A 113,660-nucleotide genomic window follows, 5' to 3' on the forward strand; every position below is an offset into this window, starting at 1 on the left:
AGCCATTCTGTTGTAGATTTGCTGCTGTTGCATAACTCAGTTCAGACCAGCAGTAGCAGTCAGACAGATTGCCTCACATTTGACTCCCGGATGCTTTAAATAAAGAGTAGTTCTCAGTCGACTCAATGACGGCAAGGTGCCGAAGTCCTGTGGCTGTAAAACAAGCCCCAAATCCTCCACTCTCCATTATCATGCTTGTAGATTTGTATGAGGTGTTTGTACTGGTGTATTTGGTTCTCTGTGCAATACACTGTGCATGACGACCAGACGTCTCAATTTTGGTCGTGTCTATCCAAAGGACATTGTCCCAGAAGACTTGTGGTTTGCTGAGATGCAACTTTGCAAACTTAAATTGTGCTGCCATGTTCTTTTCGGAGAGGGGATGCTTTCTCGCAGGAATCCTGTGAGGGGAAAGTTTGACCTTTCTTTTTTTCAGCTGTAATCCAGATAAATATGAGCTTCAGCTAACAGAGAAATCATCACTAGCTAGCAGATGGCAGACAATCCAGTCTTACTCTGCTGGCTGCTTAGCTTCTACATATAAACCCAAAAATATTCCTTTGGTAAACATTGTCTGAGAATACAAAACAGTTACACAATAAAGTAAACTCTGAGTCATTGTTTTTCGGGCACTTATGACAGATGGATGGTGTAAATGTGAGGAGACATAAAAAAAAATGGCAGGCGATTTATATCTGACCTGACATGATTAGAGTGGGAGCTCTAACAACCAGACGATCCCCTATGAGCCAGCACTTGGCGACACTGGGAAGGAAGAACTCCCTTTTAAGAATAAAAAACTGGCAGAGCCAGACTCATGGTGGGGCTGCCATCTGCTTCGACTGGCTGGTGAGTGAGGGGAAAGGAAAAAGAGGAAAGGAGAGCTTCGGGAGTCTGGAACAAAATAACAAAAAAAACACTTTTTTTTTTTTTTTAACATGGGGTGAAAAGAATCTGGCTGAAGTAAATCAAAAGGCTCTGACTCACTTTACTCCATGGTTACACATAAACCACTTGATTTAAAACATTATTTTCCTCTTCGACGTCCTAAGACCCTGACAAAACAAAACAAAAATGCCCCTGCTGGCAATTAGGAGCAGTCAGGGCTCAGAGGTTTCTATGTGAGATCCAACCTGCGTATCAAAGTACTTTGAGCAAGATACTGAAGCCTTAGCTGCTCCTGATGCACAGATTGGAGTTTGTCTATTTACTACAATGTCACCTTGATTCAGTGCAAACATATCCATAATTCAAAAAAATTGTATTACATTGGTAAAGAAATACCCCCATTTGGCTGTGGGCACTCAGTCTTCCCTCTGCTTGCGTGGAAACACAGTTGTCATCGAGATTTTGGCCCCGGGTCTTCAGCACTCTTTGGGGTCTCCTGGGTGTTTCCCTGTTCCTTTTCATTTTCCACTCCTCCTTCTTCTCCTGCGGTTCAATAACCTGGCCTCCACCTCCTGTTCGCCTCAGCATAATACCCACTCAGATAATGATGCAAATAATAAAATCAAACAAATAAACAAAACAAAAAGACTAATAAGATGAGCTTACAGAGAGTTAAATGTGCTCCTCTTGGAAATTGCAGTTGATTGTGACCTTTTGCTGACAGCCTCAGCTCGAGGCCAAGTGTACCTGAGCCAATGTGGGTGCCTAGTTCATACATTCATTTTTGGCAAGACTCTGGGATTACTCAGGGTGAGTTTCTATTTATTTTTTATTTTTTTCACCAGTCCCAGAGGCACCACTTCCCATCCAGACAAGGCAGGCAACTGCTTGAAATCTAAGGGGCATGGGGTTAACAAAGTTTAAACTAGTGCAAAGTCTGCATATTGCACAAATAGGAGAAACCTGACTCCCTTCAAGGGGGCCCCACCTGACTGCACTCTCTCCAGCTGAAAGTAGCGTGAATGATTCTGTTTAAACAGACCTAATGACAACAGTGAAAGCCGTTCTGTGAAAATGAAGACGAGTTATCCTACTGGGACTGAAGAAAGACAGAAGGAAAAAGAGGAGAACAAAAGCAACACAGCAGTGAGTGGAGTGGATAATTACTATTAAATATAATGCTGAAAGAGACACTCGAATACCATGACTTTTACTATCTAGCCATCATCTTCTGCTTAGCTTTGATAGGGCGAGAGGATTCATCAGCTAATTTGATCCCATGCAACTCCTCACACTGCAAAAACCCCAAATCTTACCAAGTATATTTGTCTTATTTCTAGTCACAAGATCTCATTACACTTAAAATAAGACAAAATTAGCTACAAAGTAACATTCCAGTACTATACAGGAACTTGTTTGAAGACAGTGAATCTTGAAACTAGAGAATTTTCACTTGTTTCATTTTTTTTCACTTATTTCAAGGTAAAATATCTTGTATTAAAGTGAAAAAAATCTGCCAATGAAGAAGTGAAAATTCTCTAGTTTCAAGATTCACCGTCTTCAAACAAGTTCCTATATTAAGAGATATTGGTGATAAAACACTGGCTGCAGGGGCCATCTGTGAATTTTCCCTAGGGCCCCAATAGACTCTAGAATCGCCAGGGCCATTTTAAGGCCCCACTAATCTCGCGCACATGTTCAGATTAGGAAGTTCAAAATTAGAAATGGTCATCATTTAATCCTGCCTTTACTTCATCACTAGGTAGAAAAATATATGAGCACAAAAGGAACAGGTAGTTTCAAGTATGTTTGATTTATTTCCAAAAAAAATAGCGTAACCACAAAACATGGTACAAAGATACAGTAACGCCGCTGATATGGCTGAATAGTTTGTGTTTTTCTTATTTTGTAATGAAACTGTGAAGGCTGCATAAACAGAGGACAGATGGGACGATAAACTCTGAAAACCATCACGTCCTACATGATATATATTCTTTAAAAAGCCCTTAAAAGACACAGAGCCTGTCCGAACAACAACAACAACAATGTCCATTTCATTTTCAGAAAAACATGTCACCACAAACAAAGAACAGGCCACTCGGGGGTTTTTGTGCACCAGTAACACATTGAAGAAAAAAAGAAAAAGAAAAAGTCAGTCACATTAGAATTAAAGTTAGAAAAAGTATACTTATGTTCAGTACATACAGTATATAAAACAACATGTCATGTAGGTATTTACAGGAGAACGTAACGCCACCACACTTACACAGTTACACTTTTAATAAAAATAATAATTTACATTACACAAGACAAAAGTGTTAAACCAGAAGTCAATGAACATTCGACAAAACAGAGGAAACGTCACATTTTTAAATTAAAACAAAACAAAATATCTCAGGTAACTCCTTTGAGCTCACTGTGCAAATTCTTTCCATTTAATCTGTCACGAGGAAACGACACATGCACATTGCCAAGTAATGCCTTTAGCCTCGCTGTCCGCATCTGTCAGAAAGTCTATATTTGATGAAGAGTGCATACGTTAGCGCTAAGTGCAAACAAATTGCTTTTTAATGTTGTGCATTAAAAATCTCTGAGTTTTTGGCGGTTCATACGTTTATGTAAGCAGCAATAACTTTTTCCTCGTAGTAAAATATGATAGAAATTCTTTTACAAGCTTTTTTTTTTTTTTTTATGTTTTTTTATGTTTTTAAGTCAAAAACTGAACCCACAGTTTGATTGGCCAGTGATATTGCTTTGATCTATGTAGATCTAGAACAGGATAACATGTCCTTGGTAGTGCAGTCCCCTAAAACCTCAGCTTATGTTTACTTTATCCCTGTCAGGGGGGTGGGAGTGGGGCACGCTGACAGCAGAGGCAAATTTGGTCACCCGATTCCAACTGAAGCTCACCTGTGGAGTGATGACAGGTTGCTAAGTAACAGGCAGATAGATGGATGGAGATTATCCATCCTCCACTACCAGGCACTTAATTCACTGTTTGGTCCCCAAAATTAAAGACATCTAAAAGTTGGATATAGCGGCTGTTGCGTCTGCTCTCGACCGCCCGGTGCTACCTCTGATGTCGGTGATGTAATGTTTACTTCACGCATCAGAGATGCAGTTCTGGATCTTGTCTATCCACACTTGAGCGCTGGGAGCATCTGAGGCACAGAAGTTGTAGACTCTCTTGCTGGTCTTCAGCTACAGGGCAAATGGGTGAAAGGACAAAAGGTTAAATGGCAGCAAAAAGTGCAACATGGAACTGAGGCAGTCTCCAACATCGGCTGCAGACTCAACCACCCCCACTGCTGCTGTTCCACCTCTGACACCTCAGACACTTCACACCTCCTCTATTCACCCTGCTCACTCCTCCCCACCCCCAACAACAGCATCCAATACACAATCAACACAAGGCTCCAGCCTGTCTCTCTCAACCACCCAGGTTAGGAGGGAACTGAGGAGGATTAATGGCAAGAAGGCAGCGGGTCCAGATGGCATCAGCTCGAGGGTCGTCAGGTCCTGCGCGGACCAACTGTGTGGTGTGATGGAGCACCTCTTCAACCTGAGCCTGAGGCTGGGAAGAGTCCCACAGCTCTGGAAAACCTCCTGTGTTGTACCAGTGCCAAAGACTTCACGCCCCAAGGACCTCAACAGCTACAGGCCGGTGGCTCTGACATCCCACCTGATGAAGACCCTGGAGCGGCTGGTCCTGGCTCAGCTTCGGCGCCTTGTGAGCTCATCACTGGACCCACTTCAGTTTGCCTACCAGCCTGGCATTGGAGCGGATGATGCCGTCATTCACCTCCTACATCGCTCCCTCGCTCACCTGGAGACCGCTGGGAGCACTGTGAGAATCATGTTCTTTGATTTCTCCAGTGCCTTCAACACTATTCTTCCCTCGGTTCTGAAGGACAAGCTGGAGAACTCTGGAGTGGACCATCACCTCACTACCTGGATTTTGGACTACCTCACCGACCGACCACAGTATGTGAGGACTCAGGGCTGTGTGTCGGACAGGGTCGTCTGCAGTACGGGGGCCCCACAGGGAACGGTTCTGGCTCCGTTCCTCTTCACCATCTACACTGCAGACTTCTCCCACAACTCCACCCTGTGCTTCCTGCAGAAGTTCTCTGATGACTCTGCTATAGTCGGCCTCATCACTGATGGGGACGACAAGGAGTACAGAGGACTGACTCAGGACTTTGTGGACTGGTGCCAGCTGAACTACCTCCAGATCAATGCCAGTAAAACCAAGGAGCTGGTGGTAGACTTCCGCAGGCACAAACATCCTCCACTGCAACCACTGAACATCCAAGGTATGGACATTGAGACTGTGGACAGCTACAGGTACCTTGGTGTTCATCTGAACAACAAACTGGACTGGACTCATAACTCAGACGCCCTCTACAGGAAAGGGCAGAGCAGGCTGTACCTGCTGCGGAGACTCAGGTCGTTTGGAGTGGAGGGCCCACTCCTGAAGACCTTCTATGACTCTGTGGTGGCCTCAGCCATCTTTTATGGTGTGGTCTGCTGGGGTGGCAGCATCTCTGCTGGGGACAGGAAGAGACTGAACAGGCTGATCCGAAGGGCCAGCTCTGTTCTAGGATGCCCTCTGGACCCAGTGGAGGTTGTGAGTGACAGGAGAATGGTGGCTAAGCTGTCATCCCTGCTGGACAACATCTCCCACCCCATGCATGAGACTGTGACAGCACTGAGCAGCTCCTTCAGTGGGAGACTGCGGCACCCACGGTGTGGGACGGAGAGATTTCGCAGGTCTTTCCTCCCCACTGCTGTCAGACTCCACAACAAAGACTTTAACTGATCATACACACACATCCACAAATGTGCAATAACACAAATGTGCAATAATCTTTCTGGCACCGTTGTATTTTTCACTCTGTTGTATATAGCATTTGTATTCTATTTTTATCCTATTGTATATTTTATTCTACTGTATATAGTATTCTATTTTTATTCTATTCTGTACAGTTGTGTACTGTATTTATTCTTATTTTATTTTATTCTAATTGTCCTTCATAACTTTTGCACTGTCCACTTCCTGCTGTGACAAAACAAATTTCCCACGTGTGGGACTAATAAAGGTTATCTTATCTTATCTTATCTTAACAATGTCACAAATTTTCATCCCAATTTAGCGCACATTTTAAAACATGTTTACAGAATTCCTGCTGGATTGTTGGGGATCAAATACTTATTTCTCTCGATGACGTGCAAATCGATGCATTACTTTATGTAAGGTGTTTTTTTTCTGGATGTTTCTGGCTAGAAAATGGACGGATGGACCAGCTTTCTTCACAAGTGAGCAAACTTCCCTGAAATTCACGATGGGATCAAAAAGCTATTTTCCTCACTGTACGTTCCTACCCTCACCTGGTCTCAATCTCTGAGTAGCGACCGAAAGAATAATATTGTGGATGGCGTAGCTCTCCCTTAGTGACAGCAGTAGGAGCTCAGTCATTCAGGAGGGAATCAGACTAAAGCCTCTAGGACATGCTGCAGTGCAGGCAGCGAACTCACGTCAAGTATAAGAGTTTTTAAGGTTTTTTTTTTCTATTAAACATTTGGGGAAAATACCGACACCCATAATGCAACACTCTATGCAAGACCATATTAATCCAATTGTATAATATAAAAACAACTTCCAGATAAAATATAATCTGTAGACCAGTGAAGAAATGTGTACTTACATCAAAGAAAGCCTTTTCACTGATGTGCTTTGGAGCTCCTATAGTGGGTGCGGCCGTCATCACGGACTCCACCTCTGCTAGATCGATGTGGCCTCTGCAGTTCGTGTCCTCCCCGGTGTCGTAGTACCTCATCTGCAAAGACGAGACCGTTAAACCTGCAACCGGTCACTCAGACTACAGCAGGGTAGTGCAATCTGCTCACCTGGTGTTTTGTAATGTCCAACACGAACCAGCGAGGCTTCCAACCTTTCAGCAGTGCTCCACGTTTATACAGGACGCCCTCATAAGACCTACAAAAATAACAGTTATAAGTTTGGATGTTATGTATCTATTCAAGACCAATCCCAGCACTGTTTGCGGATCACCTTTGAATTTTAACCTCGCATTAGTCTTAAAAGCAGAAATCACAAAAACTATTTTTTAATTGTGAATTTAATCGATTCCACATGCGGTTATAAATCAGAGTCCCAAGGAGAGCAACTGACAGAGGTAGTCATGAAATTTTGGATGAAGTCTGCATTAGCCACCACTCCTGGCTCCAACTCCGCACATATCTCCGACAGAAGTAGCACACGCTGCTTCACAAAAAGCCGCAACAAAAAAGTTGGCACCCTTTCTCCTCATCCTCGTTGTCATCTGTTCATGAATTTGCTATCTTCCACTACACATGAACTTATAAATGAAACCATATGCTGACTTCAGTGGCCTCCACGTTTATGTGATGTGTAGTTTGTGAATACGGTTCACTCAGGGCAGTTGCCAGGGCACCAGGGAACATGATACCTGAAGCCTTGCAGTGAAAATTCAGTGTTTTATTTATGATTTTCACTGTTTTTGTCTCTCACTTCCTGTCCGCCTGACGCAGCTTCCATCAAAAATAGTCGTTGCGCATATTTTTAGCAAAGCAGAGTAAAGAGGACTTTATGCTCGAGCAGTGGGAGAGCGACCTCTGTCCAGTCCACTCTGGGGACCGCCTGCAGTGAGCTCTGATGTCAGATGGAGGCAATGTTCAAATATGTGCTACAAACGGTCTGTGGTCCACTGTTGCTCGTGTTGTTGTTGGTCTAACAGCCAACCATGTAGGAGGGCTGTGTTAAAAACAATGAATGGTGTCACTGCAGCCACTGTCTGTGCTTTTCGTGTTTTATTTTTTGATCGTTGTTTTGTTTTTGCGGTTCTCCCGTTCCCGGTGAACTCTGCTATCCTGCTGTGTTCGGCACTAGCTTCCAGCAACGCGCAGTCAGGATCTCGGGTGGGCGAAAACCCCTCTCCACCCTCTGTCCTGCTGAAAAGTGGATAAATTTGTGGGACCACAAATTTCGCTTAAAGCACGTCGGGTGGAATCACTCGATTGTTAGGAGTGATTGCGACCAGCTCTACTGGGTACGTTGGAGCTTTCTTGAAGCTACGACACAATTTTAAATGCTGTTGTTTAGATAATCAGCTTAATGCAAAGCAACAACCTGCTTTGCTTTTTGTGTCCACAGAGGTTTAAAGGTTGAAGTGCTACGAGACATCAGAATAATGTAGGCCATGTTTTGTGATTTGGATGCAATGAGAAGGTGATGAAACATGGAAAATGCTCACTGATAAGTAATATCTGGTTTCTGATTTACTTGCTTCATCTGTTAAAACTTTAGCCTGTCCGAACATTATTTGAATCAGGAGGAGCACGTATTACACTGAAAATATACTCATTTTTTTAAACATAAAGTAGATTTTAATGACCGTGTGTCCACCTCAGGAAACCATCCAGATATTGGAGCCAAAAGACTGTACTTTAACCTCACAGTAATTGTAAAACTACACACCCAGAGTTTAATAGAGTACAGACAATTCTCACAAAATATGACACACAGCATACCAGAGCGCTGACTCATTTTCCAAAACTGGACTGGCCCCTCGGCAACAGCTTGTCAGCGAAACAAATGTGGACTTCTAATTTGTTCCGGAAATCAGGAAGTTCACGACCCACCTGTTCTCCTCGTTCTTGGGGGTGAACTGGTTGTAAAGTGTTGCGGCGCGGCGGTTGATCCCATTGGCTGTGGCGTTGCTGTGGTCCTCTACCAGAGCGCTGTCTGGCAGGTGCAGCATGGAGCGCCGCTGGAAGGCCTGCAGGTTAGGTGTGGAAATGAGGCCTGAGATGGACAGCGAGTCCTTACAGAGCTACACACGAACAAAAAAGAAAAGAAATATTTAGACAATTAAACAAATGCAAAGCATATGACTGCCCTTCTATTTTCAATCATAACATGTCATAAAGACTCCTCCAGCACGCACATTTCCCTCTTGCTTGAGGTCCTCCTGAATGCTCATTCTGACTCTTTCCAGAGTTGTCTGCCATTTTTCCGGGACCTGGTTAAGCTCGCTCTCTAACCTCTCGATGTCCTGCAGCACAAAGAAGAGCCGAGTAAAGTTACCCACAAAATGACAAACAGAACAAACATTTTAAACAAAAGCTGGGGTCTCTTACAGTGAGAAGCTTGGTGATGGCGTCCGGCTGGGCGCGGCTCACGCTGCTGTAACACGGCCAGACAATCCTCCTCTTGCTGTTGGAGATGGTGTGCAGCTCCTCCGAGCTCTCCACCCTCACAGCCATCGTCCTCCAGTCGTAACACGGCCCAGTCGACAGGGTCTCCTCTGTGAAGAAGTCCCATTTATTCAGGCTGAGGATGCTGATAGAAGGCTTCAGGATCACCTGAAACACAGACATTACATGGTTTTAAGGAGAATTTAATCTAATTCTTTAATCTAATTCAGTTTTATTTGTATAGTTTGTCTATAGGGTTGGCTACTAATCGAACGAATTTGGTTGTTTTATCCCAGTCCAGCATGCCAAAGCACACCAAGATGCATTGATTGGACTGTGAGTGTGTGAATGTTAGGTTAGAAAAGCACTTAGGCCTAGAAAAATAAAAAAAGCACTCAGTAAGTACAGCCACCAGTGCTACCCTTCAGCCTCCCAGCTGATGCAACTATGGTATGAATTCAAAAATTCTAGGTAATTTCAGAAAACCTCAAGCTAAAGGCCACTGAGATTTCAACTTATCTGAGATCAAGTTATTGTCTTCATAAACTTGGGTGTCTGCACCAGCAGCTCGCCTGTTGGTGCGACAACAATTCCCCATCAGCCTTTCATGTTTTTTTTTAAGAGGTTCTAGAAATTATCAGTAGAGTTTGCTTCCCTCTGTTCCAGAGTTTGTGGGCATAAACTAGGTCTACGTCCACACTAGCCCGGATAGATTTGAAAACGGAGTTTTCGTCTGAAAACGTTCCGCGTCCACACTAGCGTTTTCAGTCATTTTCACAGAGTCGTGCGTCCACATTGAAACGACCGAAAACGCCTACGTTCCAGTCCTGCGCATGCGCAAAAGCGAGTGAGGATTAAGGAATTTGAAGAAAAGCTATCTGGCGCATGTACAAACTGATATTAATCTTTTTTAGGGCTGTCAAAATTCAGAGCAATCAAAACAACTGCTGTATAATGCCCTCCGCTATCTTTGTTTAATTGGTCACATGACTACATCACATGACTAAAATGCGTTTTCGAGTGTCCACACTGCGACGGGACAGCTCCGTTTTGAAATGCATTCGTTTTTGAGAGCGTTTCCAAAACGCTGCGTTTTTCCTTGAGGAAAACGCCGTCTCAGTGTGGACGGGAGGTCAAAACGGAGAGAAAACGATGCGTTTTTGTTTGAAAACGCATTAGTGTGGATGTAGCCTAGGAAAGCTGCATCACTGACAGGTTAGTGGTGCAGGACTTTCAGAGATTAAAGAAGATTCAAGACCATTTAGGATTTAATATACATGTGGGAGGATTTTTAAATCAACTCTGTAGGATACTTGAAGCCAACATAGCGCTGCTAAAACTCGACTTGTGTGCTTTGTTATTCAGTTTAGTTTGTATGAAGTCTGGATACGCAGCAGTATGCTGACCCTGGAAAGTCCAACAATCTACTGTGGCAACACAATGTGTAATGACTGTCTCCTTGGTGCTTTCCTATGATGATACTCAACTTGAGATCAAAATCAGCAAATGATAAACAAAATAATCTGACTGTTCAGTCTCTGTAGTTAATAAGTGTCAACTTCAAACTTATGTTGGCCACTGTAACCAAATTCTTGGTCATATATTAGGTTCTTCTTTAAAGATTAGTGAAAAGTCAGTTTCCAAGATTTATATTAAAAAAATGTCTGAAACAAATTCTTTGCTGAACTTTATCTCATCTGGTCCAGACTTTTGGAGATAAAACAAAAGAAAAAAACCCAAAACAGGTGTGAACAGCCAACCTTTGGTCCGACGAGAAAAACAAAGAAATGTTTTCACCCTGATTCACTTTGTTTCAGACAGACTTTCAGACCAAGCACAGGAAGCAGACCAAAAGCTGAAAACCAGGTCATCAGACTGGTTATCCCCATTAAAACGACACATGACATTCACCTCAGGAACAATGTGGGTGAAGACCTATTAGGCGTGCGCAAGTTTTACTCAAATCTGACCGATACTCGAGCAGGAGGTGTAGCTTCTTGGAAAACTGTCTAGAAAAGGAAGTAGTACAGTTTGAATGAAGACCCATTGTGTACAAATTTAATTAAATTTTGACCAATCCTCTGGGAGGAGGAGCGTCTTTTCATGACACCCCATTCCAGGTGTAGATGCTATGAATGTTTCTCTATAAACAGAGCATCTTTAAAAAGTTTTATTCATTGAGAAGATGACAAATCACCATGACATCCACACCCAGACTCTAACCTGTCACTGTCAATGAGAGCAGGATGGAGGTACATAGTGTAACCACCAGTGGTGTCCCTTAGCTTCCTGGTAGATACACAGATGGTATGAATTTCAAACTGATGTGGGTCGCTAATTTCATCTGCCCGCCTACCCGGCAGGTTGACGGCAATACCCCATGAGCTTTAAGTGAACACAACTAAACTAAACATATTTTAGGTGTGAAAATCAACCTTCATCAGCGAAAATGTTGGACTATGAAGCTTTCTTGGTGTCTACTGACTGCAGTCCAGGCTTCAGGCAGTTGTGAAATTAAAATGATCCTTTCACGTTGGCGCCTTGAGCTAGCGATGGTGACGGCAAAGAAACGTTCCACTTTCCGCAGATGAAATGAACTCAGTGTTTTAGCCTCAAACTCTGACAATAAATCATTCAGCTCGGAGGAGCCAAAACATCCAAGTGTAGCACGTTTGAGCGTTGCGTACTTTAAAAATAAAATATCATTGTAAACATGTTTGATCAGTGCACAGGCTACAAGATAGGACAGGCGAATGATTTGCCGTGAGTACTCAGGATTTGGCTGGAACATTTGTTTTCAGTCAGCTACACGGCAGAATTTTATTATTAATGCCGTTCAACCTTGAAACACTAATCCTCATCTTATTTTTGTATATTTATGTTTGCATGTGGTGTAACCACAGACCTACAGATGACAAGGATTTCTTTGGTGAGGAGATCTGATCCAGTTCTCAGTGTGTCACATCATTTACAGGAACTTTGTTTTTCTATCAGTCTCTGAAGAAAATATAAACTAAAGGTCAACAATACCATAGTTACCGATTAAAGTTTTGCTTACATGTGACAGTAGCTTTCCAACATTTTCCATCAGTCCATTAAGGGAACAAGGCCCCAGTCACAGGACTACAGACTCGTCTACAAGCATCTGGTTGCTGAGAAAATGCTGGGAAAACGATTCTAAAGCACCAGACATGCAGCCCTGCAGCCCCTTAGCAACTGAATGTCACCAGGGAAAAACATGTATTCCACAAACAGCTGGCAAAAACCTCCTTGTGATTGGTTTGGCTTCTTGCACCCTGCTGCCATCTTAGTTTGCACGAAGTGACGGACTTGTCTACAAACACCGTCCCCAGCTGCTCTCCGACCTGAAACTATGAAAACTGTGACACAAACCAGGAATGGAGACTATTTGACTTCAAAGTAAAAACATGTTGGCTGCAGCACTGAGGAGCAACTTTTAGTTTGAAGGCAAACCTTCTCCATTTGGGGCGGCTGTTGCTCAGGACGTAGAGCAGGTCATCTACTAATTGGAAGGTTGTTGGTGGTTTGATCCCTGGTTGCTGCTCCAGTCTGTATTAATAAGTTTCCTGGGGCCATACTGAACCCCAAATTGATCTCACATGCATTCAATGGAGTGTGACTGTTAGATAGAAAGCACTTAGGCTTAAAAAGTGCTCGAATAAAGGAGGCAAGCTGTATAAAGTGCTATATAAAACCCATTCCATGTAACATTTCTTGTTTGCATCGCGCTTGCTCGGCTAGTAGTTAACGTTTATTGGCAGACAAACATGAAAAACTACAGGCAATTGTGGCAATCTGTTAGCAACCTAAGCAGTTGAGATTTGAGGGTGATTTGCTTACGTTTGCTGTCAAAGTAAATGGTAAAGTGTTAAATGGACTGGTTCTTCCACAGAGCTTTTCTATCAGCACATGAGCACTAACAATGCTTTATCTTATTTACACACACATCCATACAAGCACTTTATTTCTAAACCCAAGTACCTTCTATCTAATATTTACACACACTGCAATAAATGCATATGGAGCAACTCGGGGTTCAGTACATTGCCCAAGAATACTTTGGCATGCAAACTGGAGCAGCCAGGGATTGAACCACTAACCTTGGATGACCTGCTCCAGGAACCGTTGCCAACCAGTTGGAGAATACACAGTTCCCTAGCAACTGGTGGCTGTGATCCAATCCAATACGGCAAATAAGCCTTGAGCAATGTTCGTGTGATGCCACGTGGAGGTAGAGGAATCACTGACCAGTATTTTATCCTGCAGTGGGTGAAGTATCCTGATCATTTACATCAGGGATGTCAAACTCATTTTACTTCACATTCAGCCCACTTTGATCTTAAATTGGTGAGACCAGTGAAACTCACCTTTCTCTTGGTGTAAAGCACTTTAACTACGCATTTAACCCACTGAAGTATCTTTATATACAAAAAAACAAATAGATTTTTTTTTTACATGTTAAAGAAAAGCGTGTCAATACGACTCTTTGGGCTTAAATTGTAAGAAATAAATGTGCAAACTGACACAAAAAGTTCTGTTAGCTCATGCATACACTGTCCCGTAATTATGTATGTTTCTGATGTAAACCAATTGTAACAAGCATACATTTCTATAGTAGACAGTAAAAAAGCAGGAACTGTCTGTCATTTAATTGTTTATCTAATGTTTGTTTGACACCCCAGATTTACATGGTAAAGTAAGGTGAGAACATTTTTAAGTAGCCTAATCAAATATTTTAAAGCTTTCCAGCTTAACTGGACCCTCCTCGAATACTTTAAATGATTCATAGTTCAAAATGAGCCTACACTCGGTGCTCGTCTTCTTTTAAGACCAGTTTGACTTTTTCTGATTGGTTGGCCTTCACAAACAGACGTTTAGGAGAGCAGGTGTGTGACACTGCTGTCCTCATAGTCATGTTATGTTCATGCTGAAGGCTCTGGCTACTAAACATCCTTCTCTGGATCCACAGCTGCACGAATCAGCTGTAGCTGCCTGATGTATAGGTTAAGGCGAAGGACAGAAACTTGAAGGAAACACTCACTTCATTCTCAGAGGGGCTGTACAGATAGTTGAAGAAGATGGGACTCCTCCGGTGCATCCTGTTGATGCAATCCCAGATACAGATGCCTCTCCGGGCCTGCTTATCACCCTTATCCTCAAACAACAAGCCTGCAAAAAAACACACAGGATAAGCTGACGAGGATGTGAAGCCATTACTGTTTTGACTGATGTAACAGCTTCCTGGGTAGCTGTGTGCATTCATATCGGAGATCTAGTTTCCTTTATTTACAGTGACAGAAAAGCCAGAATCTTGCTACCCAGGGAAGTGGTGTTGATGAAGAGGGGCCAAGAATCTTTTCAAATCAATAAAATTGTTGTGACTGTTAAGGAAACCACCATAGGTTCATAATTCTGTGTAATAAAGAAGAAAATAAAAGATCCCCTCTGGTTAAAGGACACTGACCGTGTTCCAAGCGCTCGTAGTCAGAGTCCAACAGGAAGTTCTTGAAGCGGTTAGAGATGTGATGATAAGCCAGGAACTTCAGATAATACTGATTAAACTCAAACTCCAGAGGATGCTGCTCCAAAATCTGCAAGGATATGAAAAGATGGATAAAGACAGTTAGAAGGAGGTCAGCGTGTGGGCGACAGCTGCATCGTGTCCCCGTGTAGCGACTTCGCATCTATCCAGTGTATAAATGACCAATCGGAAACAGGAAAGAACCTCTCCCGCCTCTGTGAGGGCAAAGGTCAGTGATATCATCGCCGCCAGACACAATCCAGACTGAGCCAGCATGACTGCTGCTCCACGGTTCCCATCCAGCGGTGCGAGGTGGCCAATCACGGTGTCGAAAATTTGAGGCCACCTGGGTCTGCTGGCAAAAACAACAGCTGTTTTGGAGATGAGGCACTTCTATTTTGAGCTCTTGTCCGAATCCCCTGCTTCACCCCTCGTTTATAGCCCTCCAGACCCCCGGGTTCCTGCCAAACTGTCTTAGCTGCCAAGCCTTCGGTTTCAAAAGACAAATGCAGAAACTATGTGTTGATGTAAGTGTATGGGAGTGGGCCTGTGTGACCCGAGGAGACACAAAAAAACCCCACTGCACTCTCTAAAAAGTTAGTATTTCAGAACAGACCCGGTTCTCCGGAAATCATCTGTGTGTGTGTTTCATTCTTAACTTGAGCCCCCTCTCGCCCCCAGCCCACTTCCCCCAAATCCTAAAGCACACCCAAGCCTTCCTAGAGACTCTCAATCCCCAAAACTGCAATCTTCCACATGCGGCTGTAAACACGCACTAAAATGTGAAGAAATGCCGAAACACGCGAACACGTACATACAGCTCATGCTGATCACTGTACTCATGGACCATCTGTGCAGCAGCCTCGCTGCTCACTCCCCGGGTCCAGTATGTTGTTGTGATTACACGTCCCGTGTTGGAAAGTGCTAAACTAAAACAATGCATCGTTATTGACAGCTGAATCGTTCGCCTTCACCTCTCGCTCACCTTTTCACTTTTTAAGGAATGTGATGAGCTCACGAACAAGCAATGAATGACATCCAGTCATGAAGGGAAAAGTGGAGAAGAGTCACGTAGCAGGGGCAGAGATGCTTCAGGGTTCAGCGTACCTGTGGTACCTATGGCAGAAGTGAGACTCACCTGGTGCACACAGTCCAGGAATTGGAGGAAGATGGGCGTAAAGCCGCTACCCTGGCTGCTGGGGCTCAGGTTGCTCCTCTGGCTGAACTTGTGGCCAAAAGACAACCATTCTTTCTCCAAAAGGACCTGAAAACCCTCAAGAGTTCGGTAGAAAGGATCGCTCAGCAGCTGCACCAAGGACACGACCTGCCGAGAGGAAGAGAGAAGGTGGCTAAGGAAAAACCCTCAATACACAAGTTCAACTTAAATGAAAACAAACACCCTGCAGTGTAAGAGCATGTTGTTCACATCACAGATAACTCTGGGATTAGTGGAGAACCTGCTCTATCCTCTGAGCCAGAGCTGCTCCTCTGGAAATATTGAGAAATAAACCAATTTTATGAAATATTATAGAAGTTTTGTGAGATGCATTTAGCCTTTCTTAGTAAGTAATAAAAATTGATCGTGCTCTCGATGTAATTTATCTCACACACTTTGTTAGGTGCACCTGTTTAGCTCCTTGTTAATGCAAATATGACATCATCAGCCAATCACATGGCAGCAACTCAGTGCATTTAGGCATGTAGTAAAGATGCCCTGCTGAAGTTCAAACTGAGCATCGGAAGTGGGTGAAAGGGGATTTTAAATGACTCAGAGCAGCGTAGTTGTTACCATTAGACGCGTTGATCTGAGTATTTCAGTGACTGCTCATCTACTGAGAGTTTTCCAAACGACCATCTCAAGAGTTTACAGAGAATTTTTCCAAAAGGAGAAAAATCTTCAGTAAGTGGAAGTGTGTGATAATGTACAGTAACCCGAATAACTGCCTGTTAAAACAAAGGCATGCAAAAGGTCATCTTTATATAACACCTCACACTTTGAAGTGGAGTGGCTACAGCAGCAGAAGACCACACCGGGTGCTGCTCCTCTCAGATAAGAACAGGAAACTAAAGCTACAGTTCACACTGGAAAAACATGACCTGGTGCGATGTCTCAATTGGGTCTGAATTTTGCAGTAAAAACATGAAAGCATGGATCCATCCTGCCTTGCCTTCAGGCTGGTGATGTTATGGTGTGGAGGAGATTTTCTTAGTGCACTTTGGCCCCTCGGTGCCAGCAGGATGGATGTGCAGCCGATAAATCTGCAGGAAGTGTGTGAAGCTATCATGTCAATATGGACCAAAATCACCAGTACCTTGTTGGATTTATGACATGAATAATCTGAAGGTAAAAGAAATGGGTATAACTATGAAAATTCTGATTTCTATTGTGTTTATTGTATCTGCTAACATACAGACTGATCAGGGACAAAGGTGAGGTGATGAACACGAACCCTCATTCACTTGTATGCTGCTTTAACAGGTACCTCCCACTACAACATCCTCCACGATGACTGCAGCCTCTTCTAGCAGGACACTGCGCCTCAGCACAGACACTAATAAAGGAGGTCTAAGTGGTGATCCCACCTTTAATCTTGGGTTGTTCTGGTGGCATGAAGGGCGCCTGATGGCTTCAATGCTGTGCCTGATTTGCCAGTACCAACCAACCTACAACACAGACCTACTTTTATTTAATATTTTTATCATATGTAAGTTTAAAACCCTTACATTGTGATAAATTAGATGTTGAAACATCTTATCACTAAAGGAAAGTGACAGCTGTTTCACCACATCTGTGCATATCTTTTGTTTTTTCCACTTGTCATGGATGGTTGCAATTTAACACACTTTAGTTTAAAAAAAATCTGGATGGCATGATTTTGCTTTCTATCCCCCCTAAAAAAGCTAAATGCAATCTAAAAATGACCCTTCATCTGACAGTGCAATGTTAAAATGATCATCTGCTATCAATAACATTTATATAACGCTGAAGCTTCAGGCACACTTGAGCTCACTCCACAAAACACCAGTTGAGAATCGCTTGTCTACACATGCAATCTGGTTGGCCCACTTCCCTGCCCGCGTCTCCTCCAAGACGGCTAATGAGCCCTGACGCGTGTGGAATGAGCGGGAAGAGCAGTGTATGGTTTCCCCATGGGTTTACAAGAACATCCAGCCCTGAGTGGTAGAAAAAGCCCCCCGCAACCCAGCAATGAAATGAGCCCCCCTGCAGCAGACTGAAGAGTGGATTTAAAAAGCGAGCGTGGAATAAGAGGGGAGGGTGTATAAAGGCAGAATGGCAGAAGACAGGAAGAAGAAACCGAAAAAAATAAAGAAGCATTCAGAAAGGCAGCGAGGACGGTTCTGCATCCTGCCTGCTGGGTGTCTATGGTCCATGGCAGGAGAGCCAGAGCATATGGAGCCCATTTGCCTGTGTGGGTCGATCTGGACCTGGCGAGTTGGAGCCGGTGGCCCGTGGAGAAAGATGCTCTGGGCCGAACACGTGCCCCGCATAAGGGATCCACAAATTATACTTTTAAACAGCAGCTCAGGGCTGCACAAACCCCATAAACACATCTGAGGGACACACACTTGCAACACCATACATGTGCACTTTAGCAGGTCAGCATGGAAAATATGAGCTCAGAGAGCAAACATGTGAAGAAAAGCAGAGTTTAGAAGCGAACGGACACTGAGAATTGATCAGGATCTAAACAAACTATGAGTTTTCATGAATTAAATCAGCACAAATCAATGACATAAGGCCTCGAGACGTCAAACATTTTCACTTTATCAACACAGTCAGATCCACCAGTGAGTAAACTGAGTGAAACGGCCAGAAGAAGCAGGTGCAGTCTGAACGGATGCCGTGGGTGTCCGTGGGGAATCCTTAAAAATGTGGTCAATATCCAAAAATCACATTTAAGTGTTACAAAACGTGTTTTTTTGCTTTCAGTCTTAATTTGTGAGTCTAGAATGACAGCAGGAGACACATAAGAAGTTCAGAGGTACCCTCTCCCCCTCACATTTAGCCTCTTTTTAAAAAGGAGACTCCAAAGCTCTGAAGCACTTTGTTCATCGGAGTCAAAGAGACAATATTGCCGTAATATTGCAAAACACACTGATTAATAGCTCAGCTGTATAAAGTGCTTTGAGTAGAGCACTCAGGTGGAGTAGAAAAACGCTAAATTAGAATGAGTCCATTCAGAATATGTATTGAGATTCTAAGTAGTACTTTTGAATGATCTCTAGTTTGCCGTGATTGCAGAAGGGTTGATGGCATTTAAAATACTCGCCCTGTGTTTAGCGGTTGAATGACTGTGTGGCTGCATCTGGATCCTTTTTACACCTATGAGTTTGCATTTTTATGTGTTTCTTTTCATCCTCGCTGAACACTTTGTCTCCACTTTAGTGCAGATGAGGGCTGATAATGAGAGTTTTTACCCCAGATGCCCTTCCTGATGGGGATCTTTCACTGGTTGGGCAAATATGTAAACCACTACACTTGAAAACAAATGTTAAAAGTTACTCTTAATAATGTAAACTGTCACCTATTTTCTGTTTGTAATTAAACTTTAATAACAACTTTTTAAACTCCAGCTTGTATCTAGAAAATCGATATCTGTGGAAAAATACCTAAAGGACAAATCTTGCACCGTTTTAAACCTCCCTCTGGATATTTTGCCCTTCTTCACATCTGTCCCGTTTTCTTTATGTATTTTTTATAAATGGCGTTGGTGCATTTTTCTCACTTGTGTGGTAATGTCCCAGCCGTCCTCCAGGCTGAGCAGAACAGATGAGCCACTGTCCATAAGCTCCACCAGAAACAGCGCCAGCTGCAGGATCTTCTGAAGCTGCGGGAGGCCAACATATGTGCATGTGAACAAATATACTAAACACAGACCCAACATTTATCCTCTCTGTGCACATACTGCCATGTTTGGTCTGCCAGTAGACTGCCTTCTTGTTTCTCACAGATAGCATTTGTCAACCGTGTGGAATATGTTCAACTTAAGGCCGCTGGGGGTCAATCAGATAAACAACAAGATAAGGGGTCTCCTCTCACTGCATCGCTGTAAATCTGTTTCTCTTGGGAAAATGGCTTCAGAGAGGATTCACATAATTTATCCATTATGTGAATCTGATACACAGGATGAAGAGAAAGAGTGGACCGATGGGTCATTCTCACACACTTTTAAGAGTCAGACTCCTGCGTTAGATCAGATGGTTTCTAGACCTGAATGCTGTCTGTTTGCAGATCATAAAAATGGTATGCTTTGTGTGTTTCATTACCTGCTGGATCCATTCGGAGTCTTCCAAGGCTTTGAGGAAGGAGTCCTCCGAGTCAGACGAGGTGGCGCTTGGAGCGCAGGCCCTCAGCAGTTTTTTAAAAGCAGCTTTCACCTGCCGTGTGTCTGCAAAGTCCACTGGCACCAGCTCACAGTTCAGAGAGGAGTCCACTCGGAGGCCCTGCAGACAGAGGAATGTAAATTTCAACTAAGAGAAAAATACAACAGTGTGCGCAAAGTACAAAAAACAGATACAGCACGCCACTAAAACGCTGCCTTTATATCAAAGTTAAAAGAAATAAAACGGCTCATTTCAGACCGTGGATGAACTGAGGTGCTGAGCGCAGCCCAGTGTGTAATAGATAAGAATTATAAAACTGCGAATCGTGCAAACTGCAGAAGCGCAATATGTTTTTAGTCGACACGGCTCCTCGGCATGCTTCAACGGTGTGTGAAATATTTTTCTTGATGCGTGAATGAAAAATAGAGAAACAAACTGAACTCTGTGACGCACTCGTGCACTGTCCTGCACTGTGGTGGACTTCGCCTCGCATTTATAGACTTGCCTTTAACCTCTTGCATATTGTAACTGTTAAAGGAGGGGAGCAGTGCTGACGTCAGTGGCTTCTCCTGCAGATCAGAAGTCACTCTACTTGTGTCTTATGGATGAAAGAACAGCTAGCCAAGCAGAGATTGCAGACAAGGATACGGGTAGCTGCACACTCCACGGGCGAGAAGTCATTCCTGTTACAGATCTGTGAAGTCTGCACGGAGCCTCGCGCTCACCGTCTGATGACAAAATTTACGTCATTTGGACCCAAAAACAACACCAGCAGACTTTCAGACGCCAAAACTATAACACACCTCTCAGAGGCTTCGTATTACAAGTTGGAGTGGCACAGGTGAGTCTTTGTAATTGTAGGCTTTTGGTGAACTGATTGAGTCATCCCAGCAAAGGTACTATTTCATTGAATCAGCACACTTGGATTAAAAAAAGTGAAAACTGCATAAATGTATAAGATTAAGTGTTTCTGCGAGTTTAAACACAAACCGTTTCATCAGATGTGCTAGTTTTTGACTTTCTCCTTATAATTCCACATGAATTAAACCAACATTTATCCTTTGATACATCAAACTATTCCTGTGCACGACAACCTGGCTTGAAAACTCGAGACAAACGGCAATGTTTTACAAATCCATTTTAGAGCAGGTAGCATGAAGTAGAAAACCCGTGTCTTGATGCACGCTCAATAATCCAGGTAAGGAAAGTTAATCTGTTCATGTGAACGCAGCGTTTTCAGTAAGAGAAACTGTTCATCCACTCATCCAGGTGACTTCGGTGTGACTGCAGATCCCCCTTAATCTTATAAACAGCACAGCCTCATTGTCAAAATCTCTGATCAACGGCCACGAATACTATTGACAGAGACTTGTGGCATCACAGGTGAAAGATGGTTCAGTGATGGTGTACGTCACTGAACCATCCATTAACTCCACCTCTACAGAGTTTACAACATTTATGTTGACTCAGAAATGTTTTAATTTAACTATATTTTGACTGCTGGGTCTCTGTTAAAAGTGGTGTTCTACTGGACTTCATTATACCCATTTACACATCTACTACACCACCACCAATAAAACATAATTTAACACATATGACAGTGTAAGAAACATTATAGGTTTCATAAAACTAATGGAAGAACAGATGCATGGGGATTGCACATGGCTGTGCAGAAGGTTGTGCAGGTGTACCCCATAAAGAGGCCACTGAGTGCAAATATAAAACCATATACTACAACAACTCATAGCAAATATGTCCTCTCAGTCTCCGGCCGCTTTGTTTGCATTCTCACCCTTAGATGTGACTTTTCCCCGAAGATGTAAAGGGCTGCTTGATGTTTGAGGAGTTGAGCCTGCAGACTGTGGCTCCCTGCAGGGGGTGCCAGATCCTTCCCTGCTAGTCTGGCACCCACGTCGGCTGCCAGCGGATGCTGACCGAGTCTGCTGCTGGAGCGCAAGCTGGCCCACATGCCTGCAAACACACACACGCGAACAGAAGTCACACACACACACACACACACGCACACACACGCACGCACACACACACACACACATATGCATGAGCTGGCTAGTTCGAATGCCAGAGATGTACACATGCTGTCAAACAAACTAAGACCGAATGATGAACAGCGCATGACATGCGAGCTACGTTTACATGCACAGCAGTACAACGGGTATTATGTAAACACCTTCATTCCTTCAGTCCATGAACAAAGCGACTGCTCTGAGAGTCGGATGTGCTGGGATATTAGAAGCAGAAGTTGCTGGAATTTTTAGCAAGTCAACAAGTCTAGATGGTGTTTCTCTGAAAACCCAGCATGCAACGCTTTCCAAGCAGCATGAATCACTGCCAGAAGGATGTGATTTTTCACAATAATCAGTTTCAGGCCTTTTTCAGTTGCACTTGCGGAGTTATCAAACCACAACTGTCAGCTGCTGTAGCCAGGTCAATTATACAAGAGCATAAATTGGTGAAGTTTCAGCGATGCCTCGGTTCAGCACGTTTAAACCGACAGGCTTCGTAATTAAAGTTTACAATGAAAACCGAACACAAGCTGTCCGTTTTCTTTTCCTTCAGACAAGATCAACAATGTAACTGTTCCCACCTGACTGACATACCTGCTGACTGTTGGTTAGACCTTTAATGATTGAGAGATAAACAGGAAATCAAACCACGTCATCACCACTGCTGGGGTGGTCACTTCTGAAATGTTATAGTTTCCAGATAGTCTGCTTGGCAACATTTTTAATCAAATTAGTGAAAAATAAAAGTTAATTTCTATTTGATTACCCATCTTAAAAATGTCTCCTCATTAAGCTGCAGTTAAATAAGCTTTGCCCAAAGTTAGAACAGGAATTCTAAATTATTATTTTTCCAGGCTTAAGATGAAACGTAATAAAAAGTATTGCTCTTGTCCTTGACGCGGCTAGCTCGTTTTGACTCTGGTTGCCCAGAACAACGAGCGCAGATTTGACCAGCAGGTGATGGAAATCTTAAAAAGATAGCCTAATCTAAAGCAGCCCCCTAAATCTGAGTAATACTACTAAACATTACAAAATGAACATTACAAAATGAATGAATACAGAATGAAAACAGTTCAGATGTAAACCCTGTAAACAGATTGTGCCTTTTCATACGCAAGCAAGGGCCATGAAAAGTCTGAGCTCCACTGACCAAATGATTTTGCTTTAATTAGATTTAGTTTATTTTATATGTTTGAAAATAACAATAGGAGCACAGAATAGGAAGCCCCAAAATATTGGCCACTGCTGCCATTGGCGGCGGATTTCCAGGTGTTTGTAAGCAGGGATGTCAAACTCACATTAGATTGTGAGCCACATACTTCGATCTAAAGTGGGTCGGACCTGTGAAATTCTCCTTCCTTTCAGTGTAAAGAAGTTTAACTATACACTTAATCCCTGAGGTATCTTAATGTGAGATAAAAAAAAAACCTGCGAGTTCAACACTATGTCTAAGCGTTATAAAGAAATGCTGCTGTAGAAAACGAGCGCTTATTTATTTACTAAGAGGTAATTAAGAGGTCCCAGAAAGCCCTATTAAATATAAAACAGAAACTTTTTGTTAAAATGCCCTATTTTTTTTTTTTAATGTGGACCTATTGTGACAAAAACTAAATGATATTTCTGTATCAGATACTGACAGGGTCTTTTCTGTCATTTAATTTTAATGTAATTTTTCAAAACCATCGAATGGGCTGGATTGGATTTTTAATCCAGACCTTATGTTTGACAACCCTGCTTTATGATGTTGTGCTCAAATTTGGCATGAATGTTATATTCTACATGAAAACTTTTGAGAGAAAAGTATAAAAACCATCATTAATTCCATATTTATTCTATATAAGCGCACCTTACTCCAATTAAAACTACACATAACTAGTTGCTCACACACCACTTGTCTAAACACGCAAAATATCTAAGAATTGTCATCTCAGATCTTTACTCGTCAACTAAATCCTACTCCCTTTGAGTCAGGCTTACAGAATATTCGAGCTGTCTTTATTACACTGCAGGATCGCGGGGGCCTCATTTTGTGTGATTCACGATTTGTTGTGCCATAACAAACAGCTCACCCCCCCAGCCTTAACTTGCCGCTGAGTGACCACAGTTAGTCCTGCTGAGCCAACACATTAACAATGGAAAAGACCACATTAGAGCCACCACTTCGGTTTGTGAAAAACCACAGCTCCCAGAGGAGCGCCCACAAAGTCAGTGAAGATTAGCACTGCGTCCCAGAAGGTCTTTGTGAGGGGTTTGCAGCGCAGTGCACTGTGGCGCTCGGCGCGGTTAGTGAGCATTTGTGTAGGTTAGGAGTGTTAAAGAAGACGAGAGGTGCTGTTAAGAGTGCTGGCAGAGGAGAGAAGGAACAATATCACTATACCTTGATTGGGGATTTTCTCCTTACTGGCAGGCTTTTGGTTTGAGTGAGTGAACAGTTTATCTCTGTACTCAAGCACTGGGTGGATGTTTTGTCGAGGAGACAGGACGAGGGGGTATGGAAAACACAAATCACGTCAACATCAAATGAACCAACATGACCACCTACCCTACTAAAGATTTCAGATTACAGACAAAAACATGCAAATGAGGATCGGCCTTTATTTGTTCCGAATGATCGAGAGAATGATGGTTGCATGCATGAATAAGATTGTTTGTGGTTTGGTTATAAATGATGGCGTGAAGACAAAAGGCTCGTATTTAAGCTTGTTTTTTGGGGCTTTTGCAGATAACACATGTAAATAAAACAGTAATTAAATTCACATTAAGTTCAAGGTACAGTTTTGCATGGCAAATCCTCTGGATCTTAAGAGAAGAGGTTACATAGCATTACATAGCGATGGGTTAGGTAAAACCCTGTGTCATCCTTTTAGGGCATTTAAAAAAAAAGAAAAAGAAAGAAAAAGATGACTCACAGTTTCAGCGACGCCTTAAAACATTTGACCTTCATCTGACTAACACGTCGGACACTTTGTTTTCGAGAAATCACATTCCAGTTCGAGCAGTCATCGCGATGTGTCAGCTTTAACGGTACATCAAGCTTTTGTTTTCTAAGTTACAATAATGCTAACGTGGCAAGAAATACGGTACACAGTTAATGCAGTTAAAGTAGCCCCAAGTTTCTCTTATGAGATATAAATCCTTAAATTTCACATAATTATATTTCTTGAAGTTGAAATTGGATGCATGTTTATAGCTATAAGGTACAGATGGCCCCAAAGATAACCAGCAAATAGCTGCTTGATACTTTCAGCCTGGAGAGTAATGCTTCAGAGGTTACCCAACACTCATAATGTACGCTATAATCAAAACTCCTTAAAGTATGGTATGTCTGAAGAGATCTCTAAGCAGAAAGCACAAATCCCTGTTTGCTGACTTTCCTTCAAATAACTATGTAATTGTAACAGTTCTGGTGTTTCATATTTCACCTGGCAGCAAGGACGCACATGAAGTGCCAAGCAGGAAACAGAGAAAACCACTCACCTCCTCTAGTAAAGCTGTTTGAGAATGGGATGTCTAAATGGACAGGAGCCATCTTTGGCATCCTGGATATCCTCCTTTCACTGCCTGGAAAACATTCACACAGCACACAGGTGTCCATTACAAACACACGGAGTAAACAGTGAGGCACGAGTGAGATCTAAGAAACTAAACCAAATCTGATTTTAGGATCACTCATTGTAGCAACTTTTGATCAGACTTAAATCCCACTTTTCCCATTAAGAACCGTCAATGTGACATGAAAATTCAGTTAAATCATAATCATGCACAGGATTTGTGCTTGTGTGTGTGTATATATAGAGTTTATTCAGGATACAGGCAGAAGGAGGTGAAGTCAGAGGAGATGGATTGGGTGGTCAGTGACCTCAGGCTGTCCTTTGATTCTTACACAACCTTTCATTGTACAAAATTTCCTTCTTAATTTCAATAAATATTACACTCTGTAACTTTCCCATACAGTCACTCTCCCCCATTGCACTCATACACACACAAAGATAAGGTGGTAAAAAAATAACTGCTGACCAGAGCAAACACAGAAAGGAAGAGAACGACTACCTGAGAAAAAAAACACAGAGCCGCAGAAAACTAAAATAACTTCGTGGAGTGCAAGTCTGCAGTTTTTCTGAAGACGTGAACTCTGTGTGGCCTCTTTTGTCCCTTTTGAAACGAACTTGTTCCCCCCCCCCAGAAAAAAATAAATTATAGCACAATTATGGTCAGTGTAACGGTGCTATAAACGCTGTAAAGCGGCATACTGTAAAGTTGTCTGATGTAAGGTAACAACCAGTTTTTGCAAGCTGGATTTACTGGAGATTTACACAACTTGATGGTGGAGGTCAGCCACAACCCGAGTAAAAGGTTGTGCTCTTTCTCATGCCCTACAGTTTGACCAACAGCCTTTAACGTTCACTGATAACACTGATGGCAGCCGTCCATTTATTGTACATGTCCTCATTTCAGGCACTCGGCACAGACCATGGGTGTGTCTTTGTGGGAAAATGAAATGAGAGAGACGCCGTCAGTGTTTGACTTACGCCGAAGATTTAAGGCTCAGAAATCAAAAGAACAGAAGCATTTTGTCTCCATTAAGTCAGAGACTGAAACAGGAAAAGGAGTCAGATTCTCACATCACTGAGAATACTGAGAGAAGTTTGAAAAATCCTCGCTGTTGCCAATCTTAAAATTGTGAAACCACAGGAATGTTCGGCCCAAAAGTTGGAACCAGTGAGTCCGTGGTGATGAAAGGAGCTACCTCAAAAAAATGTAAAGATAGTTCTCAGATAGAGTTCACAGATTATATCTACCACTAATTTCTTCCCATGGAAATGGTCAATATACTATTCTTTGGTTCTAAAATTGATGAAAATGTGGCCTGTTTCTCAAAAAAATACATTAAGAATAAAACATGCAAACCATGGCAGAACTGGGTCTGGGTCTACCATCAGCACAGTGGACAGAAAGTAGGAGATGCATGTTAACAGATGCCAACACGAATCATTATGAACCTTTATGGTGTTTGTGAGACATAAAATATACAGTGAACATTACAATCTTCTTAAAGTGTACCTGGCGAGAGGCCTATCAGGGAGCGGTTGGTCAGGGTGTTGTTTCCATTCATTTTAAAGTAGATCGGGATGGAGTCCAGAATAGCCTGCAGGTACTTCTCCTGTTCAAGACTACTGGATGAATCCGAGGACGAGGCAGGGGCTAAAAAGAGAAAAATGTGAATGACTTTCATAATAAAAGCTGTTTGAATAACAGACTTTGTGATAAGAGTTTTATATGGAAGATTTATATGAACATTAAAAGTTTTTTTTTCCACTAGTTGCTTCATCAGAAAACCTGTAATCATTTACAAACAGAACATCTGTGCCTGTCAGCACGTAAGCACACCTGTTGAGGACGGGTTCTGCGACTTGAACAGCCCCACTACACTCTTGCCATGAAAGCCTCCTGAGCGGAGCAGAACGGCTTTGGTGCGCGGGTGTTTCCAGCACACAACAGGCAGACGGTTGTGTCTGAAGCAACGGGCTACTTTGTGTAAACCGCTGTCCTGTACAGCCTGAGGAACAACCAGCAGTCCCGGGTAGCTGTCACAGAGAGAGAAAGTGTGAACATCTGTCTAACATCGGTGAGCTGCTGCAAAGCCACACAAATATACCCGCAATTAAAAAGCCTCCTGCAGAGGTTTGTGTTTTTGCATACAGGTAAGAACAATAATCAGTCAAACACCCCCTCCACAGGCCTTTTGAGATACTCAGGCTTGCCTACTTATGAAATCGGTGACATCAGCACATGTAGGGTAAATAAGACAACCTCTAGGTGAGAGGCCGTGTACCTGCGGCATAGCGAGTAGAGTCTGTTTACGGCCGTGATCCTGAACTGCTCGCCGGACTTGGAGCGGGACGAGCTGGCGGTGATGGTGCCCATGCCCAGACGCTGGTAGTCACGGAAGCACGACTGCTCCACAAGCTGCTCCATGGTGGACTTCTCCGAAGCTCTCAAAGTGCTGCTGGGTGGCGGCTCACCATCGTCTGATACTACAACACAAACAGCATTTTCTTTAGTTAGTTTTTTCCCCCCTTTCCCATTCTTCCACGTCCAAAAGTCACCACATTAAAATATGTCGCTTCTCACTTGAAATATCGTCATCTTCATGCCAGGTCATTCTGCTGCCTCTGTCATTCTTCTTCAGCGAGGGCTGGCTACCTCGGCCCATGGTGATCTTTCCAGCCCTCTTTGCTCCCTTGACAATCGTCTTTGACAGTGTTCTGCGAGGAGTACAGAGCAGAAATGATTTACTGTGGCATCAAAACCCACTCATAACAATATCTCAGATAACCATGTGTGAGACTCATACTAGTGTATGATTCATGCACGGAAACAACGCTCGGTGATCTGGCACGCATTACAAACCTGAACCCAGTGTTTCTCTCTTTTTGCTTTGGAAGGATTAGTTGAGGTGCTGTTTGTCCTGCAGCAAATGCAAAGGAGCTGAAGATGGACTGTGGGTAGCGGATTCTCTGCAGGTGCTTCCTGAAGATCTCCACCATCTCTGAGCTCACCTCCTCATCAAAAGCCACTTTAATCAGCTGCAAAAGACAGTTGGTTAAACCAACTGCTTAATCACACAAGCAATGATTCAAATACAGCAGTTCAAGTGCAAACTGCAAAGGTGAAAAATGAAGCAAAAACTGACATCTGTTTTTTCTTTCTTTTAAACCTGATGCGACTGGTGAGGGATAGGTCTGCTGAGAAACGGAGGGATGCTGCTTTATCATTTATGTTTACTCCAACAAGGACCTCAATTTACAAGAAGAACTTCAGGTTGTATTAAAAAAGAGGTAAAACGAGCAACTGAGACCAGAAACTCATGAGGAAAGAGTGACAATGACACTAATCTGACCTAAGTACAGTCAGTGCACTTAACCTCTAGACCATGTTTGTGCTGTTTGTGCCTTTGGGGCCATTTTAAATACATAATCTTACACATAATACGGACTGCTGTGTGTTTACTTTAACTAAGAATCCACCCCAGAAGTTGTGCTTTAGTTTTGGTGAATAAAATTTTATTATTGTATATTATTTAGCACTAATTAACTGTTATTGCACTTTGTTAACCAAGCTACGGAGAATTATTTAACTTTTCATACATATCTGATGACTTCTGGCTCCAACAGAACAAAATGCCAAAAGACCAAAAATACATGACACCACAAACCAATCAATGGATGATGTCACAGTGTTTTTTATACGGTGGGGCATCGTGACGCACTTTGCCAAGTTGATTTAAGAGAGATTTAAGAGATTTGCTCATCTGTACCAATCTGCCCACATATGGTTTCTGCACAGACACGTACACCCACAGAACAGCACAATAAAAACTGTAGAGATGGCCACACAACTCAAGTGACCCGCACTCACTTCCATCATCCCTGGCAGTAAAAAGACAGGAATGAGCCATAAAATGTTTTACAACGGTACATCCAAAGAGTAAAAACACATGCTTGGCTGAAAATTATAATGATGTGCCACACCGAATATTTGAATGTTACAGTGTTATTAGTTGTCCACTCTTTTAGTTTGTGATGTGCTTTTTTTAAAGACTCTGTTGCAGCTCACCGAGTAACGAATGAGATCCAGTTCATAAAATAATGTGAAATAATATTTGAGTACCACATATTTAGCTTCAGGCTTCATCCTCTCCCACCAAGCAATTGAACATCGTGTATTCATGCTAATTTGAGAGAAGCGTGCTTTAGTGTCTACCTGAAACGTTGCAGAGCGGAGCTGCAGGCCTTCCTGCATGTTCTGCTGCAGCTGGTTCTGGATGCTGATCTTCTTCTCTTTGGTCAGAGTGGACACTGGGAAAGCTCTGATCACTGCCTGCTCCCCCACTGTATACAAACAAACCAGCATCTCATTATTATACATACAACCCCAATACTGCATGCCCATGATGTTCAGTCCCTCAGGTGCATTAACGCCGATGGCAGCTAACATATCTGGAAAGGTGCCATCCGTGCTGAAAGGTATATACAGGTTTTAGAGCAACATATGCTCCGATCCAGACTACATATTTTTCAGGGAACACTAAACTGCATACTGCTTCTATTACAAAAACATGGCTTCATGGTAAAAGACGTGTGTGCTGAACTGGCTTGCCTGCAGTCCAGACCTTTCACCAAGTGAAAACATTTGGTTCTTTCATCAAATGAAAGAAGACAAAGAAGACCCAGGACTGCTGAGCAGCTAGAATGTTATATCAGACAACAATGGGACAACATTCCTCTTCCAAAAGTTCAGAAGCTGCTCTCCTCAGTTCCCAGACATTTATGGATTCAATTAGATTCAGTTCAGTTTTATTTATATACTGATGAATCACCACAACAGTTGCCTCAATGCTCTGTGGTTAAAAGAAGAGTGGATGCTACACAGTGATTTTTTTGAGACATGTTGCTGCCATCAAATTCAAATTTTCCTTAAAAATGTTCTGTCTTTTTAAACATTTGATGTTTTTTATGTTCTGTTGTGATTAAAATACGAGTTTAAGAAATTTGTAAATCACTGCATTCTGCTTACATTTTAAACAGCGTCTCAACTTATCAGATTTTGGGTTAGTATCCAATGCCCCTTACTGACAAAACAGACTTTTGCTTTTTTAGTTTAACACTGAAAATTAGCCAATAAAAACAAAACATATGAGTATTTTTCCATTTTACTGAGACTGTTTTTGTGGTTCAGCACTCACCCAGTGGATCGTGTGGGATGCCTTTAAAGATGATGCGGTACGTGGTGAGAAACAAAGCTCCCTCTGCTGGCAAGATGTGCGGGCCCCCAAGGAGGCCCCCTGTGGCCTCCTCCCTGCCATTGGGGTCCAGAAGCACCCGCAGCCCCTCCGAAACCAACTCTTCCCCAGGAAGCAGCGCTGGACGCAGAATCTTAGGCTGAGAGGTAAAAGCATAATAACCCATCACATGCAGTGCCAGACGCACACACTGTACCTGTCTACAAACACATGCGAGCTCCAATTTAGACATTTTTCATTGACAATAAGGTGCTCAAAATTAAGCACATGTGCGTCACTGAATCAGATTTAAAAGCCTCAGGAAATCAATTTGTCTTCATAATGTCAAATCACAGCACCGCATGAATTTCTTGGACAAACTTAAGCTACGCACAAACGTCATCATTGAATTAAAAAGAAAAAACACCCCACACATCTTGCAAGCGCACTAGTCATCAAACGGCGTTCAGAAATTAAACATCCAACAAAAACAAATTCCTACTCTCCGCAGAGGCCAATTTACCATTTCTACTCTCCTGAAAAACTCATGATCTGCTTTTTAAGTGAAAATGTTTCTGTTTTATGCAGCTCATTGGACTGAGTAAGCACTGGTTTTCACTTTATGTCCTCAACATGTCAACATCTGGAAACTGACTGATGTTCTATAGGTGAAAAAAGTGCATCACAACAGACCTTTGTAATCATATAATTCAAAAAGCAGCTGATACACAGTACATTCTGTTCCCTCCTTTAATCATTTTGCAATAAAAAACAACCACAAAAAAGGTGCAGTAATGGCAGTCGAATTAAATTCGTAGGTCTTTACGTTGGAACACATACTTGTATAAGCGGCGTCTTTTAACAGTAAATACTTTTCATATTTGTGCGAATGCTGATTCAGCTGCAATGGCTGAAATTAGTTTCGGTTTAAACTCGCTTTCCCAAAGACGCGTGTGACTGACTCATGTCTTTGTTTCGCAATTTGTTTGATAATTAACTGGCTGCCGAGTATCTACTAAAGCAGTATCTACTATAAGTCAACAGTCAGGTCTGCACCCTGCGCTGCTTCGGCTCCTTCTGGCCTCCACAGTCAGCAGAAACACTCAGTTGTTCCATTGTCACAAATGTGCATGAGGAGGGACGTTAGATCATTCACAACATTTCCCATTAAGGCCACAGCTGACCTGTGGGAGCGAAGCTCCAGCCAGGAGATAATAATAGCTTCTTGTCCTCGAATGAACAGCGAGACCAAGAAGAAAGTCCCTCTGCACCTCATTACTGCTGCGAGCTCGGCTGCTTATTGTTGCTGCACCTTAAAAGCATTCGCTTTAGGGTTATTGCTGTCATTACTACTATTCAGGCTTGTCACAAAGCCAGAGTCGGTGTTGTTTACACACTTTCAGCATTTTTTGGCATGATGCTCGCAGCTAGCAGTCCAAGATGGAAGCCCTATCCAACACATAAACATGTGAGTAGCTAACCAAAAGCTGCAGCAGACAGACAGCTCACCGCTGTGTCCAGGTTGCTCCCTAAGCAGCATTGGCATAATGTTTTAATGCATGTATAATTGTGTGATTTATCAAATGCTGGCAGGCGTGTGGTAGAGCGAGGTCCAAAAGACCAAGTGGTAAAATATGAAAGCGTGATGATATCTGGAAAACGCTGGATGACATTAGCTGGATGCAGAGTTGGAGCAAACCAGACCAAACTGAGCACGTGGACTAAACTAAGAGACATGAGTAAAAGTCTTCATTAAGTCAACAGTGCAGAAGAATACAGTGTTTAAAATGAGTCTGTGGTTGTCTGTGTTAGCTCTGCACAGCCTGAAGACCTTTCATCCTGTTTCAGCTATAGCATGGTCCCCTCTGTAACCCTGATTTAGATAAGCGGAGGAGGACAATGGACTGGATGGATGGAAGCATTATGTCAAGTAATCCAGATTTCTCTTTCTCAGTTATCAATAAAGCATAGAGTATATATATAAAATATAAACATCACCACAGCAAATGGACTGATTCTCTCACCCATTCACACAAACACTTTCTTCTATGCTTTTAAGTGCTTTCTAGCTAACATTCACGCACATTCATACCCTGATGGATGCATCGGAAAGCAACACGGGGTTAGTATCTTGCCCAAGAATATTTGGCATGCAGAGCGGGGGAGCCAGGGATCAAACCACCAACCTTCCGATCAGTAGATGACCTCCTCTACCTCCTGAGCTACAGCCATAGTGACGTCAGCTATTAACCATGGCGGGGCGGAGCTCACTAAGAAACCAGACACGCCATCAGGAAAGTGTTTACTGAGGTCTTAAATAAGTAGCAGTCTATAGACTTTTGTACAATTTGATTTTATTTTGCAATCAAAGGATTCGCCCCCTGCTGGCCAGTGGTGAAAATGCAGGATTTAAGGAAGGCTATACTCATCTTTTAAATACAGTCTATGACATAGAACCAGATGCCTCAGATGTGATCTGCTTTTTCATATTTGCCTGTTCAACGAGTTCTTTTGGCATATAACTTTTAGCTTGCGCCTGTTGTTAGACAATAAAGCATGTGATAAAAGCTTAAATTAACAAACTATAAAAGTAAATGTGTGTGTTACCAGTGGACTCCTCACCCATTTGTAGTAACTTGCAATAATATGGGTCCAAGGTTTGGCTATCAGACAGATGACTCTAGGCTTCTCCTGGAAACTACTTGATCAGTTTTTTCCCCCTAACTGTACTGTCATTAACTTTGAATGTGCTAAGTAAGGCCTGTACAGTGTGAGATGTAGCTCTTGGGTCTTTTGCACTTTCTCTGAGCATTGCTTTGTCTGAATCAACTGCTGATGATCAATTAATCAAGTGCATTTGATTAGCAGCATCTGGCTGCTGTTTACCCTCCTAATTCCTATGGAGGCAGTAAGAGTGTATTTAGTTTTAATCATTTGAAGACTTTTTCATGTGAATGTAGCTGCATAAATACTGTATATACAGCTGCTGGGTCTATGTAGCATAGAGTTCCAGCAGCTCAGTGAAAAACAGCACTCACCTTCTGAATAGGAGGTAACCTCCTGCTCTCGCGGTGAACCGCCTCCAGCGCCTCAATCTGCATAGCTACAATGCCTGTAGGTCAGAAGCTGGGGTCAGTTACCATGTGTACACACACACACACATACATGCACATGCATGTGTGTGCTTTCTATCAGGATGTGTATTTACAGGTTTTACAGCTACTTGACATGCCAGGAGTTTAATGAGCTCACAGGCCTCTGTTGCTGTTGGCCTGAGCTGAGAAAACACAAATCGGAGGTTTTATTCTGAATACAGCTGAGGGAATCAGGGTGGTGACAGAGAGTGAATAAATACAGTTAGTGCTGTACCTGGGATCATGCTGTGCAGGCTCTTAATGTGCTCCTGTGTCACGCCGCTCTCTGTGCACACCTTATCGATGAAGCGGGCCACAAACCGAACCACAGAGTTGGCGACGTCGCTGTTTTCCGAGTCCTCAAACCCACTTTCAGTATCAAAGCTCTCTGCCACACTGCCAGCAATGCTGTAAACACATACGATGACACAATGAAAATGAGAAAGGTCAAGCCACCATGCCCAGGAGGAGATCTGATCCTAGATGTGAGAGTTGTGTGCTGACAGACATGGATTTAAACATGCACTGTGCTAAAGAGCAGTAAAGGTGAGAGTGATTTGCAGCCTGGCATGAGCTGAGTGCTGATGCCTGGATCACTGGCTCAGACTCTATTATCCAAGGAGAATGTTTCACATGAGAAACTGATGCAACCTTCCTTTTGGATGCACAAATACTAAGTGATGAAATCCAAATGTCCTCTGTGGGAAACAAACAAGTCTGGGGTGAAAGCAAAAGAAATTGAAAGAACTTTTCCACATAAATACATTCTTGGCTGCAGCTTTTCTCTCATCTTATTATAAATAGAAACAAAACACATTATAAAATAGCAACATTGTGTTCTTGTGCAATTAGGAACAAAATGTAAAAAACTACAAAAAGCTACATCCTCCTGACCTTCAGGGAAACAAGAAATGACAACAAGAAAATCTACATGAATACCTTCGGTTTTCAGGGGAAGACGTTCAAGGAGGGGATCTTCCCCTGTTTAATTGACTCCACAGTTGGTACAGAACATAGGAAATCACTCCCACTCCTATTTGGTTTGGGTAAGTACAGCGTAGCTCCATTATAAGACAACCTGATGGTTTTAAAGTTTCCAGCAGAAGTAAATGAGCCGCACACTAGTTTCGTGCAGTAGCGATGTGAGCCCACAGGATGGATGTGGTCCGGAAACAGAAGGGGAGCTGCGATCCATTTGGCTAAATAGGAAGGTATCATGTAGACCGCGAGCTCTGCCACATCCACCCACATGCTTATCATCACCTTATTAAGAGAAGCACACATACTCCCAAATCATGAAAACCGACCTGGAAGTTTCCTTCCAGATAAGACTAATCGCTCTACCTTGCAAATACAGAACAAGCCAAAAAAATAAAAAAAAAGTTGCAGTCGTGTTTAAGATGTTAAACCGCTCTCCTGACCTGTTTGTCACAATGCTGTTACTGCCGCTCTCCCAGTCAGTTGCAGGGGTGTTGCGCAGCAGCTTGTTCTTGCTGCTGTCCAAAGGCACCAGCAGGTAAACCATGAGGCTCGCGTAGTGGATGGCCTGGCTGAACACGGTGCTCTCCTCGTTCTTCACGAGCTCCTGCTGCTTGTCTTTGCTCAGACTGGGCCATAAACGCAGCTGCTCTGCTGCTAGGTCCATGGCTGTCTGCTCTTCATCTCGGTCCGCTGCAGGCACGGCACCAGCATCCTAAAGGAGGTAGAGGCAGAAAATAAACATCTTAACAGCCTGCTCAAAAACTTTTGATATTCATACTGTCTTTGAATGTAATTTTGCTAAAGAAGCCAAATGTCATGGTTTGTTGAGCTACTTAAAACCAAGATTGCTTTGAAAAGCGTTATTTTGCATTTATATTCGGATATTTGCTTGAAAACTACATATTAGTAATAAATTATAATAAAATTATTTTCTCACTCTAATTTTTAGTTTAATAGACTTAAAATTGTTACAAAATGTGCAAGAGTCCCTCCTATCCCTGTTTTACCTTTAATGTGGCGGTGATGCCCCCCTTTTCCTCCGGGGTGTTAAGATAAAGGGCTCGGATCTGGCTCTGTACTTCGCTGTAGAAAGTGGCTTCCCAGAACTGCTGGTTGGTCCAGATGGGATGGTCCTGTATGCAGGTGTAGGCAAACTGGTTCACCCCCGGAGCCAACTTCTACAAGACAAAACGGAGATCACACAGTGAGGACAATGTGGACAAAAAAAGAGAAAAGAAGCAAGATTACACAGCAGGCTGTTTGGTGGTTAGTTTTCTATGTGGGGCTGATTTTTCACTGGATTTGTGACCGACACTGCATGTTTGTGTAGACACGCGATCTTGTGTAGAAAGAGAAAAGAGCCCTCGTGAATTTAAATCTTGGGGGTTATTAAATGACTGACTGATGGAGTAAAAACATAAAAAAAACCTAAAACCTAAAACAAACAAAAAAAGGATAGAAAAAAAAAAGTTTATGTCAGCTCCGACAGTAAAAGACACTCACCAGATGTTTGACTGTCGGGCTTAAAAACAACGAATGACAGTCTCATTGTTTACAATTAAATATATGTTAGGACAGCAACTTCATTTCCTGTTTTCATAAAATCGAATTCATGTATCAACTAAAAACCTGACAAAGTCAATCAAATCCTTTTTCACCCCCCGTGAGGACAAACACACTGGAGCATGTGGCTCCACAGCCAAACAAAGGCACAGAACTTTATTTTAAATTCTGATGGAAATCAAAGCGGGGACGCAAATCATCTGCAGTACTCTGCAAAAGTCTTGAATCAACCCTAAAGGAGGCAGACTTTCTTGGAATTTGTAAAGTGCTCTTGAGCAATAGTTCTCCAGCTTTCTGAATAGCTATCAAAGCTTTTCTTTGGACACTGGCTGCTTTTTCAGTATTTTTGAGTCTAGTGCTTGTACCTGACCACTTTCAGAGAAATGCTTTTGTTTGTTTGTTAGGCTACTTAACGCTGACCTATGAATCACTCAAATATGACAAGGCGCCTAACTCAAGGGACAGAACCAGTCATGTGTCTGCACATAGCAAAAAAACAATGTTAAGTTAGACTGTTACATGAACTCATAATTTGTTCCCTTTTTGTTTAGGTGAACCTACAAACAATGCAAAAAATGAGGCGATTCCTCAGAGCTGTTAGACAAAAACTTGGCATATCTCAGCATGATTGTGTATCGTGTCCTTAAAACTTTTAGGAATCTGGAAAAAGGGAGGACAAAAGCAAAAAAAATACAGTAGTATCTACAGCCACCTGTAAAACACAGTGGAGGATCTGTCGTGGATTGAGCTGCACTTCCACCAGTGGTGCTGGGAATCTTGTTAAAATCGGTGGAATTTTGAACAGTGTGTCCGATTGAAGGTGTTCTTCAATTCTTCAATTTTCAATCTAACAATGATTCCAAACACACAGACAATGGGGTAAAAGCAAACCTAGATAGAAATAAACACTCAAGTGAACACCATCAGTCATGGTGTGGTCTCCCCAGAATGGAGATCTCGACATTATTGCAGCAGTGAGGGATCATTTTGAGAGAGAATGGAATTAAAAAAGGCAGCAAACATCCAAAGAAGAGCTTTAAATGTCTTTCAATAAATCTGGTGATGTATTCCTGAAGGCTACTACTAAATAAATTACAAAAAAAGGTTACCTAAGAGTTCAGGCTGTGTTCAAGCATAAAGCTGGTGATTCTTTCATGCTTGTTAGAACTGTACAGACGCTGTTTTTGCCTGATATACTGTTTTTTTAAAGTATGTTTAAACAGGTTTCAATAAATCATTCTCATTTTGTGTGGTTCAAGACTTCTTACTGCATAAACACAATTATCAAGCCATGAAAATACACATTGGACTCAGGTCTAGAGCCTAAACGTCTCTCTTTTTCTTCTCCTGAGGATGAATACAAACACTCCCCCAGCCTGAGCTAAAATATCCTGCATGCATTATTGGAGATATAACTTCTTAAACAGATAACAACTCCTACTGATGAAGCAGCACACGTTCTTGTGCCTACACTAGTGAAAAACAACAGTGCTGTTGTTTTTCACTAGTGTAGCCCAAGCAGTGAATCACCTGTTGCTTACAAAAACAGATTCTGAACATACTGTACCGTCCTCAGCACAAGACAGTATGTTGCTGCATACTGTACTGTAATAACACATGTTTAACCACACTGAAAGTGGTGGGGAAACAAAAAAATAAATAAATCACGCCACGAACAACACGATCCAAATACAAGCACGGCGTGCCATTAAATTATCATCCACAAACCAAACACCCACAACCGTCCACCTCCCTTCAAAGTCTGATAGCCATATGTAAGGCTGAAGGCTTTTATTAGATTAGCTTCTGAACCCTCCCCCTGAGCCGGACACAAGACAGTGGTTTCTATTATCACTTTATAGTTTGCCTTTGAAGGATGAGAACTTTGGAGGTGGGGATTACTGTAATTATAACAGACAGAACCAAAACAGTTTTATTCCCAGTGAAATGGGCCAGAAGCCAGAAGCCAGGAGAGCTGGGAGCTAATGCCCGCAGCTGCAAGCACATAGCACTGATAACGCAAGTCCTTCTGGAGCTGTGTCTTGTTAGCGGTTTATGGGTGTTAACAGGTCAGCGGTTTTTCTTCATAATTCAGACAAATGTGGTTTTCCGCCTTAATAACACATGTAATTGAAGAAGAGCTGGCAGGTGTGTCTTACTGTTTAAAAAAAAGTGTAGGTTAAACCTCTTGAAAGAAAGAATCATTCTGACATGTTGACACACAACTGAAGCCGAGCCCTCCTCCGCTCGTCTCCTAATATTAGATTACCCAAATGAAACCGCTTTTTCGGGAAACATGACTCTGCTGAGCGCAGCAAATTTTCACGAGTTTTCAAGGTGTTTAAAATAAGAAGCAATAACATGCTGCTGGCTGATGACACAGGCCAAGACAGATTCAAATGATCACAATTTAGAAAAAGAATGTGAAATAACAGTGTAGGTTACTAAAGGTCAGCTGTTTTTGTTGTAGCTTTTTACCCTTTATTTAATGTTTTAGGTGCATCATTTTACATTGACTCAAACCATGAATACTGCAGTTATATAGTGAACACCCTAGCTCTGCAGTGGTAGTGCAGATCCTGCACTGGTTGGGGCATTTCTTTGTGTCTCCACAGGTACCTTCAGCCCCACAGATTAAACAGGCAGGATATACCATGCAATGAAGAACTGATATGATATTAAGATATACACTCACTGACCACGTCATTCCACCTGCTCAACTGCTGTTAACTCAAATATCTAAATTAGTCAATCACATGGCATAAAAATAAACACTGAGGCCTGTAGGCATGGTCAAGACGACATGCTGAGGTTCAGATGGAGGATCAGAAAAGGGCACAAAGGTGAATTAAATGACTTTGCTGAACTGCTGATGAACTGAGAATTTCCCACACAACTATCATTAGTGTTCACTAGTAAATGTCTGGAGTCAGTCTGCCAGCTTGAGGTCAGACTGCCTCGAGCTGACAGAAACACAAGAGTAACTTCAAGTAATTCACCTGTTAAAACCAAGGTAAGAGCATCTCTGAATGAACAACACATCAAAACCTCGAAGCAGACGGGCAACAGAAGCGCAAGTCCACACCAAGCACACCATCACCTATGAACGGGAAACTGAGGCTACCAAAACAGAAGATTGATGTCTGATGAGACTCAATTTCTGCTGGTACATGGCATGTTATTCAGTTCAATTCAATTCAGTTTTATTTATACAGCACCAAATCACAACAACAGTCACCTCAAGGCGCTTTATATTGTAAGGTAGACCCTACAATAATACATACAGAGAAAAACCCACCAATCATATGACCCCCCTATGAACAAGCGCTTTGGCAACAGTGGGAAGGAAAAACTCTCTTTTAACAGGAAGAAACTTCCGGCAGAACCAGGCTTGTTTATGGACGTGAACAATGGTTTAAGGCTGCTGCTGGTGTCATGTTGTCAGGTATATTTTCTTGCCACACTTATCCATCCCTTTATGACCACAGTGTACCATCTTGTGATGCCACAAAGTTCAAATGATCTCAAACTAATTTCCTGAACATGACACTGTACTCCAATAGAGTGACTTTGGACTGGGGTGGAACAGGAGATTCACATCATGGATGTGCAGTTGACAAATCTTCAGCAAATGTTTGATGTTGTCAAACATTTTAATATGGACCAAACTCTCTGTTCTGAAGGCAAAAGGGGGTCTAACCCTTGAGGCAAGTATAATGAATGGATGGTGAATGTATGCGTGGTGGCAAGCCCAATATGTTGGTCAGAATACTACTATAGAAATAATGTTGAGTTTTTCATGAGAAAAACAAAGTATTTTCCATTTGTAACAGCTCCTCCTGCAGGGCCTTGCCATCAACTGTTCCTAAATGATGCCTCAGCACTATGACACACAGTTTACCTCTCCTTCCATTTAAACCACTCGTACAAGACACAGATTTCACCTGACGCTTAAATGCAAGCTGCCGGAAGACATACTTGTAGACAACATTAGGATGTCATTATGAGAACTCGTGTAGATAAACTGTTTCCGCAGTGCAGGAAATGATTAAAGACTCGTACCGGCAGAAGCACCAAGTGCACGCCCTTAATATAAATATGGGAATAATCCTTAGGCACACTGGATAAAATGACAAAGATAAACTGAAGCTAACAGACCTGCTCAAACTCAGTAGGAGTGGAGGGATGGAGCTAAATTGATCACAGCTATAAATAAATACTGACAAATAGGAACAGAATAGCAGCCCCCTAGATGGTACTGTGCTAGCCTTTGTCAGTGTCTTGCAAGAGATGCTGCGAGGGAGTGTGTAGTTTGTGTAGGAGGGTCCGAGTGTGTGCGATTTGCTAGTGGCTGTACTTCTTGACTTATCAGGAGTTTTTTAGGTCATTTCGACCCAGGTTGGCTCTTACTCATTTGTAAAGCACCAGACAGATGTGCAAGGAGGAAGGGAAAAGGGAAGGAGAAAAGAAAGGAAAGGGAGGAGGAAAGAATAGAAGGAAGCAAAGATGAAGGGAAGGAGGGAGTATACCACTATTAGCCCCATCTGGCTGTGTGATCAGTGAAGAGGAGGAATGCAGGGCTTGGTAAAAACAAGCTGAAAAAAAAAACCAAAACAAAAAAACACAAGGGGAGACAGAAAGGAGAAAAAGCCGTGCACAAGTCAGAGTAATTAGGCTATTAGGATTTAGAATCCCACTTTGAACTCTGATTTTATCCAGAGGTTCATAATATGATTGATAACTGTCTCAGCCATGCAGCGTTATGCATGTCCGCTGTCTCTGAGATAGTGAATGTTGTCGCTGAAGGGAGGACGCACTCGCATGCAGACTGCTATATCTGATACGTCGCCAGCTTCGGGGCAGCAACATTATTTACGCGCTTTGGAAGAATTCATAGCATTCCTGAACTGTTGATATAAAAACAATCATCATTTCTAGAGCAGCCTTGAGTGAGAATGCACGCTTGACCTGAACACAATCCATCTCCGACTTTTGCAATTCTTGCACGAGTGCGCGCATTGCGAGGAGAGCTACTAAAGTCGTGAAGCGTCTAAAAGCCTGCCTTCAAATAGCGTATTCAAGTCAAACAAACAGAGAAACACATGCCGACAGTCATACTAATAAACATGCCTATCGTGGCGTCCACAACTGTGCAAAAACACAATGTACAAGTAGCATAAATGTTCCAAAAGAAAAATGAAAACACAGATACGGTGAGGCATTTTGGAGATAGTCAGGGGTCACCGAGTACGTCATCTTCCTTGTGGGGACAAAGTGGAGAGCAGTTTGACAGAACGAGCTGCCAAATGCCTCCAGGCATAAACTCTGGATGAAAGAATGCTAACAGTCAAGTGCTCTTGTTGTGCAAGTCATCCAGTCTTGTGTTTGGGTTTTCAAACGGCTGCTGCATTCAATCTGCATTTTCCCCCACGCGGAGGCATTTAATCTGGTGACACATTCAAATGTCAGGAGAAAGGGATCAGGTGGGGCAGTAAAAGGGCAGAATAACACTTCTATGCATCAATGACACCCGTTCATCTCCTGATAAACCCACGTCTCACTAGACAATGCATTAGAGAAGACCTCGCCTTTAACAAATGGGCCGCTGTCCAAAGGCTGTGAGGCATTTAAATAAAATTTACCTGCACAGGCCAAATGACATGCATGATTTAGACTAGACATTCTGTAATATTTACACTGTTTTAGTGTGAGCAAAACATTCAGGGGAGGGATAAGCTGAGGGGAAAGCAAAACAACTTAATAGAGAATTTGGGCCAATAGAATAGGGTTTTAGTGTAAATTATATGGCCAGCCATAAGAATAAACACGGTCTCTATCCAGCAGCTTCTGGGACATGAGCTGAGAGAGAGAGAGAAAGAAAGAGAGTGCGAGAGAGAGAGAAAGCTTCCCACATTACCCGACCTGGAGACTCGAGGGCCGTGGGGACAGTGCCACTGTAAGCATGAACACACTGTGAGCCTGCCAAAGTCTGGCCAAGAATATCAAACAGGAACTTGACCAATGTCTGACTCCTAACCTTGAACTAACAGTCTTTAAAGTGTACTGTCTGAACAGAGGAAGGATAATTTTTACCCAAAGTTTGGCTTGTAGTGCAAAAGGAAAAGTTTTTTCCCCACAGTGAGAAATCTGCATCATTGATTAAAGTGCGCTTAGACTCTGACTCAAATGAAAACAAAAAACAGAAACCAATTTATCTTTGAATCATTTTATATCAAAATGGCAAAAATTCCTGCTTAGGAGACTCTTTCAAGACTGTTACAGTGGAAATTATTTGAAAACTTGGAAAACCTTTTCTCATGCAACAATGGTACTGGACTGTTACACTTTATTGCAACAAATCAAACTTCGTCTCCAGTGTGGCTCTCATGCAGGATTATGAGATTACGGCAGTTCAAGTGAAGGTCATTCATCTAAATGTGTGGTTTATTGGGACTAAAGCCTCTCATTTATACAATAGGTGCCTTTTAGGTGAGCATTCATCACAGCTTTATTACACAATTGTGGAAAGTCCTGCAGAAGGCTTACAAAAGCAGTATTACTCAGGACAAGATAAATGACATGCTCTTGTTGTTCTATGGGTTCTGAAAAACAGAAACACATCTTTACACAATTTTGAAAATATTCAGTCAACGGATCAAGGAATGATTAAACTGTGAGACCTCACCTATCTGAAGTGAGGACTACAATGTCATTTGATTTATTTTTGTGTTGGAGATGCTTATGGATAGACTTTGCTGCTTTCTGATGGTGCACTTATGTAATGAACTAAGACAAAAGCCTTCTAGAAACACCTGGAATCAACAGCCTGCCCAGACAGGTTAGTCTGAGTACTTCACAGACTCCTGGATTTTTAAACATTCAATGCAACCATCACTAGCATTTACAGTGGATAGTCTGAAAAAGAGCTTCAGTGGGCGGCAGTCTTTTTGTGAAAATGTCTTGTTGATGCTAGAGGTCAGACTGCTTCGACCTGACAGAAAGGCAACAGCAACTCAAATGATCACTGGTTATAACTAAGGTATGCAAAAGAGCATCATCAATCATCAATGCACGACGCGCTGAACCTCAAAGCAGATGGACTACAGCAGCAGACGTCCACAGCGAGCATGAACAACAAACGAAGGCTCCACTGGCTCACCAAAATTGGACCAGAGAGCCAGGTCTGGTCTTGATTTTCGCTGCATCATCTGAATGATAGGGTCAGAATTTGGTGTAAACAATATGACACACAACATCCATCCTGCTTTGTATCAACAGTACAGGCCTTTGTCATGGTGTAATGGTGTGGGGGATATTTTCTTGGCATACTTTGGTCTCCTTAATTCAGAGGTTGGCAACCTGTGGCTGGTGAGCCATGGGTTATAATTAGGGTTAACCGTAACCCCATTAGTACATATACTATATGTATTAATTTATTCTCTCCCATTACGTCTGTCCTCCGTCAACCGCCTGTGTTTCTATAAAGGCTCCCTTTGATGTTGAAGGTTGCCGACGCCAACTGAGCATTGTTTACCACAAGCTACCTGAGTATTGTTGCTGACCATGTCTACCTCCTGATGGCTGCTTCCAGTAGGAAAATGGACCATGTCACGAAGATCAAATTATTTCAAACTGGTTCCTTGATCATAACAATGAGTTCACTATAGTCAAATAACCTCCACCGTCACCAGATCTCTATCCAAAAGAGCACCCCTGGGATGTGGTGGAACGGGAGATTCACGTCATGAATGTGGAGCCAAGAAACCTGCAGCAACTGTGTGATGCTATCATAAGAAAAGGTATTTTAAGCTAATCCGGACAAATATGTCCAGGGGCTCTTCAGGCAAACATAACACTAAACAACAAAACGTGACTAAAGGAAGGAAAACGTCAGGAGGAAGGAGACAGTATGCCTTTTTCACACAAGACATTTTGAGCAGTCACTGTAGTAATATTAGTAACAGTTTAATTACTACATCCACATGATTTACAGCTTTGGCATGCCACAGTGTCTTTATGTGAAAGCAAAGTAAGAGCATCTATCAAAACTCCTACATCATGTATTTCTAAGATTGTGTAGGGTTGAGTTTAGACTGGCACATTATGAGGGTTGGGTGACGAATATATCGACTATCGTTTTTACAAGGACAATTTATTTATTTATTTGCCCATGAGTAAGCTTGCTAATAATGATGGAGCTAATAGAAGCAGTCAGAAAAAAAATAATAGCGCTGTTTTAACAGCACCCTCTTTCATCTGCGCCCAAATGCTTGTTGATGGACCTGCAGACTCTGGTGATGGCCTAGCATACTCGGCCGGATGGTGGACACGTACATGCTCATGCAAGTTAGTCTTGTTTGAGTACTTTACTCAAACTATACGTCTGCACAAGCGGCACACCACTTTGGTTACATCCTTAAGTTTACCTCTTTCATCCCAAATTGGCGACTTTATTATTATTTTATTATTTTTAGTGCTGTCAGCGTTAACGCGCCGTCATCACGACTAACGCGATTAACAATTAACCCATCTGGAGTGCAGACTGAGTCAAAATCCCTGAAATGTCTCTATCAACGCATTTCGGGCAGTTTGTCCAAAGTTCATTCATTCTGCGCTTCAGATGGGTTGACTGTGTTAAAAATTTTAATCGCGTTAAAAGTGATGACCGCGTTAACGCTGACAGCCCTAATGTTTTTTTGGAAATTAGTTCGTCCATGTTCGGACTTCTTCTGTGTTGTAAACGCGCAAATCAGTCCGTGCATGATTACATTGCTCCGCCCATCAAAAGGTCTGTGCATGCGCGAATATATCGCCCATCGTCGATTATTGGACTGACGATTGTCAGTTGGAAATTTTTTACATATAGCCCAACCCTACACTATATATTAATTTATGCTCAGTAGCCACTGTGTAAGGTACACCTATTCAACTGCCTGTTAATGTAAATATCATCCAATCACCTGGCAGCAACTCAGTGCATTTAGGCATGCACATATAGTCATGATGACCTGCTGAAGTTCAAACTGGGCATCAGAATGGGGAAGAAAGGTGATTACACTGACTTTGAACATGGCATGGTTGCTGGTGCCAAACAGGCTGCTCCAAGTCTTTCAGAAACTGCTGATTTACTAAGATTCTTCCACACAATCATCTCTAGTGTTTAAAGAGAACGGTCTGAAAAAGACAAAACTTCCAGTGAGCTGTAATTCTCTGGGCAGAAATGTCCTGTTGATGAGGTCAGATTCAAAGAACTCCAATAACAACACATTACAACAAAGGTATACAGAAGAGCATCTCTTGAACGCACAACACATTGAAAGCCGAAGCAACATTCTGATGGTAGGCTCAAAATTAGGCACAAACAGCATACAAGAATGGATTCATCCATGCTGACCATGTCCAGCGTGCCCATCTTCTGATGGCTGCATCCAGCAAGATAACACACACCACATTATGTCACAAAGCTCAAATCACCTTCAACTGGTTTCTTAAACATGACAATGAGTTGACTGCACTCACATGGCCTCCATAGTCACCACACCTCAGAACAATAGAGCACCTTTGGGATGTGGTGGAACGAGAGATTCACATCATGGATGTGGAGGCGACAAATCCGCAGCAACTGCGTGATGCTATCATGTCAATATGGACCAAAATCTCGGATTATTTTTTCCAGCACCTTACTGAATCTATGTCACAAATAATTAAACTTCCACCTAATAAAGTGTCAGCTGAGTGCAGATGTGAAGTTGAAGAGTAAATAGGCAGGTAGAACAAGGTGTTCTTTGCATAACAGATCTGATCTCAATGGCACAAAGCTTCGGTACTGACCTGTGGACACAGACTGATGTTCAGATATGGTCCTTCTGAGCAAAAAAAAGAGTGCAGTTTAGCAATCTATTAAGGTTACCCTTGTGAACATAAAGGAAAAGTGATCAGTGTGCCTAATGGGAGGCTCCAGTAACAAATGTAGGAATGTTGATGACATGGCAGGCTGCTGCAGCCTGCTTAAGGTGCTGCATCCAGTCAAAATACTTTTTGATACAAGATTTTTCTTAGCTGCATACACAAATGTGGAAATAATGAATAAAAATATTAAACATGTACAGAAACATGTGAAACAGGGTATGGAAATCAATTGTGAGATATCAGATCATGCATGCCTCACAGTCCCCACCCAAAATGACAGCTGCTGCCATGCTCCATTACCACGCTTTGTTTTTCTCACATTTCCACTGCATGATCCTTGTTTTATTAAACCAGAGATTACAGACATTTTTGGCAGATTCCTTCGTGACCTCACTTTACTTTTCCCCCTTTGGACGAAACACAGCTCAGTGCTGTCATTAATTCCAATCATCTGTAAACAACAAAGAAAAATGGGTTTCTCTAAATGTCTTTACTTCTAACAAGCTGTCTGTGCCACAAAAGGCATTATTTTTAATCTTCTAACTGAAAAGGGAGGAAATCGCTGCAGTGTGTGGTAACTGTGACTTATGATCAGTTAACATAGTTGAGACAGAAACCACTTTGTAACGATAAGTAATTTTACATGCGAGACTCTGAGAGAAAATGATAAAGTTTCAGCCCTGGTGGGTTTGAAGAGAAACGAGAAAAACAACAAATATCAAAGAAAGTTACATCAGCCTGTGGCATGTGAACTGAATAAGTCATGTGGTGGCACAGAGCAGGCCAGTTCCCAGTCCAGCCCATCAGGGTACGGCACTGGTATCCAACAAAAAGCCAGTGTGGACAGTTGTGTCTGTTCCTATAGCAACAAGTAAGCTGCAAGGACATAGTTGTGGTTGATTAGATGATTTGGAAACCAAAGGCCACGGCCGGCTTTAAAATACTGTGTGCTTCTAGCAGAGGTCGAAAAGTCAAGTAAGCAGTTCTTTCTCTGGTTATTCCCTGTGTAGAAACTTCTCTATTGTGAAGGCAATGTTAAGTTAAGGTCAACTACCACTTGAAACTCTTGGGCTGCCAGTAAAATTGATGATTGAGAGGTGTGTGGTGTGGGTCATGGGAAAAAATAAAGTTTACTGACATGGACATGCATGTAACAGACGCTGTATCCAGCTTGTGGTTACATTTTGACTGACATGCATCTTACTACCCAAATATCTTCAATAAAACTAAGACAAAGCTGATATATCTGCATTTTATTAGTCGAAATCCGCTGTTACTGCACTTCACTGTTTATGCATTATCACACTTGTGGTGGCAGTTAGGGCAGGGCGAAGACAAGGGAAATGGTTAACAGTTCAGTTCCTTAAACCAGCTGTGCACACAAGCCCATCTACAATTCACAACAGCCAGCAAGAAACCAAAACACAGAGAAATTCACAAGACCTCCACAGTGGAATTACAGACAGTGATGGTCCAAAATACTGACAGAAACTGCCCAGCTCAATGTAATCCCCGGAGCTGATCTGTTCAACAGGAGTCAATGCTTGCAGGTTCAGTTTGATGAGATTTAGGAGCAACATATTTAACATGTTTAGGCTGACAGGTTTAAAAGAGTCCAGTCCTGTACCATCTGTCAATGCGCTGATAAGCTCAAATCAATAATTTATGTAAGATTGTTTTAAATATTTAGAGACAGTAGTTTCACTTATTAAACTAGAGTATATGCATGGCTAGAAACCACAGGGGGTAAGTGAATATTTGCATACAGCTGTGTGGAAAAATAAAGTCCACAGGTATCAATGCAGTCATGTGAAAACCTAAGCACACTCCTTGATAGATTATATTGTAAAACCACCTTTAGCAACAATAGCTTTCAACGTGGTTGCAAAACAAGCCCAAATAATCAAATCAAATCACCCCTCCACCACCGTGCTTAGCAGTTGATAGGTGGTCAGGTGTTTCTGCTGATATGATGGATTTCTCCATTTTGGTCTAACTGTCCAAAGGACATTGTTCCAGAGATCTTGTGGTTTCTTCAGATGCACTTTTGTAAACCTAAGTCGTGCTGCTACACAATATTGCCAACAGTATTTTTTCTTCTGCCTTCACAAGCTTATGAATTCAAGTGACATGCCATTCTTAATATAATCTTATGATCTCTAGTATGACATTGGCCCTCGCTTTGCAGCTACACCAGCTTCAACTCTTCTGGGAAGGCTTTCTACAAGGTTTAGGACTGTGTTTATGGTCATTTTTGACGATTCTTCCAGAAGTGCAGTTGTGAGGTAAGATGCTGATGTTCGACGAGAAGGCCTGGTCTCCATTAATTCATCCCAAAATTGTTCTATCGGGTTGAGGTCAGGGTTCTGTGCAGGCCATTCAAGTTCTTCGACACCAAACTCACTCATCCATTTATGAACCTTGCTTTGTGTACTAGTGCCAAGTCATGTTGAAACAGGATGGGGCCATCCCCAAACTGTTCATTCGTCACTCCAGAGATCACGTCTCACTGCCCTAGATTCCAGTGGTGGGGTGCTTTACACCACTGCATCCAACACTTTGCATTGTGCTTGGTGATATGAGGCTTGAATGCAGCTTACTTACTATATTAATTCTTATCGAAGCATCAAAGGTTTGCCTAGTTTTTCACAGGACCGCAGAAAGCCTGGGGAAACTTTCTTTTTCACATAAAAAAGTTAAACTGATCCCTTAGATGATATAGATGACATTGAGAAAACAGGTGGAGCAAAAGATTTACATTCAAGGCACACACTTCTATGCTTTGATAGAATTATTATTTCCTTACCCTGTAAAATGCTGTTGACAGGGGCAGCAGTGCAGCAGCCACCGTGAACTCCTCAGAGGTGGAGCAGTCCTGGGGGGTGAAAAGGAAGAGAGAAGTGAGAACAGGGCAGGAAACAAAGCATGGTGTGAAACCCGGAGAGAACATCTTTTCAAGTCTACTATCATCAGGTTTGATAACTTTGTGGGAAAATATCTTATGATGTCAACACAATTTTAAATTGCACGACAACAGCAGAAACGTGGTCTTTGAGGGCTCTGCTGATCAACAGCTACAAATTAGCAATGCAGAAATGTGACTTTGGGAGAACTTTGGGTGGCAAAGAATTCATCTTCAGCATTTCTAACGTCCTGTTACATAAAGACACTGTTCTGTTAAATGTCAGGGCAAAGCTCAAAACCAGGCCTGCCAAATCCCCTCACTCTGCTCTTTTGCACCGTTATGACATATGCTTTCAATCTTCTTATATAATCTCTGCCTTGACACGACTGTCAGTGTGTCCCAGTCTTCAATTTATTGATATTGATTCAGCTAGACTGCCATACAAGGCTAACTCAAAAAAAAAAAAAAATTCACAAAATGTTGCGTAAAGTGCAGTTATTTTGGCCACAAAACGCTGCAACCATTAATCAAGCATCCACGACCAGCCAGAAAGCAAATTCAATTTTCTTTTTTTATAGGTGTTTTTTTAAATTTCAAAAGGGATTGGTTGAAAATATTCAGTCTTTGACATTTACACACCATTCCAATGTGTCTCTGTATCTGAGACTGTTTCAGGTCAGAGAGGCGGTGCTTAACAGCGCTTTTAAAAGGATGGCATTAAGACAAAAATCACTACACGGGAGGCTGAAGGTGGGAGGCGCTTAGGGGCCCAAACTAAACTTTTCTTACACAGACCATAGAAAACAATGGGGAACAAAAGAAAAAGAGCCGAGTTGGACTCAAAAGTGCTTCACCCACAGGAAATTGGTACTTATGTGCAGTAAGCTTTGTTGGGATTTGAACTCTGCAAATGAAAACAGCCAGAGGAAACTTGATTTAAGACCATGTACAAACAACAGCACTGATTCTGACCTTGTGCCGCACCAGATAACCCCGAGTCATTAAAAAAAAACCAAAAAAAAACCTGTATGACAAATGTTTTCATATTTAATGTATTGGTTTTGGACTAACGTCATGTGAAAATGAGACTCTTAAAACCATGACTGTGTTCTTCAAAAACAACATACTATCAGAGTGCTTCATTTTGGAGAGGGAGATAGGCGGAGGAATGCTCCACTTTCTGATAGCGCTCTGTAATGGGGGGCCCTCTTACCGCCACTCCTGAAAATGCGCACAGGCAAGAATGTACAAAGGAGAGAAAATGCAAAACACATGAAAGCCACTGCCCCCCCGTCGACAAAGCAACACAGTTTCTGCTTTAGTTTTCTTGTTGCTAGTTGTTTTTTTTTCTTCTTTGCAGTCATTGGGGCTGTGGTAAAATGTTCCAGCTTACTGGAGCGGCACCAAAGCATTGTTTACCCAGCATCCTTGACAAAGCTGCAGGTCACTGGAGTTCATGGACCCCAGACAAAATAGAACAACAAGTGGAAATGCACAGGCAGAAGAGTGTGAATATTTTACAAATGAGTACTCTTCTAGGGAAAAACACAGAAATTTAGCGTTGACCGGGGCCTTTTTTACGAAATGGTCCAAGAATGGCTGGAGGTGGGAAAGGGGAGGGGTTTAGCTACTTCACCATATCACCTTTCATATAAAGAAGACTTAATCGGCTTCACTTAAGCCACACTTATCACCTACAAACCTCCACCTTAATCTCCTGTGAGCAGACAGAGAAGATAAGTGACAGCTCAAAAGCTTTTGAGGTCGAGTAACAAAGTGAAGAGATAGCAGTGAAATCTCCAGCAGATTAGACTGAATGAGTGCTTGTAGTCCATCAAGCACTTGACAAAAAAGTACTGCATTAAGCACTCAGCCATTCTCACAGCATCCATATGGTTCATGGTGGGGAACTCATCCTTAACATATGTTATTTGGGTTTTCAAGAATAGAGGGAGAAGAAGCTGTTGCTGTTTGCACGGACACCTTGCAGCCTCCATTTCCTTCCATTATTTACTGTGTGTCTAACCTTTTTCCCTCATTCTTTAGCCTGCTGGAGCTATAACAGCGAGGATGACTAACACCGCTATTCTGTTTCAGACACGTATGCACTGGACAAACACAAGGAGGCTGTCAGCATGTGACACAAAACGCTGTAGGATGTGAGCAAACACTAACTTCCTGTGTTAGCACCTTCCAGGAAAGCTGCGGGATGACACTTGCGGCATGCATTTATGGGACTTTCACGGCAAACAGAGGAGCGCCTGCCTCATAGCCTATTACTGTTAATTGTGTCTGGAATTACGAATAGGAAAAGGAATTAGGCAAAAATACGCAACATAGCTGACATTTGTGTCACCCGGATGAGCAACAAACAGAAATTCCATAGTGAAAGCGCGATATCCGATTAGCACTGATGTTTACCTGGCCACACTGGTACACATCCTTGAGAAACATTTATCCGAACATGGGAATGACACTAAGTACAGATTCCCAGTGACCAGCGAGTTACATAAGGCAGTCCATTAAGACCACTAAGGCAGACAAGAGGGCATTTTCTCACAGCAAGAGACTAATTTATGAGCTAAATAATGTACAAATGTAATCACTAATAACTATTAAAGGAAATGTTCAAAGTGATTAAAGTGCAGCCGGCAGAAATTAAGCTAGAGTGGGTGGAGGGGTGAGGGTAAAGGGTACATCAGGGTTCATCAGCTCAGATGTGGCAACATGCAGTCCATATAGGACAGTTAGATGGAGCTCACCCTCCACCCGACAACAACATCTATGCTTAATATGCATTACTGTACACTTTTCCATGTCACATGGTTGAGGTCGGGATCATAAATGACGCATGGACTCTGTGCCGAGGCGATCGCTTCCCATAGACCTCGGACTCTGACACCCTCTCACAGTAAACCTCCATTCAGAGCGTGTCCGTGAGCACCATCATGACGCTGCAGGCCATGAGAGAGCAGAGCACAGAAGGCTAATAATCCTATCAGACAGGAAATGGTTGGAATGCCAGGACACATCCACAGCAGGGCTTGTTCCCCCACATGGTTTGCGCAACTTTTACTTCTAAAAGCTAGAGCATTGACCAGCGCACGCATGCACATGCGCACGCACACTCATATAAATGAGCAATTAACATAAATGCCTCAATAAGGGGGGTATTACTCATGGCAGAGAAACACAGCAGAGATAAGGCCAACAACAGATGTTTAAACAGGAAAAAATGCACAACTGTAAATTTCTTACAGACACTCACAGATTGTTAGCGCGTCTAACGAGATAGCCAAAGAAAGAAAAGCTAGTTAATACATACTTCCAAGGTACAGTTTCATCTGATTCCAGTGCCTCAACCTCTAACCTACTCTGCGGCGCACGCACTACTCAGCACTTCCTGCTAACTCTTTCAAAGGAAAACTCTGATTGTAACCAGAAAACAGAAAAGTCACACAGCCGCCTGAAGTTGACAGTTTAACGATAAATGTTGTAAGTGGTTTCTTAATGATGATGTCACTGCAAATCAACGTGTCAGATCAACACACGCGCCAGAAATACTGAGGCGGCATGTGGCTGTCATCACGCAAGAAGCATGAACATTTTTTGCAGAATAGGTCACTTTGGCTTTGTGAAGCTCTGAAGGACCTTTGAACACGCACACACAGACACAATCCGGCCGGCCGTGGCGCGCTCTGTAACATCTTTATGGGGTCCTTGTTTTGCTGGGTACTGAAACAAAGGCAACGGAGCAGAATTTAAACGTAATAACTGGCCCCACATCTTAAAATGTATATTTGGATCATGTGAGACAAATGCCAGACGAACACAAGACCGAGAGCTGAAAGCCAACCTGGCTTTAAGACCAAAAACAAACAATAAAATCTTTAAAAACAACAATAAATGATTCTAAAATCTTTAGAGAAAGGCTGATTACATACTTTGTTGCAATTCATCAAAGTGTACTCCACGTCTATATCTCTATTTGTGAAATTATTACTTTCTCTCATGTGTCACTTTGGATTACTAGTATTTCAGCAAACATGTTTTGTTTATATTCTTTTTAAACATGTTCACATCTAACATGTAGTTTACAAGAGCAGAACAAATTAAAAATAATGAATATTAGCACAACATGGATGTAGGTTTACTTGCTTGTATTGCAGACAGCACTAAAGATACAGATGACCTATTCATTTTCCTAGAACATACCTGTTCAACAGGTTCATTAGTTTGGGTGAAAGAAAATTTTAAGCCTAGGTTTGCAGATTTTGTTCTGATGGGGAAGACCAAATGACGCACCAGCTTTCATGTAACAACATGAAAGCACGCGTTTGATTTATACTTGAGATAGAATTGAACTAAAGAGGCTGTGCAAACGAGATTTTGGTTTTATAAAGCTTTGGCAAATGCAGACCAGCGATAAAGTCTCTGATCCTGAAAATGAAGACAATCAAACACCGAACGCCAATGAACTACTTTTCTCTTCCCTTTTTTTTTTGTTCTCGAAAGGCCAAATTCATCAAAACTTCATTTTAACAACTCTGAAGCAACTTGCACGTTTTGCACGTCCCTAGAGCAGCAGATGGTGGGATTAATTGGTTTCTGTTATTTGGGAGGGAATGACTGGAATCTCAAGTCACTCTATAAATGCTGCACTTTTTGACTATTGCTTAAATTTTTAAAATCCCTCAGATGGGTTTATTCACACTAATAAAACAAGGGGAACTACCAATTAAGACCAACTGCTCTGTTTGAGTAAAGCTTTACAGACTTTTTATAAGCTGCAAAAAAAGAAACCACACTACGTACTTGCTTTGACAAATAGCTGAACCACCAGGAGGGCACGAAGAAGACTCAAACACAGTATCCGATTAACAATGAGAAGCATTGTTAGGACTCATAGGTCATGAGTCTCATGACACAAGGCCAGACTGTTGTTGCATAGCATTTTTTTTTTTTTATAGTTTCACCATGGCTTGGAGTGTTTTGCAAGTGTTTGGAGACGAGATGGCATCTTCCATGAAACCCAGCGACTGCAACCTGCTAGAAACAAAACAATCACAAGGCCATTTTGGATGCACCACTGTGTACGTCTTTATGACCAATTTCACGCTAAAACTACCAACAACCACTCACCAACCAGTGATGGGATGCACACGTTTCCCTAGCGACCGGAGGTTACCAGCAGGCAAGGTCACTTATCGGTCTCCAAACTTGCACGACTGGGTCTTACCGATTCAATTTCACAGCGACTGCAAGCAACATCCATCGAACAATCGCAGTCTATTGGGGAATATGCATTCTTCCCTCGTGACCAGGGTTTACTAAGTGGTCGCCAACATGTCCCTAAGCCTGTGTGAGACCTTAAGCATTACTGTCTGACTCTCTACAGCTAATCTTTTAAACTCATAAAGTCTACTTTTTGATACTGAACTAAAATATTTACATGGATCTGAAAAACATTTTCCTGTATATCAGCTTTAGAAAAAGTGCTTTGTTAAAATAAATCTCAATTTTTGGGGAATAACACGGCAAGTTTGACATTCACAGTTTGGGGAAGCACTCTGGACGACAGCACTGAGGGTCTCAGTACAATTTCAGACTTGCATTGTAAGGAGGAAAAAATCTTTTAATTCATATAAAGTTTTGATAAAATGCATTGCTTTATAAATTCTGAAGCAAGGCCACATAGTCTCTAAGCCATCAGGTTTGTGTAGTTCATTCATTATTTACTTATTCACCACTGATTTTCTTAGAATAACAGAAAAGCTCGTAATCCAAGATGATGTTTAAATTGACTTTTTTGTTAAAAGCAACAGACCAAAACCCAAATCTGGAACAAATAAAGACTTTACAACATTTCTGAACTTTAAACAGTTGATTGATTATCAAAAATTCAGGCATTTAAATTTTTCGATTAGTTGACTGATTGTAGAACGTGACCCCCACATTGCAGGGGGAAAAAAATCCAGGCTTTTCTAAGGCTGACTGCTTCTTCCTATCTGCATGGAATATTACTGTGCATGTTTACAGTACAGATGTAACAGTCTGTGACTTGTGTTGGCAGGTTTATCTGTCACGTCACTGACCTGAAGGGCACAGTTCATCATACGAATGATGTAGTCAAACTGTTGGTGGTCCAGTATGGCGCGGTTCTGCTGAACATGGAGACTGAGCTCCTCAGTCAGACATTGGCGGGCTGCCTTGCCTTTCAGCGCACGCAGTGCAGCCGGCAGCGTCTGTTAAAATGAAGAAAGAGGGAAAGAGGGTTTTAGAAAGTAACAGACCTGTGAAGAGAAGTCAATTAGCACAAGACACAGGAAACTATTAGTAATTTGAAACTGTTAAAAAAAAACAAACCCTGAAGACAGGAAACCTTCATTTTATAAAGTATTTGTCAAAAGTGCCATTCACTACAACAACTACAGGAGCACCTACAGTGCTATGAAAATTATTTGATCTTTCCTGATTTATTATGTTTTTGCAAAGATAAATAAATATAAAATGCCGTTTATTGCAACCCTATCAGGCCCTATGTGAAAAAATAACATTCAAGCACACTTGGGTTATGCAGCAGGACAATGATCCGAAACACAGCAGCAAGTCCACCTTTGAAGTGGCCTAGTTAAAGCCTGGACTTAGTTTAAACAGGCCCTTCATGTTGGAAAACTGTCCAATGTGGCTGAATTTAAACAAACCTGCAAAGAAGAGCGGATCAAAATTCCTCCACAGTGATGTGAAAGATGTTATTGCAAATGCTTGATTACAGTTTTTGCTGCCAAGGGTGCCGCAACCAATTATTAGGTTTAGGGGATTTAGAGGGTAATTACTTTTCCATTACTTTTACTTTTGTTTGATGAGCTGAAACATTTAAATGTAACAGATTTCCAAAAACAAACAAACAAACAAAAAAAACAGGAAGAGGATAAACACTTTTGCACAGCACTGTATGTATGTCGAAGACTTACAAGTTCACAGGGTGTTCAGAGAATTCCTGCTATGCATTTTTACCCTGTGCATGCAGATGCAGGTTCAGGTTATATAACTCCTGTATGAAGCTATAAGGATACATAAAACAACTGGCACTCATCCCATTTTAAACACACTGGAGTCATATTGGACTGATTGCTCACCTATGAACTCCTACAGATGAGGCTGTAGTGTGGAATATAACTTTGAGGAAAGATTCCTGTGCAGCGTAAATATTTGCAGGGACAAACAGATCAGACAGGAATTGATCAATCCCAGTTGTAATTATTGCTTGGCAGCTTAGCCTGGCACAGGGATGCAGAAAGATTGATCACAGGCCTTATTTACTCCTGCTTCTAGGTGTCTGTGTGCCAGCTGGGACATAATATGACTATAAAGCTAAGGAGAGACCCGCTCCTAAACGGCCTGAAGATCTGGTGTTACCCAAAGCACGGGTGCCTTATGAGCTTGTTTAAAGGTAGAAAAATAAACAGTGTGCATCACCTTTTCAGTCTCTAGAGTCTTGTTGTAAAAGATGAATGAGATGCAGTTCCTCACGACCTCCAGCCTGCGAGCGCTGTTAAACACAGAGTAACTCTTTCCCATGATGGATGCTGGAATAAGCAAACAGATCATTGATGGGTCATTTGAATTCAAAACTTACATGCAAAAACCTTTGTGAAATGTATTTTTTGTGCATAATAAGGTTTTAAAGTGAGTCATACCAACAGGTGGTCCAGCGGGTACTACACACTTTTTCTCAGTTCGTGTAGGAAGAGTTGTGCTGCTGTGTTTTGCTGTACCCTCCTCCATAAGCTTCTCCACCTTTTCTTCATCCAGCACGGGGAAAGGTATCTGGTGCATGCGCAGGTGGGATCCCTCGGACGGCCGAGGCACTTTCTGGAATGCCATGTGGGGGTTTGGGTTCTCCTAACATACAACAACCAGGAAACAACATGGATTAATGGGACAGATTTGGAGTAGCACACGTGCAGAGCAGGCTAAAATGAGGAAATCAGACCTACACGGCACACCAGCACAACAGAGGAAACTTAGCAGTTACTAGTTGCACGAAGACTTACATTTCTATAAAGCTGCTCGGAGAGCTCCCTGATGTGCTTCTGAAGCTTGGCGGGGTTGACCTCCTCTTCCTTAAAGCTGTCAAAGTCCAAGGCCACCAACTGCAAAGCACACCAGCAACAAAGAAAACAAAATGTAAACTAGAAACAGGGTCAGTTGATTGAAAAGGTGTTTATGTACAAGCCTCTCTATTTAAAGTTAAAGGCTAAGGTTTCGGTGGTGCGTCACGGTACAGTACCTCATCAAACAGATCGCAGGCTCGGTAAGGTGGACCCCTCTCTGAGACAAAGCCGGCAAAGGCCATGCCATCCAAAACCTTGGTCAGGAAGTCATTCTCAATGAGGCCTCGCTGGCCCAGGAAGGCAGTCTGGATGATGTCAGATTAGAGTATTCACAATCACAAACCTTGTTCATATGGATTTACTACAGACTGCAGAACAAGCAGCCATTTTTAGAACATGATCACAAAATATCTCTGCAAGGGGGACTTTTAGATTGTTGCAACGTGGGCAAGTTCTTCAGTGTGCGCAGAAAGGGAAATAAATCCAGTTAGAAATGACTACATGCAAATGAATTTAATTTACTTTACGCATAATTATATGTGCCTGTGGCTAGAGGAGATAAAACACAGTTCACTCGAGCCCCCCACCTCCTGCTCCAGGATTCCAGGCGAATAAGCAGAGCTTTAGTTTATAATGCAATCCATGTGGGGTACTTTGAGGGTGATTTGCTGATGGGTTACCACGGAGACACCACAGACACGAACAAACAAAAACCCCGGCGCAAAACAAAAATGTAAACCTAATACGTTTCATATGGCTCACTGCCGGATTTGCCCAAGGTTACGGGACTGTGTCCGAAGCTTGGATAAACAAACGGATACCATCAAGGAAGAGTCACGAAGACTCTGTGACACGTTTAAAACAACACGCGTACTCACACATGCGCACACAAACACACGCATTAGCCACCTCTGACAAGTTTATCTGTCAGGTCTTTATGTGCGAGTCCGCCCACACTGCTGGCTAAAGGAGCGCGGGCAGATTGATGGAACATCGTGTTTTCTAGGGAGGAATTGCTTAACGAGTTTAATCAAAAGGTCATATATTGGCAAAAATGCTAATTTTAGCCCCGGGAATTTCATGACCTCGTTTTATTACCTTGTGAAAGTGGATCACGGGTTCAGAATGGATGCGGATGAGCTGCAGGCAGGACCTGTAGCCCTGAAAGAGTTGTGCAAACAACCTGAGAAAGACGGCCCTCACCTCCTTGTCCTGGAACACACACACACACAAACATTACTCATCAAACAGCTATGCCACAAATGCAGTCTGATAAGGTAATTATACAACAGACATGCTTTTTTTTCTTCACTTGGGTTATGGGTTACCGTCAGTTAGTACCCCCACTCCAACGCTAACCTCCCAGTGATAAGAAACCTTTTCTGGGCAGCCTGTCCTCCTCGTGTGGGAAGGAGGAGGACATCACTCCTTGAGACACTGAGGAACTTAAATGAGGCCAAATGTTAACGCCGCTGACTTACCAACAGCTTGAGGTTGGAGGGTGCGGTGCGAGGTGGGGGGAACGCGTTGTCCGCTATCTCCAAATCCGGGTGTAAAACCTAAGAAAATGAATTTAGATTCAGACGATACATTTGTTTTTGTTTATCCCAAGCATTCATGGAAAATAACTTGGAATGATTCCAACATCAACTTAGGGAATGCTGCGGGTGCACAGCGAGTGACCAGGTAATGTGGTAATCAAGAAGTGCCTTATTATTTCATTAGGAAAGCAAACATTTTATTAAACGGAATATAAGAATTAAAGCATTATTTCTCCATATATGTGTAGTGATGTGTTTGTCTTTGTAAAGGATGAAATGACAGACGAATTCTTGTGCAATCAAAGAGCTCTGCAGCACCTCCTGCAAAAAACAAAACATTACCTGATCATCCCTTCAAGTTAGTCTCCCTGTGACTTCTAGGAAACATACGTTGCACTCGGGCAAAGTTCAGTTCACTCCATAAAAGTCTTGCTGTGACTACCTGCATGTGACAGTCTCTGATGGCAACTGGATCATGTTGTCTGTGTCAAAATACACGCCTTCAACCATTTTTGATTTTCAGGAAGAGGAGAGTGTGGCCGGAAAAAAAAATATATCAAAAAACAAAAACACGTGGCACAGATCAGATCATCACATCAGATCAAGTGTTGTTCCTCTCAGGATATTACAGCCAGTACTGATTCTCCAGTCTGTTGGGGCCCTAAACAAAAATACACAGGGGGCCCGTCCAGCCACAGGTCATCCCCATTCTGTTCTAAATAATGTGACATCACCAACAACAGTCTATAAAACAACAGGTAAAGTGTTACTCAAGAAATGGCAGAAGACAACTGAACTGAAGTGCTAACGCTGTAACTACTAGTTTCTATGTTCTTTTAGCCTACTAGCTATGCTAACAAGTCACCTGCTGGTGTTCCAGGTCTGACTCCTGGCTCTGACCTTGTCACATCACAGTGGAGACAGGTGGGGCCCACTTAGGGAGGTCATGTGTCTTTTGCTATCCTTGGAAACTGAGGGCACTGCTGTAATGTACAATTTGCCTGCCTTGCTTACGGCAAGTATTACAGCAGAACAACTCGGTGACCCTAAGGGATAAATTCAGGGTGTCAATCTAGGAGCATGTACCTTGATACCCATCTAACTTGATGAGCTGTCTTCAAGCTGGCTGACATGAGTTGTAGCTCAATCCTCTGCTCAATAATAGCGATGGAAGCTAGCTCAGTTTGTCAGCATTTGTTCTTTGTGCACGTGTATGTTCCACAATTAAATTGCAAAGCAGGGTTTCTAAGGAGAGATTTAAATGTTGCAAGGAGACGACCTTGAAAAGGTCAGGTATGTTTTTTGCTTATTTTGGCCGGCATTACGGAACTTTCTGAGCACACTTCGTATACAGAACACAACCCACTCTATTACTCTATTATATAATGTTCAAAGAAAAGGAACTTCGGGAATATTTAAAATTTTGGGGTGCTCACTTTAGATGCCATCATCTTTAAATAATGTGGTTTTAGGTGTTTTTGTGTGCATGTGTGAGTTTGCGTTTGGGCTCACCAGGGACAGGGTAGACTGTGTTTGGTGTAACAAAGGTTCAGGTAGCAAGGACAGGTGGATACACTCAGGAATCTTTATTGTTCCTCCATCCAGGTCAGCAATGATAACATCCAACTGATCAAAACACACAAAACACTGACAGGTCAGGTGGTTTTACTGCTGCTGGAGGAAGCGCTGTGTGGTAGACATGTCTGACGAGATTCAAATGCAACCAGCTAAATATAGAGAAATCTTTTAAAACCCAGTGTGCAAAAACAATCTGAAAAAATAAAAATGTAAATTTCGCTGGTCAGTAGAAAGAAAAAGTCCTTAAAGCAAGACCTACTTTGAGGATATCAAAATAAGCCTTTAAAGACTTTAAGTTAAGTGTCTGTTAATGATTCATTGTCATCTTTTAACAATTTCTAATCTTTAACTTGTGCATGAAGGTAGGACAAATTCCTGGATGTCTGTGACACATCTAAACTCACCAGATCCTGGATTTCGTTCTGAAACATGGAGTGCACGCCGATGATGAAGGGCGTGGGTGAACTCAACACTTCCAGCAGTCGGGAAGGTAGAATGGGGATGTAGGGGTAGCTGTATGCACGGACACAAGGAAAACGCACAAATTTACTCGGAAGAAAGATTAAGAAGAATTATGCAACGATTGGTCAACTATGAGCTTAAAATATACTTCCCCGCAGGGAAGAGGATGTGTTTGATTGCACGCGATGATGAAAATGGAGCTCGGATGACTAAACTTATTTCAAGTGATAAGAGAGCAGTAAAGTACGGAGGACATTTATACGTTTTGCAAATTTTACAAGCTTTGGAAATTTTAAATGATCATCATCATCTACAGGAAACTTGGGCTGTGTCAAAATTGCACTAAACCCCAGATAATTTAAATGTAGAACGCTGTGTGTGGACACAGTGTTTCATATCATGTTAACACGTAGTGGCTTCTAATTCTACCTGAATAACAGAATTACTCGAGACCACGATTGTGTACCAGTCATCTGAAATGCCCGTTACCTCTGTGCGAGTCCTGTTTTACATTTTCCAGTAACAAAAGGGTTTTTTGAGACGTGTGACTGTGTTTGTGCAAACTTCCAGCAGCTTAGACAGACAAATAAACCGCTGCTGATTTTTGCTGTTCTTGTTGCTGTTGGCAAACTAAGACCAAGCAAACAATGAAGGATACAGGCACACAACGCAAGGGAATGGCAGAGTAGCATCATGGTTTTAGTGTTTTTATTGCTCATTTGTTAATAGGAACTAAATATACTCGCAGACACTTTATTAGGTACACCTTGCAAGCAAAGAAAGGGATCCCCTCAATTCTTCATCGCATAGATTCTGCAAATTGCTGAAAACATTTCTCCGAGATTTTGCTCCATGTTGACACGACAGCATCACGCAGTTGCTGCAGATTTGCCGGCTGCTCATGCATGACCACATCTCAAGGTTGCTCTATTGGACTGAGATCTAGTGACAGTTATCCTGCTGGAAACGGTCATCAGAAGATGGGCACAGTGTGGTCATGAATGCTGTACATGCCAAATTAGTCATCTGAATGTTGCTTCAGCTTTCAATGCGTTGTTCTTTTATAACCGCCGCTCACAGGAGACTTCCTCTTTTTCTATAAACCCTAGAGATGGTTTCTGAAATACTCGGACCATCCCACAGAGCACCAACAACGATGCCATGTCACTTAAATCACCTTTCATCCCCATTCTGATGCTCAGTTTGAATTTCAACAAGTCTACACACCTAAATACACCTAGTTGTATGCCAGCTGATTGGCTGATTAGATATTTACGCTAACAGTGAGTTAAATAGGTATAATTAATAAAGTGGCAGATGACCATATATCTCACACTTATAAATATTTATATGAATTAGCATCCTACTACACCACATTAGATCGACTTGATGTTGGTACTTCACATAAAGACACGGTGGCACGCCATGGCTGGAAATCATGTGGATGTAGTCGTTAAACTGTTACTAATATTACTACAATGATGGTTCAAGATGCCTTCTGTGAAAAAGGCTTACTGTCTCCTTCCTCCTGACGTCTTCCTTCCTTTTGCATGTTTTGTTGTTTAGTGTTATGTTTGAGAACCCCTGAACCCATTTGGCCGGATTAGCTTAAAATACCCTTTCTTACAAGATATGTTTCACAAGGGCGAGTGATGAATAAATGTATGGGAGAAAGGGAAGGAGGTTATTAACCGCATAGATCTGAGTCATTTCAAACAAACAAACAAACAAAAAAAAAGGTTAAAGAAGGTTAAATTGTGTGACTTTAAAAGGTGATCTAATGTGGTGCAGAAAACTGTTTTTACAGAAATGAATGAAAAATTAACAAAGTTAATGATCAGTCAGATCACAAGCCAAGAAAGTCACAACTGCAGTCAATGGAAAGTCACATGAGATTCTGTCTCATCCAGCCATATCAAACACATACTCACCTGTATTTAAGAGGAAACATGAGGGCTTCCAGGGCGCGGCATGCCTCTCCAAGCCGCTGGTAGCTGGTGGAGTGGAATAAGACCTTATGTTCTGTCAGAACTGCACAGAATAGGCTAAGAACATTTTGGATTCCTGAAATGAGAAAAAACAAACCAAACCCCAACAGAGAATGAAATAAATGAGGTATTTGCTGGAATGTGACGTCCACATTTTCCAGATCATTCATCTAAAATTGATTTGTGAAGGCCTTTCAGACTTCAACAACAGATTACAGCAAACAATGTGCACTTGGAAGTTCTCTGATAACCATAAAAGCTTCAAGACGGATCACTGAAATTCTAAGGAAACAATATTCTGTACGCTCGTTCCTGTTAGGCGGAACAACGTGAAGAATGTTAATATAGAAAGTTCAGGACTTCATCTCATTGAAATTTGCTCCGGCTGTGATGGAAAAGTACAGAATGACTTCAGAGGGCATGAAAGGAGAACGCAAAACACTGACAGCAGTGTAGCCAAGACCACTTAAGGCTTTGTATGCAAGAACAAATACTTTAGCATCAGTTCTGAAGAACACTACAACACAATGTGGTTTTGCTCTTGCTGAAGTTGTAAAAATTTTATTGCACGCTACCAAAAAAGACTTTTTGGGAAGTGCAATTAAAAAAAAAGAAGAGTGTTACAGTAATGCAGGCTGACTTGTGCCAGTTCTTCGATTAGTATTACCTCTTTGTTTTATCACCTCATGTCTAAATGAAGCTACCACAGTCTGTCTTTGTATGTGGGCACTGCACTCTCTGTTTACTATACGCACAGAGCAAATGTATGCAGATGGGAACACTGAGCTAACTTTATATATTCAAATAAATGCATAATTGAAAATACAATGTTTTTAAAAATATGAATACTTTGAACTAAACTAAAAGGGTAAATTCATTTTTGTTTATATTTCTTAGCTTGTATTATTATTTTTACTACTATTGTTATTTAGTGCATCTGCATTAATTGGAAATAAAATTATAGTGACGCTGTGTAATCTGCACTGTGTCCACTAGTTGTGAAAATAAATCTGCATTCAAATAGGACAGTTTCTACTGAAACACTGACTATAAAGGTAGGTGAAAAGCCATCTCTGAAAAACAAAGGAAATTACACACTCTCATACAGTATAAATAATATTTCAAAAACTGATGCGACAATCAGGAAGAATTCTAAGTTTATAGTTCCTGTTATTGTTTCCTATCAAGCAACTGACAGACCAATTCATCACACATCGGAGTGATAAGGAAAGAGGAACACCGGCAGACATATCCGCGCCGCTGGGGGCGCTTGGTCTGGAGTCTGGCTGCCTGAACTGAGCGCTTCAGTAATAAACAGGAAACATGCACCTCCAAAAAAATAGAAAAAGGGAAAAAAATCTTCCTTTTTAAAATGAAAAAGCGTGACTTAAAAAGTCATAACAGGCACCAAATGATGTATTTTTGTCCGTACTTTTTACTGAAATACCGAGGCTTCCAATTCGCAGTCACACCTCAGGTTCAGGTGTTTGCTTATCTCATGGAAACAGCGACACGTTTCCGAGCCCTAAATAAAAGAAGTGGCAGCAACAACAGAACAGACAAAGGCAACAAACAACAACAGTCGGGCTGTTGATGGTCGGATTTATCTCGCTCCCGGCCGGGGGGTGGTGGTGGGGGGGGCTGTACTTCCTGTGCAGTGTAACATGTTTAACACACATTCCTCTGTGGTGACTCGGTGACCTGCGCGCACAGAGCGATGTCCCGACCTGCCTGTCCCCATGCTAGTAGCTGATCCTTATATGGATGTAAGGACGAGCTAATAAGTGGAAACATGACGCTTACGTGTAACTCATCAACCGACTTTCCAATCAACGTGCAGGAAAATCAGGCTTTAAGGTCAGAGGAATCATTAACTCTACTGTTTAACTATGTCTTTAACTTTCAGTTTCCTGCACCTTAGTAAAAAAATGATTATTATATAACAACCTGTGACAGCAGCAGGACAGATTAAAAAAAAAAAAAAAAAAAAGATTATGATTTCATATTCTTGCCAAGAGTTGAATAAAGAATAGATAATACCGATGCCGTGTCTACATATATAGCTTACAGACATGAGATGGTCAGGACAGTTTAGCCTGAAAAAACCTGCAGACAAAAAAAACAAAACATGCAGACTGAAATAATTGAGGTGGTTTCAAAACCCCAATGCCTGAAGTACATTTGTTCATTTATCCCACATTAAACTTCTGATAGAGTAAACCTGACTTTATAAGTTAAAATACAGTCATGCAATGTAGTATACTGTAAACATCACAAGATGAAAATATCAAGAATGAGTATATTCAGTATTTGATAAATTCAGCGTCACTGTCGTGAAACTAAAATGATATGATGCTTTTATTGGGTGTTATAGGTGCATGGGTCATTTTAGCCCATTGGTAGGTGGTTGCCAGGCAACTTATAATCATGTAGGAGGAGTTCCCAGCCAAACCAACAGACAGTTTGTGTATTACAGTAAGTAACTATAAAAAGTGACAAATTGTGGCTTTGAGGTTTTTTTGGCTAGCTATTTTTCCCTTCTGCTAGCCTCTATATAAAGCTATGCTAACAATCTCATTGCCTTAGCCTTTAGCCTAGTTTATTGTAGATTCCCTGCACCGTGTCAGAGTGCCTTTTCTTCCTGAAAGTCATGATGATACAAATATCATAAATATGACATTTTCTGTAAACGCTTGGGTACATTTAGCAGTGTTCAGATATTGGTTTGCATGCAGAAGAGTATCTGTCTATTCATTGTCATTTTCAGAATTATTAACCGAGCGACCGAACTGTAAACTTTGTGCTACTCATACGTGCCTCTAAGCATTAGAAAGAAACTAACACGTGCAGTTCATCTTTCCAGCACACATGAATTGTATGCTATTTGCTGCTCTGAACTGCAAATGTACCCTCCTGATTAAAGGAAGCAGGTTTATGAAGACTGACTGGTCGTGATTCGTTATTATGTCAACATTATTTTGCTTTGTGTGTCCAGATTGGCAACAAATGCATGGCTCTGACATGACCCTAATTGCATGTATCGTGTAAGAACCCGCCCGACCCCTTGCTGCTTCCAAACAAAACGAGGATGGTGTTAATACATTCAGGAAACAGAATCTACTCTGATGTGAAGCACATTCTCCTAATCAAGAGAGACCAAATGAGGGCCAACTTTCCATTACAAATCAGATTTCAGGTGAATTATATTTAATCAGCCTCTCGGCTTACATATGCAAAAAGTGAAATAAGCCCCGCTGTTTAGGAATAACCCCAAAATCTGCAAACATAATGCAGAATGCTCACAGCGTGGCTTTTGCCAATTTGCGCTTTTTTTGAGTGCTAAGAAAAACAATAGACACACTCCCTAAATACGGCTGGACTCCCTTATGATTGAGTCATCGCGAATCAGGCACGTCGGTTCTTTACCAGAGCACGTATCGCCTGTTCAAATCATTTAAGTCTGGACCATTAACATATTGTGCAAACACTGCAATCCGAAACCACAAAACCTAATCAAATCTTCATTATTGGCTCCTTCTGCCCAGACAAAATTACAGAAACATTGATGGGACACAGAGAAAAACGCACAGCCGTGCTTGAGACGCATTTCATGTAGAACTAATCTGAGCTCTTAATGGCTCACCGCAAAAGTCCTACAGTAGTGGAGTTTGCCACTAGGTGATTAGCAAAGTTACACAGAGCATTTAAAAATCTGATAAGAATAAATGTGAATAATGTCAAGCATAAAGGCATTTTACTAAATAAGCTGAGACATTGAATGCTTTAAAACTTATGTTTTTAAATGTGACTGCTGTCAGATTATAACAGCTACTAGAAATACCTACATGGTGATTGAGTCTACAGTACATGATAAACTGCAGCAGGGTAATGTTAATAAATACATGACAAGACATTTAGTCATTTCATTTCAGATACAACAATGAAGTCATAAATAAGTCATGTTGTGACTCATGATTGCTGGTTAGTAGTTATCACAGTGCCTTGACCCACCCAACTGCTGGAAGAGTAGAGCAATACTCTTGGATGTAACGGGCAGCGTGTCGTTCAGGGGTGTCTGGATGAGCTGACGGTCTCCTGCTCCCAGGCTAAATAGCTTCTGTAAACAGAAAAAAAGGGCGTGGCAGTCAGACAACAGCAATAGAACATTTTAACGACCATCACGTCTACAGGGTCGAGAAGTCCAACAACTGACAGTCACAGGACTGCTCTGAGCCCGTGGGGCATGAAGAAGATGCATTCTATTCAATGCAAACACTGTGCGGACCATCTGAATAAGTCGTTTTCTCACTAATCAAAAACATAACTGATATGGTGCACAGCTGCATCAATATAAAAAATGATTCATGCACTGCAAAGATTAAAAAACATATTTCCAAAGTGTGTACGTGTTGTTCAGATCGACACAGACTCTAATCAGTCACCTAAAAGCTGTGCTTTAATTATTCTCACAAATACATCCTGATTCAGACTGTGTACAGGTATCCTCTGATATAATCTCACAGTATCATATAAAGGTCTCATGGGGTCCTCATTCACACAATTCCTGGCATACCTGTATGTTCAACTGTGTTTTGTTTTGACAAATGAGTCTGCTTGGGTCTGGCAGACTTGAGGACATGAGATTTTTTTGTGGCGTCTTGCTAGAGAACAGAAGGGGCCAAATTCTTCTTTCTAACAGCACATTATCCATCATTTAAAACAAAATCAGATGAGAAAGCGAGAAACCCACTGTGGCAGAATGAGCGGGCTGCGTTTTTGTTCCGGGTGTTTTTAACAGTCTAAATAAATGATCTGATGCCTAGCTTACCGGAGCATTATCTTCTGACATTTGGCCACCAAAATACTTTATGATATCAAGAGGGATCCTAATGCAGTGACAGTGCAGTACAGTCCTCAGAAATGCTACAGATAAAGTTCAAGAGATTTTCTTTCTTGCTCCACTCTAAGAGTTTATTTCGCTTAGTGTCATGGCAGAATGAGTAGACTAGAACTTCGCCTGAACCCTGAACATTATGGTGGTGACTGGCTGCAAAGCAAACATCAATCTGCATCACTGAACCTCAGTCATCCACTTACAATCTGGCTCAAAGCAGAGCAAGGTTGACATCAACAACCAACTAGCACAAAGTCCTGGACCTGTGCCCACCTCCTTGAAAAACCACCCAACAGCAGAGCCAGACAGTGATACGTGGACATGTTCTCTCTTAGGTCAGACTTACCTGAGATCCACCAGCAACAGGAACCAAGAAAGTAAAAAGGTTGGCCACCAATCCCTCCAAAGGGAAACTCAGGCTATCGATGTAGACCGTGTAGATCAGCCCTAAGCACCCCTGTAAGAACAACATGTGTCAGACAACTAAGACATGTAGAAAAGGGAAAGAAGCAACCATTAATGTGCTTAACAAGTGTCTGCATTTCCTCTTTTTGGGCCGAGAGCAAAAGATCCTCGGTACCACTGACATCTAGGTAAGGTCTGCTAGTAAGGTTATTACCATGGATGGTATGACTGGCCTTACGCCAGCACAAACTGACCTTAATGAAAGGCTCAAAGTTTCTTATGCACCTGTGACTCCTGTACTTTCTGAAGTGCATGCCTACACTTAAGCAAACTTGACCCATTTTACAGACAGAACAAAGCAGATTAGTATCTGCAAGATGAAAATCAGATTTGACAAAAATTCGGAGAATTCTTCCGAACAGTCAGAAAAAACATTTTTTAATCAAGATTTAATCGTGCGGTGTCTTATTACCCGGAATATTTCGGGATAATCCAGCCTGGACACGAGAATGAGACTTTTTGGTGCAAACACTTGAGCCGGCTGGATCAGGCCATCCTCTTCTGCCTCCTCATCTTCATCGCCATCAGCTTCAATGTTCTTTGATCCCTGAAACATAAAAAAAGGAGTCGTTACTTTATAATAAGAAGCACCTTGAGGTGACTGTTGTGATTTGGCACTGTATAAATAAAATGGCCTTTAACTGAATTGAATGCAGCCCAAAGAAATGTTAAAAATCCTCCATTGTCTACAGTGAGCAGAAACAAAAACATTTATAAAAGGCTGGACAATTAATTATCCTCTTTCACAATGTTGTATTTTAGTACAGCCAGCAGAGCCACTTTGTTAATTTCTTCAATTACGATGATGCTAATAAAAGATTTCTCCAAAGGGACCAAGATTAAATGAGATTTGCTTACAGAAGAGTCAAAAATGACTTTAGGAAGTTCATACTCCTTCTCTCCGAGGATCACATCATAATACAGCAAATGCAAAACATCAGTGACAAAAATACCAAACAAGTTAACAACTGCACAGCGCTTAGTATCTGTTGTGTAAGATAGAAAATTTACAGTTTCGATCTGGTCTCTATTGAGGTCCACGAGCTGCATTACAACACTGATACGCCAATCTCTCGGCGCTCATTCCAAACTAAAGCCTTTATCACAGTCTAGTATATTTCTCCAGGCAGTCAAAACATGCCGCAAGAGCTTAGGTATCTCCAGCACCAAGGAGTGCAGGATCAAAATATCTGTTCTATCCATCTGAGAATTTATTTTTTGGGGGGGGGGGGGGGGTCACATTTCTCCATCATTGTTAGGATTTGGTTCAATTATTTAACAAAATACATTCCTGCGCCGCCTGTCTGGACGCTCTCTGAAATCTAGCTGAGCAGATAAGGACGTCAATTCAGAGAGTTAAGACTGTTAAAACACCCTCACGTTTCAAGAAGATCTTCAGCGCTCTGAAGTGAACGCTGGAATGCACGTTTGTTTGAGGTACCCCGATGGTCTCGATGAGACCAAATATAGCCTGACCTAATGATTAATATGAGCCAGACAGATAAAAGATAAGGCCGTGTTGTGGATAATAAACGTTTATAGGTTCAGTCTTTATGCTACAGTATGTAATCTACACCAAGCAGACACGCATCTCGGTCAAGTGTCTCTCTATCAGACACAAACATCTCAGTTAGTTTAATCTGTTTGAGTGAAGCGTATCAGTTAAACTGTAAGACAAACTGTGTTGTTTTCATGCTTTTTTTTTAAAAGCCTAAAGATAGCTTCAAAATTAATTAGATTAACTTCTCGCTTTATAAACTAATACATTATGTGTCAACATCAAAATCAGTGCAACGCTCTGCTTGGAAGCCCTGATTCTTTCCAAGAAGGACGGCACTTGGGCATACATGAGACATCTAAATATTATTGTAAAACAAGCATGCCCCCCACCATGGGGAAAAAGGCACTCCGTGACTCCCCATCAGGACAATGTGGCTGACAACATTACAAAATCTGCTTCAGAATCACTCCATCACCAGCAGCATAGCAAAGAGTTCAAGGCCTTGACCCATTTTAACTGAAAAAAAAAAGCTAAAAACAACCCGATTCTCAAGGCCCCCAAAATGATCTGCTGCCAATGTCTCAGTGCCAGACACCCCCAGAGGTCCAATGTCCATAACTCAATGGATTGAAGCTTTTCACGTGGCATCGGGGACTCTTGCACATGCATTACTGATTAAAATACATATAAAAACAATAAAAAAACAAACAGAAATGAGGTTTCTCAACAGTTTGTATTGACTTTATTTTACACACAACCATCTGCTTCAGGTGTGGGATTTTTGACTGAGTGAAAACATAAAAAGTTCCACTTTTCCAACCCGGCAACAAAGTTTAGATTTTGAAACACACCTGCTGTGTGATTATACATACGTTTACACTCCTCTAGTGCCACAAAACAAAAAAAGTGTTCAAAAATGTGTTTTTTGAGCATAGTACGAGTTCTCCCTGTAGGCTCGATCATGTCTGGTAAATATGTGGAGCATTATCAAAATTCAACTATGTCTGCATGAAATAGAATTTCCAGAGGTCACCCTCGTGTTAAAGTGAAATTCTGTCGCTAAAGTCCTCTCTTCACTCCCTTCACTCTTCACTACTCTTCACAAAGCCATTGTGTAAGAACTGAAAGGATGAAAGTGACAGCTAGCTTCACTGTGAGGATAATGAGGATGATCCACTTATCTGTAAACCCTAAAATGCTTTTCACAGACTTCACCAACAAGAGGCGAGCATTGAGATTTCTGCCCATTGTCAGGTTATTTTCTTTACCTTGATGTGTCAAAGTGGAAAAATGCACTCAGTTATGCAAACTGAGGCATGCTTTAATACAAATGTAATTATGATGTGATTCACACAACAAGTTCAAATGCTAATGAGAAAAGGATGCACTACAACAGAGCTGAATGCGGGCATTCCACCAAAGTGACTCGTTGCTATTTTGAAGTTGACACATTTCTCGTACGGGGCTCGATTTCAAATTTCCCTCAAAGATGTTAAACTGATCTAACTGGAATGTGATTGATGACTGCCTTCCACATGCGAAAGGATGTGAGGTCACAGTGGGCAGAGTGACAAAGAGTCATTTAAGGCCTCCAACAAAGGCCAACACAGTGAAACAATTATCTTGGTATTGTGTGGGCCTCTGGCAGGGAGAGAAGTTAACAAGATCACTGGTAAGTATGAAAATGATCCCAATGAAACTAATCTGTAGTAATCAATAATTTATGGGGGTTTTGGACATTGGTGCCGTGACCACTAATCTGCAATCAAACACAGTCTTGTATGCATGAGTAAATCACATGCCGAAGGGGAGCAGAGGCTATCCTGTCTTTTATAAGAGAATTCCTCGGCCAAGTCACAATTTATTAGGCTGGATGCAAACAGGCTGTTTTCTAATAACGCCCGACATTCTGGAAGACATCAACCACGTGACAAGCGTTCCTGAGAACTAAAAAAGAGTGCCAAAGACGGCAAAAAAATAAAAACAAAAAGCAAATCAATAAGCCTAAAATGAAAACAGAAAGTCACATTGCCCAAGCTTCATATCCCTAAGGGTGTCTAATGGTTATGAGAGGCACACAAGAATGACAGTGACCTCATTTTCGGGAGGACACTCCAAGAAACCGACTTCAACATTTCGATATCAGGACCTTACAAGGTGATGATCTCATGCACTGCTTTCTACTAAAGAGGACAGGTGAGTGTAGATTTGTATTAATACAGTGGCTCACATGGCAGATCAAGGTGTTAGAGGTGATGCACCGATCTGAGGTTTGATCAAATATCAATGCGATCACTGATGATGAGATGATGTTGGTTACAGCCAAACATCACTAACACTGCACTGATTGCTAACAGGGGAGCTAATGTAGCATTTAAGAAGCTAAAAACTAGCAAAAAGCAAAGATAGAGCAGCTGGAAGGTATTTCACTCAAGGTACATCAATAGCTTTTATTTGGCTGTTCACAAAAGTTTTTAAGATAAACATAAAATGATCGAGTGAGTTGACAAGGCTGAAAAACTCCAACACTACATTATGCTTTCTCTTTTACTCAGTGGCACATAATGCTTGTTTGGAAGCTTCTGCTGCAATTATAGTAAAATTAAATACTGTCACCAACGGTTTCTTGTCCAATCCACTTTACACATGACATGTTTATGTGGCCCTGTAAACGGTGGTGGGTTCAGACTGAGCAGGGAATAAAGGAGAAACTCTCTAAGCTGAAATGAGACTGCAGATAAGTTCATGCAGTCGTTTTGGTCAAAGGTAGAGACTGTGGAGTACCTGCAGGTTGACCTCGGCCTCGTAGAAAGTGAGGCAGGAGCAGTAGTGTCGGTCTGAATCGATATCTGTCAGCACAACGGTGAAGAAGGTGGGTGCTTTCCGATCTCTGGACAGCCTCCAGCCTCCAGGCTGGCAGAACTGAAAAGACAAAAAACAGTAAAATGACGTCACATAGGAATCCACAGAATCACATCACACTTACAGTAACATTTGGTTACTTTGAATTTTTTTAAATAAATTCAGTGGTTATGACGCCCACTGAGACTTTTTGCTGGTAAACCAATCAAACCTTCAAATTACTGTGAAACACTGTAGTAGCTGAATCCCAACGCCCCCATACAGAGCAAAGACAAGATGTGCTGCTCTAGGGGGCAATTTCGTCTCCTATGCATGCCACAGAGCAGGAAGTGGCATGTTCAGAATTTATTTTCTTTGAAAATCGTCAGCGATGGTGCCCGTTCTAATTAAAGGCTCGAGCATAAGAGGAAATGTCGCACACAAGACTTACAGGGGGGAAAAAACACTCCAAAACAAAAAACAGGAATTAAGCAACTTTATACATTAAATCAAAGCTAAAACTGAGAATAACAACAAATATTTATTTATCCTACTGTCCCAATTTCTTATTCAGATTTTTGTATGAATCATCATTTAAGAAAACAACACATCTGAAAGGTGGACCTCTCTGTTACACCGTTTTATTGATTCAGACAGTCCAGGGTAAAAGTTTGGACAGAGGTTTAGATATTCCATGAGAGAGTCCTGTTCTCCTAAAATCTTCCTGGAATGACTTATTATTTAGACTTCCAAACATTCCTGTTTACTGACGATTTAAGTATCACACAAATCAATAATTTTCTATGCGTGACAAAACTGAGCCATTTTTAGAAAACTGTGGGCACAGAAACTCAGAGAGAGACCATTACAATAATAAGAAGCATCTTAAACAGGTTTTAGATCCCAGAGCAACAACAGCGTGAGTCATCTCCAATCCTGACACAAAACATCTGCAAAGTGTGGAAAAAAAACAAGCTTCTCCCGATACGTTGTTTGGTTAGACAAAACTGGTTTATCAATCTATTGACTTTATAGTTAGAGACATAAATTGCTGTTGATGTTGCCTTCACATAAACACTTGCAATTCTTCAAGCTGAAAATAAACCCGCCCACTGTTTGGAGAAATAGATGAATTATTTGTTCTTATAGATAAACTTTGAATAGTTTATCTTCCAAAAAAAAGACAAAAAAAGAAAAAGGAATAAATAAGCCACGTGGCACATGAGAGAACAGAGGGCCAAAGTATGAGAGGCAGGCAGGCATTTGGTCAGAGAGTTGAGTGTTTGTGTCTGATCCTTCTCTTGTTTTTGCAGGGGGCCCAACTGGCTCTGGTTTTGAAAATGGTGTTTAGACTGCTCCTCAGGGGTTACGCAGGGGATCACCGGACACATGGAGGAAGACAGGAGACCGGGTTAAGGAGGGGCAGCTGAGGGCAAAAACAGATGAACAGATGGGTAGATAGCTGGCTCTGTACACGAGGTAGTGTCTCTTGGGCAGCAAATGATAAGAGGTCGACTCAAAAAAAAAAAAAAAAAAAGGAGAAAAGGGAATTAAAGAGGAGAGCTGGAAAACAGAGATTAAGAGAGGAAGGGAGGAAAGAAAGAGATGGGAGGGGGACAAGGGGCCTGTTCAACCTGGAGGTTCAGACCAGGATGCCATCTTCTAGCAGATACAATAGCCCACAGGAAATCTGTTAAACCTGCATTGTGGGGAGGTGTGTGTGTGTGTGTGTTTGTGCATGAATGCTCGGGCCAGACAGGATCCAAAGACAAATGCGGATAACTGTGCTCCTGTCCTAAAGTATTCCAACTATGCCATTCATTGTTGTCAAAAAAGAGACAAACACATTTGGGACCACATAGCTCAGAAGATCACAGGAGATAATAACATCCTGTGTGTGTCTGTGTGTGTGTTGTATTTCTCCATGCGTGTTTCCGTAGTGGTGAACATATGTGTGAGATGGGGACTATGACACGGTGACATGCAGGCAGCAGATGAAAAGATGATGGTGAAATGATGAATTGCCTTCCATAATGTTAAATAAGTGTTTATTAAGTCAGGGGTTTCTCTCCTGTAGGTCTGCAGAGACACTTCAGGGCTGGCACAGGTTCAAAGACACTTGACTGAGTTTGGTGTTTAGTAAACTTCATGGTATTCAGGGACCAATGCTTCCAGACAGACATCCATTTACATGCAACTTATCACTGTCTACATAAAAGATGAATGACTGTGTATCTTTGATGTAGCTGGATCCAATTCAGACTTTACAAAGAAAGTGATTTCACGTATCCTACGCAGTTGCATTTTTATAAAAACGTGTCTCATTTCTGAGGTTTTAAACATTCAATGCTTATGACGCTACAAGGTTCAGGCCTGTGCAACAACCGAGTTTGGATCCTACACTACGGTGTTCACATATGGTGACTGTTGTCTGCTTGATTAAAACTATTTCAAGTAAGATGAGTATACTGATGATCTCTCTCTGCAACCTACTAGAAAGGAAGGGCATCTCTGAAGGTCTGCAATGCTTTTTACAAATGTTATCATTTTAAATCAACTGCATGTAAACATCAAGCCGAAGAAATCCGATGTGACTTGTAATTAAGTGTGGATATACCGATAGTAACACTTTTCTTAAGTTATAAAATGTGGCTTTAAGTTTTAATTTAGTGGTCTAGCGTCCTGCTATCTGTTATGAGAGGCACAAGCAGATCACTGTCTACATAAAACATGACTGTGTATCTTAGACGTGGCTGGAGCCAATTCAGACTTTACAAAGAAAGTGCCATGAATGGAGTTACCCCCTGCAGGCTATTAGAAGGAATTCAGAATTGGGGAACATCCTTGCTGGATTCACTTTTCAGATCCAGAAGATAACCACAAACTGAACTTTTATGTAGAGGTTTAGGTCTGCCTGCAAAACTGCATTTGTTTCCTTCTATGCTACATTCTTCAAACAGAAACAGTAACTGCTATATAGGACAGATAGATTACAGAGACCGAGCAGAAGGTAACAAAAGGTGAAAGCACTGACTGACAGGATCAGACATAGGCTACACACTGACCTATAGCATGACATGAGAATCAATTACAGAGCAACACGTGCTAACAGTTTAGCCTTTATACAGCTAAGAGAAAGGACATCTCCTGGTCCAAAATTAGATCTCAGTCAAATGACAAAGGATCTCTGGGACACACTTGCTCTGCTGATGTCAGAGGCGAGCTGACTGCAGCCCTCCAGCTAAACCTACCACGTCGCATCATGTGCTACAGCCCAGCATGACTGACTCCCAACACCACAATTCACCACCTCAGCCAGTGATATTAGATATGCAGTCTGACCTGCTAAGCATCGTCACAGCACCAATCAAAAGAGAGAGAGAAAAAAAAGAAGGAACACAGCTGCATTGCCTGAACAAGACACGGCAACATTCTTATATTATGACAAGTGATTAAAGTTTGCTTAGGCTGGTGCAGCCAGCTTAAACAGGGGCAGCCGCCATTACTAACGATGACTAAGGAAAAGGAGTCAGAGACAACGATATCAGCTTTGTTTTCCACCAGTATGACACAATTGAAACATGACTGAAAAGTGGGGTTTAAGTGTTTTCATTACGACCACAACATTTCAGAGTCCTGTACTAGGAGAAATACAAACAGACTCTGAAGGGTCATAAAACCTTGAAAGAGTTCCCGTTACCACAAATGAACTCTGTCCCGCAAATCCTCCACGAGAGAGAATTATTTCATACTCTGGTTAGGTTACTACATCCAAAAGTTCTCGCATGTTTTCTCTCCGCAGCAATAAAATGTGTATAGACCGAGCTGTCTCCTCTAATCTGATCATCAACAAGAATGACCCAAAGTGGATGAGAGAAAAAGGAAAATATTTTCCTCTACAATCCTCTAATTACATAGGCGACTTTTTGTGTATGAGACAGAGGGAGAGACCCAGAAAATGCAGGAATATGGGCGGTTTTTAAAATGACAACACATACACAAAACAGAAGCTGAGTTCACACACACTAACATTTGCATTCCCAAAAATAACTGTTCTCACATCCTAAAGCAGGTGTTACTGAAAGGAAACACACAAAAAATACAACAACTTCAACTTTTAAAGAATTCCAAGACAATGCTGCCAGGAAAACCTAGCAGCAGATGTGCCCTACACCACGTGCTTCCATCATCCTCTTCCCTCTACCTTGCTCTTTCCCCATTCTTGTGGAAGCATGCCAGGAAGACAACACAATGACGGAAAGTGAAGTGCAAGGTGTCAGGGGCTGGCCGGGGGGTGAGAAGGTCAGCGGCGTGCTGCCTAGCCAGGATTCCATCTTTATCAGGTCTGCAGGATGAGCAGAGGACAAAACAACCAGAGATGGCTGTGAGTGAACAAACATGCTTACGTCCACTCCACACACACCTCATCTCCTTCACTCAAGGACACCAAGATGATGACAGGAAATGAAACGGTCAACAAAAAAACAAACAAAAGAAAAAAAAAACCTCCCACACCATAACTCCCAAACACTTCTCCATGGTTACACTGACTTAATTCACTTTACTGCAGCACAGATGCATCACAAAAGCCTCTGAGGTGACATCTGATCTCCTCAGCTCTGCTAGTTTGAAAGTCTGGTTTACTTTACAGATCTGTTATGTAATACAGGGGACATATGGTTCATTTTAAAGATAGATTATTTTTAGACAACCATGATAGAGCACAGCATGTAAAAAAAAAGAAAAAAAATGTCAAGTCAGGCAGTGAAGTAAGAGTCATCTAGCAAATATGGCAAACACTACTGCAGTAATATACACAGAATTCTGTGCTTCATAAATGCCACGTGTAGGAAATGTAACACTGGAAAAGGACCCCGCTACAACATGTATTTCAAGCAAAAACGTAAAGAGTTGTTGTTTTTTTTTTTAAATTGCCACGCACAGTCCCACCACAAGCTTGCAAAGGACAGCTTTGCTTGAAGGCAAATACTTTACTTCAAAAACACTGCATAAATGAAAACCATGCAGGCAGCTCACCACAAGCGGCTTGAAAATAGAAATGCAGAGAGGGGAGAAAAACTAAACGTCCCATTGGAGAATTAAACATTCCTATTTATAAATCAACCCACTGTCAGCTCATCCTGTACCCAAACCTTACTACTTCAGCCTCACCTTGAGTTACTATGGGATGTTCACGGTTTGGCATGTGGGATCCCAAAGTTTAGATTGACTATCCGGTGCCAATTCAGTCAAAAGTAGGTTAATAGACTCCATATCTTCCAAGAATAAATAGGTTGAATCATAGTTCAGTGAGGAATCTGCCATAAAAATGTACTCAAGAGTAGAAAAATTCCCTGTCGGAATCCAAGGAAAGTCCATGGATTTTCCCCATACTGTTTAATCGTAGTATCAAGTAGGAAAAATGATATTAAAACCACCTGAGTAGTATGAAAACAATCATAATCTAATAAATTCTCCCATTGTGATGATGGAATATGTCAAAATGGACAAAAAGAGCAGTAAAAATCAACCGTGTAAAGTCCTGGCACTTTGTAAACAAAAATAAAAAGAAACAACCAGACTTGATAAGTCATGTATGAACATGTTAATCACTTGTCAGCATACTGAACTTCTTAAACAAGATTAAACTGATGTCAAAGTCTTCTAAACACTACAGGATTTCACAATTCAAACGAGGTGTCTTGTATTAAACAAAAATTACAGCTTGGGATTTCACAAAGTAAATAAATGAGAAGTGACGTATTGGTAGATGAGTACAGCACATATTATGCTGCACTTGAGAAAGCTGACTATGACTTTCAACACGTAAAACGCAAAAACTCGAGCTGGCTGCCAGAGAAATGCGCAAAAGTTACAGACAGTTCTTGATATCGCCCGACTTTAACGTAACGTAATGACAGCCGGGTGAAAAACAGACACCAACAGACCGAAGCAACCTGTCAGGTTCCTACATTTGTGACAGCCGTGGGGAAAAATACAAGCATGAGTACCCTGCTTGGGTACTCATCCTTGTATTAAAGAACGTGGCAATGAAATGGCGAAGCTTTTAGCAGAACTGGTTGTTCCTTTCAATATTTACAGAGGTATGCTTGACATATAGTAAATATTTGTGGAACAAAGGATTAGGCTTCATTAGGATTCAGCGAGCAGCGAGCCACAATTTGCTCCAAATAACTGTCATACTTATTACATAAGATCATCCTCTCCCTAAATCATCCTCTTTAAAGACAGTGACACACTTATAAATACGGCTTTAATGTACGTTTTGAAATCTGCTTGTGCCTCTCATAACAGATAGCGGGACTCTGATTATATTTACTCTACCAAGAACCCCGATACCTCCCCGGGATCTGGTTCACACTCACATCTGGCATTCAAAGCTAGACTGCCTGCAGATGTGCATCTGACCTTGGAGCACTTCATCTTCACAACTGAGACAGTCCAGGATCTATCCTAATTTTGCAGCACTGCATATAAAAATCATCCTGAACACCTCCCGTGTCCACAGGTCAGATGTATGGTGGGTTAGCTTTGTCTACCATAGTATCCTTTATGACAGGAACACCGAGGGGACTAAAATTAGAAAGTGGGAAACAAAAGCTAAAAATTAGGGGGTGGATGATTTCAAGGATTTTCCTGTCAGTGTGACTGCAAACACTATGCAAATCAAGGTAAAAATTTAGTTTGATGTCCCATTAAGGCATTAAATAAATCACCACTAATATCACATAAATATTAATTGTAATCATTGTCTCTATGTGCATAATGAGCATGTGGGGGAGGGCTACATTAATCAGGAGGAGGATATTACTGTTTGCTGTTGTGATTTCCTCTCTTGAACTTTTTATTCTGCCGGTGCCGTGTAGAGACACGTGAGCCTGTATATGCATATAAAAACAGATGGACTGAATAATTGTAATGGGCCTTATTTTTAAGGTTTTAAAGCACCAAATTACTACAGGCCCTTTTTTTAACCCAAGGGTAGGTAAACATGGTTGTTACGGTTATCTGTAAAAAGTAAACACGAAACATCAAAACACATTTCTGAGCACATGGAGCGATGCATGAAAGAGCAGGGTAAACAGCTTTATCCTGATGTTGTCGATCAGTACAATGGCCGTCCAGCTCAGAAAGATAATAGCAGGTGCTTCCTCCACTGCCTTGTAGGGGCCCTGGCTAAATATCAGTACTCACCATAGGTTCTGCTCTCACTTCTGCCGTCCTCCAACCACAACATGTTTTGTTCCTCTCCTAACTATACACTAATGCAGTGCGTGGAGTAAATGCAAAACTGCGAAGTACATGTCAGTGTGTTTAAGTGTGCATGTGTAACACAGAGGTATCTAATTAACTTCCCTGTGAGTAACACAAGAGCACACATGCCAACAAAAGCTTCACAAAAGTTTAACTGTGACAAAAACATGATAAGGGTTATTGTTTTAGAAAATAATATGTTACTGCAAGGTGTCCTATTGAGAAGATTATGCAAGAAAAAAACAAACTGTCTCACTCATACAAAACCTTTAAAAAAAAAAAGAAAGAAATAAACTTGCTACAGAAGGTCTGGTGTTGTTCTCCAAAAACAATAAGAGATGATATCTGTGACGTACTTCAGATGTGGTGACCAACATCTCCTTTTCTACCCAAGCAACCGGCAACCTCTGGGGCTGAAACGTGAAAGCAAGGTTGTAGGGTTGCCAAAACATGCACCGTCCATATCCTGTATGAGGTTTTATGGATAGTGATGATACTATTCGGTCAAGTGCAGGCACAATATGAGATGGTGGGTTGTGGGTTAATGGTAATATTTATCCTCCTTTATACCAGAACAAAATCAGCTGGTAACCGTTCGTTTGAATGTGGCGAGTACATCCGCAAGTTTGGTTTTATAGTGAAGATGCTGTATAAACTGTGGGTGTGACCATTCAACCATGCTCCCTACAGGACATGCAGCTCTTAAACCCACAGAGACTACCAGAGTTTATCAACCACCTAGCAGAGCTATGCAAAGAGCCCTAAAGTCTTCCTAGGCTACAAGAAAAAAAAAAGAATTCATTAGTGCAACATATTATTCTGTGACTGGAATTAATCTTTTCCCCTTAGTTTTCAGTATTTTTTCACCTGAAATTTCAAATATGTTCAAGTTCAGAGCACAGGGAGTTCATATTATTATAGGAATATTTTGCTGGAAAATCATGTTTGAAAAGCACAACGCTGAGACTGATTTCAGAAGTTGGGTCTGTACACCTGCACTCCTGAGAGTGCTAGAGAGATATTTCAAAGATAAATATTTAAGGCACATAAGTAGAATTCACAAGTGAGGGGAAGTAAGGGACTCTGCAGTTATAAGCTATGTCACCAGCCACTGGTGTAGTCATCATCAAGTAGTCATTCACATATTTACTAGCAACTTTCATTCACATGTAACCACGTAGGGGAATGTTTGGAGCAAGCACGTGGGTGGTTCAGGATACCCGTGGTATCCCAAAACTGGCACCATTTCACTGCTATTGTTTTTGCTTAGGTCCCAGTGGCACGTGAGATTGTTATTAACCATCATCACTTTCATGTATTGTTTGCTCGGAAGGAGGCTTTCCATGTTATTCTCAAACTTGAAGTCGATTAGGAAATAACATTTCTGTTAAGTGGACAAGTCAAAAAGCTCTGCCTGTATTTTATCTAAAAGTATGTGTGCTGTCCTGTGTACCGTGGCTCGATTTCATCCTGTGTATTCCCATTTCCTGGTTAGCTCATATCATGGAAAGTCCTGCCTGCTTGACAACTCCAGCTTTGTTTCCTGATGTGTTTAGCTTCACTGGCACATAAAGAATTGATTACTCATCTGTGGATCTTCCTGATGTACACATGGTCCCATTTTCCCGCTAGCTGGAAGGGCTTCCTGCTATTTGGAATGCACTGTTTAGTTTCTCTCTCATAGTTTTACAAACATCAGAAGACTGACGTGCAGCGCGACACGTCACACATGAGCCAATCCATAAGGTGATATAATTAGGTTTCATTCTTTCATAAGTCAGTTATTTGGCAATAAGCCTAAATCGGACTAACAAGGCCTGCTGATTATGAACAATGCAGTAAAGCTTTGTCATGTTTTGCTTATCCAACCAACAGAGAGGTTAGATAAATGACCCCTCATAGCTGAAAGGGTGAGTCTTCTCTCAAGTGAACTGAACTTGACCTAAGCCCAGATGCTAGGAGGTTTAACAAAACAGCTTTGGTGTTCTGGTTAGATATGAGACAAAAAGCTTCAGTTATGCTTGGCTAAAATCTTAAACTTTAAGACACTTGATGCATTAAAAGAGATTTTTAAGGCATTAAAGCAGAGTACGCTTCTTTCATTTGTGCTTATTATATTGCCTAACCTGTAGAGCTGGACATACATATATGACATAGATATCACTATATTGGGTGCTATTTAATAGATCATTTTTATTTTATATACTATATTACCATAGTTGGAATATTGAATATTCTTGAACAATGCTAAACAAGTAATCATGTTTTTGTGTTTTTAATCGACTATATTTTATCAGTAAAAAACATTCTAGGGCTCTCGTTCTAATCGCTGTGTGTGCACTCATGTTACCTTTCCTGTGAAGTGTCTTTACTTTTATCTTGGCTCCTAGATGGGCGGAGAGGCTATGCAACATAACACTGGACAATCAGTGTTAAATTGCATGCAAAAAATGGCATGCAATTTTTTTGATAACTCTTCTCAATAACAGTTTCTATCGAGACACTTTGTGGCAGATATCTTAACCTCAATACGCTGCACTACAACTGCAGCTTAGTGCAGGTAAACGAGTCACTTACTTCCCATAAGGGTCGAGACTGCTGCTTCTTAGAGGGAGTAAGGTTCACCCGGCATACCACTGTTATCATGGCTGAGCACAGTGCACACCTCTTATGCTGTACTCCTTTTGTTAAATTCTTTTTATTCATGCACAAAAATTGGGTTTGTTGTCTTACAAATAAATATTCAGCCTCTTTATCATATCATATTATATCAAGGTCAGATTTTTCTTAGCCATATTGCCAAGCTCTATGAGGTGAGTAGAACTAGCAATACAGTTAATATTGGTCTTATATATTTCAGCCACAAATAACAGTCAAAAGAAAACAACGAGTATGGGAGGAGTTTACTTCGAAAATCAATTCCAGATTTAATCTACGAAGGTGGTTGCTATTGTTTAGTCACTGTAAAGCACATCTATATGATTCTGCCAGTTGAAAAACACTTCCATTGAGGGTTTTTTTTTTTTTTTAATTTTTTAGATGACAAGAAAACAAATACTTACAGTGAACATTTTAACCTTAAACTGTTTGTTTGTGTGTTGGGTGATGTTGTAGCAGTACTTTCACCAGGAGGGTGTCTAAAAAATTTTAGGCTTCTTTTAAAGTCCCAACAACAACAACTCCACTGGATCAGCAGAGAAAAATCTTTTTTTCAGGTTTTTTGTCTTTTTGTTATAACAACAAATAACTTAAACACAGTTTAAGTTACTACTTTCTGTTTTTTTGTGCAGTGGACTAAATTTGAGTTTCACTATGATTTCAAGGAACATTTTTACTTAAAGGGGGGCGCAGCCCAGGTCTTGCTGCAGTCAGGTCCAAGACTTCGTCTTCCTGAGAATATCTCTAATTAAAACCATATTTTAAATTTCAGTTAGAATTTCACCATTTGTACTCTGGCCCAGTGGACATAAACTAGCCACACATGACACTTGCAGTTCACATTTTTCTAATAACTTGAGCATCTTTTCTGGAACTGAAGCCTTGTTCCTCATTACAGCAGGGATTTGGAGGAAAAGCAAGAGTTCAACAAGTTAAAGTTCTAGACAAGAGACATGACACATGTGAGTCTGGTCAAGTCAGGTCACATTCCTTTAAAGGAAGATGGGCCCTGAAGTTTAATGTTTGAACAACAACAAGCAGAGGAACAAAAAAAAAAAAAAAATCCCCCAAATTTGTAAGATCATATGCTGTTACAATACACGTACTTCTCCGCATTTGATGCAGGTACTCTGTGTGTTTACATTTACTGTATATGCCAAAGGAAAAAAATGCAGCCTTTTCAACAACAGAACACAGAGTACAGTAACCTTTCTCCAATTTATCCTAGTGTCTCTCTGTTATCAGCTAGCCTTGGATTAGCCTACTGTAGGAGCACATGTGATTTAGTGTTGTTTGGATGCAGGACACTAATTGCAATGCCTCAGAGGGCACCATATGCACTACAATTCCTACAACTTGTAAACTGAAACAAGGAATTTCCAAAAACACAAGAAACAAAAGTTCATAAAATAGCAGTTATACTTTTTAGAACTCAGTGTCGGAAGTTAGACCTTGTCTCAGTATCGAAGCATAGCCAATGCAAAACCACAGCTTGGTTAGACAAACTGATTTCTAAGATGCTTAGAAATCACAGGTGTAACTAGAGAGAAAAAAAGGGAAAAGTCAGTTGGAGTTTTTAAGGTAGGCTGTCACCGATTTAGTTTTGTTGCTAGTAAACCTTTCTTGATTTCAATCTTGGACTTTCAGAAGTATAACACCCTTCAACAAAAATAATTGAGGTATCCAGTTAATATAACACTATGTCTTGTGTTTAACACAGCAGATGATCAGAACTGACCAACTGATAATCTTTGCTCCTCAGCACCCACATCATTAGCTGCTACAGTGCATGCTGCCTTACTTAACGGATGCCTTATGTGGCTATCAGCTAATTACAAATAGCTAAACAGCTTATGTTAAAGTATGTACTGGACATGGAAGTTTATGATAACTGGGCTTGACTTCATAAAATTCCTCATAAAGACTGGGGTGTTGGTCTGTAAGATGCTTTGCCAAGTTTGTTGTGCTACTGTTTATGTGTTCAGCTGCTAGTGAGGAGAGGGGCTGAGTGTTAGCTACAGGCTTTTGGATTCAATACTGTTACAAATGAGTAAAGGAGTATCTAATCCGATCCGTGACTTTTTAGTATCAATTAGTAACAAAGTATCTTTTTTTTTGACAACCATCCTTGGTACATATACTGCTTAAAATGCCTATGGAATTAAGTATTTTCAGAGGTATGGTATTAGTATCACTAACCTGCAAAAAACCACTAAGTAACAAAGTAATGTGTCGTTGGGACAAATGTTAACCAAACCACAGGCTTGTAAAGGGGAAAAAAGGTTAAAAGGTTAAAACTGTATTTGCTGCAATAACTCCACATCCCAACATTTGAAAGCGCCTGACAAAGTCATTTATATCATAGTTACTTGATTTATTCATTCCTACTTTTTAGCCTAGATGTGCTGCATATGCTGCATATCCTGTCAACAGAATTTTCAAGGACTGTTCTGAAGAATGAATTTAGGTTTACCACTGACCACTATATTGGGTCAGTGGGATAAGAAAATTCAACTTTGGGCAAACAGCAGAGACGTAGAGTTGTGGAGAGATGAGGAAGACTAACACTTCACCTCAGCGTGACAGACCGACCCTCGTGTCAATCAAGAAAACATCTAATTTTAGTTTTAAGGACCACGAAAATGCATACCAGAGATGACTCAGGCTAGTGTGAGACCATAATGTCGTCTGAATATTTATTGTAATGCTACATCTTCAGGCACTTTCATGCTGGCTTGACTGATTGGGACACTGTAGGCGCCATTTGTGTACATGTCTTTCATTTACCAATTTAAGGAAATTATTGCTGTGGAAAGTATTAGTACAATGCAATTAAAGCCAAGATTAAATTAATTGTGGAAAATGGGAAGAAAAAAATGCCCCCTGAGGTCACGATAATTATTTCAATCAGTCAGAAACCTAAAACAATAAAAATGCACACTGAAGCACATACCAGGGCTGGGACACGCAAATATTTTTATTATTTAATAAATTATTTTAAGGAATAAGCAATTGTTACATCTGCCGACAATCATTTCTCGTTAACTGACTAATTATTTCAGCACTAAATTATATAGCACTAAAACTTCACTTTGACCTTTTGCATAAAATGCAGAGCCCCAACCTGAGCGCAATGTGGTGAGCCCTGTGCCTAGCACATGATCAAAGGACACTGATTTGAGGCTACATCTTCTGAGGAGATGCTTTGTTTTCCTACCGGGAATTACAGAGGAGACAGCAGGAATGAGTCTGTTGACAGAACATTGTCCGCAGGCTACATGTAATAGACTCACCCTCATGTTCAACACTGAACTTTGTGGTGCTTAGGAATGTGTTTGACCTCTCGGGCATAGTTGTTAAGATACTTCACCTCACTCAACAGACATAAACAGATGGAAAGCCAAGTCGAGCATAAACACAAAGACCTATCCATTTCTATTCCACAGTGTATTGTGTATGTCACTCTCAGGGGATGATAATGTCACTTGAGTTAAAGTATTATATAAGAGATTGTTTATGGGCCTCTAAATAATTTTATTCAACCAAACTAATACCAGGTGGCCAAGTCAGAGATCAGCCAAAAGTGGGAAGATAAAAAAAAGAAGATAAAGTGTATAAATAAAGTGACGGGTCACCACTCATTGCAAGAACAGGTTTAGTGCACCTTGACAGTTATCCTGTGAAACTCTGTTGAAGGGATTCTTCTGAAAGATATTGGTGTTTTGATGCTGCAGTACTCCAAAATCCAAAATTAGGTGCTAATCTGGTCACTTTGGAGGCCATAGCATGTGCTAGAATACGAACTCCTCAAACTATTACGTGACCTTTCATACACTGTGGATGGTGGAACTGTCCTTTTGTAAGAGACCAGTCCCATCAGCCTAAAAAATGCATAATTGAAATGAGGTAATCACTCAGTCCTTTTTTTTTTTTTTTAAATGGCAGCAACCCTTCCAACTTGACTGGTCTTGATTTTGTATTCTCTTTGATTGGATTTTGCCGTGTACACAAAACATAATGATTTGTACATGCAGGACTGTGCAAAGTTCTTGAGCCGCCCCTGATTTCTTTATATACTGCTAGGAAAATGCAAGTGATCTATTCAAACATCCGAGAGCATAAATGGAAATAAAAAACACAAAAACATCATTTGTACAATTCTAAGGAGCCTGAAAGTCAATATTTGCCGTGACTTCTTTTAATCTATGACGCAGCTTAAATTCTTTTAAGTAAGCTTTTTTTGGGCATTTTTTAAAGTAGTCTTCAGGAATAGTTCTCTGGGTGTCTTGAAGGACATCCAAAGCTCTTCTTTGGATGTTAGCTGCCGTGTGTTTGGGATAATTGCTATGCTAAAAAAAATAAAGCAGTTGCTAATCAGACCCTTTCCTCATGGTATCACATGGTGGATCCAAATCTAACATTACTTTACTGCAGTTCTACCTACCCTGCAACTCTGCAAGTCCATCAGTTGTGACAAGATTAGGGCTCAAATTGTGATCATAAATATTTTGTACTTGTAAATCAGACTGCGTAGCTGTGAACTGAGTTTTATAACCTTGTAAACCAAAATATCTCAAAATTTTATGTTTGTGCATCCACAGATGAGAGTTTATATCTGTGTAAAAAAGATTTGTGTTCGTGAAAAATATTTACACAAGTTACAATTTTTTTGTTAGGTCTGTTTACAGATACAAAGGAAAAAACTACGTGTAAAACTTTGTGCTCAAGATCCCTCACTTGTGTGCGAGTTTCAACTTGCAAGTACAAATTTTGACCAGATTTTTCTTCCTTTCAGCTGATTGGTCAATGTCCGCATGTCCTGCTCTCACCGCTAACTAGAGCAAAGCTCCCCAGCAGCACTGGCTGGAATGCAGTTGCAAACCATGACAGAGCCTCCACCATGTTTTATAGATAGCTGCAGACACTCACTGTGTTATCTTTGGCATTTTTTATAGATTAAATAAAATACATGGGAATAAACGATGTGTTGTTACACTTTATTACTAGCAGGGATAGAACTGGTTCTTTGCTAAGCTGCCTGTTATGTGTAGACACAACACTGGTTTATGCATTGAGTTAGGTGCCTTTTTTATGCTTGACTGACCTTCATAAGCCTGGAAACCTGTTGCTCAAGAAAACATTGAAACAAATTACCAGAACGTCTGTGTCGTTAGAAGCAAAATAATAACATGTCCTCTCTCTTTTTATGTCTGTCACCTTATACCGAGAATCTTGAATTTTTTTCTTGCCATGAACGTCATCTTACTTAGCAACAGATTTTTTTTTTTGCAGCCAGTAATGACATAATAATTTTTTTTAAACATGTGCATAATTAATAACTCATGATTGATATTTCAATTACAGTGAGCAGCCTGTATTCGTACCTGTTGAAAAGAGAAATAAAGGCTGTCTGAGTGGGATCATTATAATTGGTTTTAACAGACTTGATTTCTTTTATGTACCATTTGTACAACAAACAACAACAACAGAGAGAAACCTTTTCATCATAAACTGGCGCAGGTAGAAGACATGAAGGTTTTTAAGGTGAAATTTGCAGGCATAAATTACAACTTTAACCAGCACTTTGCACTTTAACCAGCAAAAGCAAGCTTGGACAAGCTTTTGTGTTTGTTGTTCACAAATAGATAGATCAGATCAAACAGCTTTAAGTCCATGTGGTTGTCTGACAGTGTAGACTTTACAAGTACTATTAATAGAGCCCATAAAACAAGAAAGGAAAGAGTGTGTCAGAAGCAGAAGGCTTTTTGAGAGGGAACAACAGAGGAAGAATAAAAAAAACTTAATTTGATACCAATATGGTGTCAACAACTGTGAGCAGCTTATGGCCCTTAACATGCACTGAGATTTAAAGGGTGCTTGCAATTAGACAAGCAAACTCAGTAGTTCAAAAATAAAACCAGACGGTCTTAATTTTCGCCAAAGTAATACTCTGACGGTACTGCTGCCCACCAGGATTAGTGCTGGGTAATGCTTTAACATCTTGAATATGACAGGTAACTACTTTAGTTTATGAACGAATAAATATTTAGTTAAACTAAGTATTTCTGGCACTGACCAGCAAGGGCTGCAACTATTAAACATAAAGTTAATTGGTAACACATTTCCCTACCTATTACTGTAAGACCAGGCTTTTTTTTTTTTTTAAATTGCCGATGAATAGGTCTTTTCCCTAGTTGGCCAGCGTCTCTAAACGCATGTCTAAAGCCACAAGAGGACCAAGTGGATAACTGAATATGTTGATGGGCTAGCTGCATGCAAGTAAATTACTCTAGAAATATGAAAATAAGCAGCCTTAGACTTATTACAGCTCACCACATTCATTTTGAACATAATAAACGAAAAATCAATAATCACATGGGGAGCCACATTAGCCTTCTGTATAATCATTGGATTCAGGTTAACCTTTGCATCGCTGTGTCAGTCATATTTACAACCTTCTGCTTAGCTAGTTTCTGTCACATGACGAGTCAGTGAAGTCCTTCACAGAAAAAGTTAACGAAAACCAAACATGAATTTGTTTCTACCAACAGTATTAGGGGAAAAAAAAAATTTTAATCACCCTATAAGGAAAAATTGTTACTTACTTCTGTTTATTTGCTAATGACCCAGATAGCAATTATCATTGCTGAAATTTGGTAAAATACATAAATAAAACATTTTTTTTGATTGCGAAAACTCCTAGGGGGTCCTAAAGTTGCACTACCTTCAAAGTTAGCTAATTTACAGTATAGCATGAGGATGTGCCCCGATTCTGAAAAGCGAGGTGATGGAAATGTACTAGGTGCACTGACCTCCATCTACAGACCTGGCTCATCCACACCAGATGAGTTCTTGGGCTGGTTCCTATCATCATCACTTGCCTGCAAAGATTAGAAACACATTTTTCCGAACGCAAGTTGTAAACGCTTTTTCTTGGTGCATTCCTCATCTGTGGTTATTTAGTCTGCTGGGGGCCTGTTGTGACCGCAAAATGCTTTTCGTGCTCAGCTTCATCCACTGATGTGCTCCTTAGTGTTTGTAAAAAGCAATTTTCTTTTTCATGGAGTGGAGAAAATCTGCAAATAATAATGGTTTACATACCAGCTCAAAACAGGGCCAAAATGCAAATTGCTGAGTGGGTCTGTTAAACACTATGGTGTATCTTCATTAAAGCTTCAAAGTTGGAATTTCAGTCATTTGGCCCCTGACCAAAGTTTGTCACACACAACATAGTAGGAAAGTTAATTTCTGGAACAACCCCCTCTTTCCTGTCCTTGCTTACCCCTCTGGGTGCTTTTTTTGTTTGTTTCTAATCAAGAAGATTTGAAAGACTTGAACATATGAATCCTATTCAACATGTTATTCAACAGTCCAAACTAAACTTGCAAATACTGTCATATTTTCGAAGTACAAAATGTGATTTTTGCAAAAAAATAGAAGTGCCTTTAGTGAGAAACATCATCCCTATGCTTTCTTTGCAAACTGGGGATTGCAGTATGTCTTAATTTGAGTCCAGGCTGACACATAATGAAGAAGCACTGGTGGGGATCACTCCGGAAAGATAAAAACTCACACACCCACACAAGCCCAAAAAGAATGCTATGCGGGTCCTCAGTGACATCTGGAACCACTAAACTAATAGATTCAGCTAAACGTGTTTCAGTGTTGCTATATTTAAACTCGATGAATCTTTGACGGGATACTTGAGGGATGATGCAGAGAAAACAGAGCCACCTTGGTTTCTTTTTCTCAGACGCACTTACAGTAAACTAGGGTTTGAACTCAAGAAAAAAAACCCAACTCGCCAGTCTAGACACATTCTCTTCATTTCATTTCTTGAACTACGCCAGTCACCGATGCCGTTTGTCAGCTTTGAGGAGCATTGTGCTTTGGTGCATGACACACGGTTGCTCGTATCTAAATAATGACTCCCAATGAGACATTCCTGTCGGCCACCAGCAGACTCAGTTAGTTACACAGGAAGACGCCTGCATGCCATTCAAACCGCCCACTCACAATATGTCCATTTGTGGCGGAATAACAGCCTCACTTGTCCTCATCTGCCTTATAAATACCGCTGCGTAAACAAAAGTCTGAATAATAGCGTCTCTTTGACCGTGACAGAGATCCCAAAGATTTCAGCTGCAGCCATAATACCTTACAGCCATCGTTTAATCAATGATTAAAAGATAAACAAACCTTTTTTCGTAAATCATCTAAAAGACGGAGACAGAACTGTAATGTTAAACTTTTAAATCTTTAAATATTATATGAAAAGAATAAATTATAAACTCCACTCCACAAACGACTCTATCATAGTGAAAAACTTACCTCATCTAAACATGACTTTTTGTGGAATGCCAAATGTTTGCTTAAACTAAGTTTATCTTGGCGTAGATATCTGACCCACATTATGCAACTTATGTGCGGTGAAGTTACAGAAGGGTCACAATTTAAAGGAAAAAACAAAACAAAAACAACAGAGTGTCTTAGCAAGGTGTCGATTGACCAACCCTGACAGAGCAGTTTTAATGCATCTTGGAATAAAGTATCTCCCTGAAACCCTTCCGGATGGCTGAATACCATTCTTCCACGAAATATTCAGTTTATTTGGTGTTTTGATGATGGCGATGGGGTGGAGAAAGCTGCCTAACAGATGTGGTCTAAAATCTTCCATAAGTGTTCAAGAGGGCTGAGATCTGGTGGCAGCAAAAGGCCGTAGCATGAGTCACAAGATGGGAAAAATACATGCAGATCCACACCAAAAAGCGAGGCAGGTGACGGGCTGAAATATGTATGAAACACACTGACAAGAGCAGAGCAGTTTTATATATTTATTGCATTTGGTAAGGTGTAACGTTTGGCGTCCACCTGCTCTCCATCAGAGGACAATCAGGAAGAAGTTGGTCTGATGAAGAGCATGTGTGCTCCAAACTTTACACCCTACCAAAATGCAATAAAAAGATAAAACCTGAGTTTTGCATGTGATTACAGAATGAGTCAAATATTGTAAAACCATGCAGCGACCTCTCTGGCCCCATTGATGTGTTCATCCTGGCAATGATCACTTTCATGACAAGATAACATAGAGTATTGATTTACAGTGATCTTTCCCTTATAAGGCAGGGGTCTCGAACCTGTGGCGCAGTGTGACTTTGACTCAAAAAAAAAAAAATTTAAAAAAAAATTGAGTGACCTGCAGCTGAACTTCAGTCAAAATTAAACTGAAACTGGTCAATATTTGAAAGTTTCACTATTATTTTAAGTTTTGAGGCTATATATTTTATTGATTATCAAAGGAGGCTACTTTTCATTTGACTGATGCCCGAAAACGAAGAAGTCTCAAAGTGGGCGGCATAGCTTTATTCTCAAAGTACCCCAAACAGGCTGGTAGTTAGGATTAACATTTTTAGTATTTTCAGTTCTATACTTTCTACAAAACCAACTTTTTATTATTGTTATTATTTTAAAACACATGGATCAACAATATTATACATGAGCTAAAACTTAATATTGTTTTGCAGAAAAAGAAGAAATCTGGCAACAAAGCTGTGCAACCGTCTGGTTGTTACATTCAAGTCAAGCATTGAGGAGAGCAGGCGCTGCCTCGGTGAAGTGAGAAAAAAAATGGAACAATGTACAGATGAGCTGGACAGCATCATGTGCAAGTACTGCGTTTGGATGCAAAGTCCTTTTGCTGTTTTCCCTCCCTGCTGGCTGCCTGAACCATTTAGCTTAGTCATTAAAAGCTTATCTGCAGTAGCTAATATAAATGAACGAAACAGATATAACGCAGGCGCTCGTGTCCTGCGCAGTAAGATACTGTTAACTGCTAATGTTACCCCAGAGATTGACAGTTTTCCCAGTGCTGAGAAGCAAATATTTGTTCATCCATTTCATTGTCCATATAAGGAAAACAGACCCCCAGTCACAGACCCCTTAGTCACCCTGCAAAAGAAAAAGTATCTATTCCCTTAACGTGACTTAACAGGAAGCTGGAGAGAGAATCAGAAATGGAGACCAGATAGCAGAGTGGGCAAAATGTGAAAAGGAGACGAAAGGGGTTACCCAATTAGTGACCGTGAAAACGGTTTAAACAAACTGGAGTAAACAATTTAGCTGAAACAGGAAATGCCAATATCTGATACACAAGCTCCAAAGGGCAAGAGAAAATTCCCTGGGGTGTCATCTGTCATCTGACTCTGAAAATACTTTTTTCCCAGTGACAAATGTTTCTTATGATGCAGCGCTTTACACAAAACACATTTCCTAACATTGAATCAGGAAGCATGCAGTGTTATTCAACAAGGTCCACCGTTAAACACGAAGTGGGGTCAGCACTTCAAACAGCACAATCGTTAATCACAACGACGATGGAAATATTTAGATACCAGTCAATCAAAATTAACTCTACCAAACAAAACAAAGCAAAACAAGTGTACACTAAAGGTGAAATATCACAGTTCTCTTAATGAGACGTGCTGTGGAGGTAGTGGTAAAAGAGGCCAAAGGAAGGGTCAAATTTCTAGATGTTTTCCCCCTCATTACTCATAAAAGCTCAGTTTATCTAAAATACTGCGGTGAAAATGCCTTTTTGTTGCGAGAGGTCAGAGGAGAATCGCCAGACTGCTTTTATGCTGACAGCATGGCAACAGTAACTCAAACACTTGTTACAACCAAAGTATGCAGAAGAGAATCTCTGAATGTACAACACATCAAACCACAATGAACCAGACAGCTTGTAGTAGCGGAAGAACAGGGAACTGAGGCTACGATTTCAAAGGGCTCAGCACAATAGGACAATTTAAAAAAAAAAAAAAGGGAAAATCTTGTCTGGTTTGGTGAGTCGATATTTCTGCTGTGACATTAAGACGGTAGAGTTAGCATTTGGTGTAAACAACATGAAAACATGAATCCATCCTGCCTTGTAACAATGATGATAGAATTTCTGAGCCATGTTTCCACCCCCTTGTTGCATCTATGCTACAAAGAATTAAGGCTAAATAACAGGTAAGTGTAAACCGGCACTAAGTGATCAAAACTTTTAGAACCCTTGAGCCCATTTTGAGTTGTTGTGAGTGCAGAAGTAGGTATCATGACTTGCCATTTCCACCCCCTGAGGAAAAGCTGTTCCCTCCCAGTCCTTTTTGGGAAATCGCTGAATTATCTTTCCACATCCCTCTCCTGAACCTGCAGGTAAAAGCAAAGACAAAGACTGGTCAGTCATTACAGAACACTTTTAGCGCATTAATATAGATTAAACAGGGCAAGGTTTAGTTTAATATTCACAGTGTAAAATTAATGTCCAAAACTCAAGCACTGTACAGCATCAAGAAGGCACACCCATGCTTTAATGTCAATATCAAAGAGGATCAACATCGCCAACACACAGGGCAGAAAAAAACCTTTAAAGAACAACGAATCAACTTTACATCGAACCATTTTTTTGTTTAGGGATGGATGCTTCTGAATGTAATCAGCAAGTGTAACCACACAGTACTCTACATTGTGTTTTAACAGAAGAAACTGATCCATTTTTTCCCCAAAGAGAACTTTCATACAACAAAAGTAACATATATTTATGAAAGAAATCCAGAAATAATCCACACACATACACGCGCACACACACATACAACTAAAGAACAGTAGAAAATTACGACAAAACCTTTATTTCATCTGGAGAAGTGCTAACTGTTTCAGTGTCAGACAGTGCTGTAATCTGTGTTACTGATATACAATCATTGACAGATAAATAATCTACTAATGTAGCATGGCTGCAATATTTTACCTGAACAGAAAAAAGTCATTAATGTATATGTATGTATGTATGTATGTATGTATGTAAGTCAACCAATTCAGCAACATGTTGATATGTAATATAACAATACCTCAATTTAAAGATTTCTCTTTATCAACAAATAACAAATGAAAGTCAGCAATAAAGTATGTAACGTGTAAAAAGTTCATTACTTGGTTTCTCCTTTATCTGGAAAAAACCCAAAATCAGCTGATGATTTCTAAGAAAAGTCATTTAAAAGTGTTTTCACAACAACCAGGAAGTGAGAAAGCGCTGAGAATTAATAAGAAGAATTTTTTCCCCCATTTTACCTGTAAAAGGGAACTGAAAAAAAGATCGTACTGGAAAAAAAAATAGAAAATACATTTGTTAAAAGAAATTTGACATATTATGCGTCAAAGTCAAATAGGTTGAAAGGATGAGGATAAATGTATCAAAGAACTGGGGAGCAATTCATGCCAAACAAAACATGAACTACCGAGTTTGATCAAATCAACCCCTTCAGGAACTGGAACTGTTGTCTGTTTTTCAGTATTTCCTTTTTTTTTTTTTTGAGACAAGTCAGCAAATGTGGCTATACATGTTTTCTGTAAAATCATAACAGTACCAGTAAATTCTTTTAGTTTATTTCTGGATACTAGTTAAAAAGAAAAAAAAATTACTACCTTATTAAATAAACATATTTAACCCCATGGAAAAAAAATCATCTCCTCGGTTCCTTCAATTTATCTGCTTTAACTGAAGATACGCTTCAAATAAATTGAGTCAAAAGAGTACGGTGTGCTAAAAGAATCGAATCATGGTTAATGAATACCACCTATCTTTTCGTGAATGATCTTCCAGCATCACTGCAGTATTATCACCAAAACCAATTCAATAACTCTGAAATGCATTCTTGCAAAGTTGGTGAAAAACTCGTTGTGGAATGAAAAAAGTTGGTGAAAAACTCGTTGTGGAATGAAAAAAGTCCTGGTGAGACTGAGTAAGGCAAGATGTTTAAGGAGGAATGCGTGTGTGAGAGACATGAAAATTACAACATTAACACAAAGCAGATCACAGGACTCAGAAGGCCTGTTTCAGTGATAGCATATGGACAAGCAAATACTAAGACAACACTAAGCTTATGGTGTGTGTGAGAATATTTTAAGTTATTTATCAGTAAACTTCTACATGCTTTTATGGAGACTAAAAGCATCCAAACCCTAGGTGGTAATTTTGTCACTGAAGATGTACAGTGAGGACAGTCTCCACTTAAATTCATATTATAAAAACCCACTGCTCCAAGCTAAAGTCCATAATTAATCTTAAATGCATATTACTGTGAAGTGAATACATGAAATTACTGAATGATCTGAAACATGTTGCCTCTGAAATAAACCCTGCCATTCACTTTTGTTATTTCCCTAAAGAAATAGTTTATGTTGGCAGGAAAGCATATATACATATGCAGTACAATGTAATGTACCAGTCAATGCCATCCACACTTAGAGTACATAGTGGTGACAGAGAGCTGGATACCGATCTATAGCAGTTGTAGTGAACTTTCCATTAGTGAGGTTGACCATCTAAAGCTTTACCGCTGAAATAACTCCCTCACAGATTTCCCCCAGGACCCCATATGGCCGGGTCTCGCAAAACCCCAAAACCAAAATTAGATGCAATAATTCACTTATGCAAAAACAATATGTATTTAGGACTTGATATATGACTGCAGCATTCTTGTTTAGCAATGTTGAAGGCTAATAAAAAAAAGCAGCTTTTATCTAATTAGGGAAAAATTCCCCCCACTTAACATGCCAAAAACAGCATTTGGGGGGTCTGTTTCACAACATGCACTTTGTCACAATGTATTGCCTGACCCCATGACTTCATCCTCACGTTATTTTAAACTCTTACTCACTCTCTGACAGTTAGGACACCCTTTCTATTCATCAGCCAAGAGAAAATGGTCTTTTATCAGGAGAGTATGAAAGAAACAGACAGAAATTGAATACATGTGTCTCGTTTTTTGGAATCCTTTTAACTAAACTGTATAAATAGCCCTACAGGGTTTTTTTGTTTATGCAATCAATAAAAAAACATTGAGGCTAAATTTTGTTTTTGCTGTCACATATGGTGCTGAACATTTTTTGTAGAATCTCGATAATTAAAACACACTTCAAAAATATTTTTGAATTTACTACATGGAAAAAAAAATTTTTTTTAATTTCCACATGCCACAATCAAAGGCATGATGTAAGTATTGGCTAGCACTAAAATCATATGAAACAGTTACAATGGTTAGGGAAATCAAAACCAAGCAATGTGCCTTTTAAACATAATTTATAACCTGCAACTTTAATTTCAGACAGTAAAAAAGAAAAAAAAAACCTCAAGAAGCCACACAAGGACATTGCTGGATGGATTTGAGGATATTCCATCTTAGGATGTGTGAGGACACTGCACAGCGTGGTATGGTAAGTACATTCTGTCAGTGCTGTTAGGAAGAGCGCCAAACCATAAGCAGCACCTGTCAAGCTCAGCACTGGAATAAACAGGGAGGTTCTTCGAAAGTCTGCGTTTGTATGTGTACCTGTGCTGCAGCTAGGCTAGCAGCTTACGACAGCCTATCAAATATGGGTGTAACACTATGCATACTCCTCGTGAAATGCACTCACGCCCTTTCAGAGACAATTACTGTCAGAGATCTATTTATGTCTCCATACTTGCTCTCCTGGGACAAGCTCCACTTGGAACGTTTCAACGCACCAGCTGCTGTCCGTCAGCTATAGCATGCTAGCCTTGAATCCTGCCAGTTTTATGACGTGCCGAGTGTCAACTGACCTTGTTGCACGACCAGAATCTGTAACTTTCCTGCATACTCGGCACAGATTAACCAATCGGCCACCATTTGGAGTTCAAAAGTCAGATATCAGAGACTGTAAGTGAAAGATGGGCAAAGCTTCTGGAGATGAGAAATTATGTCTGTGAGCTTCAGTGTACACTTTTCTGACGAGTTTATGGTCTTTATCACTTATTTTAAGTCTTTCTGAATACGATGTGATGTTCGTTTTTTAAAATTGTTTTATTTATTTATTTATTTTAATAATGTTGGTCCCTTGAGTCAGTTTGCATCACTACCTGCCAGGGGGTGAACTCTGGAAATAAAAGAAATACATTTTGATGTGGAACAATTTCCATTTCTTATCAAGGTTTTCCGGTTCCCCCCAAAAAACAATCAACATAAGCCACCAGTGATAATGTAAGACCGACTCAGTGCACTTCAGCAGTCCTAAAGCAACACAGTCAAATGCTGTGACTCAGCAAGCTTTTCAACAGACTGCTTATGAAGCCCCTGTGTCACAGTTTGGCAGTAGGTCATATGCCAAGGGAAGCAGAATAGCTTGAACAAACAGGAAAAAAAGCCCCAACTGCAATACATTATCAGAATGACATGAGATCCTACAGCTGCAGCATTCATGCACCAAGCACCTCAAGCCTGCTGTCAGCAACGCCATGAAATGTAGACCGCTGCAAAGGACAGCAACTAATTAATCATGCTGAAGGACTTTGGCCTTAATGGGACTGATGGCCTGGATTCGGAATTGTATGCAGAGTATTGCGCAAAGGTTTTAGGCACTTGAGATGTTTAGATTAATTCAGAAAGATGCAGGGAGAGTCGTAAAAATTATCTTCAGCCACAACAAGTTGAAGGAGACCTGCAACACAGACGGTATGGGGTGGGGGCTGTGGGGGGTAAGCCTTAATCTAACATCACACAAGCTATGTACAAAAGGAGGCAGAAGACAGTGAGACTGCCTAAGTCAATGGTACTGTTTGAGTTGACTGGAACCACTTAGGGAATGGATTTAACCTCACACTCAGGTAACGCCCTGCTATCTATCTACCAGCTGCTGTTGCATGAGAGAGAGAGCGAGAGAGACAGCCACAGACATGTTTATTTCCTACTTAATGCATTAAGAGAAAGTAAAACGTGCTCTGCAAGCTTAAGAGCCTCATTCACATACAGCGATCAACAACTTAGTCTGCGTCTCATCTGCTCTGCAACACGCTCTCCCCTCACACACTCTCAGATTGATACCAGAATACGACAGAGCAGCGCAGGAAATAGCTAGCCTCTGCATGAACTCATTTACATTAAGCCTTCATTTTTTAAAAATCAATCAAACAGACAGAAACTCCCTCGGTCTGCTTTTTCTCATTTTGAAATGCTGAATGTATCAAATTCCCACATGCATTCATTCAAAAAGACTGCAAAGGTGTGAAATACAAACTATTGCCTTGACTGGCAAGTTGTAGAGGCTATCACTCTGGTCATCATTGGCCCTGAAGTTCATTGGAAAAAACCCTAGGACCTGCGAAGTTCTTTAAAAACACTGTGCATGCATAGCAAGGAAAGCTGTGTACCACTGATACCAAGTCAGAGAGTTAATGACAAAAATAATTTGCGTCATTAACTTAGAAAGGATTGATGTTTTCCATTTAGAGGCTAAAAACAAAGAGAAGCCTGATGTTGTTTACACTATTGCCAGTGTCTGCAGAGACACGGAAAGCATGTGCAGATATAGCATGGCTTGTGCTGGTAGAACACCAGTCTGCCTGGCCGTTACGTCTTCAGGATTTTACAGCTCCTCTAATTGAAATCACATGCTTCGAGTCCTCCAGGTTCTAATTTTCAACCGCAGATGAAAATAAATGACAGAATTCCTCGCATTCCACGAGGCTGCACTCTCGTATTAAAACAAGCCGTGCTTTCAAATATGGCCCCCCTGATAACTATAAAGAACCCCATTGGAGAGGATAATAGAACCCAGGCCTCAATGCGAACATGCTAATTTGAACATCCGCTAGCACGACACGAGGGGGGATACAGTCCAAAATCAACGCATGTTTATTTATTTATTTATTTATTTTACAGTTTTTTGGCATGAACTAAAATTGCCCAAGCCCACGGCACGTGTGTGTATGTTTAAAAGCATGGCGCATTTCCAGCTCAATAAAGCACAACCTCCGTGTGGTATGGCTCAACAAGAGGGCTGAAAAAAAAACAAACAGAAAAAACAAAACGTGAAATAAACGATACATCCAAATAATAATTTTAAATGTCTTCGGGGACTAACTTACTAGGAACACTAAATATTGGTGAAACAGCCTTTAATAAGTGTTTAATAAGGAGATATGTACATTCCGGAAAAAACATTAAAAGCACAGATCTCGTAAACTGACACTTCGACGCCAGCAAATTCTTATCAAGGGTTTGTGGCAAACTGTAACAGCTTATAAAAAAGCCAAAAATATTCCAAGTGTCCAGGAGAATGGGGGGAAAAAAACGTGGCTGTTCCTGTTTGTTGTCTTCCTAAAATCCTTTATGTTTAGCTTTAAACTGACTCCTTTCTTTGTAGTTTGTAGCTAATTTGAAAAAGCCCACTGATTTGCTTGACAAGCGTAAAAAAAAGGATCATAATTTGGTCAAATCTAATTGGCCGCTTAAGCAATCCTTACGCCTTGATTATAGTCCACTTTGGACACAAATGGCTGGAGACTCAATGGCTGAGTAGTCATTTCTTTTACACTTCTTTGAAGTCTCCTTGAAGTCCACCGCCTGGGGGCGCATGCTCAGTTGGTGCATTGGAATATATATTCTCTCCGGACGAGTCCACGCAGTCACACGACAGGCAGGCACATCTGAAACAGGCAGATTTTTTGCCCCGAGGACCAAAGTGGATACTAGCAGACACGGAAAGTATAATCTCGCCTTTAAACTAAACTCTAGATTTGCTAGAGTCAGTGCTGTCAGTGGTCACTGACACAATTGCAACAGGAATTTTGTTTGTAAATGCAGAAACTCGAAAAATCTGTGGAAATATTTAGGAAACATTCATCACACTCAGATGGCGAAATGATCACTTTTCGACTGCCTAGTTTGAAGTTCCCCTGTCAATGACCCGGAGTGTTATGTAAGCAGCCTGAAGCTCATGCACGATAATATTTGATATAAAATATGATCATTGTTTAAAACGTTGCTTAAAACTAACTGACTATACAGTAAATAGTTGCAATGCAAATCACTATTAAAACTTTAAAAGCATTGGACTGATAAGCAGTAGCACTAAGACAGCTTGTACAGTTGAAACTTTAATGATCATCCCAAGTCAGCACATCGGTTTTGTTCAGCTGAGAACGAGCTCTAATCTGCACCTGGACAGAGGTGAGTGTCCGACACATTTACGTGCACTCTTATGAAATGCAAACAAAGGGCAAAAGGTTTGAGTCGCTTTCTCAGAGGAGATCGAAGAGGTGGCATGGAAGTGCTGTAACACCATGGCAATCCCCATCGCTTTGTGGGCAGCTCAAGAAATACAATATTTTGGATTTGATATTGGCCCGAATCTGACTCTACATCGGGTATTGATGAAAATATAGTAATCTATGGGCGATTTTACTTAACAGAAAACTGTGACAGGACTGACGAAACAATGCTTTAACTATTCTATTTCCCAGAGTAGACAATATATTATGTATATATATATATATATATATATATATATATATATATATTTACCATCACAATGACTTATTAATAAAGTGCTAAAGAAACCACTAGATAAATTATTAACTTAAATACATTTCTCACAGTTGACTAAATCATTTTTACAGGGATTATTAAATTCTGTAGCAATACTGCAGAATTTAATGCCGTCTTTTTACACACACACACACGCACACACACACACACACACACACAGAAATGTGACTTAGATCGAATGAACCTAATAATTTATTACTCAGTTGCGTGATTTAGCACAGTCCCAACAACAAGTGAAAAAAAAAGTTGTTAGTCTTTCTTGATTAGAGCAGATGTTTCTCCTCTTAAAAAGAAAAAAAACTCAATTTATCTTTCTGATTTATCTTCCTGCTGTTACTGTTGATAAAATACAGCCAGATGCTCATTTTACCATGTATGGAAAGGCCACCAGTGGACTCTGCCAGTTTACGTAACATGCACGTCACCGTCTAACCTCATTTTGGCCCAGCCACTTACACAGGTGGACCATTCTGGAACGGGTTCACAGGTATGGCTAATTCACTTTCTGTCACTTTACTATCACTACCCGAATATAAGGAGAAATTCCATGCATAAACCTAAAAACATGATTTACTTTAAGCTATTACAGTAAATATATAATCATCGTTTGAGCATAAACATTCTGCTGGATCTGCTCCATCCATAAGAGTTTAGGTTGACAATATAGTCTCCAGATGTGAGGAAAATATGGCTATGGTAGAAATCTTCTTTATTCAAACAGTCACAGTGTGGGGAGCAGCTCCCATTGTCTGAATAGCACCACAGTCGACGATGCTCAGTCACAGTTAACCTGACGATAAACATGTTTTCAAATCTTCAGCTACTATAGAGATCTCCTGTATGAAAACATTTGCATGCAAACTCTGTAAAAGGCCAAATTTTTCCTGTAACATCATCATCGTAGTACAGGGAGGCCCAGTTTGACCTCAAAGTTGACCACGATCAGGAAACTAACTTGTTCTGGATGTCCTGTGTTCAAGATAGGCAAAGAAGTGAGCTGTGGTTTTATTTGCATGGTGAAAGGGTACCACAGATTAGACCACTGTTGATGTCATAATTAGCTGAGGTCAACAGCTAACTCAGGAAGCTTAGTACAAACATGCAAAAAGATAAACTCCCTTTAGGTCATGCCCAGGTCAAAAGCCAGGAGAGGAGCTTTAGACAATTACAGTCAGTGCAAAAGAAAGTTTTCACAAGAATCTGTGAATTTCTGTGAAAAACTAACCTAGCGGCCAAGTGCTGCTAATCAAATGCACTTAATTGACTGGTCATTAGCAAGTGTGACTATAAAAGCAGAAGTTTTGGCAGTTTGCAGGTGTGGAGCATTCAGTTGTGTGTTAACACAATACCACAATCTTCCCAGGAGTCCCAGTAAATTCATCCCAAGGTCAGACTGTGCAGTGCTAACCCAAGAGCTACAGACTCCACAGACTTCAGTTAGCATGTTAAATGTTTAAGTTCATGACAGTACAATTAGAAACAGACCGAATAATTACGGGGATTAGAGAGACCTTCTTCTCTCTAAAAAAGAACAACACAGCTTAAGTTTGCAAAGTTGCACCTGAACAAACCGCAAGACTTTTGGAACAATGTCCTGGACTGACGAGACCAAAGTAGATATGCCTGGGCTGGCCATAATGCACGGCACCATGTCTGGTTTAAACCAAACACAGCATGTCAGCACACACAGTTCGTACCAACTGTCAAGCACAGTGGTGGAGGTGTGATGATTTGGGCTCGTTTCCAAGCCACGGGTCCTGAGTCAACCACAAACACCTCTGTATACCAAAGTACTCTAGAGTCACGTGAGAGCATCTGTGTGACAGTTAAAGCATGGCCCAAACTAGGTCATGTAGCAGGACAATGATCCCAAACACAGCATCAAAGAATGGCTGAAAATAAAAGGATCAAGGTGTTTCAACGATCCAGTCAAAAACCAGACCTCAACCTGGCTGAAATGCTGTGTTAGCACCTTAAGAGAGTTAGGCATAGGCCACTTCAGTGAGAGAGGACAGGACTGCATAGAGACCTTTGAAAACTTTTCATATGACAGCAACTTCCTCAAATGTGGAGTATAGTTTCGTCCGCCTCCTCTCTGCTCACAGCTTGAAAGCTTTGTTTTCCATCTCAAAGAATAATTTAAACCAGTTTCGATATTCCACAGACAAGTGGTTCCCAGTGGGTTTCTACAAACTACATAAACATTTAAATATACTAATCAGTCAAATTCTCACCAGTTCCACTTTCACTCAGCTCATGAAAACTAAAAGCTGTGCTGCTCTCTTATATTAATGTCTTACTCATGATTCAGGCGGTGCATGTGGTGGCAAGCAGTTCCATCCAAAGAATTACTCCCTTTTCTAGCTTTCATCAAACAATTAGGTGCAATTTCTTTTACAGCCTTTGGTTACATGTGTTGATATAATTCTTGAGACTAGTTTGTTTATAACAATGGCAATACATACACACTGAGTTTATTTAGGATCAATACTGTATCCATTCCAATGTTTTACAGTATTTTGTGTTGATCCAGCTGTATCCTACCAACCCATTTCATCTGTCTCATTATATTTATCCTTAAAATGTCACAGCGAAAATGGTTCCTGCCATGAACTTTACTGTAATTTGCATAACCACAAAAATCACAATGCTCTAATTGTTTAACACCTTTCAACACACTGTGACTGGGGCAACAGGAGCCAGTGGAGTTTCCCTACATATCAGTTTTAAACTTCAACGGAGAGGAAGGAACTCCCCCATTGTGGTCAGGGTTCTTTCCACCACAAAGTTTAATTCCAAACGAGGCACTGCCAAATGTGGAGCCCAAAAGAAAACAATCAATGGAGGCAGCGAATCCAAGAGTAAAAGCAGAAGTGAGTCAATTCCACATCTGCCATCTTACTCAGTGCAAGAGCCATAAAGTCATAACTTTGTTAACAGACAGTCTCTCTTGGTGATGAAAAATGCAAGGACTGGTAATCAGGGTGCAGGAGAGCCTAATTTTTCTGCTAACGGGATTTACATAGGGACCTAAAAGGATTTCAGGATTACAGGAGCAGTGTCACAAATGTTAAAGTTGAAACAAATATTTATTTTATCAAGTAACCAATTATACACTGGAACAGCAGATATTAAAAAAAAAGATGGATATTAAAGGTGTAACCTGTAATTAACTTTTCTAAAAAAAATAAAAATAAAAATAAACACTTGAATCTCTTTAAATCTTCTCAACAACTGGCTGTTTTGTGTTCCCTCATTAAAATAGATGACAAAAATAAAGAACTGTGAAGTGCGGATTGATGGTGAGAAGATTTATATTCTACTGTCCTTTGTAACCATTATTATCTTGTCACTAAACTAGAAGAAAAATGGAGAAAGTCACTGCAAGCCCATTTTGAAAATTATTATTCACAAACCTCAAACTTTCAGCAAATTTTGCTAAAAAACAAAAAACAAAAATAAAAACAAAGAAAAAAAAAGAGTATTCCAGAAACACAGAGCCAGCCACCATTTTCAACGTGTTTGTTACCACTAACAACAAAACAGACCACATAACTTAGATAATTATTGATTTACAAAGAAAAAACAACACATGGCAGCACTTTATAATCCACATACATCATGAAATTAACATCCCTGAATGTTAGTGGAGCACTGACGTTACAATTATGTAGTCACAGCTAGTACTTACTAATCTAACACAGAAATAAATGCCTTCCAGATAAATCTATGCTAATATTACGACTAATTTTGTAACAAAGGCCCAGTGTGTCTTCGTCCCAAACTGTTATGCACTCATTGCTCAGTTCAGAACTTCCTGTGCACATTTACTGTCATACATGAATTCTCAGTACTGTGCAAAAGCTTTAAGGCATCCCTCATTTCTTTATATTCTGCAAGGAAAATAAGAAAAAGGCGCAGTAATCATAACAGTTCATATTTAGTATGACCACCTTTATACTCCAGATCTGGCCCTTTAGTTGACCCACCCACACACAAATCATCACAGTGGAAGCCATTTATAACAAAGGGAAAAAGGGAAAAAAGGCTGGGGTATGTAATTACACAAGAACTGGGCTGAAAATCAGTAGCAACAGCTCTCATGGAGTGACACATTTGAAATTCTTAGTCCAAATTTGCATTTGTCACGCTATAAGATCATCAAATTGCACAGAGAAGGTCAGGAGAGAGGTACAACAGTGAGCCTCTACGGCCTTCTGTAAAACACAGTGGAGGCTCTGTCATCTGAATTTCAGCCATTGATCTGGGGGGGTCTTGTCAAAATTGATTGAATTATGAATACAGAAAAATGCCATGAAGATTTCGAACCAGCATACTATTCCATCTGGAAGAGTCTGATTGGCAATGGCTTCATTTTTCAGCATGAAAATAATCCCAAACAACACCGCCACTGCATTAAAAGCATACATGAATAACAGACAGTGGAATAGCATCAGTCTCCCCAGAGCCCAGACCTCAACCCATTTCCATGTATGATCATACAAAAAGAAACAAAGGATAGCTCAAGACATAGCACAGTAATATAAATGTAAAAGTATTGTTTTTTTGTGATAATATGCACTTAATAATAAAATGAAGGCCCATGTCAATCAGCCCCACTGAACAAACTGCCTGCGTCATTTTTTCCAAACCTAACTTGTTTTATTATCAAATTCCTGGTAAGAAAGTTTTTGTTCCAAAAAGAAAAAGCTCCAGGAAAAGTTCTATATTTCATGCAGTCTCTAACAAGCTCCTTAACTACGCAGGCATAAACAGAAGACAAGAAGGAACCACAAAGCTACGGATGTATGACTGCATGTCAAATAGTGCTCGAACTTGAAAAAGGATGTGATTCTGTAGATGAAACTACAACCCTACGTGGTGCTGATCAACACAAGCAAAACAAGAAAAGGTCTAATGACAAAGTTAAGCCAAGGTTTAGGAAGACGGCCATTAAGATAAACCTGAGAAGCAGCAATATATGGCGTTTATAAAGCATTTCCAACCTGATCGAATAACTGAGCAAAAAAGGGGACAAAAGATTGAAACTCTTAACAGTAAAAGTGACATCATTTTTAAAGAAAGGCCAATGTGCTTCCCGTGAAAGTGGGTTCAAAAGGCAGCACAAACACACTTGTTAAAGGTCGCAACAAAAAGTCAATTCATGGAAGTTTTGGACAGAAAAAAAACTGGCGTGGAATTATAGCTGGTTGACCTATTAAAAAAAAACCTCCATCTAACTATTTTTCCAAAATTTCCATGCTACTGATATGAAGACAACTTACTGTGTTTTTCCAAATATACTTAAGTAAGTTTATAGTTACAATTTAGATTAAATCTTCTAGTTGGCAGCTTCGCATTTCTTGCATAACTGGAAGTTATGTTTGTTAGAAATAAACCAAACCCCAATACTCTCCCATTTGCCAGGTTACAGCTTCTATATTGCACTATTATTAAAGCTGGGAGCAACAATTTATCCTTGATAGAGATCTCTGAGTTACACATTTGACATCTACATCTAACAACATTTTACTCTTACAACTAGCTGAGCATCATTCCCATTTGGGATATCACGGGGAATCTCATCAACCCAGCAACCGGCTGAATCCATGCCATCACTGATTGCCTAATCAGACATGTAGGTAAACCTAATAGAACAGAACATACAAAACTTTTGCAACACACCCACTCGTGACATTACAATACAAACACAACAATTCCTGTAAAACCACTTGAAATTAAAAGAGAAAACCTTTGCTTCTGTTTTGCCAGGAATGCTCTTATCTAGTCTGTATCTTGGAACCAACCTTAATGTGTTTCTGCTGACCGTGATCCCACCGTAATCAGAGAAACAGCTTCTGTGTGCAGTAATGTTGTGGTCATCATTAAAAGAGAAAATCCAAGAGGGGAAATACTCTGGAACCCAAAGCTTTTCCAACTTATAAACTACTCCTTAACTATGCTCAGAGTTGTTACTCTTAAATCTTAGGTTGAACTAACAAGTGGATGGACTCTGGCACAGAGCTTTCCAGGCAGTAGCAGAAGGTTTCCAGTGTGTGGCCTCAGAATTAAAGCTTTGCATTTTGCAGATGATGTGGTCCTTGTGGCTTCACTGAGCAGTGACCTCCAGCTTGAGGAGAGGAGGTTTGCAGCCGAGTGCAAAGCAGCAGGGATGAGAATTAGAGAATGAGAATTGTTTATGTACGTTTCTAAACTCATTGAAGAGTATGGATACAAAAAGCAGAAATAAGCTTCCTGTGAAGGGTGTCTGGGTATTACCAGTGATCAGGTAAAGATGTTTTTTGGATGTTTTGGAGAGCCACTACTCCTCAAAAAGAGCCAGTTCTTGGATACCTTAGCGGGAGGAGGCCCAAGTCACAATTCGGCGAGCTTGGGAATGCCTCTGTATCTCCACAGATTAGCTGGAAAAGCTCTGCTCTGCTTGGACTGCTATCCCCACGACTCAGACAAGGAAAAGTGTCCAAAAACAGATGGCTGCGTGGATTCATATTACTAGTATGCCTGATAATCACACATCTAAAGCTGCAGACTTGCATCTATCAGGGTACCAACAGCATTATCCTATCTTTAAAAGATAGCAGTAGATGGAAGTATTTTGCTCTTATGGAAGGTCTTCTTTCTTTGTTTTGTTTTTTTCCAGGACTGTGCTTGTTACATAAGCCGTTGCCCTATGTCCAAACTCGAAAATCCAGACTGTAGAGTTTGGGCTCTGTGTCTGTGAAACACATTCCAAAAGCAGTTTGATTCAATAAAAAGTGATGATATCCCACCAATAAATTGTTTCAGAAAAGCAGCTGGGCAGATGCCTCTTTTTCACTTGGCAAATTGCAATTTATGGGGAACCGCACGCCAAACCGTATATAAACCTTTGCCAGTAAAGGGAAACAGCGCCTTAATGCAAAAGGAAAAAGCCAGGATACACTGCGGGTTCGATACAGGCTGCATCCTTCAAACACGGCGCTTTCACATTCCAAGTCATTCGTGAAAATAATTCCAGGGTTTATGGCTCATGACACCTGGCCCCGAGGGACACAGACTCAGGTCCAATTTCTAAAAGAGGAATCTGCCGGTTATATTCCTTGCTATCAGACTGACGACTGCACATAATTTTTTATATGTCAGAGGTACGTAAATGACAAAAGTGTGTGCCAGCTATAGGTTCAACCAACAGCAACAAACTCTGGATTTAGAAGGTGCCAAACTTCAGTGTTTTATTGCTTGTTTTAAATCACTTCAGTCTGGTGGACCAATCACACAATAAGCGTGATTTTAAATATATTTCATGAATTGGGTCGTCTGCCTCGTAATGAAAATATCACAAATGGTCTGGCTGGATTTATGTTGACACTCAGGGGACACAGAAAAGAAATAAAAGAGCAATTTAAGCAAGTTACTGAAACTGGGTCATGCGATTCCAAAGAAAAACAAAAAGCAGACCTTAGTAACAAACAACAGCACACATGTTGAATTACGGCAAACAAAAAATGCAGTGTACAGTATTGCAACTTCAGCCTTACCTACTTGCATGCATGAGCTTGCATGAGAAAAGCTCAACTGTCACTAATTTAAATACTTACCTGACTTTAAAAGCATTAATGTCATACTATTACAATAATAACCAACAGCAATTTATTATTATAAAAGCTGGAGTCTGATTTTACTACAAACTGGGAGCCAGCCTAAAACTCAACAGATTGTGGGCTCAGTGTTATTTCCAGCAGATCCATTCGTAGTAATCTAACAAAGAGAAGTGGGTCAGGGCAGTGGGGCAAATGCCAGCACAGCACAGGAGGGTTAATGAGGACCCACGTAGGGATCCCTGGTTTGAATTAATGAGAGAGGTGGCCAGGAAAAATCTGCCGTCTAGATGGGCTGCTGCACATTATCGTGACTAGCATGCCTTCAACGAGAACGCTCTTCTCACTCAAGTCATCGCTGTGGAGAAGTCATCTGTTTATTTTCCTAACAAATCTAGAAGGCAGTGCAATTTTCAAGTTCTACCGCTTACAGAAAAGGGCGTTCCTGCAGGACTGGTGTCCAAACCATCACCCGATAGGAATACAATTCAGTCAGGACTTCAGGAATATTTTTGTCCCCCAGAGAGGCTTCCACAGAGATAAGACATAATCAGCCACAACTCGTGCTAGTGGATTTTTACAGCTCTCCCTGCAGCTGACTTCTTCATCATCAGCAGGCAGGCAAAGAAAAGACTTAACTCGTGGCCCCTGGGTCTTCTTGTGGCGAGACCATCTGAATGTGAATCCATTCAGACTCTTCGGGTGACGCCAGGAACATTTTGTCCCCGGAGCACAAAATATTCATTTGTCAGTTGGCGCTGGGGTGCACAGAGCTGATGAAAAGCACTGTTTACCTATTATGCATAGCAAGCGATGGTGACTGAGGGGATTCAGCTGCTCCAGCCCCCTTCTGAAACACATGGCACTGAACGGATGCCATTGAAAAAGTGGCCGGGAAACTTTCTTTTATACCCTCAATGCAGATTAGATCAGTTTTTTAAACTTTCTCCAGGCAGCTCATTATGCATCATTCTCACACAATACTTAAAAAAAAAAAAACAGTGCATCATGAGAAGTGATAAACTGCAAAGTACCATTCATGCCCTGTGCACAGCACGAACAATGCGTGCAATGCCAAGATGTTTTCATGGATTTATCTATGAATGCTTGGAAATGTGTGCAAAGCTGTTTCCTGTCTTGGATGAAAAGAATGTGAGGCTGGACCTGAGGCACAGCTTGTAAGTGGAAGCATGAGGAGCTTCCTGTCCCACAACAGTGGAGAGGGAAGAGGAGGGAAAAGGACACTGGCCCAGAGCAGGCACTGCCCTTTTGTTGCAGCTGTATAATGTTACGCCCATCATGAACCACTTCAGCATTCTTCCAGCAAATAAATAAATAAATAAATACAACACAACAACTCGCTGACAAATGTGGCTACAGCGGGTAAATACAGACCGGAAACAGAGCATGCAGGACAGCCGAGGTGCAACACCAAGCCCCTTCCCCTCCCTACCCAATTTGCCCCCCCCCCCCAAAAAAAGAAAGAATACACAACATAGAAGCAAACCGGCTACCAATAGCAATCCTGACCTGGCTTGAGTAAGCACACAAATATGATAAAGGAGGAGCTAGATTTTGGTTTTATATGGCTGAATGGCCCCTTAGACCTGATAACAGGATCACGATCAACAGGGCAGGATGTGACAGACTTTTTTTTCTGAATCCACGAGAAGTTTCAGCTGATCCAAGTCAAATATCCCAACTCCTCGTGTGTAAACATCCACTGGTGACTTAACATCAGGCGTGTGCTTTCTGTGTAAACACACGCCCGCTGGATCATATTGAGCGTGTGGCCGGTTGAGGAGGAGGGGGTAAAAAACCAAAAAGGGAGAAAAAGTATCTCCCAGTCTCGCCTTGTAGCCGTGTGGCTAAGCTAGCGCAATGCTATCTAGCATCAACATCATCACACACACACTGACTGACGGCCTGGACATAAACCTCAGCTCCGCCAGCTCAATCTGAGAGCCAAACTTACCGGCTTTCTCCTGATCGTATCCCACGACAATGAAATAGTCAGCCAATCTAGCCATGTCTGCCGCTTTTCCGGAGATTTACCAACACAATTCAGCATTTTTCCTTCTTCCAAAGCACAGCCATGTTTGACAGAAGGAGTGTCACTGCGCTTGCGTGCAGGAGCGGGATACATCCATGGGCGTGGGCCCTCTCGAGTTTACAAATACAGCTCTGTGCTCCAGTAGAGGCTCGGTTTGGCCCTAAAGCACTGTTTCTTTTTATATATCGAGGGTAGCCAAACCTAAAGCCACCAAAACCAAAAGAATACTATATTTTACTATAACTGTGTGAAGTTTGGGACATTTATTTTTATTTGAACGGCCTCAAATCACAGCATTAGTCAGCTCATGGCACAATTGTAGGTAATATACAATATAACTGAAAAGAAACCAAGCACTTATAATAGGGAATTTTATCTAGGCCACTCTTGGATTTGGTAGAGACTCTGTAAATAGAATAGAATAGAATAGAATAGCCCTTTAGTGTCATTGCACGTGTACAACGAAATTATGGGTGCTCCACGCCAACCGTGCAGGAAAAAAATAGTAAAGACATCAGGAATAAAATAAATGGCAAACAGAAGAGACAAGATATATACAGTAGTACTGCTCTAAAATACAAATGATTTAAAAAAAGAAACACACACACTCACTTTCACTTAGTAATGTAAAATATTTGCATGAGATTTTTAGTCAGTAGAAGTTTCCATGTTACTATATCACCACATGCTGTTTTATTATCCATGCTATGCTCTTTTTTTAGAATGGTGATTGTGATGTAACATCTCTTAACCAGTGGATTGTGTACAAACCCTTAACCTTAAGTGCACATTGGCCACTAGTCAGCTCTGTCTGAAGCTAAAACTGGGGATGTTCTGATTTATTTTTACTTTTTATGCTACAAACTCCAACGCCAACTGCAAAAATTAAAAATCCCCATGCAGGGACTATTCCATAGACTTACAAATTTAATGTAACATTAATTTTTTTATTTGTTTTTGTTTAAAAAAGGTGTCAAATATCGTGTTTGTGCAACATATTTAGTATCCATGAAAAAAAAGAGAAAAGGACAAGCCGAGTAGCACGTGTCGATGAGTAATACGTGAGTGAGAGAGACAGGCATCCACCACCACCACCTTTGCTGTCAACAATAGCAGGAACACAGCAAGCAATTTCCTGTCTCTTCTTCTTTTTTTTCCCCTCGTGCTGTTCATCTGCTAGAAAAAGGACACAGGTAGTCAAAGAGTTGAACCTGTGGCAGAACACATTAAAACTCCTTTTTTATAAAGTGTTTATCACAGCACAAGAATGATCATTAAGTAAAAAGACCCCACACAACACAATGGATATTTCAAGGTAATAATTATGACTTATCTTTGCAATTTGTGCTTTTGGGGCTGACAGCCTCTTTTTTTTCCCTCTCCTCCCTAACATGACAACTGTTGCTCGGCTTTTCTGACACACAGATCTACTCATGCATTAAAGTATAAGGTTGTACAAAAACTGTCAGGTCATCTTACCAGGACAACATCACAAAGGACTTTCAAAAGATTGCTATATAAGGAGCCAAAAAGCACTAGAGGAGTTTTGTTGTCATGATTGCACCATCTCTTGTTGTAAACTCTGGTAGGGGAATTATTTGTCCGCTGGAGGCAATTATCATTACAAAGTGCTTGCAAAACATTCGCTGGTTTACAACACATGTGTTTGTCATTTATGTATTTTTTTTTTAGTTTGAAATATGACACCAAAGAATGAGGTCGTCTGAGATATAAATAAACTCAAGAAAGTTTTTAATTATAATGAGATATGAATTACAGGATGCTGGTGCGCTACAGGGGAATTTCAAGCGTTACATCGTCTTTAATTCAGTTTCTTCCCCATAATTGAAAGTGAAACAAGTATCAAAACTGAAAGAAATACTTGGACCTTCTCTGCAATGTTAATTTACACCATATCCAGTGCCTTGTGGAAATTTCTGTACTGGAATTTCTATTCTGAAAAAAAGAGAAAAGTCGGTATTTACAGCATTTCACACACAGGGTCATTCTTGGGTGCATATCACCTCTTTGTGCTCATCTCAAATACAGACACACACTAGATCTTCACTAGCCGTGGCTCAGTGAGATGAGATAAACAAAGTTTTAGCCTCCCCAGCTGGTTATTTTTTATGCAATTTTATGTGATTTATTTATTTATTTTCGTCCTCCCTAAGGGGCTCGTAATAAGCATCTGTCTCACGAATCCCACAGACAGTTTTGATTTTCCACGCTGTGGAAATCTAAAACATCTTCCCGTGTTTTCGTGTAAAAGCAACATGCAAATTTTGAGTTATAATGAAAAAGATATAAATATAATAAAGTTCAAACTGATGAGACATGTTGGTATCACCTGTGTGAACTTGCATTCCTAAGGTGAAAAGTGAGGTGAGATTACTCACACACTGTGCCAGTGTGTGAGTTAATAATGTTCACACGTGACAGTTCTTTTGTAACTTTATTTCTAGTTAATTGTAAAATTCCATTTCACATTTATCCAAATAAATTTGTGGTAAGCCCATAGTCAAATATTTGCCTCGTACAAACAAAAACATAGAGCATATTCTGTTTATAGCTGGGAATACGTGTATTATTTAATCACTAATTCAGTTCAGTGTCTCTTTCAACGTCTCAAATTCATCATCCAGTACATTTTCAAGCTGACATGGAAGTTCACCACATCAGGGAGTGCCCTGAAAAGGAGTCCGATGAAGCATTCCTTAAATTTCACTTCAAACAATTAGCCAGATGGACTGAAAAGAGCATTAACAAAAACTATAGCCGTGTGACCTTAAAGTCCAAATATTACAACTAAAGTTCAAATATTACAGCCACAAAAGAAAAGGTCTTTTCTTTCTGTGATTAACACCCACTATAGAAAGCAGCCGTCTGACGTGAACATGTTGTACTCTTACTGGCACAGTGAGTGCACTGTTTGACTTACATAAATAATGACTACCCATTTGGTTATACACACACTTAAATTAAAAAAACAAA

The 113,660-nt window shown here is 40.9% G+C and overlaps 1 protein-coding gene across 2 annotated transcripts; it reads right to left on the reverse strand.

Annotated features, from left to right (window-relative positions):
* Window positions 1-2,682: 2,682 nt before the first annotated feature.
* On the reverse strand, window positions 2,683-110,744 carry sbf2 (SET binding factor 2). 2 transcript variants are annotated; one of them, XM_063475326.1, is made up of 42 exons: window positions 110,589-110,744; window positions 93,737-93,822; window positions 72,643-72,780; window positions 68,770-68,904; window positions 68,239-68,349; window positions 67,010-67,115; window positions 62,942-63,074; window positions 60,953-61,061; window positions 60,483-60,596; window positions 58,911-58,988; window positions 58,528-58,641; window positions 57,606-57,734; window positions 57,370-57,468; window positions 57,013-57,217; window positions 56,792-56,901; window positions 55,408-55,557; window positions 49,214-49,282; window positions 35,943-36,113; window positions 35,376-35,647; window positions 34,190-34,362; window positions 33,859-33,932; window positions 30,785-30,980; window positions 29,803-29,930; window positions 28,450-28,625; window positions 28,171-28,304; window positions 27,872-28,073; window positions 27,427-27,623; window positions 27,100-27,240; window positions 25,516-25,599; window positions 24,416-24,490; window positions 21,807-21,985; window positions 19,958-20,134; window positions 19,417-19,518; window positions 15,807-15,992; window positions 14,612-14,738; window positions 14,189-14,316; window positions 9,070-9,294; window positions 8,877-8,984; window positions 8,572-8,762; window positions 6,799-6,886; window positions 6,597-6,728; window positions 2,683-4,089 (listed from the first exon to the last, which is right to left on the reverse strand). In XM_063475326.1, exons 1-42 carry the CDS (start codon window positions 110,641-110,643, stop codon window positions 3,991-3,993), a joined length of 5,706 nt encoding a protein of 1,901 aa, XP_063331396.1. In that variant the 5' UTR covers window positions 110,644-110,744; the 3' UTR covers window positions 2,683-3,990. The 2 variants fall into 2 exon arrangements, with proteins under 2 accessions (XP_063331396.1, XP_063331404.1); XM_063475334.1 differs by lacking the exon at window positions 24,416-24,490.
* Between the last annotated feature and the right edge of the window lie 2,916 nt (window positions 110,745-113,660).

Source organism: Pelmatolapia mariae, linkage group LG1 (assembly GCF_036321145.2).
Source record: "Pelmatolapia mariae isolate MD_Pm_ZW linkage group LG1, Pm_UMD_F_2, whole genome shotgun sequence".
NCBI classification, from domain to species: Eukaryota; Metazoa; Chordata; class Actinopteri; order Cichliformes; family Cichlidae; genus Pelmatolapia; species Pelmatolapia mariae.

Excerpts from the sequence above, each read along its gene's own strand:
- sbf2 (XM_063475326.1), bottom strand. The coding sequence starts at position 110,643 with ATGGCTAGATTGGCTGACTATTTCATTGTCGTGGGATACGATCAGGAG. Across the intron at positions 58,989-60,482 it reads CACAGTCTACCCTGTCCCTG|GTTTTACACCCGGATTTGGA; the intron begins GTGAGCCCAAAC and ends TCATTTTCTTAG. Across the intron at positions 8,763-8,876 it reads ACCTCAAGCAAGAGGGAAAT|CTCTGTAAGGACTCGCTGTC; the intron begins GTGCGTGCTGGA and ends GTTCGTGTGTAG.